The sequence below is a fragment of the Copadichromis virginalis genome, linkage group LG5, assembly GCF_057382275.1.
Source record: "Copadichromis virginalis isolate Kocher_CV1m ecotype Utaka linkage group LG5, C_Virginalis_male_GT1.1, whole genome shotgun sequence".
Taxonomy (NCBI): domain Eukaryota; kingdom Metazoa; phylum Chordata; class Actinopteri; order Cichliformes; family Cichlidae; genus Copadichromis; species Copadichromis virginalis.
Genome location: NC_140622.1, coordinates 40,817,998 through 40,962,176, shown reverse-complemented (window position 1 = coordinate 40,962,176; position 144,179 = coordinate 40,817,998). Strand labels below are relative to the sequence as shown.

The 144,179-nt window shown below is 45.1% G+C and overlaps 1 protein-coding gene across 3 annotated transcripts; it reads left to right on the top strand.

The window, feature by feature from the left end:
- The first annotated feature begins 68,905 nt into the window (after nt 1-68,905).
- On the top strand, nt 68,906-124,138 carry dag1 (dystroglycan 1). 3 transcript variants are annotated; one of them, XM_085457823.1, is made up of 4 exons: nt 68,906-68,972; nt 96,929-97,614; nt 119,865-120,326; nt 120,522-124,138. In XM_085457823.1, exons 2-4 carry the CDS (start codon nt 97,207-97,209, stop codon nt 122,361-122,363), a joined length of 2,712 nt encoding a protein of 903 aa, XP_085313949.1. In that variant the 5' UTR covers nt 68,906-68,972; nt 96,929-97,206; the 3' UTR covers nt 122,364-124,138. The 3 variants fall into 3 exon arrangements, with proteins under 3 accessions (XP_085313949.1, XP_085313950.1, XP_085313951.1); XM_085457824.1 differs by lacking the exon at nt 68,906-68,972 and adding an exon at nt 94,405-94,524; XM_085457825.1 differs by lacking the exon at nt 68,906-68,972 and adding an exon at nt 94,598-94,622.
- Nucleotides 124,139-144,179: the final 20,041 nt, after the last annotated feature.

Here is a 144,179-nt window from a genome sequence, read left to right as displayed (position 1 = left end):
TGGTGCAGGACGTGCATGTAAACAGGGCCGAAGAAAGTCCAAGAACTCACCGCTCCCCCGAGCCAGGGGATTTTCAGCAGTGTTGATAGATGAATGTCAGTAGAGACGAGTAGATCAAAGACAGGAAACAGCTGGATCCACGGGAAAGAACCAAAAGAATCAAATGCAAAAAATAAAGTTTCACGTGGACAAAAAGCTTTAAAATATTTTATTAAAAATTAATATTTGGAAAAATTAAAAAATACATAAACAAAGAACCATGAGGCAGCGTTAAAACTCATTATGAGCTGCAAATGAAACACATGAAACATGTCCTTGTGTTGCTCACTGCATACGCTGCATGTATGTGAGCTTCTTGCTGTAAGCTGTTAGCTGCTACTGTTACTGTAGTTCTAATAATAGCAGCGGAGCAGCCAGCCGGGCGACATATTAGGGCAGGGCTGAGCGGGTTCTGACGGGCAGATAGACGACTGCTGGCTGCACGGGTCGGGTTACAGATGAGCCGCACCAACGAAGAGATGTAAAAATAAACAGGGAGACGGAGAAAGCAACAAAAGGGGGGAGGGAGGGGGAGCGAGGCCGGTGTGGAAGCTGATAAGGGGCGAGAGACAAAGTGAGCAGAGAGAGATAGAGGACGACACATAAACGGGTACCTTGAAGAAACAAAGAGCTGAGGCGCCGGCGACCATGAGAGACACCGACAGAGAAAACAAGTTGGGCTGTTTTGCACTTTGTCCAACCTTATCAGTGAAACTGTGTGTGTGTGTGTGTGTGTGTGTGTGTGTGTGTGTGTGTGTGCGCGCGCGTGTGTGTGCGTGTGCATGCATGCATGTGTGTGTGTGTGTGTGCGCGCGCGCGCATGTGTGTGCATGTGATTTCCACTCGTATCTCAGGTTTAGTCGTCTTTGCCAGCTCATGTTGTGTTGATGTTGTGAGTCTGTCAGTTCGCTGTGTGTGTCATCATCAGTCTTCATTTTGTTTTAGTCATAATTTTAAATCCTTTAAGTTTTAGCTGACTAAATATCATCAGATTGTATTCGACCGGTGAGGTTCGCAGGGCTGTGAGATGTGTGCTCCGTCTCGCTCCCAGCGTTGGAGTCTTCATGACAAACACAGCCAGCTGTACCGAGGCAGCTCCTCTAACCTTCCCACACTTCAGAACCTGTCCCGCCTCTCTACACGTCGTGATTCGCTCTGATTGGATGTAATCTCTCCAGAACATTTTCATCTTGTTTTATTCGTTGACTGAAGTGTTGGTTATCATTGGTTACCACATTGGTCATCGTGGTAAAGACATCTACTGCAGCAGAGCCGTCCACAAAGGCAAGTTTTCAACGTTCTTCAGACCCCAAAGCTCCTCAGACGGTTAGGATGAGGCACTAACGTTTTGGCGCTAATAGTACTCGGTAAGGTTTGGTCGACCCCGACTCCTTCACAGCTGTTACACTGCGTCATAACAGAGGGACGCCGAAACTCGTCGGGACACAAACGTGGACGCCTTCGACGTAAACGGGTGAGGAGGCGGTTCTGACGTAGCTGTTGAGGTGACGTCGTGGACAAGAACAGGCGGTTTAAATGAGTTTGGCAGCGGTTGGTCCGCACTATTTTCTTTTGTGGACACTGCAGTAACACAACGCCTCACTGACACACTCGGCTGTTTTTTCCTTTAATTTCTCAGCAACCCTGAAATCACCCAGAGGCAGATTCCTCTCAGAGAGAAGGTCCATGCGTTTGAAAGGGCCTTGATTTGGGGTCTTGATGACCTCCATTGTAGATCAGTGTTGTTGTGAGGAGTGCTCTGTAAATCGGACTGAAAATGTTTGACGTGTCCGTGATTAAAATTCTTAGAAATGCAGGAAATACAAGAAGTCTGAATCAGCAGCCTGAAAACCGATTTTTCATTACAAAAAACCTACTATTGATCCAAACCTTCTCCTTTTGAGCCGACGGCAGCTCTGATTCATACTCTGGACGGCTTGTTCCGACACACGCCGCTCTCCTCGTTGCTTTTCTCTCCTCGCTTTGGCGAAAGATTCTCGCTTGGACATCCATTTACCCGACTCCCCTCAGAGCTTTCAGATGCATGTTGTGGCCTTTATGAGTAATTAATGTCAAGAAAATACAGCTACTCAAAATCAAGTTCCACTTATTTTAGTCATTAATTTTTAATTTCCATTCATTTAGCAGCCAATCACAGCGCAGGTCATCTCGGGGCTCTTTGCAGCACAAGGTCGAGGCTCTTCACGCTGATTACCATCACGTCCTGTATAATAAGAACATTAAGAACTGTAAAATCACATAGGAACGTTTAAATTATGAACAATCTTTAGGAATAATTGTACTCATTAGTGATGCTTTTTAAATAAATCCTTTAACGCTGCCGGTTATTTTTCTTTGCTTAAAGAAACAACCTGCAAATACTACAGGACTCTCACTCTGCAGAGCTGTCATCTTTCCTGCAGGGAAAAACTTTATTTGCTCAGGCTGGGAGGAACCACCTGGCACATACCGGTACATGGGCCCCGGGGGCTTGAGATAATACAGTGTGTGTGTGTTCGTGTGTGTAGCTACTCCATGCGTGTGTGGGTTGTGTCAACAGGGATCGGTATGCCGGGAATGTTTGCGTAGATATGCAGCAGCTCGTGTGGCGGCTTGGTGGAAAAGCTGCGGCGGTACCTGAGAGGCAGACGGGTTATCATATCTGAAAGTGTGACATTATTCATCCAAACATGTAATAAAACCCACGCAGGGAAGAAAGGGCCTCCTGGTATTGATAAAGTGCCCGATGAGCTCTGTGGGATATTCCAGCTTTGCAGCGTGAAACAGAGAAAACTTTGCGTTTAACCTGTTACAACAAGCTCTGTATCGCTCTCAGCACCTTTGTCTGGTTCGCGGCACAGTCTGCCAGCCCGTCTTTGAAACGGGCCCGCGGCCTCTTTCCTGCTCTTTACTCAGCTGCGGCCATATTTACCGGCTCCATTTGCATTTCCGTCACATGACAACAGTGTGTAAAATCTTGTGCCGCCCTGAGATATTTCATGTTTGCAGGTCGCAGTCAGCTTGCTTGCACGTGTTTCAGCGTGTCACAGTTAACGCATTCGGCGCCTTCTTCTGCATTCCTGCTCAGCTCAAACCTCCTCTCACTTTCATGAGAGCTCGTTGCTCATACTCCCGTCGAGGAGCCATGAAGGGAACTTTACTTTATATATATATATATATATATATATATATATGTGTGTGTGTGTGTGTGTGTGTGTACATGCTTGTATACACACACATGTATCTATAAACATCATGTCTACCTTATGTGTGCGTATTTTTGTAAAATATCTGACTGCAGTGACACTTTGGGGTCACTGACATGTCTTCCATATCTGTTAATAATGTTCATGACGTGTCATTAGTGACTCTAACAGCTCTGTAACTGTGTCTGACACAGTGAGTATGTAGCTTAAACTGAAGAAGAAATATCTTTTCATCATTCATTTCTTTGGTGTTTATGAACAGCCAATTATATCACTGTATTATATCACTTCCCATAGTCCATCGTCATAGGCTGCCTGCTAACCCTTCACACTCAGATCAGCATCAGTGCAGATGCTGCAGCAGCCGCTTGGTCTCCTGCTGCACTTCATCAACAAAACCCGAGACACTCGAGCTCCTCTCTGCCCTCTACTCTCTTTCCACTCAGTAATTTCTGTCATTAATTTTACAAAAAAGTGAGTTTTTTGGTTAATCAGACGTGAGACCTTCCTGAGAGACAGTGAAGCATTTCTGGGGACAACACAGGCATTTGCTTGGTGCTGATATTAGCCAACACGCTCCTTCATGTAGTCCTTAAAGTCAGTCACGGCAGGATTAACTTGTTATGGGTTTCTTGGACATAAACTGGTTGTTTCCAGTAAGCATCGCATTCCTGTGACCCACAGTTTTATTGCCAGGGTAGCTTTCAGTGATTCTCAGTTAAAAATAATCTTCAGCTCATCTTCTCTCTGTAACAAGCTGCTGTAACTCCTCCTTCAGCAGGCGGGTGGAGCTTCTGTCCTCTGTCACTGACATCATAAAGATCCAAGTAGAAAACACTGTTTTGAGCAGAGCTTTGGGCTCATTATTAGAAACGTTGGTTTCATAAAATCTTCACTATTGGAACAGATGATAGTAGACAGGAAATAAACTGCATTGGTAAAAAAAAAGAAGAAATATAAAATGCAGAAAGTGAAATGTAATCAAGAATAAAATGGCAGGAAGGGTGTGGGAGTGGTACGAGTGAAATTACATTCGCTCTGTCTCACACACTGTTGAGCGACCGGAAATAAAAAGCTGGCAGTCCAAGTGGTGAAATGGATGAAGAGGATCTCAAAATCACTTCTGTCCAAGAAATCATTTTAGATGGTTGGTAATCACTAATGCGTAGCTGTGGTGGGAGTGTTTTCACTCCACGTATTGAAGTAAAAATCAGCCCTGCTTGGTGACAAAGTTTCCCAGATTCAGATCAATCAGCCGAGCTGGGTTTTCTACACCGCACTGACGTGTGAAAAATAACTGAAAACATGAAAATGGAAAGAAAAAGATGAAATGAAAGCGTTTTGTTTTTTTACTTCTCCAAACCAAACAACAGAAAAAAATTGAAAAGGGCCAAGATAAAAAAGGAAGGGGGAAGAGAAGCAAAGAGAGAAAACAAGAGACGAGGTGGAAGAACAGGGATCGGGAGATCAAACTTCGTGTTTTCGTGTTGTTCTTTTCTTTTCTTCTTCCTTCCATCACCACGAGAAAACTGAACTCACAACCTTGAAATGGGAAACAACTTCCACAACATGCACGATCATTTTCTCCCTCATTCCATTCGAGAAGAGCCACAGAAGAGCGGTGGGCGATGATTCTGACCCCGGCGGCTCTCGGCATCAATCTGAACCAAAAGGAGGCGAAGCTGTGGGCAGTGAGCTGCTGCTCCGTTTGGCTCTGCCAGATTGGACAAGGGGAACGATGGCAGGAACAGCTCGTAGCATAAGTGTAGGGTGGATGAAAAGGGAAGGAGGGATTAGCTGAAGCAGCCTGGACGAGAGGGTGGGAAGAAGACACGGAGACAAGCTGGCGAGTGAGAGAGAAGCTGGAGTAACAAAAGGGTGCACACCTGTTCACATGATGAGCAAGCGTGAGGAAGACGAGCATCCAAGCTTGTTAAGTTCTGATGTATCGTATTTGTGTTGACGCTGTCTCCATGTGCAGCACGTCTCACGGACACCAAACTCTCAGGGCAGCGAGGAATCCAAACTGCACAGCGACGTATGAACGAGTAACCTCGTGATTGGTCGTGGATCATCCCAGACGTTCTCTTGGCTGCTTGGTTCATTTTTGGTGATGTCTTACTGTCACATGATGCCCTTCACTCTGCTTTTGAGGGACCGTTTGGACCTGGACATGTTCAATGACGTCAGCGTGTTTCTGACAGAGAGACTAAGGTGCTCTTCACTTTTTCCATTTTCTTCCTGTTCAATTTAAGCTAAATTTATCCTTTTTTGTGATTGTGAGGGTGGTGCATCAGAGATGCTTTTTCATTCCACCAGAGACGTTTCTCAGAATTTATACATGATGGAGGATCATTTTCTGCATCAAGTAGCGACAGGTAGAAGTCAATTTAATCTACTTTTTACTCTTTAAAAAATCCATGTATGGAAAAAAATGATGGAAAGTTTGGTCACCCTCGCACCTCCGTGCTGAGCAGCCCTCCTCTGTTGTTGTCCTCCATTGTTCCCATTGTAGACCCTATGAAATCAGTTTTGATTTGAACCCTAACCTCTCTCCAGTCAAACAGAAACCCTACTTATTTTCTCTCTCTTGTCTTTGTGCTCATTTGATTGACTTTGAGTTGCTTTAATCAGACGTTCTGGCCCGAAGGCGCCCCCATCACTCGGATCTGCCTCGTAGGCCGTTTCATTTTTAATTCTCTTCATACCTTCTGTCTCTGACTCTTAAACTCCATCACTGTCGTGACTGCAGAGCTCATTCCAGCTCAGATGTTGGTTAAAACTCTGCAGAGCGCCGTGGGACCGGAGAACGAACGTACCCGTGAGTGCAGACTGACGAGAACTTCGTGGTGTTCAGTGAATGATGGTGTCAGGTGAGTATGGCAAAACTCTCACTGATGAACGTGAGGAGCTTCACAGAGAAGGACATCGTTCTAAAAGCAGGTCGCGCAAAATGACGCGAACACTCCTGAACTACTACGACACTGAGGTGAAGCTACAGCTAGCAGCTACGGCCGCCTGTGTCGCCATCCACCTGTCAGTCAAAGAGGCCAATGACTCTCTGAGAACATTAACCCTTTAAAACCAGTCGGAGCGGGCACGCTCCATTTTGCGTAACTATTTTTAAATCCCGGTAGCACTGCAACCACGTAAGCTAGCGCAATAATTTTTTTTGCATATGAAACCGGAGGAGTTGTACTTACATCTTATGCCATCAGCTTGTCCTCGGTCACGGTTTCCTTCCACATATAGCTTTGCAAAAACTGCATAAAAAGCACTTGCAGCAACAAAAACATAATATTCCAGAAACACGCTTTGCCGATCCGATTAGCTGTTTGTAACACTTCCTACGTCCATCAGCACGAACTATCGCATGTCCGTCATGTCCTGCCCGAAACCGGAAGTGACATCATTTTCGCGGAAATGTAGTTTTTTTTACCATCAAGGCCTCATGAGCCTATACTGGTGTTTTTAAAAGTTATGTTTGACTCTCTGACTTTCTGTGTCGTTTCTGGGATGCTGAGGACTCATATTGCACTGCTGGAAATAGTTTATTTTGATGCAGATGCTGCTTTTTTGCAAATTTGCATTATAATATTTATTTTCGTTTTTCCTGCAGTATATAAAAATTGGTGTATTTCAAAAATAAAACTATGAAGACACTCAAAATAAATTTCCTGTGGTGGGAAACTAGTTTGTGCAACTTTTTTGTATTTTCAGTTTTGAGGGATAAACCTCTTAAATTTCTCTAACTAGAAATATATGTTAAAAAACAAAAACGATTTTCTATTTTTTTTATAGTTTATTGCACTTTTTTGCAATTTATGTAATTACTATGCACTCAATGCATGCATATTATTAAAAATTTAGGCTGTAATGGTTGTATTGATGTATAGCAACTTGAAATGCTCCCAAAAATGGCTCCACAGCATGTAAAAATATAATATAAGCTCTGGCGGACTTGGTTCTATAGTAGGTCTTAAAGGGTTAATATCAAATTGTAGATCTCTGTCCAAGCGTTTCCATGTTCCGTTTATAGAAACAGATCTTGATCTCTTGAAGCAACAACCTAAAGCCAATCTAGGTAAAGAGCCGGCTTGTAGTGCTGAAATGTCCCCAGTACTCAGAAAGATATTTTGCTGCAAGGCCAAAACATCTAAAAATTGAGTTATATCTGTGACCTTGAGCTCTTCCATCAAAAACCGGACGAACATGACGGCTGGTGTAGGCTCCAGCAACGACCCTGAACTGAGTAAGAGTTAGAAATAGATGGATGGATGTTTGCAACATGAGAGTTTTATTTTCGTTCTACAGCTCCACAGAGCCCCATCCACGCTGGATGAGCTTGAGAGTGCCCCCTATGGGACAGGCAGAGTGGGAGTGCCACAGTGGATCGAGCGTCTTCTGGTAAAGCTTCTCATCTGCAGTTCTTTCAGACTTTTGGGATCAATAAAGCTTTACTGTACGGACACAGATTATTTCCCACGAGAGCTGACCACACAACATACGTTAGTTTCATTCTTCATAACAGACATTAGAGGACATTTGTTGGGACTGAAGCCTGATGGTGCATTTTAAATTAGAATCTGTCTTTAATAACTCGATCATTTTACGCATACACATCTTCTATCAGAAGTGTTAATGATGTGTGGGTGAGAACAGAAAGAGAACGAGTTAGGAAGTCAGCGTTTTATTCTGTCACAGACTGAATTAATGAGTGGAAGCCACCAATCGGCTGAAACGGCGCATCCTGTCCCTGAAACATGTTGCAGAAGAAGCTGCCGTCGCCCCGTCCGTCTGTTCGTTCCGACGAATATTTACTTTTTCTTTTAAGAGGAGAAGAATTATGGATAAAAGATGAATTAAGAGCGACTGGCGCAGTTATGAATATGTGTTCTTAGGATGAGAAGCATTTTCCTCAGACCCCTCACATTTCTGCTTCTTCTGTTCGGCAACATAAACAGACAAGAAAGAATAGGACGTGTCTCCTGTGAGGAATGAAAAGCCTCTGCGCTCCTTTGTCTTTTTGTGGACTTGCCGGCTGCTTTCACTGAAACTGCAGGCAAACATCTGCTTCGTGTCTGGAAACAAATCAATAGCCAGTCTATCTACAATTAGTTACAGCAGCGGCGGTGATACACAAAGCTTAAAAGCTCTCAGACCGCAGACTGCACTTGATGACTTCCACCCTCACAAAAATCCACCCTGGGAGAAGCTGATGGAGGACGGATGCTGGGAATGCTTTTGGAAAGAGAAAGATTTAAGGCTGACGACGGGAGGCAACGTAAGGCCGCCTGCTGTGAAATGCACTTTTTCACCACGGCGCAGTGTAATCTGTGCATCGTCATACGTCAGTGATGTAAGAAGCACACGGTCCGCGTGACAAAAGTGTTCTGCTGAAGGCGTGAGCGCCGACGTCGGCGACCTGAGGCGAGTTCTTGAGTTAACGTCGTGTGAAAAAGCTGAAAGCTCTTCCAGCTGTTTTGTACCGGACAGTGAAGCATCTGCCCAACATTTGGTGACGTCGGGCGAGAATATGTCTCACTTTCCTGAGTCTTTCTTTAAAGACACACGGGGTGTGATTTATTCTTTTATCTACAAAGAATACAGGATTTCGTGTGAGAGGCCCAGGAGGCACGAAAATCCTTCTAATCTGCTTAATTTTTCCAAAATTATTTGCCAGATGGTCATTTGAAGATAACTAGATTTAATCTACTATAAGAAATGACATCATATCAAAAATGGGCTTGAAAACTGGGGGCACTTATCCCACTGTTAAATCTCACAGCGAGCCCTTTATTTAAGGTGGACGTATCAGACTTATGTGCCACATATAGACAATTTTTGAGGACCAATTTCAGCAGCTGGGCCCACGTCCTCGTTTTTGGATCGACAGTGTTTTATTAGGTAAAGGTGTGGATGTGAATTGAGCGGCGGTTTGGGGAAGGCCTTGAAGGGGACTGGCAACGGGTCCCGGGCCGGGCAGATCCTCATGTACTAAACAGAAATGAAGAAGTTAACGAATTGAGAAAAAGGAGGGAGGGTGGGGCACGTAAACGAGAATGAGCAGTTGCAGAACTGGGGGAACATATATGGATGGCAACCGGAAGGAGCGTGTTTGGAGGCGTGGTCCTACTCTTGAAATTCAGATAAATAATCTCCAAAACACGATTGCCCCACAAACTATAATCACCACCTCCACCTTTCTTTCAAGTTTACCAGACACTCAGTTCTCGAGACGTGCTAAGTGCTGTTTCAACAATACAAAGGAAAACCGCTGCAGTAAAAGAACCCGACGGCTCGGCTCTCTGAGTTTAAACTCTAAGAAATAAAGACGAATAATGACACTAAAACCACTTGTTAATCTCCTGCTTGGTCTTGATTTTGAGTGTAAATACACTGTTCTGAGCTCGGCCTCGCAGTCGAAGTGGAAGCTGAGTGTTTGAAGTGACTTCCCTCGATCCTTTGATGTCGGCTCTTTCTAATTGGTGCCCGTCGGGGAGAGCATCACACAGATAACGGCAGAGGTGTACAGGTTCTCTGAGGTCGTGGGCACCGGACTCTCGGCACGTAGGGAAAGATGTTCGTCCAGATATTTATGAGCGTTCGTAAATAAACGGCTCCTTGTCTGCAGAACCTGAACAAAGGGCAGATGAAGGTGTTTCTCTGCTCAGCTATCTTTAGCAGATGGAGGTGTTTTACTGCTTTTGTGCTCTTAGCGAGGAATGCAAGTAAACAGCTAGGAAACAAAACTGAATGTGTCTGCTTCACATTTCTGCCCCTGCGTCTGTCTAATAAAGATTTAAAGAGTGAAGATGACACAGTGAGACGGGAGAAAAGTGGGGAGAAAGGCAACCTGAAAATAATTCCTTCCACTCAAATATTCATTGATTCAACGCACTCTCATCTTCCCAGCAAGCTCCTGTTTCTCTTTTGTCTTCATTTTCTCGACAGTGCTTCAGCATTTTGCCCACCTGACGTTTCTGCATTCCACAACGCTCGAATAAGTGTCAGAGCTTGAAGACATTGATTTCTGCTGAAGATATGAGAAATGGACACTGTGGAGTTGACCTACATAAATCATCCTGAGCAGCTGATTTATGACTTGGCATCAGAAAGCAATAGAAAACAGCAAGGGCACACTCACATGGCAACCCCGTCTCCTCAAAATAGAAACAGACATTCAGTTTATTTGCAACAGCAATTTATTTTTAAAATAACATTTTATAGTGACAGGATTATATAGTTTTCTTCAGCTTAATGAGAAAAAAATAGTAATGAAGGATTTTGATGCTGAATATTTAAATGTTTACAGCTCCACCAATGAGTCAACATTACCTTTAATCAGTCTTTCCCTGACCTTGGTCTATGACATAAGATTCAAAGCTTTTTAGACCCACCACCCTATTAATCTCTTCTTAAACATTACATTCCCTCTGCACATGGTGAAACCATCCTTAGTTCTGATCTGCAGAGGTTTATTTGAAGAGTTTCAGTCAGGTTTCAGAGCTCATCACAGCACAGAAACAGCTTTAGTGAAGGTTACAAATGATCTTCTTATGGCCTCTGACAGTGGACTCATCTCTGTGCTTGTCCTGCTAGACCTCAGTGCAGCGTTCGATACTGTCGACCATAATATCCTATTAGAGCGATTAGAACATGCTGTAGGTATTACAGGTACTGCACTGCAGTGGTTTGTATCATATCTATCTAATAGACTCCAGTTTGTGCATGTAAATGGAGAGTCCTCTTCACACACTGAGGTTAATTATGGAGTTCCACAGGGTTCAGTGCTAGGACCAATTCTGTTTACATTATACATGCTTCCCTTAGGCAGCATCATTAGAAGACATAGCATACATTTACACTGCTATGCTGATGACACCCAGCTCTATCTGTCAGTTGTTAAGGGTTCAATATTGAGGAAGGGTACAAGACGTAAATCGAAGAATAACCACACTGATCCAGCCGGGTGAAGTCAAACGATGATTTAATGCACGCGTGGGAAGATCACGCGTGCATTAAATCACAATTGACAATTGATCTTTGACTTAATCAAAGCATAAACAGATATTTTATACCATCAGGGCTTAAATTTAATGACGCCCCCTCAACGTCAGATCCATTTCATACATAGGTCAGATCAAAACCACAATGACTTTTAACACAGTTTAAAAAGAACATTGTCTTCGTCTTCACGGCAGGTACTTCCTGTCACTGCCGGATGCTCGCTTATCATCTTGATACATCAGCAGCAGTTCTGCGACAAATTGCTCTTTTGCAACCCCGATTCTCTTTAACTAAGTGTGTGTGTGTGTGTGTGTGTGTGTGTGTGTGTGTGTGTGTGTGTGTGTGTGTGTGTGTGTGCGCGTGTGTGTGCGTGTGTGTGCTAACCACAATTGCACCTTATTTCACCTCGCCAACTAGCTCCTAACCTCTCACCAGACAGAGAGACAGAAGCCACTCTCATATATGTAATAACCGAACTGAAACTATGTATATGTCATCTACTGAATAAATGTTTTAATCAAGAATCTCTACTAACGGCTTAATACAAGAATATGAACTTATAAACGAAAATAAAAATGACCTGATATAAGTGTTTTGTAAGCATGTATTGCAATTCCTTCTATGTTCTAGTTTCCCTCAGCATGTATCCCCTGGACAGTCATGCCAGTGAAGCTTAAGACCCTTAATGAACCGAACATCAACTCAAAATAAGCACAGATATGCAATATGTATAAAATAGTTATAACTGCATCTGGAATACAAGGTTAATATGATAACAGTATGCATAAACATCTTAAGGCCATCTTAAAGCTATCTGTTACATTGTTAAAGCAATGATCATACTGCAGATTATATTGTGCTGGTAAAATACTTTTGTTCATCCCCACACCATGAAGCCAGATAACACACACCAATTAGTCTTTGGATATGGTCTCTAACCAGATTCTTACTCTGGATGGCATTACCTTGGCCTCCAGTAACACTGTGAGGAACCTTGGAGTCATTTTTGACCAGGACATGTCCTTCAACGCACATATTAAACACATATGTAGGACTGCTTTCTTCCATTTGTGCAACATCTCTAAAGTTTGAAAAAAATGATTTCATGTATTTATTAATTCTAGGCTGGACGGTTGTGATTCATTATGGTTGCTATAAAAGTTTTTGATGCCGATTCGTTTATCACTTTGCAACCGATATCACTCAGGATAAGCCAACAACAGCCACCGTCTACTCATCAAATTGATGAGGAATATTGATGTTTGCCTGCGGGCCTCTGATTGGTCTCTAGGCCTGCACTGGAGCTTTAGCAACTGATTTCATAGCGACTGCCCGAAACTTCCAGTAAATGCTTGCAACCAGTCACAAATATACATTTTCCTTTCCAGATGGTTGCAATCTGGTCTCGAGGCCTGTGTGACTGAGGCCTCATCAATTTTCTGGATAGAAACATTTCATTATTTTTTTAAGGCTTATATTTTGAATCATTTAAAGGAACTTGCAAAAAACCCACCCATTCATGGTTCATAAGAATATCTGTGACTGATTCACCCTCTGATGACCGATCGCTGCTTCATGTTATTTTACATAAGTTATCTCACATACTGCACTAAGCTATATTGTTCTGTCCTGGACCATCAGATACCTTTTGGGCCTAAAACAATCCAAACAGCAGGAAAAAGTCAAAACACAACTATAGTTGAAAGAAAGTCATGGTCCTATACGGGAGTTGAAGTCCTGGATGAAAGTTTGTTGGATTTTCCTCCAGCACCCTGTTTGCTCCTCATGTGGACTGTTTCAGCATGAGAAGACATGCTGCAGCTATACTGCTGTATCAGGATGTAGTTTTTAAGACACAGGTCTGTAAAAGCAAGCGTATATAGGTTGTATAAGGGCAAAAGGTCCGCAGCTCCTTCTCTGCTTTATTGGGATCTACCTGTGCACATGCCTGTTGGAGAGGCAAAGGCCAAAGGTTCAGCATTAGCGGACAGCCACTCCATTTCCTGCTCTCATGCCGTGGTGATTAGCTCCTCAGGCTCATTAGTCGTGGCTACTGCAATCTGAACATATGCTGCTCCTGTGTTATTTGCATTCTTGAGCCTCAGCAGGGAAGAAGAAGAAGAAGACACATTTGCATACTGCGTCAGCCCACCAGAGATGGAAATAGCTGCAGACCTGCCTTCGAATTGTGTAACCAACAACAACAGTGGTCATTATGTTCTCCCACCCCCCTTTCTTTACCTCCCCCTCAACACCTCTCTCTTTTCTGCCTATACCCATCTGCCCACTGAACCTTTAATCATGTTGTACTCCGTTCTGGGGGGTTCTTCTTCTTCTTCTTTTGGTCAGGAGGAACAAAAAAGCTCTACTTTACACAAGTTTCTTTACATTGTGAGTCCATCGTAAACTTGAAGTTACTGAGATGCTTCTAAATTCTAAACAGATCAGCTGGACAGAAGAACAGATTTTTGGCAGTAAATATGACATCACAAATTTTAACTGCTCTCTTCCTCTAATTTTGAAGAACAACTTAATGTCAGTTACTGATTGTGTGGTGTGTACGCGCACATCAGTCCAAGACGAATCAGTGCCTCCCACTCTGATAGGTCACCGGAGAAAACTTCAGAAAGTGCATTCATGGTGTCGGAGCATGTGAGCTCTCATTTTTACCCACGTTTGCTACCAGGATCATTGTCTGGTTCAAAATCATTTTGCAATTTGATTTTGACGCATATTTAATGAACTTGATTTGTTATACATCTGTTAAAAATGTATTTTATTTATAGAGCATTAATTCATAACAATGGTAAGATGAAGCCTGAATCACTTGACCCACTCTGAGCAAGCGCCTGTGGGTGTCTGTCTCCTGAATCCAAACTGGAAGCTGGTTCCACCGAGGAGGAGCTGAAAGCCGAAGGCTCTGCCTCCCATCCCCACTCTTTTGAACCTGCTGCTGTAAGATGGGCTCTGTACTGAAAGAAAACTGCATAAAAAAGAATATATATGCATTCAAATGTGCAAACCAGGACACTTGCGATATGACATTTTGTCCTACAAGTGAAAATACATGTATCCATTACACATATCCGTGCTTTAAACAATAGTTTTAATATGAGAACGTCTTTTAATCCAAATGTAACACTTCAATATGCATATAATTTTATCTTCACAGAGCAGACAGCCGTGCCCGTAATGCACCACGAGCTGCACGTTCCTCGTTTTCATTCCCATTTTCATGGAGCAGCACTCGACAGATAGTACAATGGTATTTCCTGACGGCACGCCCAGCGCCCATGCTTTAATTTACATCTTGATTTATGAGCTCCAGAGAGACAAAAAGAGAAGGAATAAAACGACCCACACAGACTCTGAATATCTGAATGAACAATAGGCAAAAGTACATTAATGTGATTACTGAGACAAATGCATTGTGTTTCCTTTTGCTCCCAGCGATTTTCCTCATGTCGTTTAGTTTAATAAGTGCAGGCGTTTCACGTCGCCGGCTGCAGAGGGGCTGCATGCAGGCTGGTTAAACCAAGCTGCTGCTTCCACAGATTTTCAGTATCGGGAAGCCCCGAGAAGGTCGATAAGGTTTGCAATCCTCTGCAGAGAAAGGGGCAGATACAGCACTGTCCGCTGGGAAGGATTTCACTGCACGGGGACAGAAACAATAACTTAAAGGAAACAGCTAGAGAATGACTCAAATGATTAATATAATTCAGCAGTGGAGGCCATTGTCCCTGCAAAATGAATAAAGCGAGAGGCTGGCTAAGAGAAAAATGTCTTCAACTAAATTACATGAAAAGCAGATATGTGGTGAATAACTGGGAGATTTCATTCAGGACCAAAAAGATTTTGCTGAATTGGTTTAAATCGGAGCTCGCCATTGTTCTCCTCAGTAGTTTGAGTAGCACAGATAAAAAAGCAAAGTTTAAGAAACTTTGGGGCTGAAATACCAAAGCGACCGAAACACTGAAGATATGATTAGAAAAAATGTGGAAAGTAGTGGAAAAACCTGCAGCGATGATCACGGGTCCGACTGTGTGCTTGCTTGAGTTTCCCGTTTTATTTATTCTGTGTTCCTGATATAATTTAATCTGAGATTTAGAGTTTAAGTTCCTCTTGTGTCAGCTCTTTCCCATTTTTAGCTTTGGTTTTCATTTCCTGTTTTCTTTTGATGGTTTCTTGTCTCTACTGGGTTTAGCTCTCTTTGATTGTTGCCACCTGTGTCTTGTTACCTTGCTGTGTCTGAGTCTGGCATCTTTATTTCTGTTTGTCACAGGTTAGTTTACCTTCACTGCACGACGTGTGGAACTTTCAACATGATGAGTATAGTAATAAACAAAGAAATAAGTGGGGACCTCCAGATGCTGAAGCACTGAACTAAAACTTAACAGTGGAAACAAACATGTTTTGGATCAGTAGCTGCTGTGTTTGTTGCATCATATTGCTGTAACTGTTTATATGCTTTATATATTCTGAGCTAAGTTGATCTATAGTGTTACATCATATTCTATAAGGATGTTATGTGTTTGTAGACTTTCTGCCCAGTTTGACCCATTTAGCAGACGTCAGCCTGTTTAAGGCTCTGATGTCTATTCTGTGTGACTTACAGCAGTTATGACATGGTCTGATTTTCTCACCCAATAAAGGAATATTTCATATATCAGTCTACTCTTCATTCTATCAGACACAGTTATCACAGCTCCTACATTTGCTTTTTACACATGTATGTAAGCATTGAGCCAAATTTAGTAATGCCAACATATTAAAAGAACAATATTTGACTCATATATAACACATCTGTATACACACTGTCACAGATACTCGTCTTTGAGTGAAGATTTAAGGTGATAGGGTTTTTGACTGAAATTCTAAGACGCCATTGGGCTGTTACTCAGTACTGATTAGCAGGTTTCTGCCTCTGTGTAAGGCTCTTATACGTCCAAATATGGGCAGGTGTGGAAACAAAAACCAAACAGCTGGCGTCATCATTTTGGTCCAAACCGAACAGTGAAAAGTCAAAAAGAAGAATCCCTAAAACATCTCCAGGTTAAACGTTGAGCATTCGACATCCGTGCATCATTTGTGTTTAAATTTACGCCCTGGTTTCCTGTAAAAACTCCGGCTTATTTCTGCTCTGTCAACAGGATTATTTCACTTTCACTCACTGATGGTTTTGCTCACCGTGTGTCCCTGAAATGACTGGCTGACAACAACTTTCTAAGTATTTTGAAACAGATCTTTCCTTCAGGCTGTATCTGTGGTGGAATTATGTATGAAGCAAAACACATTTATTTTCTTCGTGTAATCCTTTTATACCCACGGAAATCTCCAGTCGCACACTGAGCATTTTCGCTGCAAGGCCTGTGTTCAATCAATTTTTTACTACGAGCATCAGCAGGGGATACTTGACCTCCACCAAAAAGGAGGCATCTGTCCCTCGAGGGTGTCATTAAAGGGGTGGGAAACAAAGAAGGAAGGACTGCATAAGCAATCATAAGAAAAAATGCCACAAAAAGATTGAAAGATAACAAGAAACAGATGAGAGGATGCTGAGTAGAAGAGGACAGCTGGTCAGCTGTTGTCCTGGAGGTGCTAAAGCCCAGACTTTGTCCAAATACAGCAGCTGTAAAACAATAAACAAGTGTAGAGGAAGGAAGGGGGAGAGGAGGGCACATGAGGGCAGGGGGATGACGGAGCGAGGCCGTAGGAGGACGGGGAATTAAAAGCACAAACACAGGCACAAATAATGGGAGCAGCAGAGGGAGCAGCAGGCCACAGAAGGATGAAAAATCAAAGGCAGAAAGAGGGACAGAGGCCCGTTCCTCTGGCCTTTCAGCATGAGGAGTATGTGTCAGAGGAGGCGGGAGGAGGAGGAAGGACAACACCTCTGAGTGCTATTCTGCCACTGTTAGTTCAGACCGAGCGCCCTCGTAAAGAGGCCAAGAGACTGGGGGCCGTTTACGGTGCCAGCTTTTTTAGAAACAGATGTTTTACTGGATCAACCTGGCACTGTAGCAGCGAGGGGGAAGGACAGGTAATAAAGACCGGAGCTGACAGACACAGAAAGAAGCTGAAAGGCACAGAGGAAGAAGAAAGGAAGAGGAAGAAAAGGCTGAAATAATGAGGCTGGCAAAGACAGAGATGGAGGTCATTCTCAGGATTTTTTGTTTCTGCCAGACTCCGGAGAGAAATTCTTTTTTATTTGATAATTGTAGAAACTGGAGGCACAAAACAACAGTACATAGATGCAGTATTTATGAAGAAACAGTACTGCAGAGCCAAAGAACAAACAAAGAGAGAAAGGAAAGGGCTGCGCTCTGTGCTCCTTTATGTTTCAGACATAAAATATAACCTGTGGTAAGACTTTATGGAAGCCCGTCATTTCATGTCACCATCAGCAGGTGATCAGTGGAAACACCATTGAGCTCGTTGTTGGACTCACTCATGTTGAGCAGCCCTCCGTACTTTAGCCACAGCTAACCGAATTAGCATGCATAAATGTGCCTGATCACAGCCTCGAGAGCTTTGGGACTATTCGCAGTTTAATTCAGTGTGTTGTAACGTGAGGGACTCCACTTTAGCTTTTACCATCTAGATTTGATCCAAAGTGACCATTTTAACAGGCGAGGGTGGAGCCAAAGCCATGTTTCAGGTTTAGTTACTATGCTGATCACATTAAAAGTGAGTGATGGAACAAAGGCGATGGCATCGTCCTGTCAAGGGTTTTTCACAAGTTCTCCGATGTAGACCTCTGATCTGTTATCTGACATATTTTGAACTTTTTGGGTTTAGCTTGCAGTGAAACCGAGCTAACAGTAAGGAGACGTCTGAAGGCGTGGGCTTGCAGCGATGGCTAAAGGCGTGGGTTCGCTGCAACGGCGTGGGTTTGCAGCGATGGCTAAAGGCGTGGGCTCGCAGCGACGGCGTGGGTTCGCTGCAACGTCGTGGGTTTGCAGCGACGGCTAAAGGCGTGAGTTTGCAGCGACAGCGTGGGTTTGCAGCGACGGCTGAAGGCGTGGGTTCGCTGCAACGGCGTGGGTTTGCAGCAATGGCTAAAGGCGTGGGTTCGCTGCAACGGCGTGGGTTTGCAGCGATGGCTAAAGGCGTGGGCTCGCAGCAACGGCGTGGGTTCGCTGCAACGGCGTGGGTTTGCAGCGACGGCTGAAGGCGTGGGTTCGCTGCAACGGCGTGGGTTTGCAGCGATGGCTAAAGGCTTGGGTTTGCAGCGACAGCGTGGGTTTGCAGCGACGGCTGAAGGCGTGGGCTCGCAGCGACGGCATGGGTTCGCTGCAACGGCGTGGGTTTGCAGCGATGGCTAAAGGCGTGGGTTCGCTGCAACGGCGTGGGTTTGCAGCGATGGCTAAAGGCGTGAGTTTGCAGCGACAGCGTGGGTTTGCAGCGACGGCTGAAGGCGTGGGTTCGCTGCAACGGCGTGGGTTTGCAGCGATGGCTAAAGGCGTGGGCTCGCAGCGACGGCGTGGGTTCGCTGCAACGGCGTGGGTTTGCAGCAATGGCTAAAGGCGTGAGTTTGCAGCGACAGCGTGGGTTTGCAGCGACGGCTGAAGGCGTGGGCTCGCAGCAACAGCGTGGGTTTGCAGCGACGCCAAGGATCGTGGCTCAGTGAGACGAAGGTGCAGATCTAAATGTTTTTGACACCCTGATACATGGACAAATTATTCATTCGCATTCAGCGGTTGCAAAAATGCCCCACCCCCCAAAAACTGCCAGCTTCAGTTAAACTCATTTCCAGGTTCACGATCGCCCTCCACCACCACCTCCACCCATTCACCACCCACTCCTCCCTTCGGCACACCGGAGCTGCTTATTTACTTCCACTGCTGTGCCAAAGGGCTTTTTTTTTAACCCCGCAGGCTCTTAAAACTCGATTTTGACACATCGCTGCTGAGCGGAGTTTAATCTAACAGTCTGTAATTTGAAAACTCAACTTAAATTATCTTCTGTTTGACCAGGTCGGTGAAACGCTGATATTAGAGTAAACTTTGGCCCCCGTGAGCCCCTCTGTGCCAGAAAGGGGATTTTAAGGTGAGCACACATCGAGCATTTTCCTGTTCTTTAATTTATGAGCGGTGTCTCCTCCTCTCACACGTCTCTCTGTATTCCTGTCTCTTTGCGCACTGACCCTGTTGTGTTGCCATACTCTTACTTCCACACACGCACACTTCACCCCTGCCCCTCCCTCTGCAGGTCAGCGCGCCGATCATGCCTTATTAATGAGAGAAACCACAACCTTGTAGATGAGAGACGAGAGGTTTGGGGAGGACAGATGGGGATGGAGGATGGAGAGCATTTGGGCGGGTGTGGGAGACAAATGGAGGCTCAGACAAAGGGGACAGAAACAGGCGTGACTTAATGAAAGCGAGGCAGCGTGACGGAAGAAGAGAGGCCGAATCCAATTCTGTGTTTTCATGAACTGGCTGCTACCTGAAGACTCGTGGAGTCCCACAGGTTGCAGGGCTTCCTCGCACTTGTATCTCGTCACGCTGTAAAGCGGATTACATGTCAGAGCCAAACAAAACCCCCGCAGCGCACACACGCACGCTAACAGATATGAAAAGGTGTTTGGAAACGCAGCCAGGTGAAAGCCCGCTTACTTATCCGATTCTGCTGCATATCTGTGGGATCAGGCGGCTTCTGCTTCACCTGGAGAACATTTTGCATGACATCGCTCTGCAGTAAGTCGCGAAGAAACAGAAGAGAAGGAAAAACAGAGAAAAGTCCCAGTCGCCCTGAATCCCATCAGCTGGATTTTAAAGGCTTTTATGTGCGATCGGAGGTCAATAGTGTTTGTTCTCTCAGGCGAATCCATCGACAAATTAAAGCTCCTTACTTTAGCTCTTTTAAATCAGCACAAAGCACAGCGGATAATGGTGATGCTTTACACTGTAGTGCAGCTGAAAAGTTTGTTTTTCCAGCACAAAGGCAAAAGTGAGGACGCTCTCAAAGTTTCCATGAGTAAAACAAAAACGGAAAACAAGACGTGAAAATGTTTAAAACAGCAGCATCGGAGCTGAAAGGTGCTCGTTATCAAAGACGAGCTCCTGTTTCTTCATGTTGCTGTAGACGGACTGCATGATGCTGAGACCAGAGGCCGGTGCTCTGACACCAGATGATGAGGATGATGATGAGAGCAGTGTCCCAAACTATGGGCCACACACCAAACCTAAAGATTGTTCCCATGAGCTACACCAACAGTGTGGGAGGAGACTCTCAAAGTCTCAACAACACTGTTCGAGCTTTACTTAATGCTCCGTAGCAAATATTTTTGGAAATGGGAAGTCCGTGACAGTTTCATCCTGCCCACAGATGATACACATTTCGCTTACTACTGTTAGTACTGTAACAGCATCTTTACAGGTCTACCTAAAAAATCAGTCAGACAACTACAGCTCATTCAGAACTCTGCTGCTCGAGTCCTCACTAAGACCAAAAAAGTGGACCACATCAGTCCAGCTCTGAGGTCTTTACACTGGCTGCCTGTCCGTCAGAGGATAGACTTTAAAGTTCTGATGCTGGTCTATAAAGCTCTGAATGGTTTAGGACCAAAATACATCAATGACCTCCTGACCCAGTATGAACCTTCCAGATCCCTCAGGTCATCTGGATCCGGTCTTCTATCAGTTCCCAGAGTCAGAACCAGACACGGAGAAGCTGCATTCAGCTTTTATGCTCCTTATATCTGGAACAAACTCCCAGAAAGCCTCAGATCAGCTGAAACACTCAGTTTATTTAAATCCAGGTTGAAGACTCACCTGTTCTCTAGCATATCGAGACTATCTCTCCACACCGTTACATATTCCATATGTACGGGGTACGACCCCCCTTGGTCGTGGCGTGTGGATATTTCTTTAAGACACTCCGGCACGCCCGGCTACGCCCCACAGCTACGTATAAAACAGCTGTGCAGACGTGACACCGGTGATCGTTTGATCAGAACGTGTCTCGGTGGAGAGATAGTCTCTCACTAAGAGAACCAATGTTACACCGTAACCGTACGTTCTCAGCTGCATTTGACTAAAGCACCAAATCCACACTTTTAAGCTTAAATTTCAAAACGTACATTTTAACTACTGATTTTATCTACTGTTTTTTTAATCAATTTTAAATCCTGCTTTTTATTGTTTTTGTTTTTTAATGTCTCTGTGAAGCACTTTGAATCACCTTGTTGTTGAATTGTGCTATACAAATAAACTTGCCTTATACGCTGCTTAAAATATTAAAAAACACATGAATGAATGAAAAAGATCAACTTGCAGAGAGCTGAATTTAAATATACCCTAAAAATCCAAATGAGAAAAACGATGGAGCATATTAGTCCATTTTGCCAAAGTTTCATTGCACCAACTCAGACTGGTCTTCGGGAGTTTGTATGGCCCCCACGTGCTCGTATGCATGGCTGACAGTGCTCCTAATGAGACGATGGATGGTGTGCCGAGGAATCTCCTCTCAGATCTGGGGTATCACTGAACTCCTGGACGATCTGAGGTGCATCCTGACAGCATCAGTTGGACCAGAACATAATGTCCCACAGCCGTTCTTTTGGATTTAGGTCAGTCCATCATGAGGGCCAGTCAATCGTTTCAATTCTGTCTACCAGGAACTGCCTGCATACTCTCTGCATACCACGTCAGTCTGGACATTGTTCTGTACCACGTGGACCCCAGGACCCACTGCACCAGAGTGGGGTCTGACAGATCCAGGGATTCCATCCTAACGGCTGTCACCTGTGAAAGTCTGTGCATCCCTCTGTGGATATGCCTCCACAGACCATCACTAACTTACCACCAACCAGCTATGCTGACTGATGCAGCAGGCAGGATACGATTCTCCAAACCCTTTCACGTCTGGCACATTTGCTCCCATCTGTGAAAAGCTCAATGTGCCAGTTATGATATTCTATGACAAATATTAGTTGAGCTCCACGGTGATGAGCAGTGAGGAGCAGATACCGATCCTGCTGATGGCTTAAGGCCTTTTACGGCCCCGTCCAGCTCTCCTACAGGAACTGCCTGTCTCCTGGAGTCTCCTCCATGCTCTTCAGACTGTACTGGGAGACGCAGCAAACATTCTCACCTGTGCAGCCTCTGTAGGGACCAGGTATGTCCTCATGCTACCAGCAGTGACACTGACCTCCACCTGTAAAACAACCTCTAATGCACAGGTTAATTTCAATAACACCAATAACAACCCCCTCCTCCACTAAACTGACCAGATCAATGCCCCACAAGTTTAACTGACTTGATGCTAAACTCTGATTTAAAACTGTGGCTTTAATTGTTTTTGGAGTGGTGTATCTCTAAGATTTTAGTTTCCCCGTCGCTGCTCTTATCATAAGTTTCATATTATTTTTCTGAGGATGCTGGAGGTGATTTTCCTCCATATTTAGCCCTTATACTGCCGTATTAAAGGAAACTGGGCTTTTCATGGGAGCATAACTCGCTTCTCTGCATGATTGTTTTATGGCCGCAGTAATAATTTAAGGACACCGAGGCCCTAACTTTTGCTCCTCTCACTGCTGGGATGCTCTCTCTCTCTGCATATTTAATGAAAACTTTAATGAAGAGTTCGTTCAGGGTTTACTCAAACGCTCTCGACCGCGCTCTGTTACTGAGATCAGACCTGCAGGGGAGCTGGTTGTCTGTCACACTGGATCATCCTCACCAGCACTGACTGTCAGCACCATTCACCAAAAGACCAGCGCTTCTTCTTCATGGCCGAAAAAAACAGATTCAGCACATCCTTAATGTTTCAGCACAGAACTGCTGCATGAACGTCTTTTATTAAGACCACGTGAACTTTTCACAGCTGGGTATATAAACGGCTCGTACCACAGATGATGATGATGATGTGTTAAAAGATGGCGCCGAGTATGGCAGCCTCGTCGCGAGCTCCCCCAAGCAACGGCTTTCTTCTGTGTTTAATTTTACTTTTCCTTTATTTTTTCACGAGCAGCACTTGTCTCCTTGTGTACGACCGACAAACCTTACTGGACATAAAAGACGGTCTTTCTTATAACTTTCCGGAGTTCAAGTTTTGCAACACGGACGCTCCGTTTGCAGACCCCCCATTCATCTCACCTGAGACGCCTTTGTTCTCTGGCCCTGGAGGCCGCAAACGCCGACGCAGAGGGAGAAGATCTGGCGTTCTGGTTCGACTGAGACGGTGCACTAACAGACCACCGTTACCCAGTTTATTACTGGCTAATGTGCAGACTCTGGAGAACAAGCTGTGCGAGTTTTGGGCACGGATCTCATTCCAGCGAGAGATGCGGGACTGCTGCGTGATCTGCCTCACAGAAACCTGGCTATCGGACAAGGTACCGGACTCCGCAATACAACTGCCGGGGTTCTCCGTGCACCGCGCGGACAGGTCACAGGATCTTACTGGGAAAAGCAGAGGCGGTGGTGTGTGTTTCATGATCAACAACAGCTGGTGTGATTATGCGAACGTGCACCCGGTCAAATCCTTCTGCTCACCGGACCTGGAGTACCTGATGATTAAGTGCCGGCCATTCTGGCTACCGAGGGAATTTACAGCAGTGATCATTACGGCTGTTTACATTCCCCCACAAGCCGACACTGACCGAGCACTCAGGGAACTGTACAGCGCGATCAGCACACCCAGAGGCAGCGTTTATCACAGCCGGAGACTTTAATAAGGGAAACCTGAAGAAAGTCTCACCCAAACTCCACCAACACATCCTTTTCAACACACGTGGAGACCGGCTACTCGACCACTGCTACACCTCTTTCCGGGATGCGTACAAAGCCCTCCCCCGCGCCCCATTCGGCCAATCAGATCACTGCTCCATCCTGCTCCTGCCCGCCTACAGGCAGAAGCTGAAACAGGAAGCTCCAACCCGGAGGGCGGTGCACTGTTGGACGGACCAATCGGAGTCTGCGCTGCGGGACTGTTTTGATCACGCGGACTGGGAAATGTTTCACGTATTTATTTTTACTATTTAATTTGTAAAAATGTGTATACACACACACACACACACACACACACACACGTAGGAAAATATTTAGTATACACATCCAGAAATGCATACACTATTATATATTGTACATATATTTATTAGTTTCAGGTTGGCCATTCTTGTATTTTGCTCGTTTGTGTTGTTGTGTTTGCACATCTCTGTTGCTTGTGGGGCTCGCACACAAGAATTTCACTCGCATGTGCTGTGCCAGTGTGCCTGCACATGTGATGTGACAATAAAAGTGATTTGATTTTGATGATGATGAAGCATTGGTCGCTGCTCTTCACTGTGGCCACGGTTTGTGTGTCCAGTTAAATATCATCACAAACTGCTAAAAAGGGACGTTTTAATGTAAAAACTGGGTTTTAAATCTAAAAAGTGGGATCATTTGAACCAGTTTACTGTCGTCAGTGGTGCAATCCATCAAAGTCTTCTAACTCCGTCCAAACACCTCCACGTGAACGGCGCTGCTCTGCACCACGTACACCTGCACTGAGGCTCGTTGGCCGGCTGCCTGTTAGTTTTAGACGTTTGTGTGACCTTTCTCTGCTGTTTCATTTGCTCTGACAGCTGGAATTATGGGGGATTTTTGAATGTGTGTCCATAACCTCTGAAAAACAGCCAAAGCTGTAATCTGCGTACTCCCAGAGGAACACAGCGGGCAGATTTCAGCCTCAGTTTTGAAGATAATAACTGAAAATGTAATGAAATAATCTGTTAATAATGCAAATAAGCTGTAAGAAAAGCAGTTTGCCGCAAACAAGCTGAAAATGTCTTCCTCAGGTTCACAGCCCTCTGCTGCCTCCTCCACACAGCCTCGCTCTTTTCATGATGTGATTCACACTCCTTCTTTGTTGTTGGTGAACGCTGATGATGATTGTTTAAAACTCCAAAAAGTGGCAGAAATATTTGATTACCCCAATCACGCGGATGAACCGTGCCCGGTCGCTGCGCTCTGTGTCGCAGCTCTGCTAACTTTTTTCCAAACGTGACGCGTGCCGTGTTTAACGGCGCTGCAGTCAGCACGGATTCTGGTTATGATTTCACACATAACATTCATGCAGGTAACAGCGGGAGAAAACGCCAGCGTGAGTAGTTTCGGTGCATTGCTGGGGTCCTGCGGTCGGTTAGCAGATGGTTGGAGAGGGAAAAGAAACAGGAAATAAAAATGAAACCATAAACTTACCGTGCAGTTTATTAGAAACAGGACACAAATTCTGCTTTTATTCAGAACAGTTTCAGTTTTTTGCTGACTTTTCTTCGCTGAGCCCGGCACTGTGTCCTTATTATCGATGGTAGGGTGCACACAGGATGGTGGGAACAAATGACATTTATGGCAGAGCTGTTGTATTGGATTAAAGGTGCTCAGTGAGCTTGATAAGAGTATTAATTAAGTCTCTATCTGCCTCTGAAGTCTGATGAACCACCATGATGCAGACGGCTGTAGCTGCTAGCTGTCTGCTGGGCTTCACCCTGAACTAGACCTGCGGACCTTTTTGGAGCCTTTCGGAGCATTTTTAATGACTTCATGGCTGCTGTGAGTTTAATCGTACTAACAGACCGTCAAAGAAGGTTTGCAGCTTCCTCTAAAGGAAAATTCCCTTTAAGGGATACAGTGGAGCCAGGGATGCAGATCCACTCTGTACATATTTACTGATCCATGCAATGAGCAAAAAGCAGCATTTAAACTGGTTTGTAATAAAGACAATGGGATGCAATGAACCCCAAAGTGCACCAAATGAATACGACTGAGTGATGTAATGTGCTTATAGTGATTAAAGCGATGCAGATGGGAGCTCTCCAGGATATTGCACTGTCACAAAGAATATGCAGACGTGTAACAAGAAACTAACATGAGCTTTGTTTCCATTCATTGCATCATTTCTACAAGACAAAAAAATATTCCTCTTCATTAGCATAAAATTGTTTGATATAAAAACATTTATTTGATTTCATTTTTGTCTGTCTCGCTGTGTACAATTTAATGCATTACTAGTCTCAGTAAATACCTTGTCGTGCAGTAAACTCTGCTGGGAATTTTCTCAGGCTCATTATAAAGACCACTTTTTTCTTTCTGTCCTCTTTAAATCCGTGACAGCCCCGTGCTTTATATTTTTCTCCTCTTGACTTTTATCTTATTTTTCCCCTTTTGTGTCTCAGTCTGACAGCCTCCCTCCGATTTTCTGTCTCCTTTTTTTGCATCTGCCTTTCAGCAGCTATCCACGGAGACGGCTCCAAGAAAAGAATCAACCACAAAGGAAGCTTAATAATTGCCACATAGCAGGAAAGACAAACGTTACATCTGGATAAATGTGTTGGGAGACAGGTGAGAGGAGAAAACATGGAGGAGAAAAGATGACAGACAGGAAGGGAAGGGAAAGAGAGGAGAGGAAGAGGAGGCGGAGAGGGAAAGGGGCGGAGGGTGCCTCGATAAAAAAATTGTCTCGCACTAAATTAGTGCTGCGAGTCACAATTAGTTACACTTCAAAGGAGGAATTTTGTTTGGAAATTGGATGGCGAACATGTTGGATTTGATCAAAATGAGATCAAGACCTTGTAAATCTTCAAACCACCGATGATATAATACGGCAGAGTCAGGCAGATGAGACACGAGTGCACATGCAGGGACTGAAGAAGTGTCTGGATCAGCCTTCTTTACTTCATCCGGTAAACATTTCCTCTCTTCTTCGTGCCTCCTTGCTCTCTTTAGTAGATGTCTGGGTGCAGGCATGACCTGCCAGGCCTTTCCATCCTTCCCGGTACGACTGAAGTGAAACGCATCAAAGCATCAACGTGTGTCGAATCTGAGCGGCGACCATGACGATGAAAGGAACTGACGCCAACGCTGTGCGTTCGTTTGCCTTTAATAGGGAGAATTTTTGGAAAGAAAAGCATTAGGGGTATTCATTGATTTAAGAAAAGCTTTTGACACTCTGCAACACTCCATCTTGATTTCTAAGTTAAGAACTTATGGTGTGAGAGGAATAGTATTGAACTGGTTAAGCAGCTATTTAGATAATAGGTTTCAGTATGTGCAGTGTTTAGGCAATTCATCTGATAGAATGAAAATAGACTGTGGGGTCCCTCAAGGTTCTGTTTTAGGACCAAAACTTTTTAATTTATATATAAATGACATTTGTGATGTGTCAAAAAAGTTAAATTTTGTTTTGTTTGCAGACGATACAAATTTTTGTTGTTCCGGAGAGAACTTGAAAGAATTGGCTAAAATTATGGTTATTGAAATGAAAAAAATTTAAAAATGGTTTGATGTAAATGAGTTATCACTGAATTTGGAAAAAACAAAGTTTATGATATTCGGAAACCGTGTAAAGGAGGAAGAGATAGTATTATCTATAGAGGGAGTATTAATTGAAAGAGTGACAGAATTCAGTTTTCTGGGTGTAATAGTGGACGACAAGTTACCATGGAAACCTCATATTGAACATGTTAAAAAAAAGATGGCTAAAAGTATTTATATCCTGGGTAATGTTAGATATATATTAGGTTACAAGACAATGAGAATATTATATTTTTCATTGTTTCTACCCTATCTGAGCTATTGTGTTGAAGTATGGGGGAATACATACGTGACTAATATGAAACCATTATATTTATTACAGAAGCTTCGAATTATGCATAATGTTAAATATAGAGAACACACTAATAGGTTGTTTATAAAATCTAAATTGTTAAAACTAGAAGACATAGTGAAATTACAGACTTTAACTATTATGTTTAGGGTGAAAAATAAAACACTACTTCTTAAGTTACAAAGTTTATTTGTATTGTGTTCAGAGAATGGGGACGGCAGAAGGAAGTTTTATTTTGAGCTCGAACCACACAAAGGCAAATGTGTCCAACAGTCACAGGCATAAGAAACTGGAGTTCTCTCAGTGATCATCTTAAGTGTTGTATAAATGTTTCTCAATTTAAAATCTGCTATAAGAATAAAATGATAAACCAATATGAAGAAGTTGAAAAGAATAGAATTTAATTGTAGAAAAATGATCCTTTTAGTTTGATACTTAGTGGTATTGCTCATTGTTGAGTATATTGTTCTGTTTGCTTTGTTTTGTTATGTGCAGAAAATTGTCATAGTGTAATTTTGGTTGCCTACTTGTATTATCACAGATAGGGGGCAGGTATCAATAAGAATTTATTCTTCTTCCTGCTCCTTTTCATGCATGGAAACAGTGCTACTTTAATTGAAAGGAAGGTTGTGTATGGGAATGCATTACGGCTGTACCATGTGTGAAACAAAAAAATAAATAAATAAATCTTGACTTCTTTTAGATTCTTGAAAATGTTTCAGTGCTCTTCCGAAAAGCTTCTTCAGTTTTAAGAGCAACACAGAAGAGCCACCTCCACAGGACAAGACTCGGCTGTCCATCTGCATCTAAAGGTCAAAGGTCACTCTCTCGAGGATGCCAATGTTCACATTTTGGACAGAGAGGACAGATGGTTTGAAACAGGAGTGAAAGAAGCATCTGTGTCCACCGTGAGCGACCATCTTTGAACAGAGGCGGGGCTTACGACACCAACTCTCTGCCATCTATAATCCAGTTTTGAGATCCTCCCCAGACGCCTTAACGCCCACTCACATCCTGGGCCATCTGACCTCAGGAAATCACATGATAGGGCGGGGCCAGGTTTCACAATGAGCTCACCTGAAACCCTGGCTGATTGTAACCTACACTCGTCTTCCCACCTTGGCTCATGTGATTAGGTAGAGGATCATCAGGGGGTCCGTGACCCTCTTGGGGGGACACTCCCACGGGCTTAAATCTGACCCTAGAACTGAAGAAGCTTCTCGGATGAAACTTAAAGAAGTCCAGACGCTTTTCTTTTTAAAGTACCTAGACTACGATGACCTGGATGACTGAGAACCTTCACAGACATTCCTTCTTTAAGTCTCGACCACAGACTGGTGGACATGGCTACCCTGAAGTCACCGAAAAAGTCACCCATTGGTTTGTGAAGTCCCATCTTGATCTGAGGGGGCTTTCTGTCACAGTCTTGCAGTTTCAGTATATCCTAATCGGATAATCGTCACATGTTCTGTTTAACGTTACCGAGAACAAGTGACTGAGAAAAACTCCTGTGGGAACTGTGTCGCCCCCTGGTGGCCCTTAAGAATGCAGGAAGTGAATTACGGTGACCAAACTAACTTCAACACTCAAAAGGAAGTAAAACACGGCATGTATCCAAGTATTGCAGTCATGTGATCATTAACCTTGTTACCTTGGCTGTGATATAGAAGAGTCAAGCGAAGTCATCCTGAGTCACGTGGGTGTGAAGGCTGCTCGATGACCATCAGGCAACCACCAGGGAAAACTGGATATTCCATGACCAGTTGGGAAATGGACGCTGGTGGTAGCTGAGTGAAATCAGTCACAAAGGATGCTGCACGGAAGATTTCCTCGGATAGTCCTGCTGGTTGCTAGCAGGCCACCAGTAGTTTGCTTCTAAGACGAGTCTACAAACATTCACCAACTACTATCTGAGTTGTAGTGTGAAGTGCAACATTTTTATACATGGAAACTTGTTTTTGTTGAATTTTCCGAGTGAATCTATTTATTTCACGGGTGTAACAGGTAATCTTCATCAGGTCCAGTCTGAGCGTCTTCTCACACAGAAACATCACATGTATATGACAACAACTATATCAGTTTTCTTACTGTGCTTTGCAGATGAGGAGGGATGTAAAGACACTTGTCCAGTTTCCTGTTTAAGTGGACAAAAATCACCATCTTCTCCTTTTTCAATTTCCGCTGCTCTGTGTCTGTCATCCATGTGCATGTTATCATTAATGGATCCATTTATAGACTGTACAAACAGCAGCGCTCATTTCCAGGATGCCCGCTCATCTTCATCTCATGTTTCTTTCATGTACTAACAGCTTCATCGCATGCAGCAGTGAGAGGATCAGAAGCAAATGTGAGATTTTGCAGATTAGTGGCTTAAAGTTCATCCATTAGTATCACATGATCCATATGCAGGTCTCCACAATCCGGTTGTTCAGTGATGACGCGACGAATCCTACTTCCGGGTCTAAAGTAGTCTGCGTTTAATATGGCTTTTGTGTTGTTAACATGTTTAATGTTTTGTATTTTCTTCTATTTGATCTCAAAAAGCTCCTAAAACAGTCAGTGATCACTGTTGACCTCCCTCGGCTTTTATTACCGCTAATCATTTATTTAAGCTCAGTTTTTAAAACCTTACGATGTAACTACAGCCCAGCCCATGCAGCAGTATATGAATGACTAACCTCGTATTATGGATGGATTATCTCAGTTGTTCTCCTGGCTGAAGTTTGGTCCTTTTACAGCATCCTGCCATGCGATTACATTTGTTCCTGACCACCGAGAACACTCACGTTAACTTTTATCCAGTGGAAAAAAAGTTAGCTTGTTTATATTATGCTAACATAGCTGTGTCGCTAGCGGTCACGTAGCACATCATTATATACCAGCTAGCCCAACTTCAGTAACCCTACAAACGTCACTGCTGTTTAGTTTTCTGTCTTCATTTATGCTGGAAGTGATAGCAGAGCTGTACGTTTTAATTTGTTTCCAAAACCCCGCAGTCAGGACATGCTATATTGTATTTAGATAGAAGCTAGCGAGCTAACTCCCTGCTAACTTCTAACTCCGTTAAATGTCATAAATTCCGTTTTCATGGATGCCTGGATGTTAAACTCAATTGTTACACCTGGTAGAGCAGAACGCTGATCATTTTATTAAAGATGAAAGACTTTAGACAGTTTTTCAACTCTCAGTAATGCCATAGTGATCGTTTCATATATGGACCTGCAGCGGAGTTTAGACCCAGACACGGCTAGTGACGTCAGACTGAACAACCGGATAGCTTTCTGAGCATTAGCAATAGCATTGTTGAAAGCATCCAAACAATGTCTCCCAGTTTTTCTCTGCTTAGTCTGAGATGTATTTGTGGAGATATGATGCAAAATCTCACAACGGTGACCCACAAATGTCTGGATCCACTAAAAAAATGAATCAGACTCACTCTCTAATCACTCAGTCACACCAAGGTAAAACGGGAAATGTTGGTGGTTAGCCAGAAATTAAAGTGAATCTTTAATACATTTGCAGTATTTGCAACAACTATCTGATTGCCCAGAGATTAAATGTGCAGCGAGCTCGAATTCTGGGCAACCACAAGAGATCTGATCACAGTGATTGCAAGGCTCTAGCATCTATGTCAGTTTGAGGGTAAATTGCTGTCCTGCAGCAACTGCGTCACAATTTGTGGAGCAATTTTTGAATTTGAGTTTCTGGCTCGAGTCTGAATGTAAGTAGCTCCTGTGAACTTCTGTGTATGTAGAAGACGTCAGATTGGCTATTTTCACCAGTTTATCACAAACAGATTACATGTAATTACCAACCTGATCCCACTCACTCACTGACTGATAGCAGACCGACTCCTTCTTATCGCTGTTTCAACGTGATGCACCAAAGTCTCTTTGAGGATGAGAGCAGACTGTGATTGGTCGCTGTTGGCCCCCAGGTCGAAGCACCCATCTCAAAGGTAACAAGGCTGCCAGCTTATTGCACACACAGTGATTTTGCCCATGGGACTGTAACATAAAGGTTTCCATGCAGACACCTACATGTCTTTTTGAATAGTCCTGCTAAAAACAAACCAAAATGGTCACATGACCTCCTCGTGGCGGTGCAGCTGCTCTAATAACAGATTTTTATCAAGAGTGAAAAAATACGCAGAGCCTAGAGACACGATCAAATCTCCCACTCTCAGTTATGCAGGTTACGAAAGGCTAAATGGTATAAATGTCAGCGTGGCCTCTCATTGGTCATGCTAATCGCAGCACAAAATGTGCGGTGATGGGCGGGGTCAGGAAGGCTGTTATCTGCAATTTAAACGGTGGCACGGCTCACCGCGGATCTGCGTCTGTCCGCTGTCCGTAGGCGCGTCCGTGATGCCCGTTTGCTAAAGTACACTGTGTCTGTGTGTCCTCCGGCTGGCTGAGCCAACTAATCAGTTATAATCAGGTAACCAATCAGGGCGCAGGTACACCAATTAGGGAGCGCCGGGGATCCTGGGAATATCAATTAGAAGAACTGATTTGGTCTAATTTAGAACAGCTGCTACGGAGCGCTCTGGGTGACGGCAAGAATTCCCCCTCTGCAAGGACGAGATGTGCACCTGACACACACACACACACACACACACACAGGAACAATACCATGTGGTAGGTCCACATATGAAAAGCAGGACATGTATGATATGAGCGTGTGTGTGGATGCACTCCTGAACCTGTAAACGTATGATTCTGTTCACGTTCTGTCCTGCAGGATGAACACACACACACTCGGGATAATAATCCTAACTATTTGCTCTGAGCAGCCGTGTGGAACCACTCTGAGCTCCGAGGACAAAGTCACATTCTCGCTGACGCTGTCTCCTCTTCACTCTTTTGTTCAGCCTCTCCTCTTCCTCACAGCCTCTCCTCTGCACCGTGCTGACTGCTCCAGACAATTAGAGCACTACATCACATACGGTGCATCGCCTCGGTCTTTAATATTTAAACATAATGTTCATTTGCAGAGAAGATAGCAGGCTGCAATGGAAGTGGTTGTTTTGTGGATGTGAAAAAGGACCTCGAGCAATTTCAGATAGATATTATTCTTATTATTTTGCCACCAAACGACAGTAAACATGTCACATCCCACTTCGTACAGTGCTCTTATTACTTTTTCCTCTTAAAATAATCTGATTCAAAGTGGCTGCAGCCGCCTGTGTCGCCACCCACCTGTCAGTCACAGAGGTCACGCCCTTAATACTGCAAACTCAAAACACTGCTCAAACCCAGTGACAGCATCAGGCTGTTACTTACCTGTTTGTTGCTTTATTAATTTCACAAATTTAATACAAAGTCGACAAATGAAATAAAAGTTGAAACATTTTGGTAACACATGTTACAGTATGACATCATGATATTATAGATGGATTTGTTTAGCTTTACATGAATTTGTTGCTAACTGTGGAAACCCACAGAAGAGTGAAGAGTAATAATAATAATAAACAGAAATAGAAGCAAAATAATAAAAAGTCTGAAAATGGAGTCGATGCAATAAATAAACACAGAAACAGACGCAGAGCCTTACTTTACTCAAGACAGTCTCTCTGGCCTTCCTAATGGAGTGTGCAGGGTGCTGTAATGGTTACCAGTATAACAGGTTGGCCTCGAGCCACTTTAACTCTCCTCGACTTTATTACGCCTAATGGTTTTGGCCGAGGCCGTATATGCTGTCGATCCAAAGTCCATAATGAATCCCTACTGCTAGCTTTTAGCCGCTGAGCTTTAGCTGGACGTTTAAATGTGGGAATCAGAGAGTTGTTTGTTGGGGTGTACCAAGTCCTCAGCGCCCTAACAAAGATAAACAGCTCGTCTCGATAACCTCTGTCAGTTAAATTTAGACAGCCCAGCAGCTCCCAGAGTGTGTGTGTGTGTGTGTGTGTGTGTGTGTGTGTGTGTGTGTGTGTGTGTGTGTGTGTGTGTGTGTCTCAGCCTGCACATCCCAGCAGTCATAATAGTACAGAACACTCTGACAGAGGTACAACTTACTGAACACTGCTGCTGTTTTTATGTTAGCAGAGTCAGAAACACTTTTACATTTTCTTCTTCTTTTCTCTTTGAGCACGAAGATCTGTCCAGTGAGATCAGTGATCAGAAACATTCGGTCAGTTATCATCTACTTCATGCCAGCTTGGTTATCCAACAGCATCCACAATTCAATTCCATTTTATTTATGTAGCGCGACATCACAACAACAGTCACCTCAAGCCGCCGTCTGTCTTGAGGTGACCACAGACATGGATACTTGTCAGCATCCAATCGAAATCCTAGAATTTCACCGAAACTGGACGTTCTGGTAGCACAGTAACCTCACTGCAGCCATGGAGGTGACTGTAGGCAGACAGCTAGCAGCTACACCCACCTGTGTCACCAGAGGCCGCAGGCTGTAATCCAGACTGTTTATTTCTTATTGAGTGAAGTTGGAGATTTTGCTGCAGATTTATTATCACTCTTATTGGCTTTAACTATTTCCCAGACAAACTGAACCCTATTTATTCCTTTCTGCTGTGTGCCTGCATCAGAGTGTGTGCTTGTCTGTTCTTACTACAGAGTCCAGAGTGGGTGTGTTGAAGAAGTAAAGGCTTTGCAGCAGTAATTTATGGACTCTATCAATGCCCTTTCATGCTGAGTCGTATCATAATCATTTATTTGGGGGGGGGTGGTTGCAGTGTATTGTCGTGATCCATGTTTGTGGTGCAGCTGGTTTAAAAGCCTCTGAGTTGACGTATGCATGCACGTGCTGCACCGATGCTCTTTAGGAGTTCACAGCTATTTGTCACCTATTGACCGTATAGCCTATTTCCACTGATATGTAATCTCAGGGCTCCTTCCTGCTGCCAGCTATCTGCACTAACATACTATTAGTCTCACATGCACACACCTACACACAGCCACAGACTCGGTGATAAGTCACTCGGACTCTCTTTATTTGGCCTTCCTGCTCGCTGCTGATAATCAGGCAGCAGATAATTCTGCAGGAGCCATTATTAGCTTCTTGAACGCGAGGCTGCCACTGAACAGCAGCAGTGACACAAACAATATGACCTTTATATTCAAAAACACTTCTCGGTTAGCGGCTGCTTTCACCTCGGTGTTGCCGTGTGGGTGGGAATACTCTGTCTTAGACACATGAGCCTTTATTAAGATACTCTGCAGAGGCTCTGTGGGCAGAGCGAGGCAGTAACACTGTCAGGGTCAGAGGTTTGAGTCCCAGTGGAGCGACTGTGCTGAGCATTTAAGAAGCTGCACAAACCTTCAGTGTGTTCGTCTCATCCCTGCCTCGTTAGTATATGCTGGTTTGGTAGGTGCTCTGCAGATTAAAACTCGAGACTTTCAGGAGGGAAATGCAGATATTGTGTTTGGGTTTGTTGGGAATCATTCCAAGACAAATCCTACCGTTTCAGAGCTGAACTGTAACATATACTGCTGTACTACTCACACACAGCTGTACTCACAGCGTGGAAATACTGTACAGAGCAGCCTGTGTGTATATCTGTCACTGCCCTTCACTTCTTTGGACAATTTGTCACCTAACGTCTCGTCTGCAGGACCTGAGGGACTTTAAGGCTCACATTTGTCACAACACTGAATGAAAAAAAACAGTTAATGACAGATCATCTTCTGATCAATGATTTAGGGCAGAGGTATCCAAAACGTACTTCCTGTTCTGGATTGTTCCGGATTGTTCAGGCCGTCAGCGAAGGCACCAACATTTCTCTTTATTTTTTGGACTTGATGAGCCGTGGCACTGCCGATGGTTTCCACAAATGTTCCCGAGACTGGATGTCAGGACAAGATGTCCTTAGGCGGCAGCGTGTGGCCCGTTGGGTCATAACAAAAACAAGAGGTCTCTCCCTTTCGAGCCGCTCCATAGTAGTTCAGGTTTATTGTTATGCAAGAGCCTGTTTTAAACATAAAACTCAAAAAAGCCTTAACCTTGAAAACAGGTGATAGGAAAGATCCTCCTGAGATCCCGCCTGGTCATTTATGTCCTCTGCTTTTGACACTTGTTTTGGTCTATATCTTTGTACTCGTTTGAGCTACCCTACCAAGTCCTGATGTACTAAATAAAGCACATCCCGGGGTTTCCATTGAAATCTCATGTGTCTGGTTGGTGTAATTTTGCTCCAAAGATGCATTTTGCATGTTTAGGCAGCAAATTAGAATCTAAAAAATGTTAAACATAAAAATTTGCCACACATGAGGAAGATCTCAGCTGTCTGTTTGGCAGATAAATGTACTTTTTGACTTTTTTCTTGGCAGAATCAGCAGCATTTATGTTATCGATCTGAACTGATTGAACTTTATGAAACTTTGATCATGTGTAGGAGTTTAAATAAAACTTATCATCCTTATTTTGGGGCAAAGTGGCCAAAATTGTGTTAGTTTTAGAAATGATTGCTTAGGCTTTCTGGCAACTTAGTTACAGGCTTCAAAATCAACATTGACTAACAAGTGGCCCCACCCAATGCCAGGGGCAGCCAATCAAAACAAAGTCAGCTGAAAGGGGGAGGGTCTAAAGCAGGGGTGTCCAACTCTAGGCCTCAGGGGCCGGTGCTCTGCGGGTTTTGATCCAACACAGCTGATTTAAATGGCTAAATGACCTCCTCAACATGTCTTGAAGAGGCCTGGTAATGAACTAATCATTGGATTCAGGTGTGCTGACCCAGGGTGAGATCTACAACCTGCAGGACACCCTCAAGGCCTGGAGTTCCCCACCCCTGAGCGATGGGATGTGGAGCTCCACCCACAGTATAAGTCAAATCAGCATTGTTTTGGTAGGTCCGTAGCAGACAGATATCCACGTCTCTGTCTGACACACGCACACACTATGCAGAGCCACATACGTTGCAGATTAGCTTGTTATTTTTGAAGGTGAGGAACAACGGTGGTGACATGAATGGAGACTTAATGGTGCTGCAGGTTACAAGATGGTGAGGAGGCCACAATAACCAGGTCCCATTCTCTCTTTAGTTTTTAATCCAGCCTGAACTGTTGTTAATTATCGCAGCACCCCCTGAACCCGGCCTCGCCACAATGGCTGCTTAATGAGAGCACAGGTGATTGGAGAGGCATGTGCTCATGCACGGCAATAACTACCAGGAGGGCATTCATCACTGATTAGGCTGCGCTTTGCATCTAGCTACATCACGGAGGTGCCGGTAATCACAGTGGAGACCACGCTCGAGGGTATAATGGCTTTAAAAAAGTACCTGAAAACTTTTCTTCACAGTGGTGTAATTAAGAAATATAATTAAGGGTAAAATAGAGCCATTATTATATACAGGGAGTGCATAAAGATGAGATATAAACACATACATGCTGATGAGACGTGAGCGCCGTGATGTATAATTCAGTTCTTCTGTTGATCCTTCATACAGCGAACGTTTCCTATAAATACATTTCAGCTTTGGCGTTTCGCCTGTGAACACAGACTCTAATTATCTCACTGTTCACACTTCTCTGCATTTCAGTAGAAGCTCATCAAACAGCACCATTACTTTGTGATCTATGGACAGCACTGTATTATTCACAGTATTTATCCCAGCATGCTTTGCTCTATCATATGGAAACATGTTGTGGTTCAGCGCTTGGATTTTTAGTCTTTCGGTGTAAAATTCTCCTGCTGTTGGTATAAAATGAACAAATCTCACGTTTGTTTTCTCAGCAGCAGATTCCTGCTTTCTTTAGCTGCGTCTGCATGCAGAACGTCACTTCCTGTCGCCGTGCGTTCAAACCAAGTCTGAAGAGTTTGAGCTGCACAGCCACAAATGCTGAAGCTGTGTAGCATGAATAGATGTTCACCGCGTTCATTTTAGATAATATATTCAAATTATGCACAATCAAGCTGCTTCATCAAAGCCTCCGGCGGGATTTTCACTGTTTTATTGGCTCGACTGTTTTCTGGTAAATTTGTGGTGTTTGTTTCTTTCATGTCTTATTTACTTTTCCTTTCTTTTTCATGTAAGATTGACAGATTTATTTATTTTTTTAGTCCATTTACCAGTTTTTTTAATATAAATTTGCCAGTTTCTTCTTGTCAATTTTGGTATTTTAAAATCTAACTTTGCTAACCCACCAGCGTAACCTTGCCAGCACTGCTGCCTGTGGCAGCTGTGACTCCTCTCTCCTATAAACAAGAGGACTTAAATGGGACTGCAGTGATCCAGATCAACTGTAGTCTCTCTCTCGCTCTGTGTGACTCAGGTTTAGCAACTGCGGCACGATGCACTAGATTTTTCTTCTAAAGTTGCAAGTTATCAATTTACCACTTTTTATGAAAATCTGCCTTTTTTATTGTAAGTTGTAAGCTTTCCAGTCCTTTTCTTGAGACTGTGCCAGTTCTGCTTTGCTTTTGGCAAACTGACATGTTTAGTCACGCCGCGAGAGGCCAAGTTCGGATGCTCAGCTGGTTGCATCGGCTCATACCAATTAACTTTAAAGTTTAAAATGAAAAACAAAACATAAAAACAGGTTTGCTTTTCACATTTCTATCAATCTGGGTTTTTCTGAAAATCACGAGGAGCCACAGGAGCTGGGCAGGTTCGAGAGCCCCGGCCCAAACTCTGCTTACATAAAGTGTATCTTTTAATCACTCTGCCATCGTTGCCGGTTGTTCAGTGCCAATATGCAGTTTTATCATCAGCTGAATTCCAGAGCTCGGACTGATTTCCATTTTTCGGCATCACACGGGAGCCCGGCGGCACACCTCCTCTTCCCTGCAGCACCTGCCTCTGCCTTCGGTGCAGCACACACTACAAAGTTCTTCTCCTCGCCTTGAAATCCCTGCACAGTACGGCCCCCTCCCTTCATATCCACTCTCCTCCGTCCCCGCACAGCCCTGCCCATCTGCTCTCCCCTCCTCCCAGCGGCTCGCCTCCATGGATGACAGGGCTTTCAGTGCTGCTGGCCCACCGCTCCGCGATGCCTCAGGGTCTGCGCCAGCGCACATCTGTTGCTTCTTCAAAGGTGCGACTGCAAACACATCTTTGTAGAGCAGCTCCCCTTTCAGCTTCTTAATCTGCATGAAGAAAATGTATCCGGCTCGCCTCACACGTCCTCCTGTCACCAGTTCCTTTCTGCTCTTTCAGCTTTTAGGAGCTTTTCTTTATTCGTTTACTTAATTCAGTGTAATTTGTACAATAGCAGCACGCTTGAATGACCAGTATTAACAAATACAATTTTAAAAAAATGTATTTAAGATACTTGGATCAGGAACCATCACTTCATCCTTTAATCATGAGTTATTGTTAATCTCTGACTCTCTTCCACATCTTTGTCCTGTCTCCATCCCGGAGCTCCCAGCCAAGTGCTCGCTCAGAGAGGACTGTTGATTGTTGGCTTTTCCTTACAATATAAAGTCTCTGAGGTGGGAATTAAATCCTTCACATGGACGTCCTTCCACGAGTTGTTGGACATCATCTGGGAAGATCTCTGAAGTTACATTGCCAATAAAAATATTTTAATACAGGAAAAACCTTCATAAATGTCACCTCCTGTGGATGTTACTGGAAAGTTTGTGCTGAATCTGTCATAAATAAATCAGAGTGAAGAAAGGATGCGTGCTTTTTAAAATGTATTTACGGACCATATAATCTCTTTTGACACTGGTAATAAAAATGTTTTGCATGAAAAAGTGTTGCACTTCTAAAAACTCAGGCTTAATAAAACCAACAGGAGTGTCTGCAGATGTTTTCATTAGAGCGCTGTCAGGTTAAAGACAGACTAAAAGTTCAGGAGGAAGTAGATGTGTGAAAACGGCTCCAATCAAAAGCACTTAGGCTATGATTTGATTTCACAAACCTTCTTCTTCTTCTTTTGTCCCTCGCTGGCGCTCGGCAGGGAGGTTTTGCACGAAGCCAATACGTCGCTGTGGGTGCCGCAGGGTTTCCATCTTGATCAACGATGCACGTCCGGGCCTCGTGGTCTCTTGCCTTCACCTTTGCTTGCTCGAGGGTTAGACGTCGTTGTTTAAGATCATCTTCAGTTTGCTTGATCCAAGTCTTCTTGGGTGCATCACACTTGATTCTCCAGTGGTGGGGTGCTGCTGCTTCAAGAGGCGATATGACAGGCGATGGCTGCTCATGTGGCAGATGCGGTCGTTGCTTCCTAACCAGCTCTTGCGTTGACGGCTGCTGGTGACATTGACTACGTATCACGCTGTTGCTGAGACGATCACGGAGGGACACTCGGAGAATCTGATGTAAACAGCGCATTTGGAAGAGGTCGTGTTTGAGGATAACCCAGGTCTCCGACTCATAGAGAAGAATGGGCAACACCAGTGTACGGTACAGGCGGATTTTGGTGGTGAGGGTGAGGTTTGTCTTCTTCCAGATGCACCATCGGAGGGAGGTGAAAGTCGCCGCTGCTTGACCAATTCTTGAATGTATTTCCGCTGCTGATGCCACTTTCTTTTGTTGCACCAGAGAGCCGAGGTATTTGAACTCCGCACTTGTTTGATTTGCACGCCTGCAAACGATTTCACAAATAATTAACTTAAAATAATCAAGCTTGTTTCTAAACTTGAGCTCAGATATAAAAAGATTAGCAACAAAAGCCGTTAAAGGAGAAATACTCGAGTCTGTGGTCACTTAGGATTTATGCAAGATTTTCAAGGACACGGGAAAGTAACACAGAGAGGAGAGAAGAGTCTCCAGATGTCTCACAGCGGTTGTAAAATATCACTGGAGCTCTACTCTGGCTCTGAGATCCAGTTTGAAAAGAGCCAACAAAGCTGAACTTGTCAGAGAAACGTCTCCATCTATCTTCATCTCCTTCCTTTGTTGGCCTTTAGGGAGCCAACAGTTTGTCTTTCTTTATTTTTTCTCTTCTGAGAGTTTTTTATCTTCAGCTTTTGATCTAAATTCTTGTGGATGTTATGAATGTTAGTGTAGTTTGTGCGTGACCTTCATTTACAGGAGAAATTCAAAAATCTGGGTTAGGTTTACTAAAGATCAGCTTTTCATTTGATTCAAGCAGATTTCCATCCCATTATTAAAGGTTGTTTTGTGTCGCAGAAGATGTTTTAATGTAGCTTTTGTATTTGATAAGAACCGATGGTGGGATTTAAACCTATCATAGTCAATCGTAAGCCCTTTGGCTACAGCCTGGCTTCATTCATGTTTGAATCATATGAGTTACCAGGATGTTAAAGGACTTGATTATAGTCCTATAGATGACTTTTGAATTTAAGGAAGAAACGTAGTTTCACACATAATCTGATTTTCATTCCACTTATTCAAACACGTCTGGATTTCACATATTTCATAAATCTAAACATGAAACTTTCTGATTGAAAATCAGAAAATATCGAACCAAAGCTGGAACGTAGGGAATTGAATTAAAGATGTGGAATTTATATTTATCTCATCATTTCAATGTAATGACACTGACAGGTGACATTACTGACACATGAATCGATGCACATCACAGCTCACATTCACCGACGTCCTCGTGTTATCGATCGTGTGGGTGAGCGGCTGATGACAACTGGCCTCGCACACATGTTGAATTTAATGAGCACTGATTGATGATCACACATTTAATTTGTCATGACGGTGATGTTTTAGTCAAAGATACATATAACATAGATCAGTGGCAGAGCCAGATTATTCCATTAGTTAGCCTGTATTGATTAGCTGATGTTATTTACTGAGCGAATGAATCGATCCATCAGTCACGTCTGCACCGTGAGAGGATGTCTCATATCATGTGACACACAGGCATGTTTTAGCTTTTTGATCCCACAGTCATGTTTGCAGTGATTATTATTATCTCTGATTATTATTATCTTCTGAAGAAGCTTCTCGGATGAGAGATGAAACGTCTTCAAGTAACTTAAAGAAGTCCAGACGCTTTTCTTTGCAAGCTCCTTTGACTCTTCAGACTACAGAATCTATAATGATTTTAAGGCACTGCTATAGAAAGTTCATCGTTTTATCATCTGCTCATCAGAGAGCTACGGTGGCCCCTAGAGACAAAACACGTACAAACTCCAAAACACAACGGAAGTGCTCCAGGACACTAGGGGCAGTGTTGAGCTTCTCTCTGAGCAAAGCACACTGACTGTCAGCTAATGTCAGTTTTGACTCCACCATACACCAAGCGTTCATAGTAATGAAAAACAAATCAAACAAACAACAGTTTGCACATTAACTTTCTTATAAAGCGTGGTTGTTCTGTCCTTGCAGATGTTTCCCGCTGGTATCCAACTCCAGGTGTTTGCAACAAACTTGCTGTTTATTTTGCAAATCAAGCTCAACACTGCCCCTAGCGTCCTGGAGCACTTCTGTTGTGTTTTGTACATGCTTTGTCTCTAGGCGCCACCGTAGAGAGCTGCTGGGAGGACTGGAAACCAGCTTTTACTGGTGCTCGTACAGTCAAACTGGATTTTGATTCTCAGTTATAAAAGGTGTTTTGTTACTTTTTTTAATTGTTGAAATACCAATAACAGAAACTCTGCGTTTAGAAGCATCCATACAGCTGCAGCGCTCACTCTGTCTGTCTGGGTCCAAAGTTACAGCACAGCTATTAATAAGACTTCAGTCAGAGCTGTCATGTCCTACTGGGAACCAGTAAACTCACTTCCTGCTGACTTCTAACTCAGCTAAACCTCATCTGCTTCTTCATGGACACCTGGATGTTGAACTTTATTATAACGCCTTGAGGACGACTGTTTTCGATTCTCGGTGGTGCTTCGGTGTGTGGACCTGGATGTAGTTAACATCACAGATTAATATTCGCTCTTTAGCGTTAAGTCTTGGACATTTTTCTCTCCGGAATCGCGACAGTGGTCTTTGCTTTACTTGACTCAGCACCATCACTGGGAATCTGCTTCCTGCTCTGAATCTCAAAGCACATGATCTACTGGGGGCTGGCCAAAGGCTTTTTAGCATGTTGTCAGTGCCGCTGGCTCAAAGAGAACTGGAGAAAAACAAGCAGTGCTGACAGCAATAAGCTGCTGATTACTGAGCAAGTCCTCGCTAACCTAAGCACGAGCAACACAAGTTCACAATATTAGTTCACATTATTATTAATCTAAGAGGAGCCACGTTTGATCTGTCGAGTCCAGCAGGTCAGCTCCGCCCAGCCGCTTCACCTGGGGAGATGAGATGTTATCTGCCTTTCTCCTCCTCCCTTTTTATTCCAGATAAATGTTGCATGTTGTCGACTGCACTCGTAAGAATCTTAGCAGTGACCTTGGAGCGAGCGAAGAAGTGATTTCGTGAGCGTATTTGCACAGAGTAATCCCATAGATCACATTTCTGACTGCAGTTTGAGGCAGATAAACAGTCGTCTGGGCCAGATTACATTCTGAGCGTAACCTTGCCAGCACTGCTGCCTGTGGGAGCTGTGACTCCTCTCTCCTATAAACAAGAGGACTTAAAAGGGATTGCAGTTATCCAGATTAACTGTAGTCTCTCTCTCGCTCTGTGTGACTCAGATTTAGCAACTGGTGGCACGATGCAGACTTGCTTACCTCAGTTTAGCTGTATTTAATTTGCTTTGGAGGAGCTTTATTAAAGAGCCACTTTTAAACACCTCATGTCCTCACATTGGATGCAGTTACCTTTCACCCCGCGGGAAGAAGCGCTCCGGGCCACGGATCGGCAAAAGCTCCTGACAGAGTCTGGGAAATGAGTCTGAGGCGTCAGCCCAAAGGTGTCCAAAGGCGTGAGGAGCTTAACTCACGATGCCCACACTCGCACTCAGCGGCCTCTTCGACCGACAGGCAGCTGTAGTCACTCCTGTCCAACAGATGGTAGAGTTACTGTAACTGTGAGATTTGGTACTAAGACAAGTATTTGTGTTGGTAAAGTCCTGCATTCACCAGCTGTGTTCCACAGATAAGCATAAATCGTTTGACTACTTTAATAAATCTCAAGTCAAGTCAAGTCAAGTGGCTTTATTGTCATTCCAACCACGTGCAGCGGTACAGTACAGTGTGTCTCTAAGACCACGGTGCTACATATGACACACACAGGACTGCAAGTGTGCAAAAACTGCAACAACAAACAAAAGAAAGACAACAGAAAAGTGCAACAATGACAAAAGACGGAGCACTGTGCAAAAAGTAACTAAATGAATGAAGATGTGTGAGATTGTGCAGCTCTCCAACCCAACACTGGCTTCACTCGTCATTCCTTCTCCAAATGAGGATGAGGATGCTCTCACAGCACCTCAGCTGGATCAGCTCTCAGGATGTTGGGTTTAATATCTTAATCTTTAATATCTATTAATTAAACCCAACATCTGCCAGGTGACCGTGTAGGGTTAGAGCTGTGGTTTGCTTGTGTTGTATGTTTTCTGACTCTCACAGCACATTTACTGTCCATTTTGGTCTCCTAGTTCTTTGGTCATAAGCTTTTCTGTTTGGCGTACGTTGACTGAACCCTGACACTAGATGTGTGACCAGATGGAAGTTAAAAAACACTAAATAAGGTTAATGTGGTTAGAAAACCTGCCCAGGCCTTCAAATCCCCACGTACTCGATCTGAAAGACGTGTTTTAGATAAAGCGCTTCTTATGTCGGGCTCAGCTGTCACCCTGATGTGATGCTCACCTTCAAACACACTCATTTTTTTTAAAGGTTACAGATTAAACTCACTTAAAAGGAACCGACACAAACTGGTGTGAGCTTCCTGATTTCTTTCTCTTTTACCCCAGATGTCAAACTGTTCACAGCTTTTATTTTTTAATGAAAAGTTTCACTTTAAAACATAAAAGTTTAACAAAGGTCGATTTTTGTTTAGTTGCTGAATTTGAATCTTTTTGCTGACCAGAAAGACTGCTCGCTTGAGCAGCCTGAGCAGCGTAGTTAAGTGAAAGCTGAAGCAAACACCATCATTAGTCATCAAATTAAGGCAACGCTGCGGAGGAAAAAGCGTCGGTGGCATTGTCCACTGGCAGGGAACGCTCACGCTAAGTAGCCCAGGCTTAAGCGGTCGAGTTGTTAAACAGGGATTGGAGGGAAGTGTAAGAGGATTGGCTGTAAGTGACCTCAGATCGCTGCCTTTGGTCTGTAACTCCACACAGTGCTGCAGCTGCCACACGGTTCATAATGAGAGGCCGTCTGGGAGGGAGGACAACGTGCTGGTAAAATAAAAAGATGGTGCTGGATGACATGACGCGCACACTCTACTCTTCACAGTCGATGCAGATCTGATGAATAAACACAGGAAGCTGAACTGAAGGTCTCAAAGTACGGTCGTCTTTGTGTTTCAGTCTCAGCTATGACAGCATCAGCACATGTAACCAGGGTTAGTGAGCAGTGAAGGATTCAAATGAATTCTGAATCCCAGTGAGAGCCGCGGGACAGCAGCCAGGATCAGGCTGGTCGGACACGCTCTGTTAAAAGCAATAAGAAGCTGCTGCTGCTAAAAACTTTGGTTAAAACCACCGAAAACAGACAATAGTTTGTATTTTATACTGAAAAGAATAAAATCTTGAAGCATGCTGATGAATTCCTACAACTAAGAGAGGGACAGCAGCAAAAGATGGTGGAGCTGAAGATGTTCAGATGTTCACTGAGCAGCATGGATCAGAAATGAGTCCATCAGAGGGACAGAGGAGAGGCTGAGGGTTTGGACATGTGCAGAGGAGGGAGGGTGATGAAGATGGATGTAGTGAAGGAGGACATGCAGAGGGCTGGTGTGATGGAGGAGGAAGCTGGGATAGGAGGAGATGATCCCCTCTCAGAAAAAGAACAGAGAGCTTTTATTTATTTAATTTTTTTAAAGAGTATCACTCTGCTATTAAGAAACTGTGGACTTTTATTTTGAAAATCTGCCACACAGCAGCTTCTGTCTGTTCCTGATGTAACAAATTCAAATGCAACAAATCAGCGTAGAAAACATACATAAAAATAAAAATGACTAAATGCAGTAAAAACAACGTTTTAGGTAACGAGGAAGTCCAGATTCTGCACCTCCAGTTTCTAGGAGCAACAATCATTTTATATCAGGTAAGCTCGATATTGATGTGTGTGTGTGTGTGTGTGTGTGTGTGTGTGTGTATTCCTAATGGCAGTGGCCCGTGGCACAGTGCCAATCATTCCTCACTCCCCAATTACAAAGAGCAGAGGGCTGCAGGTAATCACCATTGATCAGTGCCGTGTACACACACACACACACACACACAGTGTGGGTTTGCAGCATTGATCCGCCCAGCCCAGCCTGCAGGGAAGGTGGTGTGTGTGTCGGAGAGGAGAGACAATAGAGATACACAAACAGAGACGGGCAGAAAGACAAATAAATGGACGTGACAGGCAGAGAAAAGGCAGCTTCATGCTAACTGCAGCTGAGCTGAGCGAATAACTGCAGTCACTGTCACTTTGAGAGTTTACCTTAAATGTAATATAATGAGCTTAAAAATGGCAGGCATTGTCAAAGATGAAACCAGCTGCTCCGAGGCTTTTCGTCCCGTGACCTCGCACAGAGAGCCGGGTGGAGCTGGATGCCATCCTCACGTTTCAGGGCTCTGTGAGCTACTCCACCAAGCTGAGCCATGTCTGCTTTAAACTGGCTTCATTTTGGCTGATTACAGTTGTGGGTCACGCTGTACTTTATGGAAATAAGCTGTGCATTTATTTCGCATTAGAAAAAACTAGAAATAAATCATTCTTTATCAGAAAAAAGCAGCACAGTCCCTACCCTAATTACACACCTTACGGTCTAATTAGAAACCTGATAAAGTGCCATTAGATCCTAAATATATGCCAGATTGTATTTAGCCTGGATAAAAGTGAGACTCAGAGGACAATACTTTAGTCTTTATTTACCGTAGTTTTTCCTCACAGCAGGATCATTCGTCGCTAACTAGAAGAAAACTGTGTTGTTAGCTTCGACTGAACCACACAGGCTCACACGCTAAGAATGATGGGTAATCCACTGCAGCCCTTACATCTGCAAAAGGTGTTTGGGCTTGTGAGCTGTGATTCTTCTGATCCACCAGGCAAAGGAGCAGCGATATGCAGCGTTCAAGCTCCACGTGTATAATCAGTTACCCATAAATCAGCAAGCGTGGCATATAATGGTGACAAAAACCAGTATGCACTTACCAGTTCATCATGAAACCAGTGTGGCAAAGCTGGCTGTTGTTCAGCAGACACGACCAAACGATCAGACAGGACTGAGCCAGAATGAGCGAGGGAACATCGCGGATCAGAACACAAGATCATGAAAGCCTAAAACCTGCACTGCCACCAGGGGGCGATATCTGTGGCTCCAGAAAAGACTTTCTGGGAAAATGGCAGTGAGGGGAACATTTTTGGGTTCAGCTCCTGACACTTGAGTTCATTTTCTCTATTTTAGTCATTCTGGGAGGATTACGCAGTCCAGCCCATCCTCACTCATCACTTCCTGTTTGAAAACATCAAGACGATGCGTGATGTCATTAAACAGGGTCACGGGAAATGAGTTGATGATGTATTTTGTAAGGACGACGCCAGCTTGTCTGCAAACACACTTTACGCTCCGAACTAGAAGTTACAACACAAACCTGAAACAGAGCGTTCGCCTTCAAATTAAAAGTCACGTCTTCCCACTGAAACCAACACAACCGAGAATGTTTTGAACTCTCAGCGGTGCCTCTAGGATTTGTTCGCTTTGGGAATCGAGGGAGATTCAGAAAGCTGCAGAAAGCCGGCCGAGCAGCGTCTGTCTGGTAGCTTTTCCTTTTTTCCAGGACAGAGAGATGGTGGGTGTCATGGCGATCGCTGACTCTCTCCTTTCACTGTAATGTGAGCTGTGCCTGCAGGTGTGGGGAGATGGATCCATCATTAGGTAGAGTTTTGCCACCTGAGGCTGAAACCCTGAGTGTATTAAATATGAACTAAGGTCATGTTCGCCTTCAAAATGCTGACCGGTGCTTATATTTTGCTCGGTTATAGTGTGAGTGTGTGTTGTTGTGGACCGTCTGTGCAGTCGTTATGATGCTCTTTATGATTTTCCATCAGCTGGGTTGGAAATTTAAAAGATGGGTTAATAATCTCTGGAGGTTCTTTGTTTTAAATCAGGTTATTATCCCAGCTAGTCATCTGTCTGTCCACAGTCCAGAGTTTTGATCGGATGGTTTCACTTTTAGTGGAAAAAAGGTCTGAGAAGGTTTCAGAATCACAGAATATCTGTCATGGTCCGCGGCCCGGCGTCCGGGGTGCTGCTGGGATGTCCACGCCCACGAGCGTGGCTGCTAACCCCACACCTGCATCCCATCCCAGGCGATCACCAGGTGGACTATTTAATCCTGCCCTACCTGCTGCTCCACGCCAGTCCGTAGTCGCCTCTCAGCCAAGGCTGGACTGGGACAAAAAATCGGCCCGGGCATTTTGACTAGAGACCGGCCCACCAGGATAAAGATTGAAAATGTGACGTCATTCTGGGGTAAAACCGCAAAGGATTCTGGGAACTTGTGGCAAGAGGTACTAGCGCACGCAGGCTTTCAATTGAACTCAGTTACACAGCGATAAAAAGAAACACAAAAAATGGCAAGAAGCTGTTGTATTATTAACTGCAATAGCCGGTCGCATGACAGCCACGGGAAGCCGACGGGTAAAGAGATCGTTTTTTTGTTTTTTTTATTGGATTACGTCGTTGAAGAGAAATTTTTTAAGCCATGTTTCCAAAGTAAGAGCCGACAGATGGTCTGGATATACCAAATATAACGTCTCAGAACACTCCAGCTCACATGTTAGTCTGCTCCAAGCATTCCCACAAAGGTCAGAGTTTTGTAGTAGTTAATACGTCATTTTTCTTAACATAATTGGTGATATAGGTTACAAATAAGTCTGGCGCTGAACAGAAATTCTCGCGCTATGCTCCTTTATTTATTATGAATAAATAGTAAATTGTCCTGACACAATATTGTGTTTCGCTTCTGTTATAACCATGGTACATTGACAAAAACATATACTTTTATTCACAGGATAAAACAGTTGTTTTGTATCACTAATTGTCCATTGCGATTACAACATACAATATTATTGTCACTGCTACATTTCTGTAATGCTACCAGAAATTATTTCCATTACTAATTAATTACGGTTGAGCTCAAAGGTTATATTAATAAACGGTTAATGAATGTGTATTTATGACGACGATTTGTGAGACTGGTAAACTTATGATATGTACGATGGTCTTTCGTTCTACACGGTGCATTTCAAGGTCCTGCACCCATCCGTCGGTAAACTGTACCTGGGCTTGTTGCAGTGACCTGAAGTTACTAAACTTCATGAGTGTATGCACTCACTCCAAGAACCGTATGATTATAAATATGAGCGTGGTGAAAGTTGGGCTCACGCTAATGTCTTTTGTCCCTCTGTGTGCTCGTAAGGGTCTGACCCTTTCACTCCTTTGATTTTTTCCTCGTATCTTTTCTTGGTCTTTTCGTCGAGTCTGTCTTTGTACGGACCGGCATTGTTCTCCTTTTGTTTTGTACATTCCTTTTTTGTGCGGCAAAGAAAAAGCAAGAAGGTATTGGAACCGGAGAATGAACGTTTTGTGGTGCTGCAAATGCTTGCATTTGATGCGGTACTTGGATTGTTTTGCCATGAGTTCCTGGCATGCAATGTGCGAAAATCACCTGATTGCTAAACAAGGGGGAGGGTGCATCCGGCCTCCTCGGCTGTAATTGGTCCAGCCCAGAGTCGATCATAACCAATTGGCCAATCCAACACCTTTCATTATATATACCCTTCCTAAAAAAAAAAAAAAAAAAAAAAATCCATCGGCCCATAAAATCAAAATATCGCCAGCGGCCCACCGGGCAAATGCCCGGTATGCCCGATGGCCAGTCCAGCTATGCTCTCAGCGGTAACGTACGCCTGCGGAAAAGAACTCTTATGACAAACTCTCCATCGGACCTAACACTGTTTTTTTTCCCTGTGTACCCAGATCACAACTCGGCGTGTTTTTGTTTTCGAGCCACCTGCCTGTCCACCTGTCCGCCTGAGATTTGGTTCACCATCAGCTTCGCCGTCTCGACCCCTTTTTGGAGCTCCACCCCCCTCTGGTTCACTCGGCCCAGCTATCACCGTGAGACGCACACTCCACCTTCCCTCGTATGCTGCCTTTTTTCCGCACCCCAGTAATCTGTCTCTCTTTTTGTTTTACAGCCTCTCACAGCCCCGCTCTCGGCGTTCCCTGCGCGGTCCCTCGGTTTCCATACGTTGTTTTTCTGGCTACCCTCACGGGACACCTTTAGTTGCAATAAAAATTTCTTTCTTTATTCGCTCCTACCCTAGTGTGTGTGTTCTGCTACTGGGTCCTGCCTGCGCTCGGAACTTCGGTTCATGACAATATCTGATCTTGCAGAGCGCTCATACATAATTATATGAACTGTATATAAAGATGGAAGTAGCCGCAGTCCCAGCCTTGGTATGCTGAAACAGGACAGAGCAGATCTGACCAATAAACAGAGAGAGACACTCTTCAGCCAATGAGCACGTCCTGGATTATGTTTATTAAATCATAATAAGACTGAGGCCATAAACTCATCAGGACAGCGTTCACTGAGGTCAGCTTCACAGAAGGCTCGTTTTCTCATAGACAACAGTCCGACGTCTTTTCACAAGCAGAGGAGTCGCCCCCAGCTGGACATTAGAGCAAATGCAGGTTTAAGACCCTTTGTGTGTGTTTTCAGACCTGGAAGCTGTGTCCATCCCTTTTATACAGTCTTGAAACCTCACTCTCTGACGCGCATGCACGTGGTTTCTGTTGCAGCAGATCCTGAGTGATTCTTTACCGTCTGAAACATGAGCAGCAGCCTCGCGGACGGCCTGTGTCATCGGTACTTCACTCACTGCTTGATCAGAAACTGCTGAGTGACATCAAGCAGCGAGTGCTATCCAAAGTAAGAAGACTGGCCTCATGATACAGACATTAGTGGTGTTATTAAAATGACATGTGGATCCATAAAGTGTCAGTGTGGCTAATGCGATGGGGCCGCTTAACGATTCAGTGAAGCGGCAGACGAGTATTCATCACGCGTGCATTGATTTTCAGCTCCACACAGAGTCATCACCCACCGTCTTCAATAAAAACACCAATAACATTTTATACAGAGAAATATGCATGCACAGGGTGACCCCGTTTGCTCCGTGCATGCATGAGTTTTAACGTTAAAGACTCCGTGGACGATCCAGGGAAAGGCTGCATAAAGAAACAAATAAATGGAGGCTCTGAAAGCGAAGAGGGCGGCGTGGAGAATGATGTGAGTGCAGAGGAGGGCTACTGACTGCTGCTCACATCCAGTGAAAGGTTACACAAATCGATTCTCAAACAGGTCTAAACAACATGTTATCGACTCCTGTTTTCAGAGATGCATTTAAGCTTTGAGCTTCTGTCTTGCTGCAGCTCCTGTAAACAAAGGACACTCGGACGAGACGCAGCGCCGTACCTACACCTGACAAAAATCAGCACCTGCTCATTTCGAGACGTCCATCCTCTGTGTGTCACAGCTTATCATGTTCCCGGGGTCACATTTCTGTGGATAGACCTCCAACCGTGAATTTCTCGGAGTATTTCAGACCTTTTATTAGTCATCTAGAGAGAACTGATTTGAGCTCAGTGTTGGAGATACCCGATGACCTACCCATTAATGACCTTTCTGTGATTTCCAAAGCGTGCCCTAAAATATGTAACAAGCCTTCAAAGGCCTCGTCTCCGTGAATGCCACAGAAATGACCGGACATGGAAGAAAGTTTTATTCTCTGATGAGAACAAATGTGACCTTGATGGTCCTGATGGTTTCCAGCGTTCATGTCTGGATCTTTGATTTCTGATTTGGGGGTTTACGGGTGTTTTCGGAGGTGCGCTCCTAAACTTTTGATCAGCTGTGTTTTGTCTCTCTCCCATTTCTTCTTGTTGCATGTTGAAACTCTACTTGGAGCCTTGTTAAGATCCAACCATGCAAAATAGGATTTTTTGTCATTTTTCAAGTGGTCTTAAACTTCTGATCGGGATTGTATTGTATCAATAAATGACTCTTCAGCTATGAGTTTGATAGCAGTAGGAAGTTTTGAAGTGTTTTCTCAGTTGGCCGGTTGATTCTTTGGTTTGCTGAAAGGAAACAGAGAGAAATGCTGATGAGTTACTGACAGCTGAGGAATCTAATAGCTGAAGTGCCAGAGAAAACGCCGGCCTCTGTTTTTGTTCTGAGGAACGAACGCGCTGACACGATAAAGCTGCCGACCGCTCTGCGGGCGGGTCTGAGAGCCGCTGACCCCCACCCCCTTATCATGTGAGTCATTAAGCCAAGCCACCATCAGGTGAGCCTGGTCGAAGTGTGAGCGGGGCCTGAGTGCTCCAGTTGGATGTAGATGGTCATCTTGGTTTTTCTCTCAAACTACCCGTGTTCTCGGTGTAGCGAGCGTAAGAATCCGCCAAAGATAAATGTACTGGCATAAGTGGCATGATAAACAGGAAAGCACTCATACGTGAGGAGGTGCACCGGGGGGTGGCTGGCAGCGGCGTTGCCTCACTCTCAGCAGGGCAGGTTGGATCATGAAGCCAGCTCAGCCTCTGTTTACTTCCCCCGGGTGAGAATGCTTCATTCAGCCTCCTCCGTGACTCTGGAAAGTCCCTTTGTAGGAGTCGACTCACACTCGGCGCATGTGTGCAAATAATCCATTCATTCACTGCATTCTGTGGAGCATTAAATTGAATACTTTTAGCTATTAAAATCCTTTCCTTCCTTGCTCTCGTACTGATGCACTGCGTGTAAATATTATTTGCATTAATGCAACGATGGTCGTCGCCGTTGCCGCAGCCTCCACGGTTCAGATTTCTCCTTCTTCTGCTTCTCTGCCACAGATGGAAGGAAGACGGAGTGTTTAATCTGCATGCACATGTGCAGAGTAAACACAACCCCGTGACCTACAGCGCACGCACACACACGCACACGGTCCTGCGGCTCGTTTAAATGCCCCTCTGGAAAATGCTGTGTAATGAGAGGATCCATAAAAGGAGACATTCGGCTTTAAAAGTGAATTAGGTAATTTCACACGTTGCCGCTTGCAGTGAGAACAGGTGAGAGAAAGTGGAAGACTTCAGGTCACAGACGTGGATGTCGCAGTGTGACACATTAGCCTAAGAGTCTATTAAAACTGGGGAGAAAGGGCTGATTAGCACACAGCACGCCGACTGCACGAGGGTTAATGACGCGGCGAATGATGCACGCGATAAAGTCACATGAATGGATGTTTCCTTTGCCCACAGCGAAGAATCTCAGAGCAGACTTTGTTATTGTCTGTCTTCATTGTAACTGGGTCACCAGATATTACTTTCTACATGAACCCCCTGCTTTAGGCTCTGTGAGGCCACTGAGACAGCGCGAGGTTTTCCAAGCCATCGCTCCCTCGTCTCGTCTCATTTGCTGTGTTGTTACCATCAGAGGAGCAACACAAGAACCACATTCACCTGCAAACCAGCGAAACCTGATGCGATGACTCATAATGAGAGAAAAACTGCATTAGCAGAGCGCTCGCTGCTGCTTTAAACTTCCTTGGATTTTGATCTTGACTGATGGCAACATGCAGCTCAGCAGTGCGACACTATGACCTCAGCGCGGCGTGTGCAGTAGCATCCGTGCATGTCTGTGTTAAACCGTGTGACAGACATTTCACAACAACGGATACACGATGATGTACCTGATGTTGGTGACGACTGTAAAACTCAAACACACACCGGCCTTCAGTCCCGTTTCTCACAGACTTTACAACCAACGCTCTCCCGGTGACCTCGCAGCAGACTCCTGCGACCTGCGTGAGCCTCACACTTTGTTTGGAAGGACTGCATCAGTAAGTTGTGCACCTGTTTAACGTTAATGCGATGCATTAAAAAACTCTCAAATTCTTTTCCGACTGTGTCGTCAGTACGACTTCACACATCAGGGTGTGTGAGACAGATGCTGTCCACTGCACAACGATCTATTTACCAAAAAATATTTGCAAAAATCAAAAAACTCAACTCCAAAGTTAACTCGGTGCAAATACACAAAACTGAACTTAAACCAACAAAAATGAAGGTGACGTGCGCTCAGCTATTTCTTCTCTTATCAACAACTTATGATGCTGAACTTTATGAGCAATACAAACATTCCAAGGTGTAGTCGATAAATATCACAACAAAACATCCATTTCTCAACAAACAATGCTAAAACTGACTTTATTAAATTCTCCCCCTTCTGCCCCCGGTGCCTTCCTGTGACCTCAGACTAAACAGGAAGCTATAAATACAGGAAGTGAAGCTGCACTTCCTCCTTTAGCTCCTGAAACACAGGCAAGTAAGGTGAATTCAACGAAGTAGACAACTAACAGTTAAAACAAATAACATGTTAACTTAACAAACTTGTCAGAGTTGATTTTAACCAAGATGTTACACAATCTGTAAAAGTGCAAAACATGAACAAACACGGGATAATTAATGTTTGCAAACTACAGGATAAAAGTAATGTGTGGCCAAGTTCAAAACAGGAACGTTAACTAAGAAAAGCGAGCTGCAAATATGGACAGAGTGTGTTCTCGCCCACTTTGTCACAGGGCGGATCAGCGTGAGTAACGAGTAACTGCACTGGAAGCCACATTAATCTTCACACTCAGGCATAAACTGTCACAAACACCTGAGCAGAGTGAAATGAGGTGGCGTCGGGGTCGTGTGGTCTAAGCTGCAGGTTTGGAAGCTGTTTGCAGATCAGATCAACATTAAAGATTCAAACGCCTCCTCACGTTCACGTTGTCGGGAGCAAAGACAGAACTGGATTTTCCTTTTACTCACAGATGTTTAAAGAGCAGCTCTGCTTGAAACCGTGGAGGTGTGTGGTGAAAGCTGCACCGGCACTCTTACCACGTCCTCGCAACAATCTCACCTCATTAACTTAATGACGGAGCGGGTCAATGATGTCGCCTGCGTCACTGTTACTCTCCCGCCGACGTGTCCCTCTCCATCGGGCTGATCAATGTGCGCCCTGAAGTTCCACAGCAGACGTCTTCTGTTTTCACATTCCTGCAGCCAACGTTGCCCAAGGGGCTGATTTTAGATAGGACCCCTCCTCGGTGGGAAGAGTGGATCAATGGCGTGACTTTGCACGTTCATCTGTAATTGGATGACTTCACTGACCTGGCCTGTGTGGCCTGAGGACAAAGGGAGGGTGTCAGGAGCGCACGGGTGCAGTCTCGTGGTCAGGTTACATACTTTGACACAAACCTGTCCTGACAGCGACCACGAAACCTGCACATTCATGTCAAGAGTATTTTTATGACCAGTTCATGAGTCCTAAATCTTAAAACATGCAAACTCAAGAAATCACAAGAGTTTTCTTCAACGTGTTGGTGGGAAGGATAAAGTTGGCAGTGTGGTTGTGCACGAGCTGCATCAGTCTCTGTGAGGGCAGTGATTAGGTTAGGAGCTAGGAGCCAATTGTATCTACAGATAGTTATTGATCCTGCAACAGGTGCTGAAGGAATGTGTGTGTGTGTGTGTGTGTGTGTGTGTGTGTGTGTGTGTGTGTGTGTGTGTGTGCTCGCTCGCTGGTGTTCAGGATTCCTTCTATTTATGGATCCCTGGCACTCGAATGCTTAGGCTGCTGCCCCCGCGACCCGGCCTCGGATAAGCGGTTGAAGATGGATGGATAGCACTCGAATGCCTCGGTGTGTTTGCATGAGTGCAGAGTTACCTCAGAGACTGTGTGTGTGTGTGTGTGTGTGTGTGTGTGTGTGTGTGTGTGTGTGTGTGTGTGTGTGTGTGTGTGTGTTTGAGCCTGCTGGGAGCTGAGGGCCAAGACGGGGGCATTAGCTGGTGACATCTACAGCCGCGGCGTCATCCGTCAAAGCCCTGCTTGATCTCTGGCTCTTTAATTTGCTAATTAGGCCACGAGACCCCTGTTTGTTTCCAAAGACCCCTGTTAGATACTCATCACTTTTACAAGATAATTCCCAGACAGCCTGGCACGCTGCTCACACCCCAGCTGGAAATCAGTCGCTCCTCGGCACATGCTGGCATTCCTTCAGCTCTCGGCAAAGACAGAAGTCCTGGAGGAGAGAGAGTCTCTGAATTCACATGTTTGTTCTCAAAGCCATTTTAAACCTGCAGGCAGGTATTTGTGTTGTGGATGCTGATATGAAGACAGGTAAGGACAAGCACAGCTGTGGTGGTGGGCGTGATCCCTCAGTTTAACTCTGGAATGTCAGAGGCAGTTCAGAGCGGGTTGTTATAATTCCTTATTATCAGGTTGTCCTAAAAGCTTCCGGAAAAGCTTTCAGTTCGTCCAACATGCCGCAACAGGAGTCCCAGCAGAGAATAGATGATTTAATCTGGGTATTTCCAGCCTTTGTTGGGGGGTCTGCGTGTAGCTAACGCAAAGAGCCAGCGTTACTTAACAGAGGTCTGTGAACATGTTCCTGTTGTTTGTTCTTGCTATAGATCCAAACCTCTTTAAGAGGATATTTTTAGGCTTTTCCTTTTAATCCAAACTTGGATCTTTTGCTTACAAAAGTCAGTTTTTGTGTTCTTAAACCATGAAGTGGGATCATTGCTTTGATAAATGTCTGTATCAGCTGTATCTGTATTTCTCGTTTAATATTTTATTTATAGATTTTAAAGAAGTTTATTGTTAATTTTTAAGCTAAAAGAGATTAACAAACATGACTCCTTGTTATTTTTCAGCATGTAAACATGCTTTTGTTTCGCAGCATGAATATTTAATCGTTTCGGTATTAGCTGAAGGGGAACCATAAAACTACGAGGGCGGCTTTGGAGGGAGAAACTGATGATGAGATGAATCGAGTCTTCTTTAAAACAATCTCCCGTTGCCTGTTTGATTCATGCAAAGCATTAATGGATGAATATGCTAGCCTTGGGTCACGCCGGACAGCCGTGGTTGTTGCATTTGAAATGTTTCTGAGCAGGACTCGCAGTCAGTTTCCGTCCTCAAAGCAGCTTTGGAGACAAGCTGCCTCCCACCCGGGGACCAACACGAGCGCTTTGAAAGCGGTCGCCCGGAGGTCAGTGGTGTTGCATGGCAAGCATCTGGGCAAACAGTCGGTTACTGCAATTACTTGCAGTCTGTCACTGAATACAAAAAATATGCAAAAAGACAAACTTTGGAGACGCAGAACGAGATCGTTTTATTACAAAGTTACAAGCTGTGAAACTACAGCTAGCATGTGTGTACATGCATGTACATCCTGAGCAGGGAACATCTAAATGAAGCAAATATAAAAACACAACAGCAGACACACTTTTATTGATCCGAGTCTTAATATGAGCCGTTTAACGACGCGGCCGTGTCCTTGGTGATGGCTGCAGATCCGCTCTCTCAGCTCGCCGTTCCCCAGATCTGTGATGCAACAGCCGTGCAAACGGGACAAATGTCTCACATGCAGTAAATCATAAATGTGTGTTTGGACTGAAGCTCATGAGAGCCATAATTTTTCTGCTTGATCACTGGTGCGTACGCACAACATGTACACACACGTGCACGTTCTTGTTTACCAACACAGCGCATCAGCATAAAAAATGACCATATAGTAAGTATTATGGTGTGTGCAGTCCACAGACACTTTATTAGGCACACATATAGGTGTGGGTTGGACCCTCGTTTGCCTGCAGAGGTGCCTTCAGTCTTCCTGACTTAGATTCAACAAGGTGCTTTAAACACTCCTCGGAGATTTTGTCTCAGTGGCAGGAGGAGGAGGACTTTCAGTAATGCATATTTAAAAAAACCCTACCTTTTCTTTGTTTTTTCTTTTAGTTTTCTTTTCTTTTCTGCAGCTATAACCTGCAAACTGAAAAATGAAGCTAAACTGCTTCAAAATTTGACACCAGGCAGACCTGACAGAGCAAACTGGGACAGAGACCAGCTGACAGAGACCAGCTGACAGAGACCAGCTGACAGAGACCAGCTCAAAATCTGACCAGTTTTATTAGAAAATAATTTTGTGCTTTCTTGGGCGAGAAAATGTCTCCGAAAAACTCCAAAAACACCAAATAAAATGTCCGTCAGTTTTATTAAAAGACAAAATCATAAAAAAACAAAGATGTAACTGAAGAGCTTCACCAAAATAAGAGTCTCAGCAGGAAACAGGAAGTGTGCTTTGCTTTGTTTTGTAAAGATTCAATAAGAAAATACCAAATGTCTGAGACTGTTTTAAGTGTCACTCCGTGCACCATAGAATAGAATAGAATAGAATAGAACGCTTTCACTATACACGGGTGCAGGAGATACAGGAGGTGGAGGAAGTAGGTGGAGTTGTGCCAGAACTGAACTGTTTATTAGATATTCTTGAAAACGAGTGAATATTTTTAGACTTCATAACATTGAATTGATTTGTTTTGGTTGTTTGTGTCTGAGCAGTTTTATTGCAGCAGTCGCAACAATCAGCTGAGACACTGAGGAGGAAAGGGTGACTTGTGCTGTCCACTGCAGCTTTAAGGACATTTGCTGGAGCTCGATCTTGTGACATTAGTTTCAGGATTTTATTGCGTCTGTAAGAAGCTTCTCTTTGAAGCCGATTGTGTCGTGAGTTATTCGCTCGTTAGTCGCCACCATCAACCAAAAATGACGCGACATTATTTAACGTTTTAACGAACTGAGACAAATCTCTGCGAGCTTCATCTTTGTTTGCGTGGCGTGCTGATGAAGGGTCACGATAGCTGACGAGTCCGCGCCCCGGGATTATCGATGACCTGTGTAACTTGACAAATCGTCAGTCAGCTGCCGGGAGTAACGACCTTTTATCTTGCGGTAGAAAATCCCCCGATTTTGTTTCCACTGTAGCGTTTCAGAGCATCTGAGCTGCGCTGTGACACCTCCAGGCCAGCTCCAGCATCACTTATCTTCCAGCACAGGCTGAAAACTCATCTGTTGGAGAAGTGCATCATATCCCCTCTCCCGTATCTCCCTCCCTCTGCTGGCTACAATATGTTCTTATCTCCAACTTAACAGAATCGTTTCTGCCTCTCAGCTCGGCTTTCATTTCTCTCCTTTCCCTTTAAAGCGCTGCTCTCTCTTACATGGTAATTCTCTGGTCACTGTAATATTGCCAGGATGCTCTGGCCTCAGTTACCGCAGCAGCCTAATGCCTCAGATCTTGTGTTTACAGCCGAATTTCAATTTCCTCTTCTTCATATCGTTAGCTTCATAGCATAAGTGCCTAAGTCATTGACTTAGTCAAATGACTTAGGCAATTATGCTATGAAGCTAACGATATTCAACTTAAAATCAGTCATAATTTTATCGCAGTGATTTTCCAACCATCCAAACACCCAAATCGTGACTGTTTGCACTGATTACTGCAATTATCACCTCCAAACAGTGGGAATGAACACAGTTTCTCGCCTGGTTTAATAGATAGTTTGCTCTGTTTTTGCAGCTCTTGCTGAACAGCTTCATCCTTGAATCTTTAACAGGCCGCAGCACAGTGAGCGGCCGAAGGAGATTCCTGCAGCCCAGTCACTGAAAGAATAAATGAATAGATGAAGTGGTTTGGCTGAGATGTGCCGCCAAACACTGCTGTGCAAAAGGCTTCCACCTACGGCCCTTTAAAATTCATACTCCGTATATTTTTGAGACATCATGTCGTTTGTAAGGTCAGCTGCAGGGAGAGGTTTTCTTTGATGAACCTCTTCTCTCATCTTCAGCTCCTGTGAAACCAGGGTCCCAACGTCCCATATGAAGACTAGTTTCCAGTGAAGGAAAACCTTTATTATAATCAGAAGAAGGTTAGTTTGTGTCATGTTCATCTGGGAAAGTTAGAAGTCACTAAAAAGTCACAAGCGTAGCAGATTTCACTGATTATCAGAGAAGCACACAAAGAAAATGAAGCAGCAGGACTCAGAAATAGTTTTTGCTTTCAGAGTTGCACAGGGGGAATATGGTGTGCAGTGGCACAGGAGATGTGTGCCATAATTGGGTAAAAATTGCTAAAATTGTCATGGATAATGGCTCCAAAAAGGTACACCAGTCTATGGATACAAACTGAAACACAAAAAGTGCTGAAATAAGAGTGAAACCTAAGAGAATACAGGCGCATATAGAGGCTGTTGCTTGAGACTGTAAGACAAACTGAAGCTTCCTTTTATCCTTATTGCTTTTACTGAAATGTAACATATGTGGTCTGTACATCACAAATGTTCAAGTTCACACTGTGTCCCGACGTCTCCCACCCAGACACCCTGTCTGTCCCTCGTTTAGTGCGCTGGGATCTGTTTATGTTACCTGCACACGACAGACCTGCTGACGAAACCTGAAGCGTACGTTCCTGTGTACGTGTACCATCACACAAACACACAAAGGCATTAGCTTCAAAAACCAGGCACAACAATACAATCTGAAATCAATAAAACATAAACAAAACTGCACACAGACACACACATCCCGCCGTGTTACGCAGAGTCTCCGTCACATTAGGCCTTCTGTGTTTCTCTGCCCCGTTTCATTCTGTCAGGCCTGAGATGAAATATTAACGAGGAGGACGGCACCCTAACCCACATACTGTATCCTGCACTGCCAGTTTGACTCGCTGCTTTACAAGGCACACAAGCGGAAAACACACACACGTATTCATGTGTTGTGGGGACATCTAATTGACATAATGCTCCCCCTAACCATGAAAAATGAATACCTAACCCTAACCATAGCCCAATTGTAACCCTGACACTAAAACCAAAACTGCCATACCGGGATTCTGGTCCCCACAACTGCAGTAAACTTCCAACATTTGGGCCCCACAAAGATATGAATACACACTCACACACACAGAGGACATTGCCTTGCTTTTATTTAGTCACAGGACAGCCCACATTTATCCAAATCCTCAATAAGAAAACACAAAACCAGCCAGCACCCAGTCTAAAAAGAAGGTTTTCCATAAATGTGGCTGCGGCACGAACACGCTGGAGTATTAATGAAACAAAAACAAAGTATGCGGCGCGTCTGTAAGCCGCAGGATACGCCGACACCAAAGCTGCTTCGCCTCATCGACCTACAGACGCCCACCGAGGATGGAGACTTTATCTTTCTTGTAGATTGATTGAGTGCACTGTGAAGTTTTCCTATCACATGCTCATCAGATAATCTGACACGCTCTGAATACCTGCCATTCAATAATCAATTTACTTGCTATCTCTCAAATGACAACGTCGCAGCGTTCCTCTGCCTCGCCGGCTTTTCTCCCCAAACATCTGCTGCTCAGCAGCAACACACCGCCTACAGTTTCTCACATTATTACACGTTTAAAGCCAGCCGTCTCCCCCCTTTCCCTGCAGGACAATTACAATATTTAAAATATAATAAGTATATATTGGCAGCAAAATTGGGGAGCACTTTATTAGAAGGCTGAGAGGAAAGAGATGAGGAGCACTGCTGACGGTGTGGGAAGTGGCGGTGGTGCTGCTGGTGGCGGCAGGGCAAGCAAATCGGATTTGAAGCCTAGCAAAACAGGAGGGCTTTCCGGGAGAAGGGAGTTGTCACTTTTCATTAGATACAGCGGCACGGACGAGGCCCCGGCTCGCCTGACGCCTTCCCTGCATTCATAGTCTGAGACGGAGAGCTGAGCATCTGCAGACATTTGCCTTCTTCTCCCCTCCAGTGTGTTTGTGCGATTTTAGAGCCACGTGTCCCACCTCTTTCCCCCCGGCTCAGTTTCTTTGTGGACAACCTGCTTTTTTGTCTTCAATCTGCAGAGCTGGAAACGAGGGGACGTCACGGTGGACAGCCAGCTCCCTAAAAACGCAAGTTATTTATTTTGTGTGTAGACAATGTTCACTGGTGGGCGAGCACAAAATCTCCTGGCTGAATCCTCCGGACGTGAGCAGCTTCATTAGAAAGAGCAGCTCCTTTAAGTATAAACATGTTCAGTCACTCGTTAAGAAACGTCCAATCACCGAGCTTCAGATGTTGCCGAGCTGTCATTTGTGGATTTCTGAAGATGGCTTCAGAAGCTGAGCATTCCTGGAAATTTCCAGAAAATAGTGCGCTCTGTACTGTAGTGAGGTGGTTATGATTATGCACAGCTACAAACAAATCTGTAGAGCAGCTTTGCTTGATTCTCAATTCAAAATAATCCTTCTTTGTCTCCCTCTGTGTGAAACTGGCTGTTTTAGCTCCTCCCCCTTCAAGCCAACCTTCTGCTGTTTGGTTGCCCCTCCTAAACAGGAAGCTTGGGCAGCAGGTGGGTTTGGAATTTAAGCTCTTTCTGACATCATCCTGATCCAGGAGTAGAAAGTACCGCCCACATTATTGGAGACAACGTTTAATCTGAACAGCCAGCATTAAGAAGGGAAGTAAAGAAAAGCAGAAGGTTCCTTTTGAAGATAAGGATAATTATTCTATGCAGTATAAATATAATACAATTTACTGCTGTCTCCTCTCATTCTTTATACTTGTGGCAGGTCTCGCTATGATCTTCTTCTTTCTCGGTGCCTCGCGCTCCGGCTCTTATACGCTCTCTGTCTTTGTCAGACTCGATATCCTTTATAGTGCTCTCCCCAGCCCTCCCCGGCTCTCTCGACTCCACTTTGTGCCTCCGCGGTGTTGGTTTACTCCTACTTCTCCTCTCATCCACACTTCTGTCATGTACCATCATGAATATTGAAACACCACCCCCCTCGGTAAAGATGGCCTGTCTCCCGACATTAGCAGCAATGAATACCTCTTCCAGGGGCGAGTGTTTGCTCTGTGCACTCAGCACGAGCAGGCTGGCGGTCCATTTATTAGGTACAGCCGGAGTTCAGACAGTCAGGAGAATAAGAGCAAACCAGATTCGCACGAGCCAACCAGAGACACAAAGATGATGCAGGAACAAGAGGGAGGGGGTAATAAGGTGAAGGTGAACTTGGTCAAAACGAATGCTTCTGTGTGGACGGGGCTCCTAACCTCCTCTGTGCACAGTCTGTGATGCTAACACAAAGCTAGCAGCAGCATGCTGACCACGGCCGAGCAGCAAAGCCCGAATATTCCTCTAACTTCCTTTAACAGTTGCCCGCCTCTTTCCTTTGCTTTTCTGTCATCTTGCAGATACTCAGCATCACCTCAGCTCCATCTTCCTCAGGACTCCAAAGACAGTGAGATCAGCCTCCCTGGACCTGCTCCTGCAGTCCTCGACCACGTGAAGTCGGCTGGCCTCTGCCTAAAGCTCTCAGTACAGCAATTTTACTCCACGAGCAGTAAAGTTGTGTTTTGCTGAATGAGGAGGCTTTTTATAGCCACTTAAAATTCTTTCACTTTGTGCTTTTACTTTTCGTTGCATCGGTGAGTATTTTACTGACTCATCTGCCCCCACGTGACTCCTGAAGTCCTACGGAGACCTTCAAGTGACACAGAAACTTCTGCTTCTGACGATGAATTGGTCAATTGTTCAATTTCGCCTCTCTTGTTTGCGGCATTTAACAATACATTTCCAGTTATCTGACGGAGCCTGAGAGGCACGGAACAATTTTTTGTCTCTGCACAATTGGGACAATGTCTGCTGTCAGTTATAATAACGCTCTCAAAGATGGCCTAGTTCTCGGACAAAATACCAACAATTTTCCAGATTCGTTTCATCCCTCGGCCCCCTCACTCATAACTGCCTCCGCTGGTTCTGGCAGCTCCACTTCAGTGGACGCTTTCATGTCCGGAGATGTCCCGAGCACCGTCGAAGCTAAGTACACACCGTACTCAACTTTTCTTTCACCTCCAGACTTTCGTATGTGATCGCTGAGTCATCACAGGGCAGACAGTGTGAGTTTCAGCCTTGCACTCCTACTCGCCGATCTGAGAAAACTTAACTCCCAATTAAACACGAATGAAATGAAGCGCGTTTAAGATTGAAGTTTCACATCTCACTCACTCTGAAATGAAACATGCATTACTTAAAAGTGACACCTACGCTCATCTCGTACTGCGGATTTAATGACAGAACAAAGCCGTATTAAATGAAAGCAGACAGCCACTTAACACCGACACAAAGATAACATCTGTGCAGGTGCAGAAGACCAGCACAACAACAGACTCTTGCGCTCAGATCAGTACACCACAGTACGCCATCAAAGAGCTTTCTTTTTAAACACTGCAGAGAGAAAACTTTCCCTCAACTTTACAGGAGAAAACACATTTGCGTTCCAGACTGATGTGAATGTGGAATTTCCTTCAAGAGATGGAGAACTGGTGCAGTGCCATCGAGATCAAATCAAGAATTAGCCATTGATTTGATCTCGATGTCAGCGCAGTCGGTTCGTTCTTCCATCCATTTCTGTTTTTCCAGGTCCGAGTCACAGACATAGGAGTCACTTCTACAGGTCTGTGGTGTTGAAGAGAGACAGGACGTATGTATCTACCATCATTTCTGTCTACGAGCTGTGGGAGCTGACAGAAAGATTGAGACTGAGGACCAAAGTGGCACAAATGAGCCGTTTCCACACCAAACACTCGCTGGAGGGTTTTTGGAAAATCACCGTCTGTTTGGTTCAGAGTCTCAGACCAGTCGATCACCTGCTCTGTTCTGTTTTGCATCACATGGACTTTGTACATGCGAGCTGACAGGTTAAAGTCTGACTTTATGGCCTCAGATGTAATGCTTCATGCGTAACGTGTAGAAAGGTTTGGGGCTGCAGTGCATGCAGGACTCTGGCTGCCATCGCCTTCCTCACAGACTCCGTATCCAGAAGCTGCAGATGTTTAAATGACGACCGTCCTCTCTACCGCTGATGCATCAACCGCTGATGCGTCAGTAATTTTATGACTTGATTACGAAGACTCCTGACACGTCTGAATCTGAATCAGAATCAGATAAGGAGAAAATGGAGAGCTGGATAAACGAATATTCTCAGAATGACACAAACTACTCCTCAGTTCTTATGTGTTAACGTCTTAGTTTCCATGAAACGAGTAGTAAACTGGCCAAGCTGAAGCTGCTGTGAGCCTCGGCCTACTCCCGCCGCTCGGCGCCTCGTGTGATGTATGAAACGCCGTTTGTGGCGTCAGAACAATGCGAGACATCGAGAGTGCTCTGAAGTGCTCTTGAGATAAAGGCACAGTATACACGCAGTCCATTTATCACCACCCTGCTTCACGCTCACATCATTACGTACCCTATGCTCCCTGAGCAGCGCTGTGTTCGCTTCTCTCCTCATCGCTGGCTCAGATTTTGGAGAGTGACCTTCCAATCAGAGCTCTGCTTCGTTAACGGCACCTTTAGCGGGATAGCACTCAACGCCATGCGACAAACAATGGGTTAAAGACGTTAAGGCGTTAGCATTTACACGTCTCCAAGCAAAAGTCTGTTTTTTAAGCCTCGGTCCCATCGTGCGAGGTTACAGTTCAGACGCTCTCCTAGAAACACGAGGCTTTTACTACGGATAAAAAATGATTTTATGATCTCATAAAACACTTAGCTGAGCTTTTATATCCAATCAGCCTCATTTCACGCAGTGCTGAAATGCAGGCACACGCATAAAACCTCTGCAGGTGCCTTCACTCTGTCCATACAGCCAACACAAGCAATGCAGGCATGGAGACAAAGCCTCCGGCCCCACGCAGACGCAGTTTAAAGGGTTTTTTTTGAAAAGCAGCTCAGCTTCCTCTCTGAAAACATCTGCACAGATAATATTTATGCTGCAGAGAAGCTCTGAAATCACAGGGCTGCTTTATTCTCATTTCTTCGCCCCGACCGACCAGCAGAGCCTGGATCTGCTGCATGTTGCTTCCTGTTAAAAGAGAGTTCTTCCTCCTCACTCTCACCAGGTTCTTCTTATACACAAATCTCTCGTTAAGTTCTAATATATCGACTCTGTCTCTGGTTCAAACATTGGATGAGCTTCTTTGACTGTTCAGCCATCATTCTCAGCCTCTGCATCTTTTTGTCAGCTCTGCTCATGTGCAGCAAATTGTTGAGTTAAAGTCTCAGGGTGCAGCCCAGGAGCTCCCGGTGTGCCCATCGCTTCAGTAAAGAGTCAGGCTGACTGAGATTGTCTCTGCCCTTCAGAGACCCTCAACATGAACTTTTACTGGGAACAGTTGACTCCTCATCCTCCAGCTTCCCTCTGCTAATGTGCTTCAGTTGTTTTCAATAAACTGCATGCTCAAAAAGATGTTTTGTGTCACTCCCATTTCTTCTTGTTGCATGTTGAAGCTCTACTCGGAACCTTGTTAAGATCCAACCATGCAAAATATGATTTTTTTTAGTTGCCATTTTTCAAGTGGTCTTAAACTTTGGATCTTTTCTATTAGCCTGGCCATAGCTCTGCAGCTAGCCACCAGCTACCTCATCACTTTACGTCAGCTGAGGTCAGGGTTCTCCCACCTGCTCTTCAGTTTTCTGTCTTTGTTTACGCCCAAAGTGTTGGCGGAGTGTGTGATTTATTTCTGATCAGATCATTTTCCTGGAGTGGGACTTGGAGCGTTTTTAGCTCTCTTTGGTGCCTCAGAGTTTGACTTATTTGGGAAATGGAGACGAGAAATGGTTAACAAACATCAGACAGGTGGGTATTGTCTGGATCTGTCATACAATAGAAAAATAAAAGAAGCTGAATTCAAAATATGAGAGGATTTGGTCAAAGTTAAATGTCAGATATTATCTTGTTCATTATGAGCTGTTAAGACTTAACTGCGTGCACAGATATCGACAAGCCCTGCACGATGATTATTCACATCCTGGATCAATGTCATAAGCGTCTCAGCTCACCGGAGGAGGCGTTGAGTCAACAAATTGATTATTTGCTCATGATTAGAGGGTGAACGCTTCACAGATAAAGACAGAGAACAGTGTGGAAGCTCACCTGAGGCTGCGCTGCAACAGGAGGGAGCCAGCCAGAGATCGAGCAGGACTCTCAGTTAGTTTAAAACTGTCACTCATCAATCAGCACGTTTCAAAGTTTAAATCCAGTGCTGTAAATAAAACTACAGTTTATCATACATGTATTTATTTCCAGCTGCAACATTGAAATGATGAACAGCTTAATGAATTCATGAATAATTATAAGGCAACAATATGCACATGATTCTAAATAATATATACTTTTACTTTAGGCGCTTTTAGTATATTTTGGTGCAAACAGCATCTCCACATCATTTACATTTAACTTCATATATGCAAGTGTGTGTAGTTTACTTGCTAATATTGACTTATGGCCTTTTCATCCACATCACGGAGGATATTTTTACATACATGTTTTAATAATTTGTTCTTGGTTTTTCTGAGTAAGGATCGTTTCTGCAACACCAACAGAAAGCCCTTCATGTTCTTTATGTAACATCGTAATCGTTTCAGTTATTGTCATGTTGGGATTGTGGTGGACGTGTGGCGTCGCTCTTACAGACCAACACGACTGAGACTCCCGCAGAGACTCCAGCGTTCATGTCGAAGAAAAACGAGATCTCTCAACGCAAAACAACAAGAAGGGAGGCCCACAACACGCCTGTGTGTGGGAACTGATGCATAACGGTGCGTTTCAATAATTATGAGATAGGCCATCAAAAGGGCGACAGTTTGAAGGATGACTGAAAGAAAGAAGAGTGCGTGGAAGAACAGTGATGATTGTAGGCAGAAAGTGAGAAGTAGGAAAGGTGAAGATGCATTTTTTAATATTAGCCTCTGACAAACAACCTCTGTGTGATAATAATTAAAATGAATGAACTAATGAAAACTAATGTAAAATCAGCAAAATCTGCTCCGGAGACCAGCTGGAGCGAAACTGGACTGCAGTGATGAATCTGAACAAACCAAACCTCAGCGTCTGATTCGCTCCTGCTCAGATTTCAGATACTGTTTATATGTTTGCTGATGACACACAGGTGTACTTATCAGTGCCTAAATCCGCTGCAACAAAAGACTGAAGTCCACCTGAAAACCAGAATCTCCAAATCAGGACCGAAATCCTGGAATAGTTGCGCGTCTGAGTTTCGTTTAGACGGAGGAAAACTCGCTCACGTGTTGGCGTTCAGCAGGTTCAACCACAGCAACGCGCACATTCACAAAGCTGTGTCGCCTTGCTGTGTTTCAAAGGACAGACTTGAAAATCCTTTCACTGGTTTAAAAAGCACGAGCAGACCAAGTTACGTTTCAGATGCGCTCGCACATTTCCGCAGGCTCAGTCTGCGCTCCCACGCTGAGAACCAGAATCAGCTTGTAGATCTTTGCGGTGTGAAACGAACTTCCTGAACACCTCACATCAGACTGTGGCTTTATTTGTTGTACATTTCTATTTTTTCTTGTTCTGTCCTATATTTGATATGTTTCCACGTTTTTAACTTTTGGATGTTTGAATTAAGTTCACTAGAATTTGGAGTCGCAGATCTTAATCTTATTTGGATGTTGTACTTCATCCTTTGACTGATTTGTAATTTTACTGATTAATAACTGTTTGAAAAATGAAATGCAAACAAACTTTTATATTTTGTATTTTATTTTGAAATCCAGTTCCTATCTGGTGTATTTGTCTGGTAGATTTGTGTTACACACACATTTGGCTTGAAAACTAAAGAACTAATTATAAAACACAGAATAATAATGATAAGTGCTGCCCCCGCGCGCAGGCCACTGGTGGAGAGGTGGCGGCGCTGAGGGGAGGGTGGGGGCAGCTTGGAGGGTGGAGTAATTCAGAGAATGCGAGACACTGCCCTCCCTCCCTCTCTCTTCACTCCTCCTCCTCCGGGTGGAAATTCATCCTTCAGGCTGGGTAGCGGACATTTGTGAAGAGGACGTCGGGAGTGCGGGACGCGGAGACTCGGAGACCCGCGGTGGCAGCAGAAGTTCTACCGCCGGGTTTGGTGCTCTGCGGCTTCTGAGCTCCGCGCACAGCGGCGTGATTTCCGTCTTGTGCTTTTCCGGTGGCTCTCAGCTCTTCTCGGTTCCTCGGATTTTTCCAGCTGCCGTGCCTCCCTCAGCTCCGGCGGTGTTCCACTCGGAGCTTTACGGACATCCGCCTCTGCTTCGTGTGCAACTTTGGAGATCTGACACCGACACACGGCCCGGTTCGTCCGCTGCACTCCGGAGTGAACAGGAAGGAGGTAACCGGAGCTCCCCGTCGCCTCCTCCGCCACCAGCTCCGGTGTGACCGCGGCGGCAGCAGCGGAGAGGGAAGCGGGATTAATGTCGGGAGGACCCGGACCCACAGCAGCGCTCACGGTCAGTGTGTTCTCGGCTCTGTGCGTCACCGCGCGGCGGCTCGGCTTCCCGCCGGTGCTTCCGGTGTGTTTAAGTGTGAATATCGGTGCGTTCGGAGCGCGTCGGCTCCAGCACGCCCCGGAGCCCTGCTTGTCCTCCGTGTCCGCGGCTCGGGCTTCAGAACCGAACAGGTGCTTTTTAATTCGGGGGTTGGGGGGGTGCCTCTTTCTAAAACGCCTCTCGGTCACAGTCGGGCTTATTTTAGGCGTCATGTGTGGAACTCTGCCCCTGACGCGGACACAGCGCGGCAGTCAGGGGCAGCGTTCCTCGGACACTCGGACGGAGGCTGAGCGGCTCGCTGACCCGCCGGCTCCCCTGCACCCTTCCCGGGCTCTCTCTCTCTCTGCTGGGCTGGAAGTTGGCCGAAGTGCACCAGGCGCGTGAAAACGTGCCGGGCGGCGTGGACGCAAACCTCCACCTCATCAGCAGCTCCTCGGGACTGCGGGGTGAGCAGCGGGGGGAGAGGTGAGGAAGGTGCGCACCGCAGGGTGTTTTCGCCCGACTCTTCTTCATTCCTCTCACGTCCTCTTCGCCATGGAGACGTTTGACAGTCTGCCGCGGCGCGGGGACGTCTCCTCTGACCGGGGGACGGCGGGGGGAGGGGGAGTGAGGGGGGCTCACACACTGCTCCGGTTCAGTGATGGTGTTGCTGGACTCATCAATCAGTCTGTTAATATTCACGTCGTTATGAAATAATCCTGATTTCGGTCATTTTTAAAGCAGAAATTTCCTCCTGAAAACTGAATATTTTCGCTTTATATCTAAAAAGTGGCGCTTCCATGACGTCATTTTCTCACCGGTGAACGGTCTTCTGGTCCAAGCTGATCGGTAGCTGCAGTTTTCGTGAATTGCGTGAGGCGTGCAGAGGTTTTAACCACGGGACGTGATTGGCTGCTTCACGCCAGCGGAGCAGGAACGCGTCCGTGTGCTGCTGCTGGACCCCGAGCGGCGCGGGCTCTGCACTCGGTGCACAGCGGGTTTATTTCAGACACTCTGCTGATCCAGGCTGACCTCAGCTCTGATCTGCTCCAGTTATCTGTTAAACTTCTTCACTCTCAGCTTGCTTTCTTCATGGTTTTTTTTTTTTGGTCCAGAGTAATGTGGCCCCTCTGCTTCACGGGCCCTACATAAATTAAGGGGCTGTGCTGTTCAGTAATGGGTAATTTGGAGGGTTTTGAGCGGTCCCGTGGGTGCTATTACTCTCTGTCTGAAGCGGGAGCAGGCCTGGAGGTCCACCTGTTCTCCTATTACCACCAATGGAAGTAGATCAATACCTCCTCAGTACATCACCATGGATTCTGTTCTCTTCTATTCTGTCGAGGCTTCAGTGACGCAAATCAGCCAGAGCTGCAGCTGAGCACACTGTGTGTGTGTGTGTGTGTGTGTGTGTGTGTGTGTGTCATGTTGATGGGGCTGGTGTGTTTTGTACACATGCCGACTTTAATCCTTCACACTGAGAACAATGTTTGTTTCCGTCTGAGAGCCGGAGCTGATCAGCGTCATGGTGGCGATGAGTGTGTGTGTTTCTACACCGGACTGTTAATTTGTTCACTGTGTGTGTGTGTGTGTGCTGACTCTGACGTCCAGCTGTGAAAGTGTGTATGTGCCCATCGTTTGCTGCTTTCCTTCCACGTGAGGCCGTTTTGTGGACACTGTGGATGAAAGTCGTTTTATTAGGCAATGATCAGATAAATTTTTCAGAAGTCAATGTACAAAAATGAGGCATGCACTGATAGGTCGCCGTGCTAGTAAACAAAATGCATTTCCTGATGTGAGTGGGTGATGGGTTTTGCGGTGGGCCTGACTGTGGATGACGGCAGACTTTCAGCCTGTAAACGTGTCTGTTAGACGCTGACCGAGCTCACAGTCACATTTTTAAATGTCTTGTTTTGTTTAGCAGTTTAACACCTGCTCACGATCGTATTGGACAAAGAAAAGTCGGAATATTGAACGTTTCCTCTGTGAAAAGGCTTCAGTTGGATTTCTGTAGCACTGCAACACTACAGCGAGAGGGTTGTGCTGTGGGTCATGACTTCATCAGTTTAATACTTGATTTGTTTCCTCTTTCAAACATGAAGATGAAGTAGTGTGTAGAAACGTGGACATATCTGTGAAGATAGTTGCAGAAGCTGGCCGTGGTTCTCCACCTTCGAAGGGTGGAGTTCCTGTGTTTCTGGCCTGAGAACGCCTCCGTGTCTCCCCAGGAGAGCTGAGGGAGGGCGGGGTGTCTCTGATGCCCGTGAAACCCCGATGCAGTTTTTGTGGGAGTAACGTAGTTGCTTTGGTCCTGGGCTCTGGTTGTTTGGGATTTGCACCCCAGACTGTTTCTCCTGGCTCCAAGGAGCTCCACAGGCGTGTTTATCTGCATGAAGCTTATGTCAGCAGTTTTCCTTTGGGTGTGTGTGGCTGCCTGCCCGTGTTGCTCATGTAGGAGGGCAGTTGCTGGGGTTGGGTTATCAGTGATTCTGCTGCTGTCGGGTTTGGTTTAACTTCAAAAGAGGTCGTAGATGCTGGTTTCTTTCTTTTTTTCTCCATTTTTGCCAGTGACCTGCTGCTTGTTAGGTCCAGATGTGGACCTGTGGTGCTGAGTTGTTTCAAACGCAGTCAGATGTGAACATGTGAAAAAAAGGCAAACGTGTTCACCCAACTGTCCCCGAGCGAGAAAAGCTCTAAAAACCAGATCAGTGCAGCCGGCAGCTGCAGTAAATAACCTGGTCTCCTCTTCTGATGAGACGCCACGCGCACTCTGAGCCGTCATCGGTTTGTCGGAGAGCTGCAGCGGCACGGCGAGGTGAGAAACGTTTTGACGTCTCTGTCTGCGTCGGGGGAAAGATGCCTTTTCCTGCTCTCCGGCTGCTCCTCATCACATTTTCTCTGCTTGTCCTGTAGTAGGCGTCTCTGCGCTGACCCGTAAGGGCGAGCGTTTGCTCTCGCCTCTGAAATGCCCCCCAGCCTTTGTTAGAGACGCTCTTCGGGCTTGAATGACCTCTCGGAGCTGCTCGTTGCAATGATGAGCCTAATAGATGTGGTGCAGGCTTCGTGTTTGGCCTGCTGTGTGCTGGCCCACTGAAACAAAGCCTGCTGGCCCGTCTTTGAGGTTTGGAAAGGAAACCCTGGAATTCCACTTTGGGTTTTGGGCTCTACCCCCCCTTACATGCTTACATAAGCAGTAATGTGCTGAGTAACTTCAGACCAAGGGGCAACCTCTGGAGCAGAGAAATGAAGGCAGTGTGCAAACTAATGTTCTCCTGCAGCGAGCCAGTCTCTGTGGACTCCCGTGTTAAAACGTCCGACTTTACAGGGGGAATAAACATGTTTACAGCCTGCTTCAGCCTCTCTGGATAGCTTCTCCTTCATAACAGCTCTGAGTGGGGCCATCTCTTATTTTTATTTATAAGTCGTCCACTGCAGGAGCTCCTGACTGCTTTACGACCCCCTCCTGCGTCGCAGCTGCCCGGCATGGCGGTGCACGGGGCGTTTATGCAAAGATAAACCTTGCAGGCTCATTTTTTTTGTCTTTGTTTCTGTAAATCTGACAGCAGCAATGGTTCAGCCAAACAGTCAGTCACACTCCCCTTCCTCCTCTTCCCGCCTCTCTCGCAGCATTTCTTCTGTCTGAGCGAGTCCCCATCTCTGAAATCAATATCATCCAAAATAGGATCGAGTTCTCGTGTTATGAAAAGCCTTGTGCATTTACAGGATGATGAGTCTAATCTTTGGCTCCCTGCTTTTCAAACTTTTGGGTTACGAGAAGGAAAGGGAAGATTGGGTTATTTTTTTCTATTTTTGAAGCTTTGGGTTGAAGGTAAAGAAAACGTGCTGTGGAATAAGCCCGCTTTATCACGCCGGGAGATGAGCTTGAGATCCTTTGGGCGCTTTCCCTCCTCTCCTCCTGAGCTCTCGTGGGCTAAAATAGGGGGATGAGGCATCCCGAGTGTTACTGTGCCCACAGCTGACTACCCTTCTGTCGCTGTGAGTCATGCTCTCGCCACGACTCGAACACCACTTGTCGATGCGCATTTGTCAGAACTCGAAAATAAAATGGTCATGAGATGTTTAAAGAGCCTCGCGGGCTTTAGGAGGCGTGGGACGGCGAGGGCTATTCTTAGCCTGAGATAACAACGGGGCTTTGGTTGGCGAGCAGATTGAGGGGTGCGAAGCGGGCGAGTGCTGCCGAAGCTGGTTTCAGACACCGGCCTGCAACCCAACAGGCCTGCTGCTTTGTCTCTAGCTGCTTCCTTTATCATTAACAGTCGCAGCTTTCATCCGGCGTAAGCGCTTCATCGGGCTTACAGCGTTCAATGCAGATCCCGTCAGTCTGTCAGGGCTCACGGGGAGTTTCCTCCGTCTTCAGCTGCTGTTCTTCCCACGGACGGAAGATCATTGTGGTTAATTTCAGTCGCAGAGTGAGAAATCGGTGCTGTGTCAGTGACTGTAAAAGTTCACAGCCATTAGAGTTGACTTAACACTTTTGGATATTTCCGAACGCTCGCTTGGAGTCACACCACACCACCAGAACACCCCAATCAACACCTGTCAGCTTTAAATAATCAGCACTGGAGTTGCTGGAGTTCAGAGTCTGGAAGTCATTTCAGGCCCAGTGCATTTTATTTCCTGCTTGCAGGATTAATTGATCCTGATGCCACTAATATCATCAGAGAGGAGCTGCAGTGGGGCGATGGTGGCAGGGGAACTCGTTTGTCCTTCCACGGCAAGCTCATCTGTGCGGATGCTCGCTGACTAATGTCACACATGCTTGAAGTGAGGGCCGTGTTGACCCGGCAACAGGAAGAATCCTCCACCGTCCTAAATAAGGAGGACGCCCCCCTCAGGGGGAGGAGCTGCCCAAAGCTTGTGCTCATAGATCAGCGTAGGACTGCCTTCGCACTCTGCTCTCGCTTCGCCATGGCGCATTGCTACAGCAGAGATGCTGTAGATGCTTAAAGTCCTTCACTTGGGGCGGCCACTCCTCCTCCCACGCTACAACCACCACCTCGGCTTTGGAGGTGTTACCTCACATCGTAGTCAGGTCACACTTGGCTGGAAACCATACTGGTGAATTTTAAGTTCGATTACAGCGGAAATTCACAGTGACGATCTTGTTTCTGTTACTGTAGTCGCTTCACTTAAGCCCTGCATCCCCCTCCACGATCCTGCCACAGCTCACATTCATTTCCTGCTTTTCTTATTTGCTTTTGGTCGATTTGCAGTTTAAGTTCAAAGACATTTACAGAAAACAGCTGAGATCTAAATGCAGAGCAAAGCGTGGAATCGATGAGCCTTATCTTTCAGACCTTTACTTGTAAATGAGTGGCAGCGGCGCCGTCCACAGGTGAGTAAAATGTCCCCTGAAGCCTGTTTGTCACGTGCGGCTCTGCGGATGCACGGTGGCATCGGCTGCTGCAGAGGGAGACGGAAAGCAGAGCCGGTCATAATGAGCGATGCTCGGCGCGGCGCTCGGGCCTGTAGTTGCTGATATGGATCCATTTTAGAGCTCAGCAGGGGGCGGACGTCGATCTTGTAGTGGCGCCTCGGCGCTCGTACCTGTGGAGCGCTGCTGTGGCTCATATTTGTTTGGATCAGTTGCCGACGTGCCTCATGAACATCAGAGGTCAGAATCAGCTCCTTGTTACTTCCTTCTGTTTGCCCGGTTGCCGTGGCAGCAGCAGATATCCCAGTCCCCCCCCCCCTCCCCGTGTGTGCTCACATGTCACACTTCTGATTTGGGAGGAGAGAAAACAGGGTGGCAGTTCAGTAATTAGTTCTGGAGCATTAACTGCTTATCAGTGGGCGCTTTTATTAGCCCCCCTGTTTTGGCTGGTTAGCCTTCTGGACATGGAGCCAAATGGCGCTCCAAGTTGTCCGGTCAACCATGGAGGAATTCCTCCGCCGTGCCAGAACCCTCGGTGCCGGGAGAGGACCTAATTGTGATTCGAAATCGGTGTCGACACAGCGGCCACACGCTGCTGCGTGATTTTCACCGCCGAGATGGAGTCTGATTAACTGAAATGCTTCCAGCAGCGAGCAGATAGAGCGATAGGACCGGAGCCTGGGTGGTGCCGTTTGATTTGCTGGGCCAAGCATTTTGTAACCATCAGGTCGACCCGTCTGGGGTTGGGGCTGCTTTTTGTTTCACAGAGCAGAAGATGTTAGATGTGAAATAAAGTCTGAAACACGATAGATTTGCTGTTTTTCTGGGTCCAAACTGATGAAAAGTCTTAAAGGCTGGGAGGATAATCGTACACAAGCCCTCGGTGGCTTGGATGTCAACAGGAAACACCAACTTAAATACCGGACAGTTTCACAGCGTGTTCATGTTGAGCAGATTTTAAATCCATAAAGAAAGAAGAGTGTGGGAGATGCGGACCTTTAGCCCACACAGGCCGAAGGTTAATGCTTCAATATTAACTGGACAGATGCTCATGGACTCAGAATTCATATGATATTGAATATTTGTGGGTCATCTCCTGTTTTCCCTCAGTGGTGACCCATCTGGAGTGTCCAATCCTTTCATAGGATGGATGGAATAATTTTATTTCCAACACAAGTGGAAAAAACCCAAGAAAAGAAAAATTTAAAAACATCGAGTTTTCATGAAATACACAATGTTTAGCAGAAGTTTACACTTTTTCTGTTCCCACCCCCTTATTTTATATTCCAGTATTTACACATCAATATTCAGAATATGACATTATACAGTCCACACATGTTTACTATATACAGGCTACACTCATAAACTCAGCACCCTGTGGTTAACACCCACTATGTGTAATGTTTGAGATGTAATCTGTGAAAGTCTCCTACTGTCGGGATTACAGTTCGGCTCGTCCAAACAGAAGCTTCCAGACGTTAAACCAGCACCAACCTGCGCTGCAGGTGTTCGGTCTGGTTTTAGCCTCATGCTAAATCGGCACGTGTTCAGAAACTAGAAGACCAGAAACGCTTTCATGGGAAACGTGAGAAGTTTAGCGTAGTTTGTGGTCTGTGTCCACTCGCCCTGATTGCAGGGGATCAGTTTAAGCTTCTCATTCAGGCTGGAAAACATCAGTGAAAACAGGGGATTGTAACCCAACCCAGTCATGGGCGGGACGCCACCTGGTGGATGTTTCCCCAGCACCGCTGTCCAACGATGAAAGTTCAGTTTAATAAAACCTGATTGTAAAAGCGTTTCTTCGTTTCTGCTCCTTCTTCTCTGCCGGTGATCTTCAGATTTTCTGTTTCTTGGAGCGGCATCGGTCAGGTTTCCGTTCTCAGGCTGCTGTTTCATGACGTGCAGTAGATCTTAGTGAGGTGCTGGAAACAGGCTCGCATGTGTGGACATGTTGCTTCAGGAATTCAGCTTCAGCCATGGAGAACTGCCCGTTGGCTGGGGGAGCATAAAAGTGCCAAACAGACACAAATGTTTGCATGAACTCAGTTTTACTTTGTTGACGATGTCTGTGATAGCAACGCGCTGAAATAAAAAAAGATAAGCGCTTGTTTGCTTATCTCGTGTGTGGTGTTAAAAAAGAGACTGTTATCAGGCATGTGCTGCTGCTGCTGCTTTGGAGACGATTTGCATGCTTTATTATTAAAAATTAATGAGTGTGGTGCAAGTGTGAAAGTGAAAGAGACTTGGGAACCAAAGAAATGACACATGAAGAGGAAAAGCAGCATTTTTCACATTTGTCTCCGGCGGTGGAAACACATTTCCTCTGATGGATTTATGCTTCTTCTGCTGCTCATTTTTTTTCTGCTGCACTCCCTCTCAGAGCATTTTTTTTTTGTATTAATATGAAAGCTGCACAAAATTAATATTTTGGACACAAAAGGAGATGGCCTGCTTTTATCAGCAGAGAGGGGAAACAAACGTCCAGTCATTGGACGGTCGCACAATTTCTCTTTTTCTTTGGGGGGGGGGTTGATTTTAAAAACAACGTCACAGCGTCACGCCGAGCTCTGACTGTGACGTGTTGCTCTACACCGATCAGGGATTCATTGATCAAACAACCAGGAGAGTCATCCATAATGGAAACGATCATTGGCTCCATCCCCGAATAAAGATTTAGAAATGAGCTCCACCTCTGCGAGTTACAGCAGTAAGATGCTGATTACACACTGATGCATGATTAATGATGAGCTAATGACACAACGCGACTCTCAGCGCGACTATTTTCCTTCATTGAGGTCGCTGACTTCAATTAAATTTGTCTGATTACACCTCAAATTTTGGCTTTAGTTTAAAAGGTGTGTGTGTGTGTGTGTGTGTGTGTGTGTGTGTGTGTGTGTGTGTGTGTGTGTGTGTGTGTGTGTGTGTGTGTGTGTGTGTGTGTGTGTGTGTTGTTGACTCGGGCAGACAGCTCGGCCCTTCCACCTGGCCCGGAGCTTTTAAAGCATCAGCGACAGACAAATACAGCCGGCCGAGGAAATGAGACGTGAGAGAAGCTGACATGTTAAATCTAACAGTCAAACACCACCCGGCCAGCTTCACACCTGCCCCTCTGTGTGTTTGTGTGTGTGTGTGTTATGCAGTTGGTTTCTGAGTAGGTGACTTTACTGGCGTGAATTCAAATGTGTACACACTTGCATACATGCATGCACACACACAGGAGTAAAGACTCCAGACTGCAGAGATGCATTCTTGCAGGAGGAGAAGAAAGACGCAGCGTTTAAACGTCCGTTTGCGTGTTCGGCGATCAGTTCTTCAGTTCCAGTGACGTTTGGATGAACGTGTCAGTTAATTGGCTACAAACTCTCAGCAGAGAAAACTGAAAAAACATTTTTTCGCTGTTCATGAGATCTGTTGCTGGTTGTGTTCTTAATAATCACTTCAGCATTATTGCTATTAGTGCGTTAGTGCTGCAGTTAATGGTTATTATGCTTAAGACTCAATTATTTCTCTCAGATAATCAGATTAAGCTCCCGGAGCCTGAGATCCTGATGATGGCTTCTTCTCTCTGATCAACAATCACAGCAAAGTCAGATTTATTCTTGGCAACAATACCGGAGTTAAAAACACTCAGAGAGAACAAAAGCTCTCACAGCTCGGCTGCGCAAACAACAGCAGTGCAGGCTGCAGTCATTAGTGCGCATTAAACATCTTTAATATTCACAAATGAGGCTGATGTGAGGAAACCTGATGGCAGTTACCAGCATCAGCCACCAGCTTTTCTACTGATGGGTATCAAACACTGAGAAAAGATTATAACTAAAAGATAGGACGGTAAACTCACGCGGGCTGACTGCTCAGCCCGTCACAGGCATGATGGGTAATTCCTACTGTTTCCACAGATTGTATTAAACATCTGGACTGTGGTGTCAGTCTGCACCCCAACAGGTGTGTCCACGCTGCTGTCGGCTCTCTGCGCCCCTAAAAGCTTTAAAATATGCATCTGAACAATGAGAGGTACACGACGGTGCCACAGCCGGCCTGATGCCCTGCGATGTTAAAGTGTCATTTCTCTTAGCTGGTACAAGAACTGGTCAGCTGTGACGAGCTGTGGGTGGACACCAAAAGCAGAAGGTCGAAGTTAGAAGCATGAGCTTCCTCTGCAGGACGTCTGGGCTCGGCCTCTGAGGTGAGGAGGCTCCTCCTCCACATCAAACAGATCCAGCTGTGGTGGGTCAGCAGGACCTCCCAGGTGGGTCGTTTCGGGGATGTCTGACTGGGACCCTGAGGGCAGACTCAGGACCTGTGGATGGATTAACCAGGAAGGCGAACCCTCATCGCTCTTTAAGAATAGAAATGTTGCACATCGGCGTCCATCGCAGTTCCACCGTCACATGTGCGTGACACGGCGGCATCCTGTGATGAATGACCAGGTGTTGGTCTGAAACCAGTGAATCAATGGCTTCAAAGTTTATCAGTAATATTTTTTGGCTAAATTGTCTTAACTTTATCAGGTTCGTCGATTTCTTTACAATCTGCTTTTGCGCGTCTCCGTCAGTGAACGCCGCCACCGCTGCAATAAAGCCTGATATTTCCTGGATAATCCACTTGTGTGATAAACATAAATTTGGCGACGACTGCAGAGACATTGAGTTTCAGATACATCCAGAAGCTTCCAGCTCTCTGTTAAAGGAGCTCGCATTTCTGCAGCAGGAAGTAAACATGAAATGTGTCACGGCGGATGAATGCTCATCTCCGAGCCTATTTGCAGATTTGTGTAACGGATCAGGATGTCATGACTCACCCATTCATCCAGTTATTCGCCCTCCTTTTCATCCACCCACCCTCCCATCTATCCACACACTCATCCACCCATCAAGCCGTTTATTCTCTCCACCCATTCATCCGTCAATCTGTCTTTTATGACAGGCAGTCATTCAGGGGACGAGCGCTGCCGTCTGCCAGCTCGCTCTGATGATTCACGTCCTGGAGACGCCACGGTGGCGGTGCATGCGCTCGGCGTGTTTGTTGGCGGGCGGCGGGGATGGAGGAGGAATTTGGGAATGACAGTGGATGTAGTAATGGGATGAGCTGATTTATTAGGACTGCAGAAAGGCACGGCAGAGGGTGAGACAGGGAGAGAAATGGGGTTAATAGAAAGCCGTGGCGTGAGAGCGGCAGAGAAAATGAGCACAGAGGTGGAGGATGGGTGGAGGTGGTGACAGCAGGAGGATGGGTGAGTCGAGGAAAATTACACGAGGGAGCAGATTATTGCCTTTGAGCATCCTTCCAGCGCTGCGGACCTCAGGAGGACGGTATTGTTGACGTCGCTGCCGCTTCAGAGCGTTGCACTCTGATTGGCCGATAGCCTTCAAGGGCAAACAGACTGCAGGTGGAGCTCACACCCAAACTCCCCGCTGTTCGCGATGTGGCGGCGGAGTCTTATCGACGCCACAAAATCTCGCCGCCTGCCGACTTTCAGAGAAAGTTTAAAGCAGTTTATCAGATCTAAGAATCATCTGAAGACTTTTATTGGAGGCTGAAACCTTTGCTGGAGTTCAAACTCAAATACCCTAACCCCTAGCACAAAGGTGAGCTTCAGGACGATGATCTCTGCTGACGACAGGAAATGAGGGCGGTCCAGCTGCTTGTAGATGGTTATGGTCTCTCTTTGTCTGTAAGGTTGGGTTTATGAAACCTGTTCTCCATCATGTGATGTGATTTTGGTGTTAAATGGTGCCTTTACTGTCAATCTGCATCTTCTCAACTTGTTTTTAATTGCCTGGAGTCACGACCTTTGTTCAGGATGAGATGTTTCTCGTCGTCCTTTTGGTTTCCTCCAGTTCAGAGAATCGGAGACTGAGCCAGTCGTATTTGGGAAGGAGTGTCCCACTCTAGGTGATAACATGTGTAGCCCTTTAAGTATGTGAAGTTATCGTGGCACTTATTAATCATTTTATCGTTTGCTCAGAACACAGATGTCTCGACATTTATTGGTCCATTGTTTACGCTTTACTGCTCACGTTAACGATGTCGTGTATATAAAAGGATTGCTCTGAATTTTAAGAGTTATCTGTACTTATGAATTCAAATTTCACCTGTTTCCTTCTACACACCTACAAGAAGAAAGTTGACTGAAAGAGGTGGAGCTAAAACGCCTGCACTGACACTCAGTATAAACCAAAGAAGGATTATTTTGAATGGTGACTCAAGCAAAGCTGCTCTAGGAGAGTCCAAGAATAAAAACGCGAAGCAGGAAATGAGCAGAACCGGTCCCATCCGGCTTCTGACACGTTTCTGCGTCAGGTTCAGACTCAATGTTTTTGTATCCTGGCGTCACCAGTGGTGGATACTCACAACCCAAAACAGTCCCTCTCATACCATCCCAGGAATATTATCCTGGGATGGTATTCCTATACTGAGGTAAACGACAGCTGTTGCTGGGGGGATGGAGCCGGTAACGATAAAACTGGTGAGGAGAAACATGAGTGTGAGAGTCTGTTTAGACCTCAGGATAACGGTGATATTTAGCGTCACGTAAAGCAGCGAGTGTTGTACATCCAACAATCGGCTGTCTGTGTGGAGGGATTGCCGGCAGCAGACGTACTGCTGCATGCAGAGATAGCTGCTCGCTCCTGCCCTAATGACTCCCCCTCTCTCTCTCTGCCGGCTGAAGTGGGTCTCTTGAAGTGCAGTCCTGTACATCCCGATAGCACAGAGCAAACAATGGATGTATTGGCCGTGCTAGTGAGGGTGTTAGCATCTCAGAATAACAACGAGTCGAGAGAGGACGCTCCGGTTGAATTACTGCACTTCAGAGAAAATCCTCGCCGTCTCTTCCTGCTCTATGAACAAACACGGCGCAGCCGAGCAGCCCGTCTTTGTCTTTACTTTTAAATTAAAGAGGGCAAAACAGATGCTGATTAGTTTTCTTTCCACTTGGTAAAATTAGATCTGCTCCAAGTGCCAGAACTTTATTCATGCATACATATCTGCTAAGTATGGCAAGCAAAAAGCAGGGGTTCATACAAACAAGCAGAACGTTTAAAAGTCTGTGTGGTTTCTTTGAGGGGGGGTTGCATGCTTCACTGTGCAGCCGTGAGGGGTGTGGAGCTCATCCTGAATGTTCAAACAGAATTCATATCATTCCAGCCGAGCTGTGCTGATTACAGGCCCGGCTCTGCAGAGGCTCAACACCTGGTTTGAGGTGAACTTAAATAGGAGCTCTGCCGTAAATCCACCTGATGTCTCAGGACTTAAACGCAGAGCAGATGACGGCAGAGCGCCTTCAAGTTTACTTTTTCCTGAGATCTTAAAGCACTTTGAAGGTTCCAGAAATGTCTCAGGTGATTGCTGGTGTGTTTTTTGGAGGTTTTACTGTTATTTTTGTGCCTTCGCTGGTAATCATATATATTTAGCCATTATCTAAATGTTCATTTTCTGGATTTTGCATAAAACAAAGTCAAATGGTTGGCGTAAAATCCTTGAGACGTGCCTTGTGTGTGCAGAGGACTTAAAGAAAGCCGAGCTGCAAAGACTCCATATCTCAGATCCTCCAAACTGTCACACTATAAGTAACTGAACCCAAATTACACTCCAATAACTTTGCAGACGGCACAAATTGCTGACTTTGAATGAAGCCAGCGTGAACGTCGTTGTTTTATGAAGCACTCTGCAGTTTTATGACTTGTTTTCTTCAAGCTGCAGGCAGCCGTCACCTACAGTTAAGAAACTCTTTGTGAAATTAGGTTTTTCCTTTTATTAAAAAGAGACGCATACAGCTCAGTTGGATTGGATTTAAAAAGGCTTCATTTTGTTGCTCACGTGGCAATCTGCAAACACAAACACCTGTAGTAAATACACGAGGGGAGGGGGGGATCAAACAAAATGAAGGCACAGATTTCAAACCCACCGACCGCACATTTTAAAATTACTCATTTCCACCTCCATGTTTTCTTCTTGGACTCTTCTAGAGCAACTTTGCATGATTCATAGTTCAACATAATCCTTCTTTATCCCGTCCTGGTCATTCAGCCAATCAGTTCATCCTCTGTCTGACCTTGTAAACATGCAAATATCCATCCTTGATGACATCATGCAGAGCCAATCGTAGAAAAAAAACTGCTAATCTGTCTGAAGGTGACGTGATTATTAGAAACTCTGGCTGTGTTTGAGCAGCAGGTATTTGACACGACCTCGTGTGTCTGAAATGTGAGAGTAGACCTCTGCATTTAGTCTGCCAGCAAACATGCCGAGCATCATTCACATCCTGAATTCTGCTCTGTAAAAACAAACTTTCTCTTATCATTCAAAGCTTAAAAAGAAAGAGCACCGCCCAAAAAATTAAGTCAAATGACTGCAAATTGCAGCTGGCTCCAGCTCGTATGTCTTTGAACTGAGGAAGTCATCGTTCGAGAGCCCAGCTGCTCGGCCGTCGCCGCTATGTTTGAGCTTGAACTCGAGCAAAGGTTCCAACCTGCGGTAAAGAATAGGTGAGCTTGAGCTCGGGGTCTTTAAATGGGAAATAAGAGATTCTTCCTGATTCGAAAGACAGACGAGGATTCATAGTGTTAGTCGAACCTTTGGTCTCAAAGTCTGTCCTCGTGCACCTGGAGCATTTAAAGTCCTGTTGTGCCTCTGCAATGGGCGTGTGATCCTTCAACTCGGTCATTACTTTTGGGCAGAAATGACAGATCTGGTGAGTCGGGCGGCCGGTGAGCTACGATTGTTTTAATGTGGCCAAAAAAACTAACGACATGGATTGTGGCATACATCTCGGTTCAGTCATTTCCTGCTGTTCTCCCTCAAGAAGCTCAGGATGTCACAGTAGATTAACCCAGTGTGTGACGGGAAACTCGCCCGGTAATGAATGTGAAAGCACTGATGTTGATAGACCTGCTCCCACGTTCTTCCTTTGGTACGCAGGAGATGCAGTGATTTAATTTCAAGACTCTGCGGCTCTTTGGAGTTTCTTGTTTTGACTCTTTCTTCGTGTTATTGTTACTGTTATTCCATCTTCTCCACGTCAGTCGGTCAGGCCTTCAGCTGCTGCCATTACAAACTCTGCCTTCTCCTTTTTTCTGCGGAGCATCTAAATCTCCTGATGTTCAGGCTCGAGCCTTCAACCTTTCAGTCAGTGCCAGGCGCTGCCTTCTCCGCGTCCTTCCCTTTAGTGTTATCAGTTTCTCCTGTTTGTGGGCACTTATTACTTTTTCTTTTTTTGATAACACAAGTGCAACGTCACCTTCACAGAACCTTCTGCGGCACAGTGCTCTTAAATCAAAGCACGCCGAAAGTCTGCAGAGAAGATCACATTTTAATTGACTGATTAGCATCAAAGAGGCTTTTTTTCCACTTCACACAGAAGCTGCACAAAGGCCGAAGTTGTTGATGTGATCCAAAGACCAAAGTAGAGACAGGAGAGCAGAATAACCAAATTACCAACCTTGAATTGTCTCTTTTTAGTTTTTACCTGCACGTCCGAGTTTTGAGTCTTGAGCCTTTGTGTTGCAAGTCTCTGACCGTCTTTCTTTTTGGGCGTTTTCAGAGATGAGCTGTGCTCTCACACCTCCTCTAACCTGTTAGCGGCGTGCAGTCACGGCTGTATCAGCGCCGATGGCGTGTTCTCGTCGGTAAAAAATAAGCCACGCTGTCGGCGACTCCGTGTTCTCTCACATGTTTTCATTTGCAACAGTTTAGAGGGATTTCAGGTTTGATTCCTCGTGACATTTACCTAAGTCCGTCTGCGGCGGAGCGTCCGTAACATCCGCCACTGAGAGGAAAAACAAAAATGGAGTGATAAATATCAGCTGGCCGTCTCGCTCCATTGGGCTGAGATACATTTAGTAGACGGGGGGCATCTTTAACCTGGCCAAAAAATAAAAATCCACACCGTGGTGCCTTTAAAACCCTGCCAGCCAGTTGGAGGTCACATTGCTCGGACTGTAAGGCTATCAGCCGTGGCCCGCTATTATCATAGAGATAAAGAATGGGGCCTCGAAGCCGAGACGTCTGCAGTGACCGTGGAGGGAGCGAGGGGAAGGGAGGTAGACGAAGATACGGTCTGGCTGCAGTGAATTATGTCCTTTGGGAAAAAAAAAAAAATTACCGGCTGGCAGAAATGTGAGTTAGCGGGCGAGCGAGCGGCGCTCTGGCCGTATCGCTGAGAGTACAACGAGCTGCACTCGCGAGTGACTCAGTAACACGCTGGCAGGCTGGTGGAGTGAGTTACTGCTTCCAGCAGATTGAACAAATTAATAAATGTTATTGATCACCGACCTGCTGCCTTTGATTGACAGAAAAGTCGATTTTTGATTGATTTCTTGTTGTTTTTGGACTGAAACATTAAAACCACTTCCTTCATGTTGTCTAGAAACCGAACGAGCTCTAACCCGCTGGGCCGCAGAGGCAGGAGGGTTGGGTGGTTGGACAAATGTGCTTGCTATCTTTGTTTCCCAATAAATAATAAGTGGATGAGAATAAGTGGATGAACTCCAGCTCCACCATCTTAGACTGCTGCTGGGAGCGCTGGTGACTTCTCCTAGCAGAAACAAGTCTCCACCTGTTAGAGGTTCTGGTTCGATTTGGCAGAACCGGGACTAATGTTGTCCACTGCAGTCCAAGACGGTGGAGCTGGAGTTTGTCCTGCAGTTGGACTTGAAACAGCTGAATGGCACTGAGGAGAGCACCGAACGGTGACCTGAACATAGGGAAGCATGATGGGAAGGATTGGTGCTAGCTGGCTTGCAGCTTTAAAAATAAGAAAAAGAGGATTTTACATTCAAGTCAAATCAAATAGTTCTTGTAATAATTTTAGCTCTTCATTCCCACGAGCTTTGGTGGAGGCTCTGTTGGGTAAGCCATCTGCATGTTGGCTCTTCTCCATCACTCTGATCATTAACAGCTTATGTTTTGTTTGCACATCAAGGGGCCTACAGGTGGACGGTGACACAGGTGGTCTGCTAGCTTCGCCTGAACTGGACCTCTGGTCTGTGTTTGTGCTGTTGGAGCATTTTTGATGACATCATCTGACCAATAATATGGCTGCTGTGAGATCACTGTACTAACAGGATCTGAGCTCCAGTTTTGGTGAATAAAATTCATATTTTTGGATGTTACTGAGCAGGTATCTGTAACATGGTCCTGGTATTTATGTGTATCCCACAAAGGTACTGCAATGCAACAAGAGAACCGATGCTCTGTCCTTCACCTGTCAGTGGCTGTTGGCAAAGAACTCAACTGTGTCTGCAAACAGGAGCTGCTAGCAGAAACTGTTATTGTTGCCAATTTAACATAATGTAACCACGCACAGACAAAGAAAAGGGGAGGAGTTAAGCTGCAGAAACATCATTCTGCCTCTGTGCATGCCCTAAGGCATTATGGGAAGTGCAGAAGAGTAATAATAGGCGTGTCAAAGATCTGTTGATATAAAGTGACACGCTCTGCTCGCTGGTCAAACGCAGATGTTTTCCCTGCGTTTGCAGGTCTGTGTGGTAATAAAAGCAGATTTTTAAATTGTCTCTCGGTGCAAAAACGTGCAGCTCGTTCTGTAAGTAACAATGCACGGCACGCTTGGCTAATAATACTTGTGTAAATAAAGAGAGAGGAGGGGAACAGCCCGGGGGTTTACATGAGTGTGTATGCAGCAGGCTGGCTGTCTGCGCTGCTGCCTGTGTATTTATAACTCGGCAGTGGAAGCCAGATAGGACCGGCACGGAGATGAGAATTGATGACCTGCATCAGCTGGGGATGGGAGGAGATTCCTATCACTGCAAACTCATCGCACACTGATGCAGGTAACCACACAAACATGCTGTGTGAGCGGAAACCGACGGCGTACACACAGGAAACGCAATGGCTGCTGCAGTAAGAAGGTCACTGCGGTGTGTGTGGAAACGAGAGCTGTATCGTCAGACGTGTACCTGCTCACAGCTGACCCAGATTAGGCCCGTTTTATGTTTGTGGAGGAGGAAGGAGACGTGTTTGCAGTGCGGAGCTAAATGGAGCCTGTCAGAGGCGTGAAGCACCCGAGGGCTCGTCAGTTTGGGAGTCCACCGTGTACCTGACCCGTTTTAACTAACCCAGAAAGAAAGTAGAGCCTCGTACATCAAAGTATGTTTACAGGTAAATATGTTAATACCTCCTTTAGCTGGTCACCAGGTTTGACTAGCTGACAGCCACTGAACTTTCAAAATAAGAGCAAGAAGATCTTATTAATAATATTAATAATGATCACAAATTAATTTCTTTGACTTTCTCAAAGTAAACTTCAGTGCAATCACACGTTTTTTAATCATTTTGTTTGTTGCCTCGTTTCTCTGCAGATCCTGACCCTCAGCCGGAGGTTTCTTCCTGTTAAAAGGGAGTTTTTCCTTCCCACTGTCACCAAAGTGCTGCTCATAGGGGCTCATATGATTGTTGGGTTTTTCTCTGTATGTATTATTGTAGGGTCTACCTTACAATATAAAGTGGTGGTGTTGTGATTTGAATTGAAAATAGATGTTAGATGACGTCAGCTGTTTAACGTCTGATCCGTAGAAACCAAAGAAAACGAGGTTGTTGTTGCTGACCTGCAGAGCTGTCGTCCCTCTGCAGTAAAAGCCTCGCCTTCGGGAGGCGTAGTGCGTCCAGTGAGTGCTTTTGTTTAGTCTGCGTGCAGAAGGAAAGTTTGTTTGTTATTACTTTAATGGTGCAATCTGTATGATTCCTCTGAAAAACAGATCGTTTGGCAAATTAGAGCAAATTAAGACCTGCTGCGTCGTGTGCTGTTTGCCTCTGTTTTCTTGTAGAAGAGCAGCCTGAGACGTTTACAGTCAGCCCTGGATGAATGACTCCCTCTAAAGGTTGCACTAAATTCATAATTCACAGCTCTTCTTAAATCAGTTTTCCTCAGACTTTTGGACGCATTAATCCGACGACTGTACGACAAATAACAGCTCTTTCTGGGAGTGCGAGTCGCACCGTTTCATCTGTGAGCGCGCGTTCCAGAACCTTCTCCTGTAACGTGATTCATCTCAGAAAAATAAAGTGACGCGATTATTCATCCGACTAAAATAGCTGAGTGGATTGTTTTTCTGAATGACGAGTGAAGGTCAGACAGCTGGTCCACGGTAGTGCAGCGGTATTTAAAGTCGGCTGTTCCTGGAGTTTGTTTAACAGTGAAGAAGAAGAAGGAGAGCTTCCACACGGCTTCCTTTAACCTCTGACTCACTTTAAAGCTAAAAATAGTCGCCGTTGGCTTGTTTACTCGTGCCAGAGCTGTTGAAGGGAAAGAAAGCCCAGCGCGTTTGGAGGGAGCTGGATGGCACCTGGGAGGGAAAGTTCATGGATTGAAGCACGCCCTCGGATTAAAGAGTGCAGATTAGCCAGGGTGTGTGTGTGTGTGTGTGGCATATATAAAGTCTTGTGTTACCCAGCTGTCATTTTCAGTCAAGCTAGCAACAGTAGCCAGCTGTCTCACACACACAGAGCTGTCGGTGTATCTCAGCTCTTTGCTGGTGGTCTCAGCATGACCAGGAACACACACACACACACACACACACACACACACACACACGAGCTCCTGAACATTCAGGTTTTATTTCCTGTTTTAGCTTTAATGATGTTAAAATGATCCTCATCCTCTGGCTCGTTGGGGCTTGTCATTAAATCTCTCTGATGTTCTCCGAGGATTTCTGGTCCGTCTGACCTGCATCAGATTTTGTTTCCCCCTCGTGGATCAGTCGAGCTTCCTTCTCCACAGCTGTTATCACATGTTGCACTGCAGTCCTGAGTCTTTTCACAGTTAGGTTTCGCAGTCGGTGCCGCTCCAGATCCAGATTAGTTGGTACGTGTAAAAGCAGGGAGGCGAGCAGAAGCCCACAAACTGGAATGACCCCGCAGCTCTGATCCAGCAGCAGTGAATCTCCATCCATCAGGCAGGAGGGCGAGATCTGCAGGAGTGATCCCGACTCTTCGATTTATTTGTCTGTAAAAGTCGTACGAACACGTAAAACATTGAAATGCAGCTGCTGATTGTGGTTCACTCTGTCACTTCACATCTGAAACTGAAATTTGTGCCACTGCTGAAATTTGAGCCGTGAACACGTCTGATCAGATGTTCGATGGTCTTCACGCTGGACCGTGTTGCCAAAGCAACCCAGCTGAGCTCTGTCCAAGTAGCTCCCTCACCTGAACCACATGCAGTGTTTCCTGCAGCGTGACGCGGACGGTTTCCCGAAAAATACGCAAGTTTATGTGTGAAAATGGCTCAAATCCACCTTTAGGCTGTTCATAAGTTAATTATTAGAAACTTTGTTGGTGTCAAATGTGAACATCCAGCAGGAGCAGGCATGACAGGAAATCAGGACAGCAGGATGGATCTGCTTCAGAATCGCAGCAGAAACAGGCCGAATGATAACAAGAGAGGAAACACAACTCCAGAGGTGTAATGGGAGTGAAATGTAATTACTCTTCGTCCTACACATTCTTTAACAATGATTATATTTCCCACTCTGCCCGTCTTTCTCACTGATTGTTAATTCTTTCATATTCCATTTTGCAGCCATTGCAATGTTATAATTAGTTTACGGAGATGTGCAAAGCATTGCCGCATCTTCCCTTTATGAGCCGTTAGCCTCATCACACACACGCTCTCTCTCTCTCCGTCCAAAGCCTATGAGCTTTGTAAGCGGGCGAGCGAAAGCGCTGATGCTCCGGCGTTGCAAAAACACGACTCTAATCAAAGTGGACGTGTGTTTGGCTGCGTTGGCAAAAGAATTCCCAGGATTCTTCCCGCTGGGTTCCTTCTCAGTTATTTATTTATTTCCAGCTTCGCCTCAAATTAAATCCTCATTTTGACAAAGTTGAAGCACGCTGAGACCTCGGAGGGATGGGCGGGGGGGCGGTGTCGGCCCTCTGCATCATATGGACCCGATTCTCAGAGCCCGGGAAGCCGGCGTGGTCCTTTCATCCGGGCGAAGGTCACGCTGAGGTTTCATTTCAGTTCTGATGAGACCAGAAGGCGGATGTTTTGACGATAGGCGGTGGATGCTCTTGTTTTCCACGACAGGATCATCCACCGCCTATCGTCAATGTAGGAGGATCTTGTTGTTGGAGATAATAAATGGCGCTCCGCACGCTGCAGGTTGCCCGCCCACGTAACCCCAGAGGTTCCCTGGGTGTGTTTGTGGAGACCTGGGAGGTCCGGAAAAGCGGCCCCTCCCTCGGCTGTGCTGTTTTTTTGTACGACGTCCTTCGTGACATGAACGTTGGCACGAATCTGTTGAAGCTGTAAATTCTGCTTCAGCCGCAGTTTCCACTACACCCACGAACGACACATCGATTTCATGTTACCGGCTCCAGTTTCTTTTACATATGCATGCACATCTGTGCAGACATCTGCGCCCAGTGCGCTGGCTTCAGGTTGGATGGCGTTCGCGTCTGGCCCCGCCCGTCGCCTGCTGTTTTCTTGTCCTTCTGTCCTGTTGTTCCCGCTCGCTCTCAGAACTCTTGTTTTATGAGGCAGGTTCACATCTGCTTCCAACTGTCTGTCACACGTGGACATTCAGCGACTCACATATCAAAGCCGGTGTGGCCGAGGAGCGGCCGGAAATTGCCGTGGGGAGTTGTTATTCCTGTCGGTTGGATTTGTGCTTGTTCTTCTCATTTCTCAGAATTCAGTGTTTTTAAAAATCCGTTTGTTTGTTTGTTGAAACGGCGCTCTGACTCCCACAGCTCCGCTCTGATCTCCTCTGTGTCATGACACAAACTTATTTATTTATTGTGGAATTAATACGTTTAATTCATTCGCAGCTCTCAGTGGAGCAGTTGGGGGATCTTTGGTAAAGCTGCTTTATCATGTATAATCATTTCTTAAGTACTTTTTAACCTCTAACATCTGTTTTCTTAAACTCTGTACACACAACTCATTTAACAACAACAACAAAAAATGAAATCATCATAAAAGATTTTTAAAGGAAACCAACTCTGTGGGATTAGAGCTGCAGACACTCGAATGTTTCTCATTTCTTTGTCTTCAGGCACATTAAACTGAATTTTGGGGTTTTTTACTGAACACTGAAGTCTGTACTCAGCGTTTTTTCTTTTACTCTAAGTGGGACTTCCATGTTTCAACAAAAGACCCAAAACTACAGTGGCCCTGAGAGGTCAAATGGACTGAAACTTAAGAAAACACCAGCAGTAAGAAAAACACTGCAAAAGCACACAAAACACAACGGAAACAGGAAAAAAGAAAACAGAAATAGGAAAAAAATTATTTCCAAAAGCACAACCAAAATATGGTAATATTTAATAAATATGCAGGAACTGAATTGCGCTGGGAGTCATTTAAAATAAGTGGAGGATCTATCTAAAAAAAAAACAAACAAAAAAAACCAAACATGAGAGGTCAGTGTGTTAGCCTGACTGTTAGCCTAAAAATCTGTCATCAGTATTACATGAACCATCACATTAAAACACACTTACCAAGCATACTTTGGTTCCTGCAACTGCTCCGTCCGGTTATTGCCTCCCTAGAAACACTTACCTTGTGCTTTTGGAAATCAGTTTTTCCTGTTTCTGTTGTGTTTTGTGGTGTTTTTCTTATTTCTGGTGTTTTCTTAAGTTGCAGTCCATTTGGCCTCTCAGGACCACCATACAAAGCTCTCAGCTGAGACAGTAAACTCATCAGGAAAGTGTTGTTAAACTTGGAAAGTTCGGCTCTTTTTCTCATAGACTTTTATGCAATCACAGCTTTTTGCAACCAGCAGTGTCGCCCCCTGCTGGCCATTTGGAATAATGCAGGTCTATTCTAGCTTGCAGCATTGACCTTTGACATTCGGGTCATTCCATAGAAATCTGAACAATTTCCCCATCAGCTGATTGTTTCATACAGTAACTTCAATTTTTTTTAATGTAGCCATGCAAAGCTTCACCTTCATAGTTTTTTTTTTTGTGTTATTTCTTTGCTTTAGCATTAAAGTATGAGGGATTTTAAAAACTTGAGTTTAGGACCTGAATGGATCGATCAAGTCCAAAATATCATGCAAAAAATTATGACTACGGTACGTGAGCGTTTTGATAGTTAAGCACAGCTGTACCAGGATCTTCTCCTACAGAGCACCATTCATCTGTTCGTAAGTTGTTCACCACATGCTAATGAAGGTTTACCCACAATGCACTTTTGTGAAGTTTTCTCCAGTGAATTATGAGAAATGGATCAAAGATCCGGGGAACCCGGTGGGTTTCTTCTCCTGGGTGGAGCATATTCAAACATCGACCGACCCCGTGATGCAGACGCTCACCACCGAGCACACGAGCAAAACTGTGCCGAGCAAACTCTGGTCTTTAGATCAAAGTGTTTGAAACTACTTCAAAAGTCACGAGGCTGTAAAAATGCTGGATAAATTAATACGTGTGAACTTTGACATACCGTGAATTAAATAAAGATGCTAATGTTATTGATACTCAGGTGATTCTGAGGGTTCAGGTGGCCTCTTGCTTTTCATGATTTGGACGTAGCTACGAGTCTCTGGTTCTGCAGCTGTGTTTTGTACACCCGTCATCCACCCCGACCACCTGCTGATGGAGTTTTGAATGCAGTTTTTCAGGCTTGCTGTGGAAGTTTGTTTTCTCACACTTTCTGTTGGTTTTGTGGGTTTGTTGGGAGAGTTTTCAGGCCGAGCTGGTCAGCGTTGGCACTGCACACAGACGCACTCCTCGCCGCCTTATGTTCTCGCAGATGGCCCATCGGCTCGCCTTTAGCAGCAGCTAATGGTGAAGCGGCTCGGAGGGTGGATTTGCATTTCTATTATTCTGTAGCTGGAGCTTCTTCCTCTTGTTCCAGTTGGAGCCAAGCTAATTACAAATGTAATTACGAGTGGGAACGAGGATTAATTTGAATGCTTTTTACAGCAGATTTTAGAGGAAGTGCAGATTGTTGAGTCACCGAGGTCCCCGTTTGGCTCTCGATGCTTCTGCTTTTGAAACTCATCCATAAGTCACCAATAATGAGGCCTAAATTATCACAAAGACACACGCGTCCCCCTCTCTTTCTCCCCCACGCTGTAACAGAACAATGTGGACTCCTTACATCCTCACACCGGAAGAATAAGCTGCCTCTGTTTACACGCTGCAGATCAGGCTGGATGAAAGAAGCGCTTAAATAGCTGAAATGTGCCTAATCTCCGTGCTAAATATCCAAATCTCATTGTAAAGGTAAACCACGCCGTAATCCCGAGTTTCGCTGGGCGCAAACATAACCTGTAGTCTCGTCCCGAGGGAGCTCTATCCGCCGCTCGGTTTGTTGTATCAGTGGGATGCAGAGGCGGGGGGAGGGAGGTGGGGGGGCGTTGAATGGTGGGAATATTTGCGTCCCGCAATGGCGTCAGTGTCACCTGTCAGTCTGGGAGCTTCCTTAGGAAGGTGACCATTTTTAGAGGCTCTCCCTCTTGTTCTGTTTATCACGCTGCTCTCGTCCTGTCTGTGCTAATAATAGAGGCATCAGCTGTGACTTTGGGGGATTGAAAGGTGACGGGAAGGAGGGAGGGAGGCAAATGGACATAGAATGAGGAAGAGACGGGAAGAATTTAAAGTGCCACTGAAGTGCTAATGTTTCACCGCAGCTAAGACGCCCGGCTCTCCGATTAGCTGCCACAGAGGGATGCCTTTCCTCTAATTGGCCCCTGTGTGGCGTTTCTGTGTGCTCATTGGTTGCTCCGAGGATTTCCAACGAAGGAATGTCCTCTCAGGTTCAGACAGGCGCTGCTCCACGTTAAGACTTCATGTTTGGAGGCGATTCAAAGTACGAGCCACAGTCGGTTTTATTAATGAGGACAGTATGAAGACAACCGGTGCAGGTTCACATCTTTTTACAGCAGATTGATACAAATTAGTGGCTCTTGTTTTCAGTTCTTCCTTTCATTTTTATTTGAATACTGCCTAACCCTCCCACCCAGCCATAACCTTAACATGCAATGACACTGCGATCATCCTGGCGCCGACACTGGTGGGAAAACAAACTCAAACACAATAGATGTCGTAAAATGTGCAAAACGGAAGCTTCGGGATTCCAATAAAGAAGACAGCCCTGTTGAGAAGCTGTTTGAGACCTCCGGCTGTTACCATGGGCACGCCAAAGCCGGGCCATGACCCGGAGACGCAAACGGCATCAAGCAATCCACATAACATCCTCACCAGGTTCCCTCCACACCTCAAAGAACAGCTTCAAGTAAATCTGAAAGACTAAAATAGCACATCTGTGTGTGTAGCCGTGGTTACAGGAGCCACTGACTTTATTTTGAAAGCACTTTCCAAGATCCACGTTCCAAAGTGCTTCATCTGAATTTCAAAATAAAACAAGCTTTGATAAAAGTTACAGGAAGTGAAGATCCGGTGAAATCAGGACTGCTTTCTCGAAAAGTTTGATGTGAAAGAAGCGCCGGACTCGACTGACCTGGTTTCCAAAGGCAGATTGTCTGAGAACCTGCAGGCTCTGTTTGGAGCTAATAGGTCAGCTGTAGTAAGAGCAAGGCTTTAAATCTGAGTCGAGTTGTACAAATGGTGCTGGGTACTGAAAGTACTACCCCACCTCCTCTTAGAGATGAAAGCTTCTCCCTGATCTGGACCTTAAACGTTCAGTAATCAGTGACGAGGAGTTTTAAGGCAGCTCGTTTCAGTGACGTCCCTGTTTATCAGACAGAGCAGCACAGGAGCCATGTCTTCGTAAAGAGGTGATGACGTCAGATATTTTGTGGTTAGACTCAAGCCGTCTCTGCCCATGGAGTCCCTCCCCGCTCTTCTTCCTCACGCAGCCCGCGTGAGGAAGAAGAGCGGGGAGGGACACCCACCTTTTTATTAACGTCGGGCTCTCCAAGTTTAGACTTTACTGGCAGCATTTCACATTTTGTTCTCAAACCGATGATGAATCATCTGCCAGACCTCTCAAACGTCCCACTCCCGCTCTGCTTTTAGTTCTGCATCCCACCCCTCACCAGTCCTCACCCTCTTACTCTGTTACCCCCGCCCCCACGACTGTCACTGCCGCTCAGAAGAGCAGCAGCAAGTGTCCGGTTAGCCGTTTATTTATAATAGCGGGAGATGGAGCCAGGTCTGGATGCTTATTCTGGCCCCTGAGCAGCGGCGGGCCGGATGTCGGGCTATGTTTCGGTAAATGAGTGTTTGTTTTATTGCAGTTAGTTTAAAAACGACCAAAGAAGCAGAAAACTTGTGCTTTGATATTCTGATCATCGTCTCCGGACCTCCAGGTCGGTGCGTTGGGTAAACATTACACCGAAAACCTCATCGACTGCAGGAAAAACCCAAAATGTTTCTGGATAAATGTCTGGGCTTTGGGCTTGTAGTGTCGGTTCCACGTTTGCTTTTTAAAAGTGGATTTACTTTGACATCCCTCTTAGAGATGCGCCCGCATTCCTCAGCAGCCGGCTGTCATTACGCTTGCATTAGTTTGGCTGGTTTTGCACAGTGTTGCCTCATTTCTTTACGTCCTGCAGCTGCTGTGGTTTTACAAGGAAATAAATTCACCTTCAGGATTCTTTGTTCTGTTTTCAGGAAAATCAGCAGCTTACATAAAGACAGAAAGGCTTTCGTGTTGAACTCTGATTTATGAAAGCACGCAGCAAGCGCTGGAGCGACACCATCTCCGGTTCAGTCGGTCCGACCCCGATGAACCCTGGTTCAAGTTACATGGTTATTTGGAGTAAATAAAACAATTTGCCCAACATATAGATGATGTGGAGGGGAGGCTTCTCTTTGATGGTTTTGACCAATCAGGAAGCACCAGGTTCTCAGTCTGAATCCAGATTTAAACCCGAGATGCTGAAACCAAGAGCTGCCGTTTCCTTCCCTTCTTGGCTGTCTTTGCCCACCTTCCTGCCCACCTGTGCTACAACGCCGGGAGGTGGGTGGAGCATGTTTGGGGGGCGGTGTTGTAGGTGTTGAGGTAATGGCAGCTTTCTGTCCCGCTCAGAGTCAAAGACTTCTCTCTGTGCCCTTCGTGTCTACGTGCCTCTCTTTCTGTGCGCTGACAGCTTCTCTTCATCCAGCTCGCCGGCGCTTTCACAGCGACGCTCCCCCGCCATCGTCAGCCCCATTGTCATGCTATGAATAGAAAGGCTGTGTTTTTGATAGGTGAGTGAGCGCCAGGAGGGAAAAGAAGAAGAAGAAGAAAAATGGCCTTGAAGGTTTTGGAGATGTGAGAAAAGGCGTGGCGTAGCTTAATGCTCTGGAGGGAGGACAGGAAGTGTTTGAGATGAAGAAAGGCGTGTGAGGACAAAATGTAAAACAAAAAACATTCTGAAACAGACAAAAGCAGCGAAGGCAATCAGACGAAGAGAAACCGATGACAGATTGAACAGCACAGAAAAGCAATAAGGAGGAAGAGGAAGCGGGAGGGATGTTGCCTCTGGCGCTGCAGTTGAAGGGACCCTATGTGAAAGCGAGGGGGGGGGGTTATCCACGGTGGCCATCTTGGACTACTTTCAAGAAGCCTCAGTAAAACTTTAACGCACCAGAAGTAATTCCAAGGAGCTTCAGTGGAAATGAAAACATTTAAAAGTAGAAAAAGCAACTCGACTTTGACAAAGGAAATGTCGAAATTCCAGTGATTTTTCCTTCCCTCGCTCCGGATGTTGACTCGTTGTAGAAAAGCTTGAGCAGCGGGGGGAACGACACCGTGGCGCTCCTGATTAAAAACAAAGTTTTGTCCAAAGGTGATGCACGCCGAGGGCGAGGCGGCGACAACAAAGGGTCCTTTGAGCTGGTTGAAAAGCTACCTGGGAGGCCGGGTGTTGTTGTTGCCGGGGAAGTCCTGCGGTGATTTCACTCTCTCCAGCGGGCATCTGCTACGGGGCAAAGTGGAGTCACGGCGGGGGTCCCTCTTTCTCATTCTCGCCCTCTTTCTGTCTAATGAAAGCACTCGGGGGAAATCATTTGTGTTGTCACAAACACACACACACACACACACGCTCAGGAGGGGATCCTCTCCGCCATGAAAGAGCTGTATGAATAACAACCTCTGAGTTCACCCTCCACGCTCACAATGGACACACACACACACCTACACACACACTCAGTCTGACCCTGCACACAATAGAGAAGGCATGCATTCATTAGGAGAAGGCTTTGACTGGTTTGGCATTGTTGGCTAATCCAAGGTCCCACCGTATATCACCTTCACCTCCCCCTCTTGGTTTATCCATCTCAGCCTCCTCTCCCTCCTTTCTCTCAGCGCTTTCATACTCCTGACTCGACTCGTTGGATAACTCAGCAATGAGTGATTCAAGTGTGTGTGTGTCTGTAAGAACTAATCAGATTACTCCCCAGCATTGATAATATTATTCCTCCTTACACCCTCCGTGCAGTCCATGATGGATTTCTATCAGCAATGAGATTTGGGTCGCACAAATCGGTTTAAGGTGCCGAACTTGTCGTGAGATTGACTTTTGATGGAGTGTGAGCTTTGAGTTCGGCCTGTTCGGGTTGCGCTGAGTGTTTTTCGCCCCTTGTGTTCAAACTGCTCGTCTAACTGTGCCTTTCTTGTGTTTCCTCACAGATCTCGAAGGTGCTCGGCACAATGGGACTCGTAACCCTCTGAGGGGCGAGCACAAAAGACGGAGAGGAGCAGGAATAAAGCCGAGTGAAGAAGAGGAGGAGGAACAGAAGAAAGAGAAGATTCTTCCTTGGTGCTGGAGTGGGAGGGAGATTTGTAAAGAGGGATTTGCTCTGTCTGTCGGGGGTGCATGCTCCCCCTGAGCCCCCCACCCTCCCACTCGGACATCCTCCTTTTTATTTTATTATCTGCATCAGTGACGGTTCGACAAAAGGTGAAGAATGCGCGATAAACAAAGTTTGGGCCGGCTCGGGCTGAGCAACGGCCTCGACGTGAGACTACCCAGGACTAGAGTCGTGCTGCTGGGCGTGCTGCTCACCGTGGCCGTGGCTGCGGAGCTGGACATCGACGTGCTTGGCGGCATGGTGTTGATAGAAGCGGGCGGAGAAAGCGAGAGGTTTGACGGAGGCAGAGGCGAGCTCGAGGCCTCCATGCACTCCTCGCTCTTGCAGGACTTCCAGGAAGTGACAGAGGGCGTCGCGGCGGCGGACGTTGGCGAAACGGCAGCAAATCAGCAAAACGCAGCTACGCCCACAGCCTTCCCCGACTCTTCAGCGGTGGTGGGTCGGATTTTCCGGATGAAGGTGCCAAACAAGATGGAGGATGTCTACCTGGGTGATATCGTCAAGGTGAGTCACACAATCGCACCACGTTTGATCAAACACGCCAAGACGTCTCACTTTAAATACATTCTGGTCTTACTTATGAGCTTATTAAAATCCTATGTTCAGCTAGAGCTGGGCGATATGAGATTTTTTCATATCACGATATGTTTTTTTCATTTCAGGTGATAACGATATCTATCACGATATAAGCCAAATAACTATATTTGTAAGATTTAAATGTGCCGTTGCTCACAAGTAAAATGTGAAATAATCAGCAGCTTGTTTTGATTTAAATATTTATTTCCCATAATAAGTTCAACAGGGTAGATGTACTTAAGGAACACGAGACTTTTTCAGATAAATAAAGGCAAATATTGCAAACTACACAAAAGGCAGCCGCTAAAGCGTTTAAGTTTCAAAATAGAACAAACGAAACAGACTAAACTGTCAATTCCACTTAGAAACAAAATATTAATTCTAAAAATAAATCTTAGTTTGTTTTACAGAAGAACAGACAAAACTGACTAACTTTTGTCAATATCAAATAAACTGAGAACTAAAAGGAAATTCTCAATCTCTCCTTGTTGTATAGCTGAGCTTTTCAAACAGTTTTAACAGTTACTTTAGTCTGACAAAAGCCGAATGACGAATCAGCGCTTCCAGTCAGAGACTGAGCTGCACCGCTTTATTGTATTTCCAGACTTGCTTTCGGCACAATTTACAGTGAACGCTACTCTGTTTGACTTGAAATAGCAGAAATACCTTCACACTACGGAACTTCTGTGGCTCTTCCGTTCGACAATCTCTCCGGCGTTGGAACCATCATCTGTTTTCTCTTCGGTCACGCTCTCGGTTGATTTTTCTCTAGTCGGCGCACTCTTTTCCTCCATTACCCGGGCGGCACGGCGGCTGGCTGCTTCCCAAACAAATACACATGTGTGGCTTGGCACTTGTGCTGTACGTAACAAGTCACGTAACAAGTCGCGTAACGTGACGCTGCGGCTGTGATTGGTTCGGCAGGTTTAAAGTAGAAGCTCAGAATAGAATAGAATAGCTTCATTGTCATTGCACATGTATCATGAAATCATGGATGCTTCATGCCAACTGACAGCGGGAATAAATAACAAGCAGGAGAAGTATGTCCAAACTAGAGGAATACATGCAAAACAAGCAAAACGGCACTCACAGGAGAACATCACTCACACACCACAGAGCAAGTATCAGAGGCCAAAAAGCTTTGGGGAGTTTAAAAAATCCAAAGACTCAGAGGGACTCTGATTTAAAGGGGGGTAGCTGCTGAAGGGTTTCTGGTTATAGGCTGCAAATTTGAATGACTTCTGTGAGTGAAGTATGAGATGAATAAGACCATGTCCAGGTTTTAGTGGAGTACGAGGCTGTTTCAGTCCAGCTCTTATTTCGCCGGCATGCTGTCGTTTTTAAGTGACCGCGTCGTGGAAATAAACACATTTACGTTGTGATTTAACAGAGTTTCCAAGTTTTGGAGATTTTTTTTGAAAGGTGCAGCCTTAACCTCGTCTGTCAATACTAAATGTAGTTCGGCAGTAAATCAGACTCCACTGGAAAACCTCACAAGAAGCAATACTGTGATGTGGACACAGTGGAGTGGATCAGCTTCAGTCATTTAAAGGAAATGAAATTCAATTTCATTTATACGGCGCCAAATCACAACAACAGTCGCCTCAAGGTGCTTTATACTGTAAGGTCGACCCTACAATAATACATACAGAGAAAAACCCAACAATCATATGACCCCCTGAGCAGCACTTTGGTGACAGTGGGAAGGAAAAACTCCCTTTGAACAGGAAGAAACCTCCGGCAGAACCAGGCTCAGGGAGGGGCGGGGCCATCTGCTGTGGTTGGTTGGGGTGAGAGAAGGAAGTCGTTCGTGCTGATTGTTGAGTGAGATTCTTCAGCATCATCCCTCGTGGGTTTGGCATCTCTCAGGCTGTTTTCACATGTGGACTCTGGATGGTGTCAGGAGGATCTGATCCTCACATAGTGTGATGTTGCTGCTTCTCACGTGTAAAAGACAACAGCCCAAATGGAGGGGAGAGAACAGGTGAAAACCACTCTGCTGATGGCTGGACTGCTCTTCAGCGAGCTGGACAGTTGAACACAGTTTCAAATCCCTTCTGTGAGTGGGAGTGGGGGAATGTCAAAGCTGCAGTGTGACGGCATGAGCACCTGTTGCAGGACGTCTTGGCCTTCTTGCGGCTGACGTTTCCTCTTTATGGCTCTGTCTGGATGTTTGGGCTCATTTTGCAGGGGGAGTTGAGACCCATCACACGCCCTTCTGATGATGCCGGTCCATGGCTAAGACTCTTAATAAAGTGCCCCAAACCTTCAGCATGTGCAGACACAAAAAACGGACCGCCTCTGGGTGGGTGCTGGTTACAAATGCTTCGTGCTGAGCAAATAGGCCAACTGCAGATGAACTCTAAAGAACAATCACTAAAAAATATGTCCGGGAAATGAAGCACGCGTGCGCCGTTGCTCAGAACCTGTCCCGAGGCGCCACATTTCTGAGGCCATTCACAGCAAAATGCCCTTTTTTTAATTGCACCGCATTTTCCACAATAGCCAATTTTCTATAATATATGGCCTCATACCTGAGTGCAGCGTTGCCCTCCTCTCTCTTTTCTTTCTGTTTCCTCTTCTTGTCCCAGTTATTCATTCTGTTCCCTTAATTCCATTTATCTTCCTTACCTCCTGCCTCCTTCTTCATCTCCTTCTCTCCTCCACCCTCTCTCACGCTTGACGTCATCGCCCTCAGCTTCCCATCCCTCCATCCCTCCTCGTCATCCACTCATCTCTCTGGGGTAAATCTTTATATTTCCTTCATGCCGTCCATTCTTCTCTTCGTCACCTTCCTGCTGTTCCTCCGCCCCTCGCCATCTTTCTTCTTCTCCCTAATTATCACTTTTAAACTTCCCTCCTCTCCCTATCACCTTCCAGCCTTTCATATCCTGTTGCTTACCCCCTCCCCCTGCCTTCGTATCTCCATTGCTTTTAAGTCCGATCTCTGCCCTGCACATCCTTCCCCCATCAGCCTCTCCTTTCTTCCACCCCTGTCAAGTCACATCAGATCATATCAATCAAGCTCCCCCAGCAACGAGCGGCACGCTAATTTACTTTAAACCGCCTCAGTAAAACTCGGCACATTTGCACACAATCCGACTTTGGAAAGATGTTTTCCTGCACATGCGGCACAAAAATGTCAGAGGTGAATTTTGGGAGCGATGTGAATGATTCGCAGAAGTTCCAAGCAGTTTATTTCATACTCGGTGGGAGCTTCTGTTTAGTGTTTCATTAGCGTTAATGTTCTTTTACAGCTTACGGATGAGCGATCTAGGCCGTTTGCTGAACTCGATGTGGCTCTCTGAAGAAACCGGGCGCCGCGTGCGTTCTGTCTGGAAGTTTAAGGGAATATGACGCAGATTTCATGTGACAGCTGAAATAAACCCGCTGGGTCAGTCCCCTGGTTTATGTGGTTGGCTTTTTCCTTCTAATCTAACGTGAGTTTGGGAGTCGGTGCTTTCCGTTTCAGCCTCACCTTTTCTTCCTCTTCGTCTTCTTCTGACATGCTTTCTTTTTTTTAATCATTCTACTCATCTTCCTCTCACACTTCCCATCACAATTTCCAGCTCTTCTGTCTCCTCGCTCCCACCCCTTCTCCCTCCATTTGTCCCGCAGGCGAAAGCTGTTCTTCCAAACCTGATTATATCTGTCACACTGGAAGCTTTGGGCCTCTATTAGAGCCAATAGGAGCAGACAGCGTGGGCAAATAAGCCAAAAAATGGAAGAAGTATAAGCAAGGAAGAACGGAGAGATGGGAGGAGAGGAAGAAAAGACATCCTGACCTTAGAAGCTGCAGCTTCTGTAAAATTCTGCAAATAAAAGGTCACAGATTAGATGTGGAGCACGAGATACGCCGGCCTGCCGAAGCGCCCTCGTGAAGGAGTCGGCACCTTCGTCCTGCGCCGCTCTCAGACTTTTAGCCGAGCCAAGAAATCCCCACGACTCTAACAAAGTTTGTTTACCTCCTCCTCCATTTCTAATTTCAGCCCTGCACATCCCTTCCCCGCTGCTGCTCTGTCCTCAATTACAAATTTCAACACTTTCTCCCCGCCACCCCCTCCTCCTCAGATGTTAGCCCCCCCCTCAGGTATTTCGAAGGTCGGCGCTGAAGGTTGTGGAGCGAAAGGCCAAATCAATTTTTGTGCTTGCCGTTGCACTCATACTAATGGCCTTTTCTTATGAAAATCTGCCAGAGTTTGAGAGGTCTCCAGCTCCGTGACAGCCTCGCCTGCTCATTCACCTTTAGCTGAGCAGTGGGTGCCCCATCAGTGAATGCATCGCCATTTAGCCTTTCATACCGCGTAGAGATGAGGGTTCTCAGCCGGGTGGGCAGGACATCAGCCTCAGAGGAGGTTTTAAAGAGGTCGCAGGGTGATTTAAGAAATACAGTATAAACCTTTACAAGTGCACGTTATTTATATTGAGTGATATCTCTGAGAGCCGTAGCGTTTCCCCGTGCTGCTGCAGCTGCCTAAACACATTTCTGAATCCTTTTTGAGGTTAATGTGACACCGTTTCTTCATCGAAGGGTCGCGGTGAGATATTAGGTGATAAACTGAACGGGCCAGTACTGATCTGATATTGGCCGACGGATGGCTGCATTGGTTAATGGATTTCAATGCGCTTTCTTACACTGAGTCATTATGAAACAGAGAAAATGCAGCTTTACAAGCTTTCTCTGAAGATTCATTTAGAGCAGAGGTTCTTATATTTTTAATGGCTGATTTAGGAAACTGACAAATGATTGAAGGCGATGTACACAGTTAGCTAACAAGGAAGAGATGCAGATCCCTTTGGTGTTGCGTCTGGAGGACCATTTGGGCTAAAATCTGCCATTGTGTGAATAGGGGAGCATCTAAGGCTGCGTTCACTCTGCAGGTCTTGATGCTCAATTCTGATTTTTTTTGATCAAATCAGATTTTTTTGTCTGCTCGTTCACACTACAAATAAAATGCGACAGCAAACGCGCTCTAGTGTGAACGCTCAAAGCGGCCGCATGCGCAAAAGAAGACGTCACACACGACGCGCTCTGTTTAGACCCAGAGCAACAATATTGTTTGACTGATGGCCCTTAATATAAAGACTTCGGACTTTACGTTTCCCAATTTTTGCTTTAAGTTATTTTGTTATTGACATAATAATGTAAATAACCTAATAATGATCCTTGTTGCTGTTTTAGAGGAGCGCTGCTTCAAAGGATAGCTGCAGATTTCTGTCAGAATCTGCAGATTATACAGGACAAATAAAATGTTCACGTTTCTCCAACGTTGTCCTCTCAGCAGTTTCACCGGATGTCCAGGAAGCGTTCACGCTGATAATTGGCGTCTGTCTTGTGTCGGTGACGTAAAAGACGGATTTAATGCGACATGACCATTAAAACAGCAGTCGCTTTCTAAAACATCAGATATGTATCGGATTCAGGACCACATACGAAAGTGACCCAGATCGGATTTGTGCCGTTCACACTGTCACACCATGATGGGATATGGGTCGCATAGGGTCAAAAAAATCGGATTTGATGCGCTTTCGCCTGCAGTGTGAACGTAGCCTAAGACAGCTTCATCCCGCCTCTGCAGGTATGAAGCTCAAACATGCTTTAAAGAACGCACATCATTAAATTGCTGCCCTTCCTCATCCTCGGACCAGCTGCCGTGCTAAACTGTTTTTCCAACTCGTGCAACAAATGCACATGGTCAGTCTTGTTATTTCAGCTGTATCTGTTGCTATGCTGGTTTCCAGCTGGCATGTTGGGGAGCTCTCCAGCGGGTTGTACCATCAGGGAGGTCTGAAAGCTGCTAGAACTTCAGATTCAGACACTGGCAGCGTTGAAACGCGTGTCCAGTCTTCACCGATTACCTGTTTGTGAACACACAGCAGCGAGCGGCTCTGAAGCTGTTGTTGGCGTGTTATTAGACAAATGTTTTTGTACCTGAGATGAGTTCAGGAAAGTAGACAGACATCTGCTCAGCTCTCCACTCCGGGCAGATTCGTGGCAGGTTAACCTTGTCAGAGTGGAGCGATTTGAAAGCTTTTGGAATATAGGGCTGCTCGATTATGGCAAAAATGATAATCACGATTATTTTCACTGAAATTGAGATCACGATTATTTGACGATATTTATTTAACCCTTTAAGACCTACTATAGAACCAAGTCCACCAGAGCTTATATTATTTTTATTTATTTTTTTGTACATGCTGTAGTGCCATTTGTGGGAGCATTTCAAGTTGCTATACATCAATACAACTGTTATAGCCCATATTTTAATAATATGTATGCATTAAGTCCATAGTAATTACATAAATTGCAAAAAAGTGCAATAAACTACAAAAAAAATTGAAAATCGCTTTTGTTTTGTTTACATATATTTCTACTTGGAGAAATTTAAGAGGTTTATCCCTCAAAACTTTAAATACAAAAAAGTTGCAAAAAATAGTTTCCCACCACAGGAAATTTATTTTGAGTGTCTTCATAGTTTTATTTTGGAGATACAGCAATTTTTATATACTGCAGGAAAAACAAAAAACAATCCTATGATGCAAATTTGCAAAGAAAACAGCATGTGCATCATTTCACTGTGGGAAGTGTTGCAAACAGCTGATCGGATCGGCAAAGTGTTTCTGGAATATTATGTTTTTGTTCCTGCAAGCGCTTTTTATGCAGTTTTTGCAAAGCTATATGTGGAAGGAAACCGTGACCGAGGACAAGCTGATGGCATCAGATGTAAGTACAACTCCTCCGGTTTCATATGCAAAACAAATTATTGCACTAGCTTACACGGTTCAGGTTCTACAGGGATTTAAAAATAGTTACGCAAAACGGAGCGTGCTGCTCTGACCGGCTTTAAAGGGTTAACAATGACTTTAAAAAAATAATATAAAATAGTGTGCAACACCACTGAAGTTTTTTTTATTTTTTTACCTCTTTTCAACCAACAGCAGTCACTCTCCAAATAACTTCTGCTTAGCTTTCCGAGCTTCCCTCGGGTCCTCTTAATCAGCGGTCTCCAACCTTTTTTGCGCCACAGACCGGTTTATGCCCGACAATATTTTCACGGACCGGCCTTTAAGGTGTCGCGGATAAATGAGGGAGGGGCTAATAATCGGCTCAGTCATTTTTAATGATCGTTGAAAGCCCAGATCGTAATCGTGATTAAAATTCGATTAATTGAGCAGCCCTATTGGAATAGATGAAAAGGTTTGGACGATGTGTGCAAACTGCAGAGCGCCCAAACAGAGGTGGAAGAGGAGGTCTTACTTTTCTTATTTTGGATGTTATCATTCAGAGCGGCTGGAGAGCCAGAACCTTTGCGATCGTGGCGTCTGCGTGCAGGTGCTGCTGGGACTCGACGACCCTGCTGTGGTTCTCTCTGCTGTTATTAATGGAAGTGGCTGGAAGTTTGGGCTTTCTGGCCAGCAGATGAGCACTCTCCATTGCCTCATTACTGCAATTACCAGCGTAATTAGCTGATTGGCTGATGGGCTCGCTGGCAGGCAAAGCACGCTTACCCGCTTTTCCTTTTTTTATTCCAGGAAATAACTGACGCTAGCTGAAAATTCTTTTGTGCTTCAGTTCACGGAAAACGAAAGAAGCCTATGTGGGTATTCATCTGTTTGCCTGTGAGCAGATGCTGCGTACTGCTCTGTTATCTCAATGTTGTGATTGTGCATGAAGATTAAAGACAGATACTCACAGCTAACCCTTTCATAATTACTTTGTGGAAGGACCCCCACCCTCCCTCCAACACGCCTCCACTCCCTGCGTCTTTGTCCTCCACGTAAAAGCGCCTCAAAGCAAAACTCTGGATAACAAACAGTTTATTTGGTAAAACGCTGGTCTTGCTCTGCTTGAAAGATCTGAGCTCACACCCAGAGGAGGAGGAGGAGGAGGTGTGAGCTGGAGAAAGAGAGAGTGAATCACTCCGACACATGCTCAGTGTGGACAGTGTTGGAAATCTCTTATTCAGTGTTACTAGAACTACTTCAGTCAGATGGATGGTTTAGCAGGTGACCCTCGTCAGAAGTCTATCTGTATTTTTCTACCATTTATCTGGATCTGGAGTCGAAGCAGAGATGCATCAACCTTGCTTTCCCCGTCCACCTCCTGCACCTTTGACTGCTGCCCAATCAAAGCACCGAAGCCCCTTTGGTCCCTTCTGCTGATGGTCAGGGTTTCAGCAGCAGCTTTTAAACCACACCAAGTTATGGTTTGCACTGAAAGCCAGTGCATTCATATCAGCCGCTGCACCGCCTGATAGTTCTGCTGTTGACTGTGCTGCCAAGGAAACGCAGACTGTACACCAAACAGTCGGGCTTGGACAGCTTCTGTTGAATATCAACACTTCACCGAGTTCTTTTGATTCCTCAGAGGCATCCGATGGAAGACAAACCACTGCTCAGGAGACCATCAACTTTTATTCTCTTACACAATACTTCTAGAAGGGTGATGCGTCCTGCATGACACGGTGCCACGGATCTCAAAATGGTGACGCACGCTTAACAGTTTTATTACCCGCTACGCCATTCTACTCTAAACAACAGTGTCTCAGTAACTTTCTCAGTAAATGATGGTCCCCTGTTGTCTACTTTTTCGTGGGCGAGAGTCTACAGCTTTCTACCACTGAAGGACACGGAGTCTAATGCCTTTGTTTTTCAGGGCCGTGTCCACTTAATACTACACTATATGATTAAATGGCATTTTGGTTAATATGAGACTCGAAATTATTTGAAGTGCCATAATGTTAACACTTCGTACTGTTATAGCATGAACCAACGTTTCCAACAGACGACACAGTTATGGGCTCAACATGGTTCTCTGCTGGCAGACTGTAGGGAGCGGCTGTTACCGCGTGGAGCTGGTGTCCAAAAAGATCCCGTTAGTTGGCAACGGTGGGAAGATTTGGGGGAGTCTTTTGTTGCCAGTGGCTGATTCAGCATCACCTGATCAGCCCTTTATCAAAAGTTTGAAGCCTAATCTTGAAAGTAGAGATAGTGTCTGTCTCCTGAAACCAAACTGGAAGCTGGTTCCACAGAAGAGGGGCCTGAAAACTGAAGGCTCTGCCTCCCATTCTACTTTTAAATACTCTAGGAACAACAAGTAGGCCTGCAGAGCGAGAGCCAAGTGCTCTGTTAGGATAACGTAGACCTCTTAGCACCATTTTAGGCAGTGATGTTAACTTCCTAAAACCGGAACTCTTCCACGGCATGCATTTTTAATTTCTCTTTGATGTTTGGGGTGATTGATGAATATAAAAACGAAGAATTACCAGATATTTTTTCATCCATCCATCCATTCGCTTCCGCTTATCCTCTTCAGGGTTGCGGGGGGTGCTGGAGCCTATCCCAGCTGTCATAGGGCGAGAGGCGGAGTACACCCTGGACAGGTCACCAGTCTGTAGCAGGGCCAACACACAGGGACAGACAACCATTCGCACTCACGTTCACTCCCGCATTCACACCTGTGGGCAATTTGAATTAATCAATTAACCTATCCCCACAAGCTGCATGTCTGCATGTCTGTGCCAACTCCACACAGAAAGACCCCGGCCTGATGGTGGTATTGAACTCGGGACCTTCTTGCTGTGCGGCAACAGTGCTAACCACCGTACCACCGTGCTGCCACATATGAGGATATTCATTTAAAATTTCGATAGAACAGTAGCAGTATAACATCCTCGTAAGTGGATTCATGCCCTTTATAGAGCAAAATTGAGTATTTTGGTCTAAATAACCCAAAATGTGACGTCCACATATGTGTACGCCAGCTCCAAGGAGGTTAAAGCTGGGATTCTTTAGGCCTGTCTCGTCATCTTCTTGGCGCTTCCTTGGGCTCGCCGTGCTGCTGTAGGCTGAATTTGAGTCGGGTGCGCTTCTTCCCGATGACACGGACTAGTGGATCCAAATCTAAACAGCCAAATCTTCAAGTTTCCTGCACACATACAGCAGAATAAGTGGCCGCACACTTGTAGATGCATGCATATTTGCGGCTGCGTGTTGCTGTGTGTTTGCACGCAGGGAGGAAGCGGCTGCGTGCGTGCGGTTGTCAGAACACATCGACTCGCTGTTTGGATCACTCCCCTCCTGATGAACGGAGACAGTGGCTTGTTGTTGTTAACGGCGGCTCCCTCGGGGGCATTTTGGTGGGAAAACTAACTTTCTCTTCTCCTCCCCGCTGTATCCTTTTCCCTCCTCTCAATTAGATCTCATCCTCCTGCCCCCCCCCCCCCCCCCCCCCCCCCAATCATTCGCCGTCTCTTTTTCTTGTTAAATTTCCACCGCTCTCTGCCCACGACTGAAGGGAACTCCCTTTCTTTTCTGTGCTTCATCTTTTTTCTTCCACATCAGCAATCTGTCTCCCATTTCAGCTACTGCAGATTAGCTTGCAACACAAGCACGAGCAAAAATTATTTTTCTTTCTTTCCCTTCTCTGTAATTTTCTCCTTTTTTGCCAGACTCCCTCTGCATTTTCTTTTCGATGGGTTTTAAAACCGCAGCCGTCATTCTGTTATTTCCCCTTCTTTCCATTTGCTTCCACGTCTCTTTACTCACAAAAACTTTTCATTCTGGCTCTCGAGGCTCTCCTCTGATAATGGCAGCATTGTCACTCTTTGTCGCGGGCCTCTCTGCTTGTCCTGCAGTCTTTTTTTACAGACAGGCTTACATTGTGAGCCCCTGTAGCTCCGGAGCTGTTAGCTGGCAGGATAGCAGTGGAAAACTGGTATTAAGAGAGCAGGAGGGAGGAGGCGACCCAAAGATAAAAACACACCAGAACATATGAGTCACCCTAGCTGTAAGCTAGCACGGTGCGATGGGTTTACTGGCACCGGGACGGCGGTGGCCATGTTGCTATGTAATTAAACATACAGCAGGCGAGGCTTCTTGATTCATATGTTCCAAATTATATGCTCCCACAAATTCATTCACAATTTGATGGCTCTCAGTTTAAAATGAGGGTTTGTGCGCTTCACATTCTGGGACTCTCCTGCTCATAGTGTCAAGCTGCTTCTCTGCTACTCACATTGATGCCTTCATGTCAGTGTTGGGTTTCAGGGCGTGATTTCCCTTTGACCTTTAGCACATATAATTACTGCCAAACAGCCACCGTTTGACTCCCTAACCTCCCAAAGAAAAGCACGGCAGAGAAAGATGGAGCTCATTTCAGTGGTTTCGTTTCTGAAAGTAAATACTGCTCGTGCTGCTGAAAAAATGCCTCCCGGCGACGTTGTTTTGGTGTGTGCCTCCGTAGCCAGGCAACCACGGCTTCTGGACTGGCCGGGATCCTCCTGCATGCTTGGTTGTCGCCCAAAGGGGGAGTGGAGCTGGAGCGTGGTGGGCTGCTTTCATTGGTTTGCCAGGCTCGGTGAGCCGAGCCATATTTGGTGTGTGAAAGTTACAGTGGCAGTTTATTTTTAGACGCTGCGGTCTTAGATTGTGTGTTGACTGCCTTAATAAGTCAAAGCAGTAGTGATGCTTCACTGTGTGCACAAAGTTCGAAAAGTACGGCATCGGCCCGAATGTTGGGCAGAGTCTCACTGAGGTGCCTGCAACCCAATCAGGAGAGAGTCCTCGTGACATGCTATCAGCCTTTTCAATCAGCTGAAATCACTCCCATATTCACTGTCAGCAGGCAGCTTCCTCCACAACATGCAGGCTCTGTCGGCTTTTGTGGTTTGGCTGCTTTGCCGAAAAAAAGAAATAATAGCGCAAATTAGATTAGAAGACCAGATCTGCTGGGCCTGAGGTTTAAACCCAAACCATCCACAGTGAGAGAGAACCAATCGGTGTACTATTCCTTTTAATAGAATACAATAGAATAGAACAGAAAAGCCACTTGACACCAGTCAGTGCACCTGACAAACATAATGGATTTACTGGCCGTCAGACTGACAATGTAAAAAAAATCAGTACATCTAAATCTGAAATGTATAAAGTCCATTAAAAATATCCAGCATATTTACACATAAGACTATAAGAGACAGTTGTCTCTGTACTTTAACCGTACAGGATGTTAGAGCAGGGTGTAGAAATATGTCTCATTTAACAACATCAAGGTCAATTTGGAAACAAACGCCAGATGTCACTGACCAATGGGTGGCTGTGCATATATTACAGTGGTCCCTCGCTATAACGCGGTTCACCTTTCACGGCCTCGCTGTTTCGCTGATTTTTTTGGTGCAATTTTGCACGCTTTTTTTCTCATTGTCAATCGATCTCGTGCTGTGTGTACAGTCCAGAATGCGTTCAGCTTGTCAAATTTACATAAATCTTCGATGCTAGCAGTGTGACTCTGAAGTGCTGCACTGTATGTTTGTAAGTTTTCTCGCCAACAAACAACAATGTCAACGAAACGTTTTGTACCATGAAAGGCATCTGCGGTAGGAAGATGCTAACCATCGCACAAAAAGTTAAAGCTAAAGAAAGTAGAAGTTATCTTATTTTTTAAGGCGCACCGTAGGGCTGGGCGATATGGCCTAAAATATCTGCTCGCTAGTTTCCACCTAAACATTTCATAGCATGTTCTGACTGAGAGATTTTTGAAACTAATTCAAACGTACAGCTCTGCTACCACTTCCAACATAAATGAAGACAGAAAACTAAACAGCAGTGATGTTTTTAGGGTTACTGAAGTTGGGCTAGCTGGTATATAATGTTGTGCTACGTGATTGCTAGTGACACAGCTATGTTAGCATAACATTAGCACAGTGAAGCTGGAGGATGAACGCCAACTTTTTTTCCACACTCACACAGAAAACACTTGGCAGCCAATCGTTAAGGCTACAAATACCCCAGAAAAACATGGCCTTAGATTTCAGTACCCAAGTACCCCGGTGTGCTCTGTTCGGTCTCGCTCTTCCAACGGTGTTAATATAAACAGGCTGAAATCTCGACTTGGAAGGAGGCCGTCCGTGTCGTTCCTCTCATCTCAAACCGATCTTATTTCTGTCTCCTCTTCAGGCTGCAGCATTCAGCGTCACCGCCGCTTCAAAAGAAGGACGCTCTATACCGTGTCTCTCATTATCCCTGAGCACCGCGTTTCAAATTTAATGGCTGGTGTCGGCACTAAAGCTCGTTAGCCGGATATAGAGGGCTAATGTTTTATTCAGCAAAGAAAAAGGGCGTAATTGCTGACCTGGGGACAAGCGAGGCCTCGGCCGAGTCCGTCGTCTTTAAGGACGCGCTCGCTCTGTCAGGTCTCCCGATGAAGACGGCCGGTGGGAAACTGAGTCCGTCAAACAGAAGAGCAAATCGAATTGTGGTTGAGCTCCTTTTATTCACATCTCAGAAGAAATGATGGGAGCGTAACTTTGTGTGACGTGTGCTTAATTGTCCATTTTTTTCCCTCCATTGTAGCCGTGTCACAAAGGATTTAACAGCGTTCTTATTTGGCCCACAGCGCTGTCTTTAGTTTACTCTTTACTGTGAATCACTGCTGAGTCTCTCGCTCGGCTCACTCAGGACTGTAATGCTGTGAGCACCGTTTTCTCTTTTGCTACTTTTTGAGATTTTATGTCATTTTTTAGACATATTTTTCCAGCTGATGCCTTAAATCCCAGCCGCTGACATAATTCAACGGCGAGACGAGCGTACACGTTCAGCAAATGTGACCGAGGCCATGTGGTCATCTGCGGCTGACGCAGGACACGCCATTTAAGCCGCTTCAGCGTGCTCCTGCAAGCCACTTTGCAACCCACCTCCACCCCAGGTGTTTGCTTTGTGTTTGGCAACTTTTTTCAGTGAAAAATGGAATAACTTTGTGTCATCAGTAAACAGAATAAGACTGCTCGAGTTCAGTAATGAACGGGAAGAGTTTACAAGATGCAAGGTGAGGAAAGGTGAGGTTCCAGGAAAGATAACAGGGAGAAAATAAATTTAAGAGACAAAGATGGAAGATGGAGAGAATTGTGGAGACGGAGGTACCATGTCATTTTAGAGGACGGCTTTGGAGAGCAGATCTGTTTCATCGGCTGACAGATATTTAGGCCAGTCTCTATTCTGAGGTATTTGTGTTCGAGCGCTGCAGAGGAAGATGAAGATGTGGGTGTGTGTGTAGGTGTGTGTGTACTCCTGTGCTCTGCCTTCCTCGTGAGGCTGAGAGTAAAGAGATAGTGGAACATTTTCTACTGCTGAGGATAGTGTGTGTGTGTGTGTGTGTGTGTGTGTGTGTGTGTGTGTGTGGTGAGTAATTGTGGTGTGGTGGGGCTGCAGCATTAGTCAGAGCTGAAAGTGAGAGTCTGCGAAAACCGAGCCACACGCTGAGACAAGATAACAAACACACACGTTTATTGTTTTTAGCACACAGTACACGTGCATGTACATTATATGCAGTCTTTCATTTTCTTTGCCCTTCCAGCTCAGCTTCTCTGCTCTCACACACACATCTGTCTCGGCTGGCTTTGTTTACACGGTTTCATTTTCCTCGCTCGCGCGTCCGGCGTAGCGCGGTAGGAAGCTCGGCTCCGTCGTGTTTGCTAAGTCGAGCCTCGGACGGTCTCTGCAAAGGCCGCAAGCTGTGCGCTCGGCTCCTCGCTCGCCTTCCACTCGTCCTTGTCATAACACGACACACACTCTCCTGCAACCTTTTTTCTCGGCCGCTTCACACACTCGTCTTTTCTCCTCCTGCAGGAGCGGCTGATGCACGCACATCTTTCTCTTCCCTCCCTTTGAATCTCTCACCCACACAGCTGGAGTCCCACAATGGCCGGCTTCTGTTGGCTCGTTATTGTAACGGCAAGAAAACGGAGAGAGAGGGATAGAGAGACACAGGAGGAGAGCTTTGTGAGCGTGCCGCAGGCCTTGGCGGGCGGGTTTTCCACAGTGTGTGTGTGTGTGTGTGTGTGTGATATAAAGAGCGCATACTTCAGCACAGGTTTTGTAGCCCAGAGCCGCTTCATCGTCATACTTTAACGACTTTATAATAGGCGCGTGTGTGTGGTTATGAGTGTGTGTGACGTGCACACACGTGTGCGTGTAACTGCAAACTTGTGCGCAGCAGTCGCAAACATTTTAATGACTTCTTAAACTCCCACAGCCCATAATGTCTTCCTGATGCCGCTGATTCCTGTGGATCCCACATTGATCCTGAAATAGAGCCTGTTAATAGGAAGAGTATATTTTTCCTGGAACGTGTTTCATCTGTGGGAATCTACACCCCTGTTTGACTTTATGACCATGAAGTAAACCCACCTTCCACAAACATGCAGAGTTCTGGGTGTATATTTTTATATTTGAGGATGTATTAATTCAATTTTGGTTTATAATGCAGGTATATATAATTTATAATAATTGCATATTGCAGCTGTTATTGGAGAAATGCCGACATTAACACTTCTCTTTTTAGTTATACTGAGAATGGAAAATCTTGTTTGATACCTTAAAGCTTTCAGCAGATTACAAACCAGCACTGTGTCTAACTTACCTCTGTAGCTGTGTGTAAATCTGTGTTTTTTCCACGTGTGTGTGTTCTGTATGATTTTCATTGTTCGTCCGAATTCGCCAGCAGGAACTGCAGTACTGATCACATGTTTGTGCAGGTAACAGTCCCGTGAATGAGCGCTTAGAAAATCAGAACAAAGGGTGGTATCAGTTCAGTTCGGTTATTTCTACTAGAATATAGAATATAATATAATAATATAGAATATAATCATAGAATATAGATAGCCTTTATTGTAAAATATAAAACTAACAACAAAACACGAGAACTGTTGCCTCATGGCGCTGTTTATTGTAAGGTAAGGATCCTACAATCATACAGGGAAAACTCCTACAATCAAGCACTTGGCGAAAGTGGGAAGGAAAAACTTCCTTTTACCAGGAAGAAGCAGTTCCATTGATGAAAAACGCCAAAGATGATGGTGTTCTAAGCTTAACTGAGGCTCAGACTTGACACTTAATAAACGGTTCCAGGAAACCAAATTATTGCTAAAATACTGCCCGGCATAAGTCACAGAGGTAGAGCAGGTTGGTGGTTTGATCCACGGCTGCTCCCATCTACATGTCGAATGTCCTTGGACAATATTACTAACACAAAGTTGCATCCATCAGAGTATGAATGCGTGTCATTGGTGGATAGAAAGGACTTGAGCACAGATGCAAGTGCTTGTATGAATGGGTGAACGAGGCATGTTGTATGAAGCTGTGTTAGAGTCATTCCAGTTAAAGTAAACGGTCCCAAATACAAAGCTGTTGCCTCCGGGGTAAAAGTCCAGGGTTCAGTCCTCGCTCCCAGGATGACCTCCTGTTGTTGGACGTCTTTACTGCCATGCTGCCGTAGAGGCCGAAGCCTTTGAGGTGTCAGACAGAGGTGCTGTGCAGATGCTGCGCTCAGCCTGGCTCAGTCCCGTGTGGCTCCTGAGCGGTGCCTCGTCAGACCCCGTCACCTATAACAAACAGTATTTCCAGGAGTGCAGAATGTGTTTCCTGTGCCGCATGACAGAAGGACGACTGTGGGGAAAAAGTCCACAGTGACCTGTGTGAAAATGGCTTGAGTGTTCTCCATAGTGAATTTGGAGAGCGGCGTTCGTATCGAACTGCCTTTAAACCCATTTTCCGATCTCAGAACTTTTCCATTTTAAAAACTTGGTTGTTTTTTGCGATCAAGCTGACATTTGGGAGTTGGACAGCTCGCGGCCCTCGCTGCTCATATATTTCCAATTCCTTGACTGCACCGCGAGAGTGTGAGTGTGCCTGCTGTGGACGGGGCCTCGAATTTTTAACAGCAGAAAATAGGCTCTAAGATGGATTTCCCCCCATAAACATCCGCCTGCCTGTTGGCCAGCTGAAGCCCCCCCCAATAGCTCGTCCGTCCGTCTTCATATTTTCCACTGGAAACCTTCGACTGTGCCAGGCAGCCATTCCCATCTTGCCCTCTCTCCCTCTGCAGGTTTCCTGCAACCCCCCCACCCGCCTGCTCTCTGAATGCAACCTTTCTCACTCGCCCCACGCTGAGCCTCTCACCTCGCTCTACTTCTCCCCTCTTTGCATTTCCTTACACTCCTCTGCTCCCCCCATCATTCCTCCTTCTCTTCCTCCCTTCACGCTCCCTCTGTCCTCCTTCATCTCACTCTGAGGTTCATTTCGCCCCAAGTCATCATATCGCATCACTGTGCTCCCGCTGCACCTCCTCATCCTCGTCCTCCTCCCAAATATGAGGCTTATCTGTGGAGCTGTCACCAGGTCCGCCGTAACAATGGACTCCTTTCTCGGCGTTCGCCTCTCGCTGCGACAATGAGCTGCTTTCTTTCTGCTGCGAGACTCGACGCCTCCTCGTAATATGTCCATGTTTAGGAGATCTCTCCCTCATTTTCTCTCTCATTATTCTTGCTTGACCTCTCGTTTTCTTTCTCTCACTCATTCCTGCTTCCTGTCTTTGTCACTATCTCAGTCTATCTGCCTCGCGCTCGCTCCCTCTCTTGGACTTCTTTGAAAGAGCTCTGTGATTGCATTTTTCTCGAGGTAACAAAAGTGTGTGTGTGTGTGTGTGTGTGTGTGTGTGTGTGTCCAGTGTTTCATAAAGGCGGTGTATCTATGTGCCATATTATCAGGTCATTAGAGCGCCGGGTGTGAAGAGAGTGAGGACAGAAGTGAAGTTAATTATGTGTCACACCACCTGTGATTGTTAACACGTGTTACCTGTGTCCAAATCCAGGGCGTGGCTAATGCAGGCCACACCTTCACAAGCCAGAACCGGGTGGGACGGTCTATAAAAGCGCTGCTCCTGTAGCGTAGCAACTGTGATGCTATCAACGAGGGTCCTTTTGGTCAGAGAGGACATGAAAACCTTTGTTTACTCTCAGGCAGAGACGCTGCGGCCCGTTTACAACAGCTAATGTAGGTCATAGAACATAAATAATATAACACGGCCAACATTAAAAATATAATTCTATAAAATATATTCAATTTCATTTCATTTAAAAATGACTTTAATGGAATGAAAACTCAAACACTGGGCTCGAACTAGAAGTGCTTCGTTAAAGAGCCTGCTAGTGTCCACGCCTACGTGCCAGAGGTCAAAATAAAGCTCATGCCCTCTGCACGTCAGACACACTGCGAATACTCTGCGATCCGTCTCTGACTTTTTGTCCAGGCTGCGTCTCTGAATGAGGAAGCTGAGCCTGCAGAGCGAGCGAGCCCGGCGACGCGCAGGAAAACGAGGATGATGCTGCTGATATGCGATAACGTCTCCTCGTGTTTCATGGCTGTCGCTCACACAGACTTCAAATACATTTTCTGCCTAGTTTGTTGCAGCTGATAGTCATGGTGGCTTTGTGGCTGACGCATGTGTCAGCCACAAAGTTGGGACTTGTTTCAAAGACGATGAAACAAGTCCCAACTTTGAGATTATCACGTATTTGGCTTTAATTAAGTCTTTTAAGTGGGGGGGTGGGGGGGCATCCACACCTCTGTCTGCATGTCAGTGATTCGGTCTTTGAATCGGCCATAAAGCACCAACGTCATCATTAAGCATTAAGTCTTTTTGGATGCAAAGGAACTCTCTGCTGTAAAGTCCTCGAGCATTTAACCGAAGCTCTGAAAGGTTCTCATCCTGCTCGCTGCTTCGGTACGTCCGTACATCCCTCGCCTTCACCTTTAATAATGTCCCACAAAGCGGTTTAGCGCCCTCCATTCTCCTCTGCAGACCAATCCTCCCGAAGTTTCCCGGCTGGTTCAGAGGAGCTTGGGCTGTAACCTCGCCAGAGGTGCTTGCTAAATGGGAGGAAGAAGGGAAGCCAGAGTAGCCCGTGAGAGCGCACGATAACCTTTAGGGCCAAACATCAAACTCCTCTGCGCCGCAGACTTGTGCCAGGAAAAGATGTGAAATATTTTTCTTGACATTTTGAGAGGATTTGATGTATTTTTCATGTTCTTTTAGGGAAGCGGGAAACTCCACGCTCTCTGCTGGGTTCATGCAGGAGTTAAAAAGGTGCTGTTGTGTTCTGTTTTAACGTACGCCGAGCCAGGAACGCTGCCTCGGAGAGCAGCTTTGGGGAATGTGCTGTGGAGGGGATGCGCTTACCCAATCACAGCTGGAGTCGGGCCTGTGCCGCTGCCGTTTTAGTGTCAGTCGGGTCAGGAAGATGGGTTTTTGGGGTTTTTTAGTAAAAAAAACATCAGGTTTGACTAGCTTCATCTGCCGTTTGTATCCACACAGCTAACGGGAACAGCTGGCCTGCAGCTTATCATTCAGCACCACCTCTCATTGTCATCTTTTATTTTCTGCTCCACTCTCGTCACGTTCTCCCGACATGTCTTCACCCTGTGGTGGATGCCTGGTAGCAAGCAGCAGGAGCTTTTTATATTTCACCAGGATTTTTCCTGCATATAAAAATGCATATAGGAAGAGAAGTCCTCAGAACTGAGATCCACAATAAACTAAAGTGGAGATGAATTTACTCGAGCGCCTTTTAATTGTGAAATGTCCAAAAATAACAGGAAACTGCCAGAAAAAGCTACACACAAGTCCAATTCACATCTCAGGTGAATCAGTGAATCGCTCCATTTTTATTTGCTAATATCTTAACGCTTGTTGGGATCATGTGAAGAATGAAAATGTTCTGCAGCCGACCCGAACCTGTAATCACGGCTCTGATCATCACACGAGAGGAAAATGAACTGTTCCCTTTGTGTTTCCTTTCATTCATTTCTTGAATTTGATTCATCAGCAGCTTTACTTTTCAAATTAAAGTCTCTTCAGTGAATTTGGGATCAAACGCACCCCCAAAATGAAGAATAAATCATTTTTAAACTTCACATTCGTGCTTCAGTCTTTTAACTTCTTTTCAAAATTGAAAACTGAAGTCCAAAGGAAGATTTTAATAGACGAACGAGTCCCAATGGATGCTGTCCTACTGCCTGATATAAGAATTAAACCAAAGATTATAATTTGATTTTATGCTTAATCCTCAGGGAATAAGTCATATAAATTTTTAACTTTTGTCATTTTTTTACCTTTATAAGAATTAAGGATTTTGAATAGTTTTTTTTAACCTGCAGTACCTTCACAGCCCACCAGGGAGTTACATCCCTGCAGAATAAGAAATGAGATCATAAAAATATAGTAATTACTAAAATTAGGTTTACTGAATATTATTTGTTTGAATGTCTGTATAAAGGGTGATATGTTTATTGGGGTGCAACGGTTCCTTTGTGTTTGTCTGGACCTGGGGCCCAGTTTGGTGTTACTGGGGCTCCGGTACGGTACTAACACAGCACAGCAGTGAGTTTTTCCTGATATAGGCCTCGATAAGTGAAATGATCACCCGTGTTTTTTCCTCACACTCATATTTAATTAGCAACTCTTAAGTAAGCGATCATCCTTCTGCTATTCGGACACAAATTAAGCAATTTACCGAACAATTAGAGACGAGTTGGAGGAGATCGCTGCCCGACAGTTCGCCTGTCCTTCGTCGTCTCTTTGTGATTTAATTTGCAGCGCCGTGTCAGAAGGCGTTTGGTTTGAAGTTCTGTCTTTGGAGAACACTTTGTGACAAACTCAATCAGCCGAGGAAGCTGAAGATTTTTGTTTCTTGATTTCCAGCCGTTGACCCGTTCTGATATTTTTGCCGTCTCTGCTGCTCGCCGCGCAGCATCGCAGAAGGCTGCTGGTTTCAAACAGCCTATGTTATGAAGCTCAAGTGTCGGTTATAATGGGCCCTGTCTGCTTTTCTGTAATCTATAATTATGTGGACAGAACTGTATCTATAATTTGTTTTCCTGCAGTAATAATTTTCGAGCTGAATCGTGACATCCAGAAATGAGCTTTTATCTGGCGGCGGGGAAAAGGAGCATCAGATTTTAATCGTGACACTTTGAAATGACAGAAGGAAAAGGAAGGCGGGACTAAAGAGGAGAGCATGGCGATGCAGAAAGAAAGGGAAGTAGAGTGAAGTTGACGGGAAACTGAGGATGAGAAAAGCAGGCGAGGCAACAAAGAAAAGGCAGGAAGATATAAATAAAATGACTGGAACAACTTATTTCCACTATGTCCCTTTGCTGTTTGCTCTGCTTCTGGAAAAAAGGACGAGATCCAAGAGTTTGCCAGAGAAGGCTTGAGGGCGCTTATCCAGCAGGGGGCGTGAAGGGGGGTATTTAGGAGACTTGTTGTCCACGAGGGGGTAACTGGTAGAAGTCCAGCTGCTGGCATGCTTTTGATTTTTGTTGAGGTGGCCACATGCGCTGCACCTCTCATGGAAAATAGGCTTCTGTGTGTGTGTTCGACTGTTTGCATGGCTGTGTGTGTTTGTGTGTTTGTGTGTGTTTTCCCCCGGCGACGCGTGTGTGCTGGTTAGAGCATTAATGATGTGTCTAGGGAGCGTTGCCTCTACATAATTTATCAACCAGGATTTATTAGCCGCAGAATTAACTTGTAGGGGCTGGTGGAGGGTCGGGGGCGGGGAGGCGGCGCAGGATGCATTCGCTCTTGTTTTTGAATTTATGTGCACGGATGCATTGTCAGTCCCCTGCGATCCATTTCTCTCCATCAGCCTCCTGCCATGTGGGCGTCCCCAGCCGTGTAATTGGCCGAGTTATTTTAATTTTAGTCGGGTTTAAATTACAATTCTGTTGAGTGTGTCCATATGCGCTGAAGGAGGAAGGCTTAAACTGGATTTATGGTTGACGTAGGGGTTATGTTAATGCAGACGCTGATGACAAACTATGATTTATATTTGAGCATCAACATTTGTGGTTGACTGCTAGCGGCACGAGCACCGAGGGGCCGTTTCAGATTTACACAAAGAAGCTACGTTTACATCGGGTTCGTTGCAAAATTGAAGTAGAGAGGTCCCAAAACTTTCATACCTGTCTTCTGATACTGTTAGACTACTGTCAAAGCTGACCAGAAATCATGTTTGATTAGAGCCTAAACCTGGGGTGTCCAACTCCAGGGCTCGAGGGTCTGCAGGTTTTAGATCTCACCCTGGGTCAACACACTTGAATCAAATCATTAGTTCATTACCAGGCCTCTGGAGAACTTTTAGCCATTTAAATCAGCTGTGTTGGATCAAGGACACATCTAAAATGTTGCCCACCCCTGGCCTAAACCAAACCACATCATAGTACATCTCCAACTCCCCTTCCAACCCAGTTTTTTGGATATTTTGTAGCTACATGCTAAAACCGTTAAGCTAGCTAATATATATAATTATCTGGCTCTTTTTTTTCCCCCCTCTTCTGTCTTCCAGATTACAGAGATGGGTAAGGACTCGCTCCCAGAATGGCTGCACTGGGATGCCAGCAGCAGAATCTTGCAAGGTCTACCTTTGGAAGAGGATAAAGGTGTTCACTACATCACCGTGTCCATCTCCAACCACACTAAATCCTCGTCTTCTTCAGAGGTATTTTCCATCGCAGTGCACCCTGAAGATTGCCTGGATTCAGATTCAGCTCAGCTGACGTCTAACCAGGCGTCCACTGAAAATGACGTCCAACAGTTCATGTGTGGGAACGAGGAACCGGTCACAGTGCTGACAGTGATCCTGGATGCTGATTTGACAAAGATGAGCTCAGAGCAGAGGGTAGAGCTTCTGGATAACATGAGGAGCTTCTCTGGTGTTGGGCTTCAGTACATGAAGATGCTCCCTGTGGTCAACAACAGGCTGTTTGACATGTCTGCGTTTATGGCTGGACCTGGGAATGCCAAAAAGGTGAGTGAATAGTCATTTCACTCTACTAGCAGTACCCCTCAAAGCTCTTTTCTGAACTGAGCAGTTTGTGTCAATTTGAAGGGCTTCTTATAGAACAAAATTAGTTACCTTGTGCAGCTACTTATAAATAATTCTAATAGTCACCAATGGGTTGAACTGGTAAACATCTAATCAACATTTCTGATGTCTCTCCAGGTGGTGGAGAACGGCGCTCTGTTGTCCTGGAAGCTCGGCTGCTCGCTGGACCAGAGCACAGTCCCAGATATCAACAGCGTCCAGGGTCCTGCAAAGGAAGGCACAATGTCAGCCAAGCTGGGTTACCCCGTGGTGGGCTGGCACATCGCTAACAAGAAACCTCATGTCCCCAAACGAGTGAGACGACAACTAAACAACACTCCGACGCCTATTCTGGTTGTGCCTCCTCCAACAACTGCAGTGGAGCCACCAGTGCGAATTATCCCAACCCTCTCCTCTCCCTCTATTGCTGCACCGACTGAAAGCTCTGCCCCTCCCGTGAGAGGTCCCGTCCCGCTTCCGGGAAAGCCTACTTTTAGAGTACGTGACCCTATTGCTCACACTCCGACTACGGGACCTTCCCAGCCAACGAAGGTCATGGAGTCCACCAGCAGCATTGCTATCCAGCCGAGCATGACCAGGCCTACCTATGTACAACCCACCGCCACACCAGCCACAGCCTCCACACCCACATCCACCAGAAAACCTACCAGGAAACCAGGAAGGAAGCAGAAGACAACCACACCAGCATTCAGAACGCCAAAGACCCCCACAACAAAGTCTCCTATGACCACCACATCACGCACTGTTCCAGATCCATTCAACGAAAAGCCCGAGTTAAGGAACCCCATCGACCAGGTCAATGCATTGGTCGGCACTTATTTTGAAGTCAAGATCCCATCTGATACATTCTTTGACAAAGAGGATGGAACGACAGATAAGCTGCGATTAACCCTTCGACAAAACCATAATGAAATAGTTCCAGAGGACTCCTGGATCCAGTTCAACACGACCAGCCAACTCCTGTATGGACTGCCTGATGTCCAGCATGTGGGAAAACATGAATACTTCATGCAGGCAGCTGACAAAGGTGACCTCAATGCAATTGATGCTTTTGAGGTACGCGTAAACCGCTGGCCAACCAATGACAAAACGCCCGTTATATTTACGGCACGATTTGAGGGTGAGCCACGGTCTGTAACGAACAACATCCACAGGAAGATCCTCCTGGTTAAAAAGCTGGCATATGTCCTCGGGGACCGCAACAGCAGCACGGTGAGTCTAAGGAACATCACCAAAGGGTCCATTGTGGTGGAGTGGACGAACACCAGCCTGCCTCAGCATCCATGTCCAAAGGAGCAGATCTTAGTCATGAGCAGGACGCTGGCCAATTCTGATGGAAGACCCTCACAGAGCTTCAAGCACATAATGGACCCCGAATTCAAACCACTGGACGTCAAGGTGAAGGGGAGGGCAAGCTGCCGAATGTATTCCTTCATCCCACCAGGAGACATCGATATCCCAGAACCTCCAGCTGTCACTCCAGCTGTGGGATCAAGCCAGGATAGCGCAGATGACGTCTATCTCCACACGGTCATTCCTGCTGTGGTGGTGGCAGCAATATTGCTAATAGCAGGAATTATTGCAATGATCTGCTATAGAAAGAAACGAAAGGGCAAGCTTACCATCGAGGACCAGGCCACCTTCATTAAGAAAGGTGTGCCGATTATCTTTGCAGATGAACTTGATGATTCCAAGCCACCTCCATCCTCCAGTATGCCCTTGATTCTCCAGGAAGAGAAGCCCCCACTTCCACCCCCTGAATACCCCAACATGGCCACGCCAGAAACCACTCCCCTAAATCAGGAGCTGCTGGGGGAGTACACGGCTCTGCAAGATGACGACCCCAACGCGCCTCCCTACCAACCGCCTCCTCCCTTCACCACTCCTATGGAGGGCAAGGGCTCCCGTCCGAAGAACATAACTCCCTACAGATCTCCACCTCCTTATGTGCCGCCCTAAGACTTTATTAACCCTCCCCTGATAGGGCGGAGGGTGAGGATGCCTGAGGAACTCTGACAGTTTCCTTTCTGGTGTTCGTCTGTCTGGACATTTGCAGGGAGTGATGACAAGAGGTGCTATAGTACAAAAAGGCTTCAAGCGACTTTGGTTTGGGATGGGTCGGGGCGCAATGATTTGGGTGGGCTTTACAGTGCACAGGGAGGGACTACTGTTTTCGTGGTAGCCCACCTACTACAGTGGCCTAAGACGAGCAAATTCTCATCACACTGGCTTTGGTTCGACCAGCTGGTCTGAAGCAACAACTGGGAGACGTGCGCTCCCATCCCAGCATTTTCTTTTCTCCCGAGTTTGGATACTGGATTATTTTTCACCTTTTTAGCCCAAGATTCTTTTTTCTTTTTCCTCTGGACTGAAGTGTTTGCCTAACTCTTCTTCTGCCTGGCTTTTAAATAATGCGAGAAGACGGCGTCCTGTCATCAGACCGCTGCAGGCGACAGCTCGCATTTTTAATAAAGGGAGACAGATCCTTCGAATATGAGAAAAGCTATCGCGAGGATCTCAATTCAGCCCTGCAGACGACACAAGACAATAGGAGGCCGAAGTGTGTGCGTGAGTGTGTGTTTGAATGAGCGGGCGTGTTTATTCAGATTCAATACGGTTTGCCTTTTAACACTAGTTGTCTGTTTTTATCCTTATTCACAATGTGTAGTAAAGATGAGAATAACAAGGTAGCCTAAAAAGATTTAGAGAAGAAGAATAATTTTTGTTCCATTGGTTTTGGGTTTCACTGTATATCTGGAAGACGTTATGATAGATTGTTATATTTTTTTGGAGGTCGAAGAAATGTGGAAGAAAGGGACTGCCTCACTAAAATAACCTGCAGGAGCTTTGTATTCCTGTTTGTTTATATATATGAAACACTAATATCACAATTCAAACATGAACCTTCCTCCCTTCAGTACAGCCGACAGACTCAATCAGATGGAAGCAACAAAGAAATTTAGTTGACAGGTTGACGAGATTTGGAGATCAATTATTAAATGTAGCAACACAACTCTTGCCCTTTTGTACACACCTCCACGTTGTATACTAACAGGAAGAACAACCCTGCAATTTATTTTGGACCAGGGAGAATTATTTTTTTATGTAACGAGGCAGTTCTTCTCTCCACTCGGATGGGGAACGCCACGCGGGACTGTACAGATAATCCCATTCTAGATTTCACGGAGGAGACGACGGAGGCCGAGACGCGGATGCGATTAGTCACCGAAACAATAAGATCACGTTTTAATTTTCTTTTTACAAGAGTTTTTGATACAGCCTCAAATCGATTAATGATTAAAACGAGAAAATGATTCAAGATTAGTCTTCTGTGATTTGTAAAATCTTAGCTTAGAAGTTCAATTATTGGTTCAGTTATGTACTTTGATTTTTTTGTCATGGGTCACATGTTTTAACGTTTTATTTTACTCTGTGTGTGTGTTTGCATTTAAAGTGTATTTCCCACTATTCAAGAATTGAATGATCCATATTTTATGTATTCACAACTTTTATTTCTTTATGTCCTTCTGTTTGATGATGAGTTCAACTGAAAGTGACCCTTTGCAATAATAATGTACGCTGCGGTCGACCCAGCAACGGGTCGACGCAGGCTCGAGTGACTCGTACGGTCGTGATGTTGTCGGGTGTGCAGATGCCAAGGCTTTTATTTTTTGCTTTTGGAGTGTGCATTGTAATAATAAAACCAAGTGGTACCTTAAACAAAAGCAAAATCACCCCTTTCTTCATTCTGATTTAACTCATTTCTGCCGGGAAAATATTTTCTCCCACCCTGACTGATGTTTATGGATGAGATTTTTGATCACCGTCACTTTTCTACTGCTCCACTTAGCCTTGAATTGATAAATCAATCCGTCTGAAGTCCACAAGAGGTTTTACCTCCCTAGACAGCTCGCTGCCTGGCAACCATCTACGGTCTTTGGTCTCACTGGAACGGTTGTACCGCTGTCCTTTTTGTACTAAATTATTCTGCCATTGAATGACTAGTTGGACAATTCCGTTTGAAAGCTCTTCCCATTAAAAAGGCTACGCTGTGAAAACAGTCTCTCAGCTCACTCGGTCTTTCCACACGCTGCATACAGATAATTTGCATTGATTACTTGGAATATTGATTAGATGTAAACAATTTGCCAGCTCTGTTGTCCCTCTGCGATAATTCACGACAGAGTTTAATTTGGAGGTAGGGGAAGCGATGATCGATGTATTCCCGGGACGTCCGTAGATGCTGAAATGGATAAACGGGTCGTACTGATGACAGAGATTAACGGGGGATTGATCTGGGTTTGATTGAGGCAACCCGTGAGGTGGCTCGGTGTGCGCATATATGACAAGACTCTCGACCTTTGAATTAAAATGAGCAGCATGGTCATAAAAAGGGTGAAATTGACGGCTCTTTAGCTGCAGTATCTCTGATGACCAACGAGACGGCGAAGAGGTTTCACGACAGCCCCCGAGGATGGGGGTCAAGGTGAAGACTCAGACCTCACTGGGCAAGCAAAGAAGTGTGAAAGGCTACTGGCTTCAGTTCAAGTAGCCCAGCACAGTCTCAGAAACGGGTTAGACTGCATCTTAGCAACATGCTAAACAAGCTTAGCAAGCTGGCCTTTCCATTTGGATATTTCACACAGGTAAAAATTACACAAAGGGGAAGATCTGGACCTAAATAACCCTTAGACATTCATCTGAGCGCAACTACAAGGTTAGTGGGCTAAAGTGCCACAAAGGTGCCCCTGGTTTTACCTGCTCACTGATCCCAACCTGCTGCAAAGCATCTTTAAAACTGTGCTCACACCTGTTCTCCTTCTACGCTTTGGAGTTACACCCCTCTGAAGATGTCGGCATAGGTCATACACTGCTCATTAATACTGATTCTGATTGGAGGAGAAACAAGAGTGTGACGTTTACAGTATGTTATAAAATGGAGGTCATTTAAAGAAATACTTCGTGTTCAGGTGCACGGTACTGATCTGTGGTACTGCCGTGACTCCTGCCAGAGGCCCTGAAAAAAGTCACACTGAATTTAGTCCAGTGTTGTAGCTGTAACGCTAAAGAGAAAAGCAACAATATTCAGATCATTTACTTATGTAATGAACTGTCATATCAGCAGAACTGTGCGGGTTGTGCTTTTAATTTAATCGACTTTCACAAGCTCAGCGACACAAACGACTCTCCAGAAGCACCGTCAGTCATCCCGCCGCAACAACACCTGTCTCATTTCCTCATGTCTTAGCACCTCCTACCTGAGCTGAGGTGGCGAGGCAGCAGGTAAAAAGAGAGAGACATCCTCACCTTCATTTAAAGCGACGTCATTTGTGTCATAAATAGTTTTGTTGCAGCTCAGCTGCAGCTGGATTTATGATAAGTGCAACAGTGCTCAAGTTTTATAATTAGAGACACTTTTAATTAAATTCACAGCATGGCCGGACGTGACAGATGTCACACAGAAACGGTGAAGGGCAGAAAACCTGAAACGTCTGATGCACACCCTCGCGATGCTTCTTAGTTTTACGTGTCGAGGAGCTCAGACTGACTTCAGGAGGAAACGCAGACTACGAGCTCCCTCTGCTCACAAACACAGGAAGCTAAACCTGTAAACGTGCAAGAAGGGACCATGAACCCATTCAGAAAGCATTTAAAGGCCCATTCCTCAGCTTTGAGATCAGCATGTGCATTACTGTCACTTTCCCTAAACACATCTTGTGATTTTCCCTGGTTTCTGGTTTTAGATTCACGAGCGAAGGGGCTGATTTTCATTTCTTTTACGTGCATAGTTTAGGTTTCTCTTAACACTCTATTCTGATCTGAAGGATGTATCCTTTATATCATTTTCAGATTTCATCTATCAATCAATCAATCAATCTTTATTTATAAAGCACTTTTCATACAGAAAAAATGTAGCACAAAGTGCTTTACATAGTTAAAAGCAGCCCACCCCACCCTCCAACTCACTCCCCACACTCTCAATACACATATATCCCCCCACCCACACACACATACACACACGCGCACACTTAAAGAGTAAAAATTGGGCTGGGCTCGCATGAGCCAAGTGAGGAAACATTATAACAGAGAGCCGTCTGCACCGGGAGCCGGTCACAGACCGCAGCCTCCAGGCTGGGCACACAGCAGGAGGGAGGCCAAGGAGCCCCCCAACCAGGCTGAGAGGACCCCCAGAGACCCAGCAGCCACGGTCAATAACAGCCCCGGTGCAGAGAGCGCCCTCCGAGGAAACACTGGAGATATGACGCAATCCAATATATACAGGGTAAAATGATAAAATAAATAAGAACAGGATACAATATAAATATAAATATAAATAGAGTAAGAAGATTAAAAAATGAATAAGAATAAAATCAATAAATATTAGGTAAATCCTAAATTAATAATAGAATAACAGGATAGAATAAATAAGCATAAAATAAATAAACGTTAAGTAAAAGCTAAATTAAAAAGGTGGTCTTGAGCCTGTTCTTAAAAACATGTACGTTCTCTGCGGCCCTGAGCTCCTCCGGCAGGCTGTTCCACAGACGAGGACCATACCACTGAAAAGCTGCCTCTCCGTGAGTATGTGTCCTGACTTTAGGGACAATCAAAAGGCCAGTACCAGAGGACCTCAGGGTCCGCGAGGGTTCATATGGTAAAAGCAGATCTGAGAGATAAGAAGGCACAAGACCATTAAGACATTTAAAAACCAATAAAAGAACTTTAAAATCGATCCTGAAACACACGGGGAGCCAGTGCAGCGATTCTAAAACCGGTGTAATATGGGCCCGCCCTCTGGTCTTCGTCAGCACACGAGCTGCCGAGCTACATCACAAAAAGCACACCCTGGTTGACAAGAAACAGTTAACAGCACGGGGAAAATTTCCCCAGCAGGTAAAACTGGATCGGACAGAATGGAGCAGGGGAAACGCGTTTTTGCTTGAGTCAGCCTTCTGATACATGATTAGTTTTCTCTGGAGTTGTGACAGACTTTATGAGATGTAATTTCAGCTGACTGAATCTCTTTTTGTCAGTAATTGAACGGTCTCATAAAAGGTACAAGATTGTAGCTTTTGACAGTTTTTCAGGGCTTTGTTTGAGGAAACATTATAGCCACAAAGGCTTCACTATCACACTTCTTTTGCAGGGAAGGTTGATTAAAACTCTCGTTGGCCACACAGGCTACAGCTGAATGCAGTCGAGTGCACTGGGTCTCTATTAAAGGTGTGTGTGGGGGGAGTGGGGGTGCATGGAGTCTGATAGGTGGGTGGAAACTGTGCAGCTGAGGATCAGGACTTTAAATTGGAAATAAATTGACAATCAATCCCAGGAAAAGTCACTCAGAAAACAATTCAGCTGGTCTGCTGCAGCCTGGCTATTACCCGTGCGGTCATGAGGACTGTCCACGATGACATGCTCCTTCATTACAGCCTGACCCGCTCAGCAGCGTAAGCATGAAGCGTTTGAGTCCCCAAGGTCATTCGCTGATGTGCAAACCACAAACAGATACTTAACGCAGGCTGAATATACGACTGCAGAGCTGCATTAGTGTGTTAGCAGCTAAATGTGCACACTGGTACCAGTATAGTGTCATCCCGTGCAAACATGAGCAGCCTCAGTCGATGAAGCAATGCTCTGCTTCTTCTCCGGTGAGTCCCTCGTCCTCTGGTTTCACACTAACTCAGACAGCGAACAGCAAACGTGGTCCCTGCTCGTCAACCAGGCCTCCACCTGCTGCAGGTTCTGGTTGGAGTGGACCTCCATCCTCCAGAACAGATGATGTCGAGGACCACCACTTCACTGACGGTCAACCAGCTGTCATGGAAACAAACCAGGAAGATGTGTCAGCAGGGGTTTTCAAAATAAGAGCAAGAAAATATTCATAAATTAGGATGGTCTTTCTCTCAGATGCATGACAAGTAAATAAATACCAAATTAGTTCTGAATAAAAGTGGTGGTGAGTTCTAAGGATCACGCCTTAGAATAAAAAACTGCTAAAAATACGAGAGCAGCACCACTCCATCGTATTTTTAGCAGTTTCTTCTTTTTATTGAGGAAGTTATTTTTTCTTCTATTTGTGAAGTTTATTTTAGAAATGGAAAAGAAAGGATTAACGACTTGAATAATTTAAAACGAAGATAGTAGCACCATGTGAGCTTTAGAGACAGTCTGACCTGCGAAGCATCTTACTGAACAGATAAACATGGACAAGATGCTAACCCCATGTTTGCCTACTGGTGGTGGTCAGAGGGCCCGGTGGCGCCTGTGTCCGGCAGCCTCGCCTCTGTCAGTGCGCCCCAGGGTGGCTACAATGTAGCTGCTATATAAATACAGGCCATTTACATATATCTGTGTGGGGAGACGGGGGCATATGCTGCACTGGTCCCCCCTTTAACTTGATTGCCATCATTGATTTTCTCCCATAGATGCCACTGAACCAGAGTAATGCTGATTGTACTAATTGTAAATGTACTTCAAGTGTTTATGTTCCAGTGGTAACCTACACACGTGTAGTTGAACTGTGGGATGAAGTTGGAGTACCTGGAGAGAAGCCACACAGGTAGAGTAAGAACGCTGGTTCTGTTCCTGAGTTTCTTCCTGTTAACTGCACTGAGTTATGAAGCCAAATTAAACCACAGCAAGTAATGACAGCACGTGGTATAGATTCAGTAAGGTCGATGGTAAAACACGAGGAAAAACTCAGGCGAGCTAATCAGAATGAGAGTTCATGTGGGCTTAGGTTAACTGGGAATTCTAAAATCACTGAGAAGAAGAACATGTTGGATTTATTGCACTCATTAGTGGACATTGTTACACACAGATGATTTGCTCTGGTAGCGACTTTAACAACTGATTAAATTAACACTATTAAAGTTATTCAAACATGAGGCGATTGTGTTAAATACACCCAAGATGCTTACATACAGTATCTCACAAAAGTGAGTACGCCCGTCACATTTTTGTAAATATTTTGTTATATCTTTTCCTGGGACAACACTGAAGATATGACACTTTGATACAGTGTAAAGTAGTGAGTATGCAGCTTGTACAACAGTGTAAATATGCTGCCACCTCAAAATAACTCAGCATACAGCCATTAATGTGTAAACTGCTGGCAACAAAAGCGAGTACACCCCTGAGTGAAAATGTCCCAACTGTGCCCGAGTGTCAGTAAGTTGTGTGGCCACCATTATTTTCCAACACTGCCTTAAATCTGTTGGGCACAGAGTTCACCAGAGCTTCACAGGGTGCCACTGGAATCCTCTTCCACTCATCATCATCACCTTTATTTATAAAGCTCTTTAAAACAACCACAGCTGACAGAAAGTGCTGCACACCTTCCATTTGAGGATGCCCCACAGATGCTCAATAGGGTTTAAGTCTGGAGACATGCGTGGGCAGTCACGTACCCTCAGTAGATTTAACAAGGCACTGGTCTTTTTGGAGGCGTGTTTGGGGTTGTTATCATGCTGGAATACTGTCCTGTAGCCCGGTTTGTGAAGGGGATCATGCTCTGTCTGTATGTCACAGTACATGTTGGCATTCATGGTTCCCTAAGTTAATTGTAGCTCCCCAGTGACAGCAGCACTCATGCAGCCCCAAACAATGACATCCCCCCACCATGCTTGACTGTAGGCAAGACATGCTTGTCTTTGTACTCCTCACCTGGTTGCCACCACACACCCCTGACACCATCTGAACCAAATACGTTTATGTTGGTCTCATCAGACCACACGTAATGTATATCCGTAGTGTATTATCTTTAGAAGAAGCTTCCTTCTGGGACGACAGCCATGTGATGCAGTGCTAACCCCCCCTCAACCTCTGCGGAAATGCTGCCGGCACTCATGCATCTGCTTTCAAAAGACAACATCTGGATATGATGCTGAGCATGTGCACTGAACTTTTTGGGTCGCTCACAGCGAGGTTTGAGTGGAACCTGTCCTGTTAAACTGCTGGATGCTGTTGACCACTGTGCTGCAGCTCACTTTCAGGGTGTTGCATCATTCTTCTCAGAGAGTTCAGGCCATGATGTGCCAGGTTACAGAGGATTTGGCTCAGCTATTTGTATTTAATAACCAGGGTAGGGATCTATGTCACTATCCTGAGCGAGCTGTGGGTAGTGACCGAAAGAACGAGGCAAAAATGAGCTTCCTCCGAAGGGTGGCTGGGCTCTCCCTTAGAGATAGGGTGAGGAGTTTGGCCATCTGGGAGGGGCTCAGAGTAGAGCAGCTGCTCCTCCACATGAAAAGGAGCCAGTTGAAGTGGTTTGATGTCTCCTGGGTGAGGTGTTTCAGGCATGTCCCACCAGGAGGAGACCCCGGGGCAGAACAAGGAGATGCTGGAGAGGTTATATCTCTCGACTGACCTGGGAACACCTTGGTGTTCCCCCAGATAGTTGAGGAGGTGGCTGGGGAGAGGGAGGTCTGGGCTTCTCTCCTTAGGCTGCTTCCCCCGTGACCCAGCCCTGGATAAGTGGAAGAAGATGGATGGGTGGATGTTTGTATTCTGGTTATATTGCAATCAACCAAGGTTTTCAGGTGCATTTGTCATTTTGCAGTAACACCATCGTCCTGCTTGCCTCACTGTCTGTGGAGGAATTTCTGTTTCAGAGCTGGACTCTTAATGTTAGGAAGCAAAGGATTTGCGATTTTTGCTGGTTTATCACAAACAGCCAGCTTGACCCGTTCAGTCTCAGAGTCATAGGATAAAGTCAGTTTGATGACAGCAGTGGATAAGGAAGTGAGGCACTGCAGTCTCAGAGTTCATCCATCTTTCATGCACAGCGAGTGGCATGGTGGCTAGAACTGGTCCTCTAGAGTTGCTTAACCAGCTGCATTTCATTAAGCAGAGCTCACGTGGAAGAACTGAACATCACTTATTGAAGCAGAGTGTTTGAGTAGTGACCTGCTGATCAGATTCAGATGAAACTACATAGCAGAGAGGAGCGCCAGCATTAACAGGAAGTAAAGCAGAGTCTATCAGAATCAGAATCAGAATACTTTATTGATCCCTGGGGGAAATTATTTTTTGTTACAGTGCTCCATTTTAAACCAACATTAAGACAAGACAGACAATACGCTAACTAAGAATAGTACAATATATACATATATATACATACATACATACATAAGTCACTTATAAATAAATAGTTGGAAAAGAAACATGTGTAGTTGTAGCAGCAAACAGTGTGTTAAGTGGATGCGTTGTACAGGGAGATGGCCACAGGCAGGACGCATCCACTAGACACCACTGCTGGTGGTGGAGATGAAGTAGGTGGAGAGTTGGGTGAAGATCTCTGGGTAGTCATGATGAGAGAGGACAAGAATGCAGACAGACACGTGTCTCTCGCCTGAATATTCCTTACTGAATGTATTCATAAGCTTCGTCAGAAGATTCTGGTTCAATGAGGCTCTCACACCCTCGTGTTTGTTTGGAAGCTGTGCAGCTGTGTGCTGATCATACAGCAGACAGAGCAGGGAACGGATTACATTTAGAGACAGTTTTCCTCATTACTGAGCTGTACCTGTGGCTGTTTGTCTGCCCAGTGATCCAGATCTGTCCATCTCCGTGTGATGTGTGGACAGACGCTCTCGGAGGCGCCGCGCTCGCCTCGTTCCCAGCTATTCTAATGGAACACATTCTGCTTTAAACTCCTTTCCATTCACGCGTCTTGTCACGCTGAGTGTTCTTGACCTTGCATCATCCAACAGAAGGGTGTGAATAGAACCCCCCCGCCCTCCTTCCTATGCTGCGGCCCCCCACCACCCCTCCATTGCTTTGGTAAATCACATAATGAGCTCCTGTCTGCTGTTTTCTTCTTTCCACCATTTTTTTTTGCTCTGAAATGCTGCACTGCTGACAAGTTCCTCCCCGTCCTCTTCAAACCCATCATTCTGAGTGTGTGTGTGTGTGTGTGTGGATGACCCATTTTGAGAATTACACATAACTATAGAAGACGTGATATGTTTTGGTTGACAAGGAAAATGTGTCTTTTCTTTGCACCACTTTTCCACAACACATCAGGAGCATACTCTCAGTTGCCAGTTTTTTTGGCGCTCCTCGCTAAAATGAATGCCGACGTTTAGAGAGCTGCTGGCTCCGTGTGGACGCCTCTCTGGAGGCTGCAGTTTGTGCTGCTGCTAAAATATTTTACATCATAAGTGACTGTGTCCTTCTAACTTACAGCCTGAACCATGTTTGCACATTTCTTCTTTGCTCTTTGAACATATTCAAATTAAAATAAAGTTATTATAATAACATAGCTGTTTAGTTTAGCAGCCCCTTTAAACACATTTATAACGTTTTGCTTGTTGAAGCACTTCAGTCTGACCTATGAAGGATGAACCAGTCCTCAGTCTGCACATTACAGACAACTAATAACTCATTTTAAATCTGATCTTTAGAGACTTTGTTACGAGCGGACAGCTGCTCCTCCTCCACATCAAAAGGAGGCACGTCAACCTCTGACACCTCCTAAGTGATGTGTTTCAAGTGTCTCCAATCAGGTACAACAGTCGTTGCCTCAACGTGCTTCATAGTGTAAGGTTAAAATCCTACAACAATACAGAGGAAACATCTCCTTTGATGGGCTGTCTGAATCTGTTTGGCTTGGGAGGGGGCAAAACCCCTTTGACATCATCATCCCACACAAACAGCAAACGACACACAAACCCCTCCACCACGATAAGGTGGTGACTTACAGAAGACAAGTATAATGATTATATTTTATTATATTTTAATTATTATATTTTAGGTGATGGCAGTGATTGTCCTGGAGATGTCATCTTTAGTTTGTTCAGCCGGACCTTCATCCTCCTCCTCCTCACCATGACCTCTTCAGTTGCGTTGGCCGTGTTTCCCACCATATCGCTGCTGAATAATAAAATGAAAAGTTTAGATTTAGAATTTGGCTGATTGTAAGCTGCTCATCCCGCGGCTTTCCTTCACAGCGTAGCCCAGCTGTTTCAGAGTGTGGCTCGACCTCATTTAGCATTAAAACAAAATTGATCTCACATCTCTTGTTTTTACCGCTGCTGGGTAGTGGTCGAGGTGCCAACTAGGGTTGCCAACTCCCTGAAAAATAAATAAGGGACACCTCGTGGACAGGGCTGGGCGACCCGATCGTCTTCACCCTTCCCAGTGTGGTGAATTTTTTAGGTCCTTTTTTTGTGTGTGAAATTATTTTTTAACCATTTGACTTGAAGTTGATTTAAGCAGCTGCATATTCTTTGTGATATGAACACATGTGAAACAAATGATCATTTAGCCATTTATTTTTAGCTCAAAATGACAACATTAACACAATAAAACAGGTCTCTTTCTTAAACAGAAGCCTGTCATGCTTAACTTTTGAGAATATAAGTAAATCTTTCTTTAAAAGAACTCTGTCCTTTTTTTGGGAAAAGGAATTAAATATAGAGATCAGTGACGAGGTATGGCACAAAGTTTGGGAGAATGCTAAATCTCTGAGCGTAATAAAGTAAAGGCAATCCAAATTAAAATCCTACACAGAGCTCACATATCACCTTCTCAACGCCATAAATACAATTCAGACCTTTCTCCGCTCTGCCCTAAATGTAAAATAGAGGTGGGCAACCTCACGCACTGTCTATGGTCCTGCTGGAAAACACAACAATTCTGGTTCCTGATAAAGTGTGAACTGGATAAGATCTTCACCACTGACACTGAATGCAATCCACTGTGTATGCTACTTGGAGTGGCAAACGACAAAATTAGGGGGAAGTTTGGAAAGCAGCACTATGCACTGTTAACATTCTGTGCAAGGAAATGTGTCCTCTTGAACTGGATCACGGACACGGCCCCATCTAAGACTCAATGGCACCGGACGGTATTGGAATATGTGTCACCAGATTTCCTAACATGCAGGCTACATAGTAGGGACAAAAAGTTTCATAAAATATGGGACCCATTTATGGCGTGTGTCGGTTTGGATATTTCTGCTGTTTTCTCACGGGCCTTGGTATGATGCAAGCAGGTCACTGCTATTTTACATATATGTACTGTTAATCGTATCTCATAATCAAAATGTCTGGATTTTCCACTTATTTCTTTGTGTTCATGAGCCGGGTTGCCTGTTTGTTTTGTTTTGTCTGTTTTGTTTTGTTCTGCTATGTTGTTGTTTGTTTTTTGTTTGTTTGTTTTTTGTTGTTGTTTTGGTTGTTTGTTTGTTTAATCTTGGTGTCAGTGTAAAGTTTAAAACTCAATAAACACACAGTTATACCAAAAGAACTCTGTCCTGCTTAACTTCAAATTATATAAATTAATAGAAAACAATAGAAAGAACAACATTCTTGTAACAGTGCACATTTAGTGCAATTAGAAAAGTGCAAACAGAAAGTCTGTGGAACACCTGTAAACACAATATTTGTGCCTCAAAGGCCTCGACTGTAGCCGGAAGTTGAAGTAAAAAAAGAACAAACTCAGGAGCTCAAAAGCTCAAAGCCACATTAGGTGGAAACAGACTCGTTTTTCCATTTGTATATTTTTAGCTCTTGCTGCAGTTAGGCGTTGTTTGTCGTTCAGTACTGCAGAGTAAAACTCTGAGCAAGACATATCATAAGCTAGACTGACAATGAGCTCACTCCTAATTAATTCAGTAGAACATTTGTTCCGCACATCAGTCCACTTATTCTTCATAAGAAAGAAAATCCTCTCCTCAAACCCAGTGGAAGATGGGATGCTGAGTACAAAGGATACAACAGCCTGGATATCGGGGAGGTCACCTGCTGTTCCCTTGGACTGCTGCTTTTCCTTCTCCTGATGTTCTTTGCTGAGGTGCTCCAGAAGGCTGGTTGCAGTGACACTAGGGGTGGGTTTTTATAATCGATTCATCGATTAAAATCGATTCTGGCTTGGATAATGTAAAATCGATTCATTAAAATCCTGAATCGATTTTTTTAATATAAATTTATTTTGCCCGAAATGCCAGAATCTCTGGTGAAACCTCACAAAATTTCAAGAACCACCAAACAGCTAAGACAGTAAATGAGAGCAGGAACACGGCTTCTGCACAAAGACTTAAACACACAGCGCGACCCGCGGATCAGAATCAGTGAGATGTCGCCTTTCTCACGGTCGGGGCTGAAAGCCGACAGCTCGCTGATCCTGATCTGTCAGCGGGTCGAGCTTTGTGTTCACGCCCTTTATGCGCTGATTCTAAAGCTGTTAGTTTGATCTCTCTCCAAACAATATTGACCGAACCAGCAGCAAAAGATCCAAACTACGCTTCACATAAACATCGTCATGAATTCACTCTGACTTCCACTGTTTTGCTTCCACCAGGATGCACAGCTCTCTCTCCCCCCCCTCTCTCTCTCTCTCTCCCTCCCTCTCTCTCTCCCCCCCTCTCTCTCTCTCTCCCTCTCTCTCTCTCTCTCTGTACTTCAAGAACAGTTTCCCTTTCTTCATTATTCGCTTGCTTGTTACGCACCAGTCTACTGTTGTTTACAGGCTGTCGGCCGCTGTTTTTTTCCCTTTTACATTCTTCCAAAGAGAAAACCTCATTTCTGCTGTTCAATACTTAACAAATTTAAACTTTTTAAAATTATGCAAAATGCAAAACGCTGTGTCTCTAATAAAACCGCTGTAACTTCAGAGGTAATTTTCATATGTTGATTAATGGTTTTCTTTTGTTTTTGATGTACTGCAGAATATTTTTATAAAATCCCAGGCCAGGAAAACCTTCATGTGTTTCTGTGTTTTATCTTCAGCTACTTTGACACAAAGGCATCTGCTGTGACGCTTACACCTGTGATAAAGTCTTGTGTGTGTCAGCTTCCTTTTTATAGATACAAAAATATGTAAATGTACTGATCTGAATTATAATATTTCTGACTGTCAAAATTTCCCAGATTTTAATCGAATCGAATCGAATTAAATCGGATTAAATCGAATTGTGGATCGAATCGATTTGGGACCTTGTGAATCGGAATTGAATCGATTCTAGAAATCAGTGACGATACCCAGCCCTAAGTGACACCCTCTTCATAAAGCTCATCCATCCATTCCCAGATCTCTGATGTTGAACTTCTACAACTGTGCCATCAGCAGCGTTCTGACGTATGGATTTTGTGGTTCCCCAGCTGCACCAAGGCCGATCAGCAAGCACTCCAGCGGGTGGTGAAAGAAGCTGGCAGAATTATTGGAACAAGTCTGCCAGAGATCAGTAATATCTTCCCCACTCGCTGTCTGAGGAGGGTGCACAGTATCCTGCGGGACCAACATCACCCTGCGCGCCACCTTTTCCATCTGCTGCCCTCAGGGAGAAGGTACAGGTCTATACAGGCCAGAACATCCAGACTGGCCAACAGCCTGTATCCACAGGCTGTGAGGCTCCTGAACTCTCTGCCCCCCTCTCACGGACAATAACCATATCCAACTTCTTAATAGCAATGAACTGGTCTGCATTGGTGCATCATATCTTTATTCTCTTCCCCCTCCTGCCCCCCCCCCTCTTTCTTAAATAGATAACTATCATATCTGATATCATATCTCACAGTACAATAATATTGAATGGGTTGCATTGTTGTATTTTGTCATGTTTCTCAGGTCTTTGTCTGAATTTCTACGAACATTATTGCTAAGGATTGTCTTATTGCATTGGAGTCACACTGGGTTAAATATGTACACTTGGGTTTTAAGGGGTATTTATTATTTTCTTCTTTTTTCTGGGTTGTATGGAAGCCCCAAACGCAATTTCATTGTTCTTGACAATGACAATAAATAAATAAATACAAATACATAGAGATGTTTAACCTGCCAATAGAGATGAGAAGTTGACCTGAGTCCTAGTGGCACATGGTAAATAAATGGAAAAAATGTATTATATATGTTTATAACGTTGTATAGCATTTAAACAATACAAGTATAGTTTATTTATTATGTATTTATCCATCCTTATACTAAGTATATGAACTGTTTGAATTTGTAAAATAGTGTATAGAAATTGCATGTTTGTGTATATACACTCCAAACAAAGTTAATGATTATGGTTTTATTTATATATGTTATCTATCAATTGTATTTATTTGTTTCTAACCATCAATAATATTAAAACATCATCATCATTTCACTGGCAAATGTTTTCTTCTTACCTGCCAACCAGTTGAAGTCACGTTTTTTACTCACTTTATGTCTCTTCTATGATGTTATTTCTGTCTCCAACAACATAGGTTACAATTACATTAGCATGACCAATTATGCAAATTAGGTGATGATGTCATTTAGCGACTTTTAGGACAGCCAATAGCGAATTTCATTACTGAGGAGTTGGCAACACTGGCTGGCATTAGCTGAGGTTAGTTCATAGACTGCAGACTGTTAGACTTGATGGATAGCATTAACAACCTGCTAGCTGCAAATAATCATGTGCAGCTCTGAAAGCAGTCTATGAACTAACCTCAGCTAATGCCAGTTAGCTCGGTGGTGAGTAACCTTCAGTAATAGTAATAAATCTCACAGCAATAGTACATTCATATCGTTTTAAAAGGCATGACAATATATCAAGTAATCCAAGGTATTCAGAATACGTTACTCACATTGAGTAACTTAACAGAATATGTCCAAAAAGTTGATTCTGTTCATCTGGACGTAGCGTTTTGTGGGAGAAACGTGACTTCTTCAGTCTCAGCTGACTGTAGGTTTCCCCAATCTTAGGGAGATCAGTTCCTTAATCTTAATTATGCAAGGAACTGACCTCCCAGCCCATTGTTCCTTCAGTGGGCTGGTTTCAGTCATATGCAAATGTACTGTTTATAAAATTGAAACCTGCAGTCAGCTGAGACTGAAGAAGTCACCTGATGATGACGAAACGTTTCTCCCACAAAACGTCTGGGATGTTTGGAAGGATTCTTTAAAAGACAGGGCGTTTAGTTTCATACTTTCACAAATATATCAATTTAAAAAGAAAACGGAGAACACCCTGCTTTGATACTCGATAGCTGTTCAAAAGACTCAAAAGATATTTCAGACTAAGTCAGATTCAGATATCCTTTCGGACCCAAGGACTCATTTCAGGGATGGGGTGGAGTTCTTCAAACTTGTAGCCTCAGGCTGCTCCTGGTTTAGCCGTGTACCTAATAAACTGACAAAGTATGTGATACAGTCTGTGTAGAAACAGAGATAAGCCTTTTCTCCACACTTGACAAGGTAAAATGTTTGTTTAGTGCTGAAAAAGAACCCGCAGCTACATCCAACCATCCATTCATGATGCTCCCCTCGCTCTCTGTGACTCTGTGGTGGCCATGCATCATATATATCATACAGGAGGTAAAGAAAGTGGATTTAAGATGAAGGAACTCCTCTGCGCCTCTCTCTCTGTCCTCGGTTGTATAAGCTGCTCTTCTTTGAAATCAAATGATTAGACAGCACTATATGCAGCCATAATCCTTAGCATATTGATGGGAAAATAGCGCATACATACAGATAGATATCTCAAGTGTACAATAGAAATGAATAAATCTCATATTGATACCTGTGAAATAGCTCAGGCATATTTCAACATCAATATCTCATCTGATTCATGAGCTGTGTGGAGATTTAAGCTGATGTTGTGGCTCACAACAAAAAACCCTCTGAGATCACATGCTACAATCATCACTACAGACATCAATACGTTTTCATATCCTCTGATATTCACTGGGTAAATATTATTATTATTATTAAATCTTCCTCACTGCTTCCTACCTCATTCTTTCAACTTCTGTTTGGCCTTCTTCTCGTGACCAGCTGGTCTTTAGTAGAAATGTTCTTGGTCCTTATTTTCATCCTCTCATGGTACCAAGGTCGTGGTAGCCTTAAGCATCGCTGATGTTTCACCTCTCATCGAACCGGGAAAAGGCCGTGCTTGAGGATTCATAACAGGACGGCCAACGTCATGACAGTAATGTCCAACTTTTACACTCTGTGATACAATCACCAATCAAAGCCCGGTTCCCTAAGAGTTATAAAGTAACTGATTACAATGGGGACGCCGTGACTTTCACAAGGAAAGAGTCACGATTAACATGATGTTAGTTCACTGAACTGAACACCATCAGCAGCAGTACACGAGATCAGACGCTTTAGTATGCTCATTGCTCTCTCCAAGTATCCTGACTGCACTCTGAGAAAGTTAAAGTCAGTGAAAGGCCAATCAACCTCTAACTTCATTGTACAACCACCAGAGTGGAGACCTTAAATACAGAGGTCAACGTTTTCGACTTCAAATCAATACCTGGAGTCCATTAAGCTGAGAGCTCTGACATAGGAGTCCGTTTGGATCAACGAGTTTATGAAAAAGTCTAAACTTTCAGTGTCAGAACAATCAGAATCAATCAGCCATCAACATTTCATATCTCCTGCTCCCTGTGTCGGTCTCAGGATGGATCTGCAGGTTGAGAAAATCAATTACGCTACCTTGATTAATGTTAATGTTCATTCATTTAGCATCTACCACTGAAAAATCCAGTATTTCAGACTGATAACTGGTCTAAACTCATCTTACAGAATTAAACATACTGATCCATTTAATCAAGTGCAATAATGAAAATTAAAACTTGAAGGCAGGATTTCACTTGCATAAAGAAGTTTTTGGTGAACCCCTCAAAGAGGAGGAGAATTCATCGTCCAGCAGTACACAATCCTCAGAGACTCTTGAGTACTCCCTTCTCTTCTTTGGCTCTTTGTTAAATCCAGAATTAAATTCAAAATCCTTCTCCTCACATACGAGGTCTTGAATAATCACACCCCGTCTGGTCTTTATGTGACATCACTTAAAGACCGGATTAGTTGGCCTGCTGGCCAGCCCATGCAGCAGTATATGAATGACTAACCTCGTATTGTGGATGGATTATCTTAGTTGTTCTCCTGGCTGAAGTTTGGTCCGTTTACAGCATCCTGCCATGCGATTACATTTGTCCCTAACCATCGGGAACCCTCACGTTAACTTTTATCGAGTGGAAAAAAGTTAGCGTTCATCCTCCAGCTTCTCTGTGTTTATGCTAACATAGCTGTGTCGCTAGCGATCACGTAGCACATCATTATACCAGCTAGCCCAACTTCAGTAACCCTACAAACGTCACTGCTGTTTAGTTTTCTGTCTTCATTTATGTTGGAAGTGATAGCAGAGCTGTACGTTTGAATGCTTCAGAAATCTCTCAGTCAGAACATGCTATATCCTGTTTAGGTGGAAACTAGCGAGCTAACTTTCTGCTAACTTCTAACTTCATTACACTTCATAAATTATTTTTTGATGGATGCCTGGATGTTAAATTTAATTGTTACACCTGGTAAAGCAGCAACACTGATCATTTTATTAAACATGAAAGAATTTGTAACTCTGAGTGATGCCGCAGTGTTCGTTTGGGACCTGAAGCAGAGTTTGGACCCAGAAACGGCTAATGACATCAGACTTAAAGGTCAGATAGAGCACGTTGCTCTCTGAATGTCTGTGTGAGGCTCCCTTACAGTCTTTAGACATAGCTTGCTAATAAAGCTAGCTGGAATTAGCTGATGAATTAACACTCCTCTGTCTTGTCTAAATACGGTCAGTTCTCGCTCCAAAAACAATAAAGCAATGGCAGGTGCAGAGTTTAGACATCAAAGGTTATCCATGTTTTTTATGTTAATGGTTAGTAGATTAGAGCCCCACCAACACACTGATGAGACCAGTATATCAGTAAATATGAGCTCTTTATCTGCATTTAAAACACTGATGAATGGCAAAGTAACAAAACGACAGGGAAACCCCCTTTAACCCAGTTATGAATGTGGACATTGCATAGTTTGTCGAGCAGAGGGCACTCTGGAGTCTGGGCTTTTTTTATTATTAATTTCTAGTTCTTGGTTTGTGTTTGATTATGTTAGTTCCTTTTCATGCACAGTCTCTTCATCAGCGTCTCCTGTGGAAGTCAGTCTTTTTCCATCATAACTAAAGCTGAGACTGGGTTTAGTTCTGCCTGCAGAGGCCTGTATTCTGGGCCCGCTCTCTCCCTGCTGACAACTTTTAGGGAATCTCTTGATGTTTCATGTGTCTGAAAGAAAAAAATATATCATTCAAATCTTAGATTTTATGATCACCAAGTGCTGTTACTGGTCTAAAAAATTCAGTACCGTAATGTGATTTGCAAACAGAAAATGTGGAAGGTTCATAAAATCAGAAGATAGAGCTGTTGTAATGTGTAACAACCCTTATTGTGTTATAGCACCACTAGGGGGTGGTTGCCCTACTATTGTAGTAGTTGGGGGGAGTCTCCTAGTGGGTGTGTGAGTATAGCGGCAGCTCATGTTATGTTCTCAGGAGAAACCTTACCGTTGTAACGGGCTGGCGCCGGCGACTACAGATCCCTGCACATGTATGTACGGACAGAGTAGAGCCGTGGAGACCTGGCTCGTATGGTCTTATTTTGCTGACGACGAATAAAGGTCTGTTGTTTGATTTAACTGACTGGGTTTGAGTTTTCCGGCTAACCTCCACACCACACGCTCGCTGGACCTGCTAGCCGCTCCTTCCTCGCCAGACTGCTGTGACAAAGGGATTGCATCAGATTTCACAGGCGTACTTAATAGAGTCTCCAGGACAGATGCTCAGAAATGATTCATGCAAAATCACTATTTATCTGTAAAAAAACAACATAAATTTCTTAGAAATAATCTGGAATATATTTAACATAAATTTTGGGTGCTTCAGATGATTACCTCTGCACACTCTGCAGTAGGACCGCCCTGGCTGTGCTGATGCTGGCTAGTTATGCTACGCTGCTGCATTTTCAGATTAGGTTAATAACATGTTTTGTCCTGCAGCCATTTGAGCTTAATCTCAAGTCTCTGGTCTGCAGATAAAATAAATACAAGTGAGCGTCAGTGTCTCCATATTTGATTATTCTCCTTTCAAATTCAGCAACACTGCAGGCGACAAACGTCCACCACACACACACACACACACACACACACACACAGTGCACACAACGCTGCAGAGGGAATCACAAAGGCAAACACACACAGCAAGGTGCATGGACACACACACACACACTCCACACAGGGGAACCACAATTCAATGTCACAGCCATTTTACTATCATCTCAGCCATGGTTAGTATTCTGTCACCGTGCCCGGTTTACTATGAAGCAGTGCTCATTTGTATGTTGATAAAATGTAATCTCCCAGGTGCCTGGCTGCATTTGTGAACACTGTCCTTCTGACATTTGCAGAATGCCAAGCAACACATTTCTCTGCCAGTCGGGTGAAAGTGTGCGTTTCCTCAGCCAAATGTGTGTGTGAGACATTAACTGTTTTTGCTGCATGTGCCAGTCAAGACCCCTGAATTTGTGTGTGTGTGTGCGTGTGTGTGTGTACACCCTTGAATCTGTGTGTACACTTCCTCCCAGTCCCACGAGGTGTGGGAGAAACCAAGACAACAGTAATGATCATGTCTGATTGGAATTAAATCCTCAGATAATAAGATGAGTCTGGCCTTTCAAACTGAGCGCTTGCTGTACCACACGTGTCACAGAGGGAGGGACGCTGGTGGAGACGTTTAAATTTTGCAGCCCACAAGCCAACAGGAACCAACATACCCACGCTGAGAGAGCTTGAGACATCAGTGTTCGTGTCCCTGTCAGGACTCTTGCTGCAGCATTTTGGATTAGCTGAAGGCTTTTCAGGGAGTTTTTAGGACTTCCTGATAATAATGAATTACAGTCGTCCAGCCTGGAAGTAATAAATGCATGAACTAGTTTTTCAGCGTCACTCTGAGACAGGATATTTCTAACTTTAGAGATGTTGCACAAATGGAAGAACGCAGTCTTACATATTTGTTTAATATGTGCGTTGAAGGACATGTCCTGGTCAAAAATGACTCCAAGGTTCCTCACAGCGTTACTGGAGGCCAAGGTAATGCCATCCAGAGTAAGAATCTGCTTAGATACCATATTTCTAAGCTTTTCAGGGCCGAGTACAATAACCTCAGTTTGATCTGAATTAAGAAGCAGAAAGTTAGCGGCCATCCAGGTCTTTATGTCTTTAAGACATTCCTGCACTTTAACTCATTGGTGTGTGTTATCTGGCTTCATGGACAGATAGAGCTGGGTGTCATCTGCATAGCAGTGTAAATGTATGCTATGTCTTCTAATGATGCTGCCTAAGGGAAGCATGTATAATGTAAACAGAATTGGTCCTAGCACTGAACCCTGTGGAACTCCATAATTAACCTCAGTGTGTGAAGAGGACTCTCCATTTACATGCACAAACTGGAGTCTATTAGATAGATATGATACAAACCACTGCAGTGCAGTACCTGTAATACCTACAGCATGTTCTAATCGCTCTAATAGGATATTATGGTCGACAGTATCGAACGCTGCACTGAGGTCTAGCAGGACAAGCACAGAGATGAGTCCACTGTCAGAGGCCATAAGAAGATCATTTGTAACCTTCACTAAAGCTGTTTCTGTGCTGTGATGAGCTCTGAAACCTGACTGAAACTCTTCAAATAAACCATTCCTCTGCAGATGATCTGTTAGCTGTTTGACAACTACTCTTTCAAGGATGTTTGATATAAAGGAAGGTTGGAGATTGGCCTATAATTAGCTAAGACTGCTGGGTCTAGAGATGCTTTTTGAGTAAAGGTTTAACTACAGCCAGCTTGAAGGCCTGTGGTACATAGCCGATCATTAGAGATAGTTGATCATATTTAAGATCGAAGAATTAATTAATGGCAGGACTTCTTGCAGTTTTGTAGGAATGGGGTCTAAAAGACACGTTGATGGTTTGGAG

Excerpts from the sequence above, each read along its gene's own strand:
- dag1 (XM_085457823.1), top strand. The coding sequence starts at position 97,207 with ATGCGCGATAAACAAAGTTTGGGCCGGCTCGGGCTGAGCAACGGCCTC. Across the intron at positions 97,615-119,864 it reads ACCTGGGTGATATCGTCAAG|ATTACAGAGATGGGTAAGGA; the intron begins GTGAGTCACACA and ends TCTGTCTTCCAG. Across the intron at positions 120,327-120,521 it reads GACCTGGGAATGCCAAAAAG|GTGGTGGAGAACGGCGCTCT; the intron begins GTGAGTGAATAG and ends ATGTCTCTCCAG.